General features: G+C 39.8%; 5 protein-coding genes and 2 long non-coding RNA genes across 8 annotated transcripts; 3 read left to right on the top strand and 4 right to left on the bottom strand.

The window, feature by feature from the left end:
- Positions 1-21,811: 21,811 nt before the first annotated feature.
- nt5c1aa (5'-nucleotidase, cytosolic IAa) lies at positions 21,812-43,099 on the bottom strand. The gene is made up of 7 exons (XM_088010095.1): positions 41,792-43,099; positions 36,129-36,173; positions 31,083-31,250; positions 30,866-30,995; positions 25,972-26,094; positions 23,437-23,621; positions 21,812-22,189 (listed from the first exon to the last, which is right to left on the bottom strand). Exons 1-7 carry the CDS (start codon positions 41,945-41,947, stop codon positions 21,833-21,835), a joined length of 1,164 nt encoding a protein of 387 aa, XP_087866221.1. The 5' UTR covers positions 41,948-43,099; the 3' UTR covers positions 21,812-21,832.
- Positions 43,100-49,795: 6,696 nt separating this feature from the next.
- Positions 49,796-52,928, bottom strand: LOC106924629 (visinin-like protein 1). The gene is made up of 3 exons (XM_014998447.2): positions 52,765-52,928; positions 51,719-51,934; positions 49,796-51,623 (listed from the first exon to the last, which is right to left on the bottom strand). Exons 1-3 carry the CDS (start codon positions 52,924-52,926, stop codon positions 51,426-51,428), a joined length of 576 nt encoding a protein of 191 aa, XP_014853933.1. The 5' UTR covers positions 52,927-52,928; the 3' UTR covers positions 49,796-51,425.
- Positions 52,929-56,954: 4,026 nt separating this feature from the next.
- LOC148156376 (uncharacterized) lies at positions 56,955-57,556 on the top strand. Its single transcript, XR_015764608.1, has 3 exons — positions 56,955-57,110; positions 57,188-57,396; positions 57,465-57,556. It is a non-coding gene; the product is annotated as an uncharacterized LOC148156376 (long non-coding RNA).
- Positions 57,557-61,968: 4,412 nt separating this feature from the next.
- LOC148156375 (uncharacterized) lies at positions 61,969-62,594 on the top strand. Its single transcript, XR_015764609.1, has 3 exons — positions 61,969-62,108; positions 62,186-62,394; positions 62,463-62,594. It is a non-coding gene; the product is annotated as an uncharacterized LOC148156375 (long non-coding RNA).
- Positions 62,595-86,927: 24,333 nt separating this feature from the next.
- hsbp1l1 (heat shock factor binding protein 1 like 1) lies at positions 86,928-89,521 on the bottom strand. Its single transcript, XM_088010094.1, has 3 exons — positions 89,326-89,521; positions 89,140-89,206; positions 86,928-87,837 (listed from the first exon to the last, which is right to left on the bottom strand). Exons 1-3 carry the CDS (start codon positions 89,368-89,370, stop codon positions 87,743-87,745), a joined length of 207 nt encoding a protein of 68 aa, XP_087866220.1. The 5' UTR covers positions 89,371-89,521; the 3' UTR covers positions 86,928-87,742.
- Positions 89,522-89,648: 127 nt separating this feature from the next.
- slc66a2 (solute carrier family 66 member 2) lies at positions 89,649-123,333 on the top strand. 2 transcript variants are annotated; one of them, XM_014998482.2, is made up of 5 exons: positions 89,649-91,865; positions 92,385-92,518; positions 94,700-94,750; positions 103,161-103,377; positions 118,199-123,333. In XM_014998482.2, exons 1-5 carry the CDS (start codon positions 91,663-91,665, stop codon positions 118,407-118,409), a joined length of 816 nt encoding a protein of 271 aa, XP_014853968.1. In that variant the 5' UTR covers positions 89,649-91,662; the 3' UTR covers positions 118,410-123,333. The 2 variants fall into 2 exon arrangements, with proteins under 2 accessions (XP_014853968.1, XP_014853977.1); XM_014998491.2 differs by lacking the exon at positions 94,700-94,750.
- A 5,621-nt stretch (positions 123,334-128,954) lies between these two features.
- On the bottom strand, positions 128,955-143,961 carry LOC148156373 (voltage-gated potassium channel regulatory subunit KCNG2-like). The gene is made up of 2 exons (XM_088009937.1): positions 143,949-143,961; positions 128,955-131,341 (listed from the first exon to the last, which is right to left on the bottom strand). Exons 1-2 carry the CDS (start codon positions 143,959-143,961, stop codon positions 130,419-130,421), a joined length of 936 nt encoding a protein of 311 aa, XP_087866063.1. The 3' UTR covers positions 128,955-130,418.
- Positions 143,962-144,179: the final 218 nt, after the last annotated feature.

The raw sequence follows: 144,179 nt of genomic DNA, 5'->3' as shown, positions 1-144,179 counted from the left end.
AGCTTCTGAGCTTCCATCTCACAGAGCAGCTCTCCTGCCTCCTGCTCAGCTCCTTCAGACTAGCCAGCAGCAATTAGCAAACACCTGGTGAGCTCATTATATGAGTTACTTGTCAGTGCAACACTGTTTTTTTGGCAACTCCAAAAAAAGTTGCTAAAGTGAAGGAGGTTCCTAAAAGAGACAGAGGCCCAATTTCAAGGTGTTAAATTACAAAGTAAAAATTCTTTTAAGTTATGTTAGATACAAAAATTCTATTTTTATAACAACTGAAGATAGCATCGTTACTTAATTATGCTACAAAATGGCACTCTGTGCCCTAATAATAAAAAGAATCAAATAAATTGTCAATAAAACACCAAATGTCCTAGAATATCTGATGGGGTTGGAAATCAAAATGTTAAAAAAGAAATCAGAACCGTAGTTATTTTGAGACGTGCTGTCAATAGGGAGAGATGAAGGCCAGAATGCAGACTGTGGTAGGAGAAGAGGGAGCAGTGAGGGAACCGAGACGTCTCAGTGAGTCAAAGCAAACATGACAGGATGGAGTCTGAGGCTACAACCAGAAAGGCTGACTGGCCTTTGACATCTCACACACTTTAATTAAAACAGATTGATGATGGAGAAAGAAGGGCTAAAGGGGGGCCAAAGGAGGGGACAAGATGCAGCCAAACTAAGAGAAAAGAATTCCAAACTAGATTTTTTTTTTTATGACCTTAAGCTACTTTACAGACTCTCAGGAAGGAGACAGTAGTACTGAAACACCCCATTCTTGTACGAGTGTGTTTGTTTACATGTCTGAGATTGTTACTATCTCAGCTCCACTCTTCTGTCAGGGAGAAATGTGTGTGTTGGTGTAATTTGGCAGCTGATGCAGACGAAGCGCGGTGTCTAGCTGAGGCTGCTCGCCCCCCGTGGAGCCTTGAAGTGAGGTTGAGACTAGTTCATCACTCTCACAGGATGGGGGTGATTACTCTGAGACTGTATTCTGGGTACTGGATCTAAATATAGCGGCGCGGTTCGGGAGGCGGGGCCCGGCTGCCGGGGCAGGATGGTAATGAAGGCATGCGGTCATTGATTTAGCGGGATTAACATTTATACAGAGGATGGATCGCAGTCAGAGTTAAAAAGAGGAATGCGCCACGGATGAGTAAATTACAGTTTTCCGTCAACGACTGAGATGTACGACTAAAACTTTACTAGTAAGAAGGCCTGTTTACGAACACCACAGTAATCATACCGAATTAATTGCTGTGTGCACATCCAGGCAACTCAAGGCCTGCAGGGCCGGACTCCTGCAACTTTTAGATGTGTCTCTACTTCAACACACCTGAGTCAAATAATGAGGTCGTTAGCAGGACTCTGGAGAACCTCACTGCACTGAGGAGGTGATTCAACTATTGGATTCAAGGGTGTTGGACCAAGGAGACATCCAAGAGATGCAGGACATCAGTCCTTGAGGACCAGGATTGCCCACCCCTGCTATAGTGCAACACTATTCTAGAAAGAATTCGTAGCTTTTAGGGTTTCTAATGAGTTATCCATCTCACAATATGAAACTATAACAGATTTTGGGTTCATGAAACAGAAAAATCTAAAGTAAAGGTTTCATTTGTCACACGGTGTGTTCTGTAAACGTAGAACATGGAAAAAACTACAAACCACAAACTACTTCCTGTTGTCTTCTTTGTGGCTTTTGCCATAGTAACAACCTGGTGTTGATCACGACTCGTGCGATGTGAAGACGGTGTCTCCATTACAGTTCTGCGAAATACATCGATTTGGATAGAGTTGAAAAACCACCTCATACCAGTGGGAGAACTTTTTATTGAAAAACATGGTTGGTTTTGTTTTGTTTTTTTCCTAATCCGCCATGTTTCCATTAAGCAAATTTATTTTTGTCATTTCAATTTCAGTAAAGAGGTATTAGTAAACAGGACAGAGCGGCTGCTTTTCCTTACAGCTTAATTTGCTGAATTTCTCTTCCGAGGGACACTTTCGTTTTGTACTTTAAATCATCTTTCCAAAAAGTGGCTCACCCATCAGTGTGTACTTCCTGTTCTGAGCCTGACAGTTTGTTCCGAGTGCTGATTCCTCGGTGCTGCTGTTTGAAAAACCGGCTCTGCTATGGGAAAAGCAAAAAGCCCTGAGCTGTTGAAATGTTGATGATTTGGCCTGTGCTGTGGTTCAGATCTGCATAATAAGATCGACAAAATAACTTGACAACACCTGCAGGGATACGCTGGCCGGTTTGCCAAGCTGTCCTGCCAAAACATTCTCCCACATGGCTACAAATTGTAGGTCCACTGTTTCTGTGTTCTGGCATTTCATTGTAAATTGTGAGAAGAAGAAAAAAGTAATTCCCTTCATATAATTTGGATGTTAAGATGTCAAGCCAGACGTTGTTTGGTGCTACAAAAATCACGTTTTTCTGCAGGTTTACAGAAAAACGTGATTTCAGGGATTCTTCTTTCCCTTTTCTGTTCCTGTCTTTGTCTTTCCCTTTAAAGCTTTCTCCACCTTTTTCCACTTTCTTTTCTTCTTTTGTTTTTGTCTCTGGTTCTGTTACATTTGAAATAAACCCAAAGAAATTTATAACAAAGTTTCTTATATGCATATATTTAATGGAGGATGATGGCAAAAGCTGTAAGGCTCTACTTGTGAATTCATCCGCCATATTTTTGAGGTAAAACATGTTTATAGTTGACAGGAAACTTGAAAATATCACTTGATATTTTTGCGTTATTGGAAGACTGGAAGGTCAATACCTAAACACCAACTATAAAGTCTTTTTAAAAAAGCAATCATTAAAAAAAAAACTAAAATAAATGAACAGTGCTAAGCCTGATGGGGCCACAGGTAAAACCTGGTGGCCCGCCAGGCTTATAATACACCGAGGGAAACCTTGTGATGGCAGGTTTTGACGCATCCCTGGGCCAGTAGCTCGATGTGGTTGCCAAAAAAATACTATAACTTCATAATTTTCAAATATTTGAGTAGTTTATATTTATAAACATCGCAAAGTGTTACTACAACTCACCTACATATGAGTCAATGACTCTTATGTGCAGTGTAATGTCTGCAAAACAAAACAAAATGATAAAAAAATATATATCAAAATGGAAACATTTGTGGAGCTCCTTGAGAAATTGAAGTGTTTAGTAACCAGTATCCCTGGGTGCTGGCCCTGTCAGCCCTTTTAAAGTCTGGCCCAGGTGATGAGGTTATATAAGTACGAGTAGTTTTGCAAGGCAATGTGTTTGGTTCATTTTAAAATCTTCTTTCAGTTTGTTGGGTAGTGGATTAAAAATACCACATGATTTATGTCACCTTTACTCCAGGAGAATCTTTCAGCTGTGGCTAAAACAAAAACAACTAAATAAACAGTCAACAGCAACGCTGAAGCGTGTGGAACAGACACAGTTCTACGCAGCGATAAGTGAGATGACATTTCACTGGCTGGAGATGCAGCTGACAGGCGTTTGTTTTCAATTACCGACAGCACGGCTCTTTTAAAACAGCTCTGACGGCCAATCAGCGATTATCAGCAGGCAGCTGAGAGAAGTGCTCTGCTTTTTGAAGAGCAGTTGGGGGCGAGGTAAAAAAATAAAAAAAAATCTCAGCTGAGTGAGTTTTTCCCACCGAGGTTTATGTGGTCCGTTGCTACTGTGCTGCCGCAGCTGAGGGCGGGGGAAGCTGGACGGTCCGGGTTTGTTGCCGGGTGGCCATCGAGCAACATGTCTGGTATGTTCTCCTCTGGGGCCGTCGGCGTGTCTTGTTGGAGTGAAGCTCTGCAGACTGCCTCTGCAACAGCTCCGCACGACGCTCTGACTGTCGAAGGAGGTTTTTGTCGTCGCCACATGTTTGCTTTTTGTTTCACTACATAGATTTTCAACTTTAATCACTTGTAGGGATCAAAGTTGGCCTATAGGAAGTATTTTTGACTTCCTATTGTCAAAAATACATAAAGGAAGTGTTTTTTGTTCTATTATTGTTAACATCGGGGAAATTTTACCCATGCGTACAATGCCAGAGAGCAAAAAGATGATTCTTTTACCACGTTTCTATGAATCAAACGTGGATAATTTAGTGCAGTGTGACACAGCTGAGGTAAAAATAACAGAAACCCTGTTGAACAACTCAAAACCACTCTTCTCCTTTTTTGACGCTCTCTGTGTCGGCTATGCTACACGCTGACCCGTTGCCATAGCAACTGACAACACCTCCACGAGTGTATCAGGATTAAACACCAAAAAGCATGCAAAGAACAAAACATTCAGTCAGTTACTGTATTAGGTTTTCAGCCGTGGTGTTCATTTTGTAATTATTGATAATGGTCTGAACACAGCGGTGGTGGATTAGCTAATTTAAACACCTGCTCTATTGATAATCTGTCAGAGAGTTGGTGTGTGGGTCGCCATTTTGTTTTTAAACTGAGCCGAAACGCACCGAATTCTGCAGATCATCTATATGTTAAGGTTGTCAAAGTCAAGCTAGCACAGCTACTTCCCTCTCCCACGCTAGTTTTGTTTTTAAATTAAAACTGTTTCCTGACCTTATCTAGTTGTAGTAGTGTTGACAATTAGTTGCAAAGCTCAGAGTTCCTCTTTCTTTTACATAGCACCTGTACGTTTATGATTTAGCATGTTACGTTGACAACAATGGTGACTGGCAGGTTTTTTGGGGGTCAGGATCTTTCGCGTTTGACGTCACATTACATCGTGACTATAAACAGTCATTGGAATGTAATGTTGTTTTGCTCACACTAAGGCAAAAAACTGACAGTAAAGAGAAAATTTCTGCAATACAAATGTAAAACACTGCTTTGATATGAAGCTCTTTGTTGTGTGTGCCCAGATAATATCTTTCCAGTCAGTCTGCCAAGATTTTTGATTTCCTCTCCTTCGAATATACATGGAGCAAAACAAGGAGAGATGTCAATAAAGAAAAGTCTTCAACCCGAAGACATTAAGCAAAACGGGCAGGAAAGACAAAAAAAAAAGCTTTTGTTCTTGTTTTTAAGTGGGGTTTATTTTTGATCTATTCTAGTTCTTTTTCTCGTCTAATTCTGACTTGCTCCCATTTTATGTTCCCACACTGAACAAATATATAATTGTGGCGACCACCACTGTTAGATTAATTTCTGTATTTACAGAACTGAATTACTGAACAGTGTGTCGACTCAGCCGTGTGTTTAGTTTTCCACCGTTGAACTGAAATTGTCGTGGTCTTTGGCTGCCGACGGCAGCCTCTCGTTACTGTTTGCCTTCATTCTGTCAGCACAGTTTTGCTTTCAAAGCCTGACTGACTCCATTCCTGTTGCCTTTCAGCTGCTCTCTGTTAGTCATTGTCTCCATGTGTACGACAACCGGCTGCTTGTCTGGCCACCTTGCCAGATTATTGTCTCACTCCGGCTCGCCGTGCTGCCAGCCTATTGGATTCATGTGGTGTATTTCTTACACTGCCTGCCAGTTCCTGGCTGGAGCATGTTGGGATTGTTTTGCAATTATGTTTTTCGGTTAGTCATTTTACTTTTCTTACCTGCCTGTCAGGTAAGGGCTGCCTGCATTTGGGTGCTCTCCCACAGGCGATACAAGAATAATAATATAGACCAGGCACATTTTATTTAATATGCTGGTGAAATAAATCTCCCCCTTTTAGACTTTTCCACATTTTGCCATGTTTCAAGCACAGACTGAATATATATTTGATTTGGGTTTCATATGAAAGACTAACTCAGAGGTTTGTTACAGAACAGTGAACATCATGAAGACCAAGGAGAACATCAGAATCGTCACACATGAAGATGTTTGCGGTAGGTTGGCACTATAATCTTTCACAGCAGCAGAGAGAACAGACGTTCATCACTTTTACCGTCAGTCTTTGCTTGAAGGAGCAGTATAATGTAAAATCGACTATTTTTGAGCCTTACACCATGCTGTAATGGTATCCCCTCCTCAAAAACAAACCTGGAGTGTTGCGTTGATTCTTTCGTGGAAGTTTGAGAAATCCTTTAATTTCCCATGGCAACCATTCAGCTGTCCAAAATGCCTGGGTAGACGTAGCTCTGCCTTCAAGGACCAATCTCCTCCTCTGAGCTGCAGTTTCCAAGCTTCCAAACTTTTGCCTCACAGAGCACTCAGCTCCTTCAGACTAGCCAGCAGCAATTAGCAAACACCTGGAGGAACTGCACATCTGGTGAGCTCTTTATGCTAGCTACTTCTCAGTTCAATGTTGGTGAAAACGTTGTTAGAGGGTGAATGTGTGATGACTTCCTGAATGCTTAGATTCAGAAGCATCAGGAGCTTCTTAAAGAGACAGACGCCCAATTTCAAGGCGTTAAATCAGGAAGTAAACTTTTCTTTTCAGTCATATTTGATATATGGAGCATTTTTATAGCAACTGAAGTTAACATCGTTACTTGATTGTGCTATAAAATGGCTCTGTGTGTCGGGAAAACACAAAATACTAAACATTTAAACACGTAGCAGATGAAATCTACCTTCTGACATTCATGTGGAAACGTCAAAGTTTCAAAGAAAACATGGCCGCTCACTTAAAGCCCCGGTTATTAGACGTGAACTGTCACACCACACGAGACCTCTCCTATATTGTGTTTCGGCGTTCACTTTCCAGAGTAGGCTTAACTGGAGAAAACCCCTGCAGATCAATGTGTTTACTGTATTGGTCCCTGAGTGTGTAGCAGTGATTACCAAAGTGTTCAGCCACCCGGATAGAGAGATCAAACATCAACATGGATTCCTTTTCTTGCCAGAAGAGGAGTTCGATACCAAAGGCTCAGGGCACGTGACACTTTAATAACGACGCTTAGTCAACTCTTGTTTGAGGTCTCTAACGGAAAAGTTAGAGAAGATGATCAGAAAGGTTTGTTCACCTTAAAAAAATGAAGTTTATCCCCCTCTAATGTTAACTTGTCCACTTGTTTCCTTCCGCATTCAGTCGGTGTAGGTTGGAGCTACCTCTAGAGTAGCTTGTTGTTTCTGCCTTTTTTGACCAGACTCACTAAAACGGCACAACAACAATCTCCTGGCAGTAATTAACAACCAACTAGCTGCTGAATGCTCCACTCTGCTTCCACTTTCTGCACCAGCTGATCTCTGTGGCCGCCTGCCTGCGTGCGGTCAGATGGCAGGCAGGTGGAGAGCAGAAAACAGCCGCCTTCTGGAGGGGCAACACAATGCAATGATAGCTGTGAAAGTTTCAAAGGCTGCAGAAAACTTAACAATCGGCTTCCTACAGAGGAGTAAACTTATGACGTAAAATCAATGTAGTTTTGTTGAGCGCATGCAATTCAACTCGGCCACTAGAATGTTCTCTTTTTTTTAGTACTAAATGACATGGGATCTTCACTGTCATTTGTTGATGAAATAAAAAACCCAGACTGGACCAGAAGACATGAAGAAAATGTTAGCACTTATTAGCTTGTGTGGCTCTACTTGCTATTTGTGTTAGCCGTAGCTTTCAATAAACTGTGCAAACGCACTATTTGTTGGTGATTTTTAACAATCACAATTTTTTTTTTATGTGCGTAAGCTGCAAAGCTCTTCTTCTTTTTTTTTTATCACTTTACAATAACTTTAATAATAAAAGACTTTTAGTAGCCTGTGGGGCTACCATCATACCCTGTTTGGTTTACAGTGTGACTCTCTCCCTGGAGAGGTTAGCTGGAATGCTAGTTACTTTTTTTTAGTATATATTTATTTTTATTTTATTATTTATTTATTTATTACTATTTTATTGTAATTTTAGGTGTTATTTGTTCCTCAAAACATTCACATTAAAATTAATGTTGCGTAAATATTTTTATTCTCAACATAATTCCATCCTGGTACATGTAAAGACTTTGAATGCAAAAATATCAATAAAAATATCAGAGACGTGACGCAGCACACAAAAGAAAATCCAGAAGACATTGTGGTAAAACCTGAGCCCCAGTTCAGTCATGCAGACCATTTCCACCTCAGCCCTCACACACACACACACACACACACACACACACACACCCACACACACACACACACACACACACACACACACACACACACACAGACTCAGCTCTTGGCTTATTGAGGTCAAACTGTGTGTGTGTGCGTGTGTGTGTGTGTGGACCCATGGCTCTGCTCGTTTGCGGCGCGTGTCGGCATGCGACCGCCGGACCATCAGTCATGATTGGATCCCTGCTCCGCTGCGGACCAGAGCCTTCATTTCCAGGTGACCCTCTGGGAAGAATCATGGCAGTGATGGAGTGAGGGATGCTCAACGATATGCGTGTGTGTGTGTGTGTGTGTGTGTGTGACAAAATGAAAGACTGCTCACTGAAGTGGTCTTTGTTGCGGGTGGCAACATCTGCTCATCTGGAATAAACACAGTCAACCCCATCAGATGGCACTGGTTTGATTCCAAAATGAGCTTTTTCAAAAAAAATTTTTTACATTATTTTAATTTTATAGTGGCTCTCAAAAATCTATATGCCGCTGTTTTTCTCTACAGATTTTTGTGATGTAAAATATTTTTGATTATAATATTTCAAAGATATATCCCTGTGGATTCAACTAAAAAAATAATAAAAAAGCTGTTAACAGGTTCTAAGCCCCACCCACCAAGTCTCTCCATTGCCCCCCTCCCCCGCTGCGTTTCCATCATGAATGTTCACAAAACTCTGTAGATATTCCGCTAACATTTCAGTAACACATTTTTACAATTGCAGTGTTTCGGTTAAATAAGAGACACAATTAAAATGACACTTGAACAAGTTTGTTTACAGGACAGGTCATTGGAAAATATGCCCCGCCCTCATCCTGCTTCCTGTTGTCATCTTTGTCATTTCCGTCGGTAGCGACGTCCGGTTGTTGATCATATGAATTGTGTGACGGGAAATTATAGTTTTGTGAAATGCATCAGTTTCTGTTCAGTCCAAGCATTTTTGTTTTGTTAGAATTGGTGTGTTTCCATTAGGTGATTCTCGTAATTGTGTAGTTTTACAGTTAATTGAAAGCAGCTACTTTGTCTCTTGGCATGTGGACTGAGTTGGAATTTTCCAGGACAGTTCTTATTCCTTACAGGTTGTTGCCTTTAAAGCAGAAACCCTGCTTAGCGTTTTTAGCTGAAAACAGCCTTCAATTCAATTTAAACATTCAGTTCTTTGGCAATTTCTTTCAGTAGGAGTCAATCAACACTCCACATCTTGACTTGGTAACATCGCAAAAGATCTCCAAGTTGATCAGATTGCTAGAACATTTCTTCACATAGAAAAAACATTATTCAAATCTGCTGAACTGACTACTCTTGAGTTGCCTCAGCAAAACATGTTAGGTTTTTTGTTTTCTCAATATTTTCTCTATTGACTTATTTTTGAATTTCACTTTAATTGCACTATGTAAAAAAAAAACTTATCAAAGTGTTTTATATTACAATTGAAGGCATATAATAAAATTGTGAAACCTGTTTTTTTATTGCAATATTACTGGAAATGCTTCTATTTACATAGTTTTGTATAGTATAGCATCTCTGCAATCACCAGCTGCTCAGTGACTCATTCTACCGTGTGTGTGTGTGTGTGTGTGTGTGTGTGTGTGTGTGTGTGTGTGTGTCATCTTACAGTTTTAGAGAAACAAATGACATTCGCTGTAATTGTAAGATGAGAAGAGCATCCACTAATGGGCCTGGTTAGAGGTTACATTTTGTTGTATGACAGAGAGTTTTATTGTGTTTACATCCAGAGTTAAAGGCTCAGACTCCCTGCCACATTCTCACAATCCACTCATTCCAATCTCTACGTTTCTTTGCGTTCCATATGGGAATTTCTTTTTTTCTCTCTCTCTTTTTGGTGTTACCTCAGGATCAGCACATAACACACACACAAAAATGCAGCTTCTTCCTCTCGTTTGAATTCTTGCACCCTTGACAACACGAACATCACTGAAACATGAAGTGTGAATCAGACACAACTGCGTTCATGTCTGAATGGAACATCAAATCTGGAACCAAAGGAAAACCCGTTCCTCCATCGTGCCAGGAATCCTTCATCCTGATGACTCTTTAATTGGCTTTGTAGCGATAACGAACCAAAAATTCAGACAAGTTCAACAACTGAACTTTTTGTTAATAAGTAAAGCAGGAGAAGTTGCCAAAAGCTTTCAGATAACAAGCAGCCATGTTTTGACTGGTGTCTCTTGTCTTGCAGTGGGGAGATTTGTTTCAGCACACTCAGGCTGTAGTTCTTCCAAAAATAAACACAGTTTCAAACATCCAAAGAGATCTCCTGCATAAAAGGTAAAAGGCTATAGCAAAGCTAATTTTCATGGAAAATTGAGATTTTGAAGTCTTACATTGTTATGTATATAAATTAACAAATCGGGAGATAAATGTGACCCCAGTTTAAACCTGAGAAGAAGACCCTACCAAAGGGGTGGAACAACAGTGGGAGGGTGTGTGTGTGTGTGTGTGTGTGTGACTGTGTGCATGTGACCGACTGTGCCTTGTTGGTCAAACAGGAAATCCATTATATCAGCCTGCACAGATCAAGTCGCACACAGACACAGATTAATGTGGCTAATGTGTGCACATTAGGGCCATTACTGGAAATGTTATCGTTTTCATCCGCGGCAGCTCCAGCTGCCTTGCACCCGGGCTGCTGCGACGCCTAGTTTTGAAAAATCCAGAGTGCTTTAAATCATCCGAGGGCGGCCGAGCCTTTCCAGCAGAACCGGAGCAAAAAAACAAAAACAAAACAAAAACATAAACAAAAAAACCCAATTTCAGCGACGGCGGTAAGGAAGGAGAGAGAGAGAGACGGCGCTGCCCAAAACTCACTCTGATGGTGAAAAGCGAACGCGTCTAATTGGCTTGAGTTGCACACCGATGTGAGAGTAGACAACACCAGATGGTATGTTTCTCTTTTCTTTTTTTTTCTCAGTTAAAAGGTGTTAATTGACTCCATGCTGATTGGAGTTGTCTGTCACATTTTTTTTATTTAGAACCTCAAACATGCCATCAAAGTTACAACACAAAATACTAGATTGTTTTTTTATTTTTCTATTTCATTATCATCTCAGGTTTTCAAGCCAACAGTCTTCACTTCACATGAAGCAGAAGCATCTGTTCCTTCTGCTGAGACGACCGTCACAAACAGGAGCTATGATCAGAAGATTAAAAATGCTTTCAGAATCAAATCTCTGGTCATTGATTAACACATATAAAACACAACGAATACCATATTTTATGTCAGCTTTGTAAAATATTTTTAAAAAGTTGCACAGTTATTGTCATGGTTGATTCCTGAGGGGGAAAAAAAGAATTAGGAACTGTGAAGGAAACGGCAGAACCTGTCTCTGCTTCCTAGCTTGTTTCTGTTGGGCAGACTGCTCTCTCAAGTGATTGTAAAGAGCCTGTCTGTGGTCTGATGTCACAGACTTTACCACAGAAACTAACGTTCAAATAATAACTAGTATAAAAACTGAGGTGCGTTCAGAAGCCAGTCCTCACCGGCTCAGTAGAAGAACCAGAACTGAGAAGAAAAATGCTTTGACTTCAATCTGTAGCTCTCTGCTGAGACTGAAAAGCTCGTCACATGTTCTATTCCTTTTGATTTTCTTTTTATTATTGCTCGGACGGGCTGCACAGACTGAGATGGAAAACAACAGACTGAGAGTCAGTTGGTTCCTACAGTCCAAATCTAAAGTATCAACCTACTGCACTGATTCTGTTTCCAGCTGCTGATTTTTGTGTTAAATGGCGAAGGGAAAGAAGCCAGGCAAGCGATCTGGTGTAGATTAACGTTTGGATATTCAAATGAATTCCTCTGATTGCAGAACTTGTCATATGTGACTGCAGTCTGTGTTTATCAAATGAATGAAATGTCACAGTCATTTCCTGTTGTTGTGCTGCATCTTACAACCTACACTCTAAAGAGTGTTGAGTTAAAACTGATGCAATTTGTGTTGGTTTGCTAATAATATTTTGCTATTTTGACTCACTGAATCGTGTATGGTGTCCATCAGGGGTCAGCCCTCGGTCCCACTCGGTTTACCCTGTACGTTCTCCCTATTGAGATCATAATAAATCTTGCCATTGACTCATCATCCTCACTCTTCAATCTCACCACTTGTCTTTAGGAGGTAAAAACCTGGATGAACGCCAATCTTCTTGAATTAAACCCCTCAAAAACAGAACCTTCCACATCAGACCCACTCATCATTTTCCACCATGACGTTCTCTGACCACAGCATTCCCCCTTTTCCTCCACAGTCATAAGTCTTGGTGTAAGATTGTGTTCTCCTCTCAGATTTGAAACTTATATTAAATACATCTGCCAGGCCTCCCTCTTCCATCTCAAGAACATCTCTAAATTCTGTCCATCACGTTCCTTTTCAGATGTTGGTCAGTTTGGCCAGAATAACTTTTTTTTTTCAATTTAATAAATAAAATCAGCATGTGAGAACAATTCTTTGTATTTTTTCAGGTTAACTTTGTTGGAAAATTTAAATCTGTTTGACTGTCTGAAACATTTAAGTCCAATCAAATAAGCAAAATAAAAATAAAAGATCTGGAAAAGAAAAAATGCTTGTTCATGGTACTGTTAGTATTAGTTTACACTTATTTAGCAGGTAACAAACCACTTCCATCTTAAGTGAGGACACTTGATTTCTACTTTAATCTGAATTCGTTAACAACCCGTTGACTTTGTTACACATAATTTTAGCATTTTCTCCTTTCATCCGGTGAATGAGGCTCAGAACAGTTTTATCAAACCACTGGATAAAAACATCCGTCTGTTCCATCTAGTCTCACCCATCACTCTTGGTCATAGTCTTTTTTACCCATTGTTTGGTTGAAATGACCTAATATCAGTTCAAACCACATAAACCCAATAATAACCCATCACCTTCCCTGGTTTTGACAGATACTTTCTGTACCTCTGTGATTCTATTGTGTTCAACATGTAACAATTTGACAAATGAATTTAATTAAAGAGTTGACAATACACAGTTGATGTGCTGCTGAAATCCAAGCAGTGCTTGTTGAAACTGGTTATAATTCAGTTTCCTTTGTTCACGTCGGACGAAACAAAAGCTTTGCATCAAAATGCCAAATCTTAAGTGCCATTATGATGCTTTTTCTTTCCTTCTGTTAAATGTGGTGCTCTGCCCTTTGTTGTGTGGACAGTTTTGAATTTTGAAAAATAGTTTGACATTTTCAGTAGATATATTTTTCTGCCTTTCTTTTTTCACGCAGTTATTTGGTTTGAACCCGGACCAGCGAGTCCATTTGCTTAGAGGGAGAATCAGAAAAACAGGGAATTAAGTGAACAATTGTGTTGACTGTTTAAATCAGAGGAGGGAAACTTCAGGTTTCCACCAAGATGCACACAAAAATCCTTTGTTAGTTTGACTTTATTTGCCATTTTTTTAACAATAAAAAGTGCTTATCGGTAGTGATTGTTCCTTTGGGTATGTGAATGTGCATTTGATTGATGGATGGTGTGCAGAAAATGTCTTGAAATGAAAACTATTTTTATTTCAAAATGTCTAGTCCAAAAGTCCTCCTCATTGCAGTTTCACTGACCAAAGATTTTTAGTTGAAAAACCTTGGATTTTAACCGTTTTTTCCAAAACAATGTTAAGAGTACAGCAAAACATTTAGAGCAGGTTGTTGGAACCGACGACGGTGTAACATAGAACAGAGATGTATTCATATAAAGTTACTTAAAACATTAACATTTACATACATTTATTTAGCTTGATATAAGATTTCATTGACTTCTTGGAATACCAGCCAGAATAAAGACAGAATGAGTCTTTATAGGAGGATATGAGATACAGAACCTGGTGGCAGCCTTTTGCAGTACTGCTGCCAACACTACATGCCAACATTCAGCACATCTACCTCAACCATGACAGTGATTTTTTTAGTCACATGCTGGTTATTTTGTCGAATATAAGGCCAAAGGCATGACAGTGGCAGTCATATCAAACACGGCTCCATCCTGACTCTGCTGGTTCTGAAAAGGTCAGCTCACAATTCCTGCCACGTCCGTTCTATTTTTGGAGCTTGGTGTCATTTGCCACCAAGTGGTTGGTGTTCTAGAAAGTTTTAGGGCGAGGGTGCTGAGCTTATATTAAAAATAAAAAAATAAATAAAAAAAACTTTTCCAAGATTTCATACTCTTTAAATAAAAGCTCCTGAGAAGCCAGTGGTGGCGCTGACCTGTAGCTGTTCTGTTTTCAGGTTACCTTCACTAGAACAACTCTGGTCTAATGGAGTCTGGAGAGAAAGTAAAACATGATTCCAGTCGTCAGCAGCCCATTGCCTTAATGCAGTGGTTCTTAACCTTTTATAAGGTACCGAACCCACCAGTTTCATACCCGCATTCACCGAACCCTTCTTATTCCTCTAACCCCCACTCCCCTCCCGACACACAAAATACTTTGCGGTATTCTGATTTAGTAATGTAATTATATTAGCTGTGTTACCACCCCCACGCCACTAGAGGCAGTACCAACCCCGAGAAGATGCGACTAAGGAGCAGATTTAGACTATAGAATTTGGTAAAAACTGTGAGCGTTGCTGAAGTAATTAAAGATAAAAGTTCAAATCCATGCTGAGAGTGGAGCTCCTTCATTCAGTGCTCCTCCGCAGCACCTTTTTTAAGGTGCTGTGGAGCACGCCAGTGCCCTCATGCCTCACTGGCAAAACGGGGCGTCATCAGGACTTTACACAAGTGTGTCTTTATCTCCATGGCAGAGGCTCCACCAAACCCCTGAGACCGACTCATCGTACCCCTGGGGTTCAATCGAACCCAGGTTAAGAACCACTGCCTTAATGGGAATGGAGTTTCCCCACAGTGGTAGTCGAGATAACCTAATCTGAGACTGAGTCCAAACCAGTGACAGGCCATTTTTAAAACCAGCGGTGCAATCACAATAATGTAGAGAAGCAAAGTTTTTAAAGTTAAAAGTGTGATTGCATTGAATGCAGACAGGGATTTCACATTGTAGATGCTTTATATTCTTCCGTAGTGTGGAGAGTTCACACTGGTTAAAGCAGATTTCTATTCACACACTTAACAACTGCATCCACTGCAAAAACACAAAATCTTACCAAGTATTTTTTTTTTTGTTTAGTTTCTAATGCAAAATTCTTATTACACTTGAAATAAGACAAAGTTGACAAATAACTTGTCAGCAAGACCTCGGAGCTGGTTTTCAGTCAATAAGTCCTTAATATTGATAAAGTTTTTTGTAGAGTGAACTGAGGAATCACTGACTACATCATGTTTATCCAACTCGAGGCCCAGATTTGGCCCGCCGTGTCCAAACTGCGGCTCTGTAGACTCTGTAGAGGCTCAAAGACAGAACTGTAATATAACAGTTGTGAGTTTAAACTTTTTTTTATTAGTCAAATCAAAATAGCTTTTATTTATATAGTGCCAGATTACTTCAATGTGAAAATATTTTAAAAATTACTTAACTTTAAGAGGTACTCATTGAGTGCAGAAAAGGCTGTCATTTTTTTTTTAGCAGTTTGTTAATGTGTATTTTTACCAGTGAATTCTGCCACAGCTGGCCCTTTAAATGAAGGATTTCCCAACCAGTTATTAGGTTTAAGAGGAAATCACTTTTTCTCACTGGTTACTTTTAGGTTTGAATTTTTTTTTTCTACATTATCAACACCATTTCAAAAAGACAACATTTTGTGTTTACAAGTGTTGACTTTGACTAATATTTAAATTGGTTTGATATCTTGATATTCTGAGACACTGAAGAGTGACAAACATCCAAAGAATAGGAAATCAGAAGCCTGCAAACCCTTTTACAACCCACTATAGTCAGTAGGAACGGTCAGTTAAGCTTAGACCTTTATATCACTGGTGTTAAATAAACTGATCACTGTTATTGCTGCTGTTGGCTGGTGGGCCTCACAGGAAGTGGGACCCGATTTAAATTCTGTTCAGGGCCACCATACCTGTGCAATCTTGCTCCGACTCTGTTATTTATGAAACTGACTGAAATCCAAAACAGTGCTGATGGTCACACTTTAGAGCTATGAATATTTGAGTGGTGGAAGAAAAATAAACTTCAGACCTGATGTGAACCCCAGTTCCTTTAGACTGCAGTTCTACCTATTGGGAACTGAAAGGGCAGAAAAGTGAACTGGAACATGTCAGACATGCTGTCGGTCAAAAACTGGCCTCCTACCGCTTCGTCCTTGGGAGACTGACCCGTCCTCCGCCAGGCCACTGTGAGTCACTCATCTTTTCCCTCCATGGGTGTTCGCTCTGCTTTGTTAGCTAGCAGAAGGAAAACAACAGTCTTTGCATCTGCTTTCCTCTCCATCTGTCCCAACTGTTCTCTCTCGCTCTCTTAAAGTTGTTAATTATTGTTATTCATCCCTGATAGAGACTGAATGAACTCATGCTCCCCACTCTAGGTCACATCTGGCTGCAAGACAGCTTACATTTGGGCTTATGGTCCATTATGTTCCACATCTGGCCACCCAGTGGAACAACATAAAAAAATAAAACAGCCTGATCATTTCTCCCGCTAACATATTGTTCCAAATGCATTAAAGGGCCAGTGGTATGTGTTTTCCAGGCACATATAGTGCTATTTTGTAGCACAATGAGGAGACGGTGTTAACTTAAGTTTTGAAAAAATGCTATACATGTCAAATGTCACTTAAAATTAATTTAACACCTAGAAATTTGGCACGTCTCTTTAAAAACTCCTGCTCTTTCTGAAACTCCGCCTTCAGAAAGCCATCACAACATGGTTCCTCGATTTACCTTTTAACATTTTTATAAGAGAAGTAGCTCCTATAATGTACTCAGCAGATGTCCAGTTCCATCAGGTGTTTGCTAATTGCTGCTGGCTAGTCTGAAGGAGCTGTGGGAGTTCTGCTCTGTGAGGCAGAAGCTCAGAAACTTGGAAAATGCAGCTCCAAGGCTGAGCTTCATCCTTGAAGGCGGAGCTAGGTCCATCCAGGCGTTTTGCATAGCTGGATAGTTGCTATGGGAGATTAAATGATTTCTCAAGCACGCAGGAAAAAATCAAAGCAACACTCCAGGTATGTTTTTGATGAGGGAATAGCATTTCAACATGATGTAAAGCAAAAAAAAAAAGTCAATTTTACACTATACTGCCTCTTCAACATTCTTCCCATCATGACTTAAAGCTGTCCGTTTTCAGCACCGCTGAGCTGCTCCGATTGAAATCCACTCCCCAGCAGTTTCTCCTCCGTCTTCACACAGGCACCGTTCAGCAGTTCTCAACTAACTGAAGTATGGACGGATGTCAGGCTGTGATTTCTGTCCCCAGGCGTACTCAATCTGGCACGGCAGAGCACTTAAGCTATCCATTTTCCCACTTTTTCCCAGTTCACGCCGGTAGCTATTGCCTGTTTGTAGACGCTCCTGGCAGGCTGATCATGTGTGGCTCTGTGAACTCTGCATAGGCGCTGCAGAGCTGGCCGTATCTCATCTGTCTGCTGCTGCAGCAGGTTAGTGGCGACGTCATGAAGCTGCTATTTTCAGTCCATAAAAACATCCACATCAGTGTCAGTACATTAACCCTCAGTGACCGGGACCCGGGGCACCACTGGCAGAATGGAGCCAGGAGTATTTATTATGTTTGCCATCATATTTATCATAGAAATGTGTGTTTAAGAGATGATAATTCTAAGGAAGGGCATATTTAATAGAAATGAGTCAATCGAGGATAGAGTAAATACACAGTAAACAGATAAAAGTGTCAAAATATGTCTCAACGCATGACGTTCTAATCTGTTTACTCGATGAAGCGTGGATTTTCTTCCGCTCATTTTTCTTGTCCAGTGAGTTGTAGATGGTGCAGCATTCAATTCTTTGTCGTTCCAATGCTGCCACTGCATGGCGAACTGAAGAACTGCAGGCACTTTTCTAACTACTTCCTTGCACATCTTTCCCAATGGAAATCATTAAGTCTATTCAGGAAGACGGCTTGAAAAAATTAGACCAACACATACATTCTTGAGGTTTTTACAGTGCTTTGCATTCATAACACTTTTAACTTTTTCAGATTTTTATAAGTTGAAACCATAAAATTTAAGGGAGTTTTTATGTGATGGATCAAAATATATTTTTAAATGTCTGCAAGTAAAAATATGAAGGGTGTGATATGTGAATACTGTTAAAAACATGTATAAATTCACTGAATTTTTTTCTTACTAGGACATTATTAATAGTTTTAATTGCTACTTATCAGAATAATTATGAGATTTATAATCTAGAGCATTTAGCCCCATTGCTTTTAGCCTTAAACACAACTCTGTTCATCAACTCTTGGATCAACACAGTTGAAATGAACGACTCATTGCCAAGCCTCTGCTGTGCTGAATCAGTAAATGCTGATGAGGGAATCCGGTCATTTGATTCAGGTGTGTTCACAGGTCAGTTCCACATGTGGTCATGTAAACGGTGATGTTGAAGGACAGAACATTGCTTCTGCCAATGGCAATGAAATGCATTTTCAAAATTTATTGAAATGCAACAAAATACAAGTAAGATCTTTGCACATTTGGAAAAACAAACATTTAAGTGCTTTGATGCCCATTTAATACTTCAGGAAGTTTTATCGCTTTTATACCGAGCTACGTTCAGAGGGAAAGATTAGCGTGACGCTTCCCATTTACCATGGAAGTCAGAGGTCAGATCTCAGAATGCCGCTACGCTCAGGTTAGCTGTGTTCTAGTTGGACGGTGGAAAACCAGCAGGTCATGCTAGTTGTTTTGCTCTTACTTGGACAGCAACTAAGAAAGCTACAAATATGTAGCTAAACTTTAACTACAAACAGATTTTTAAGGTGAAAACCTTTGAATGTCCCAATTTCAAAGTTAGGGGTGAATCAAAAATAATTTTCTTGATTATGAAACTCAAACTCTGACTTCCAGCAGCAAATGAAACCATTATCCTGTCTGTGTAGCGTGAGTATCAGAGCTGATTACACATTGACAAACAGCTTTGCTCAAGTAATTCAGCCTAATCATGATAACAGTGCTATTTATCTTCAGTTGTGTCTTAGCCCTAGCTTGGCTTTAGACATGAAAAGAGGATGCTAGCTTGGTAAGTGATACCATGCTAATGATTGGATTGTGTTTACGTTTGCTTAGAAATGATACAACAGGATTTAAAGTCTGGGTGGGAAACGTTTGTGCATTGATTAAAACTAAAGGCACTCAGAAAAAAAAACTTTTTGGAAAATCTTGACATTCTTAAGGATGTTAGCGGTCTGTAGCGGAGGCTAAAGCTATACCAACAAATTACCTTTTTTCTGAGTAAGCTAGCTCAAAAATTCGGGAGCATTGTACGGCCCTTTTGCACTAGCACCTAGCAACGCAGCTCAGCTTGGCTAAACTCTACACAGTTCACCTGTAGAGGGTGGTCGTTATTCAGTCTCAGAGACTGAATGTGATCTGTGCCGAAGAAAAAGTCAACAGTGGAAACTGTTGAACATTTCTGCTATGTCTGCCATTGTACTTAAAACTCCAAATACACTCAGTTGATGTTTTGAGTTTTCACAAAACAGCAATGTTGGCAGGAATATTGTATGGGAGTCACAATCAGTGACTCTACCCCCTAGTCATTAGAACAAGTGACATTGTTCTAACGTTGCGACTCCGCAGTCTTCCAATCCCACGTAAACATTAGTTTTCCATGACTAAATCTGGTTTAGTCGTGGAACCGTGCTAAGTGCATACTAGTGGAAAAGGGCCAATAATGTACATTTTCAGAGAAATACATTCCATCATATCAGTGCTTTCCATGAAGATTCACAGCGTTCAAACATCTTCACATTTTGTGACATCACAACCATAAACAAAGGGGGGGGGGGGGGCGCAAAAAAATCAGAGGTTTTAGCAAATAAAAACCTTAAAATTGAGCAAGAGATGTATATCCAGCCCACATGCATCAATACCTATAGAACCTTCGTTCATTGAAAGCGGTATGTGTTCATCAGTTCACACACTCAAGTTTTTGCTTACCTATCAAATAACAATGAGGTTGGATGGAGGGATTACTAACAACAGTTTTTAAGTATTTCCCAAAGATTCTCAATCATATTTAGCCTCACCACCGTCCATCTTCTCTTCAACACTGACCCGCTTCCCCATTCCTTCTAAAACAGCGGTTATCTCTACGGCATGATGCTGCCACCACCAAGTTTCACACATTCCGTCTGAATATCACATTTGGTTCATCTGACCAGAGCGCACTTTTCAAACTTTCTGTCTGTTGACATGGCTTGTTGGAAACTTTAAGCAACCTTAATCGTAGCTTTCTTTAATCATTTCACCTTCCTTTCATTCTGCTGTAAATGCCAAATGGGTGGAGAAAATAATGGAGCAGCGAATCTCTGCAGCTCCTCCATATTTGTCATGGGCCTCTTGGCTGGTTCTCTGATTAATGCGTTCCTTGAAATTATTGGTTGTAATGTGACAAAATGTGAAAGGGTTCAAGGATTAGGAGTACTGTATGTAACATTCAATAATACTTAATACATGTACATTACATATGAAACAGGGTTGGTTAATAATAACTGCCATTCTTAAGGCACCGTCTGAGACATATGGCTTTCTATAGTTGTTTTGGACTCACACAAGAGAAGTTGCATTCAGTTTACTGTGACGGCATGTTAGAGGCATTGTAGACAGAAAAAAAAAAAAACGGAAAAGTTAATTTTCACCAAAAAAAATCTCAAATTTTTAGAAAAACTAGAAAATTTGAGTTTGAAAACTCAAAAATTGGCTAAACATTTCTGAGATTCATCCGAGAAATTTTCTTGGGGGAAAAAAAAGGGAATTCACTAGAAAAAAATTATGAAATTTGAGGAAAAACTTGGAAATTTCACCGACTTGCTAGAAAAAACTTTTTTTCTACTTTTTCACAAATTTTCTAGAAAAATCTTGGAAGATTTTTGAGTTCCAAAAACTGAAAATTTTCGATTTTTAAAACACAGAAATTTCGATGTCTTTTTTTTCTCAAAAATATCTGAGAAAATGTTGCCAGCAAAGTTTTTACTTTTCCCAGAAAACTTCTGTGCTTAACCTCAAACTTTCTGAGCATTTCCTGGTGATTTTTTGACTTTCAAGAAGATAAAATGTTGAGATTGATTTTAATATTCCTGTTTTGTGGTGAAAATTTACTACTTGGTTTTTTCTTTTCTATCTACAATGGCCCCAATATGTCATTGTAGTTCACAAATTTTATATATATATATATATATATATATATATATATATATATATATATATATATATATATATATATATATTTTTTTTTTTTTTTTTTTTTTACATTTCTCTGAAATCAAAATTACAAAATGATTTCCAGCATTCTATATTACTATTGATTTGCGACAGTATGTCTCTGTTATATATTTACCCTGTATGTAATCTAACAGTCTCTGCTTTGTGCTTATAGCTCAATAACATTCAGTGTAAGGGGTTTACTTACAGTGATGCGTTGCATCTTTGTACAGGCGGGTTGTTTTTCTTAGGAAGTCAAGAAGGAGAGTGAAAAATAGTGCATTTATAGTGGCAATGAAACACTTGCTGTCTTATGCAGGGCAACATTTCCTAAATCTCCAGCAGACGGCTCACTAAGGCGTTGGGTTTTACAGGGGACAGTCATGTTGGCCTCCAGGTCACCTTGGGTTCCAGACCTCTCCTTGACCTTAGTGCATTTTGCAAACATTTAACAGTATAAGTTAAGCTTCTCTTCCACTCCAAGATATTGCCCCCGTCTTTTGTTGCTGTCAAGTTTTTTTTTTTTTTTTTTTTTTTACTTCCCTGAGCTCATCTTCTGCTGGCTGTTATATTTCTGTGCAATCCCATAAGGAACATGCGCGGCGACGGTGCCCATCTCCGCCGCTCCCTCCACGTGAAACATCTGGTCGTCGAAGTAGATGTGTGGCCGGATCTTCTCCAGCATGGGGCCCTTGGGGGCACCGGCGAGGAACAGCGCCTCGTCGATCTCCAGGCCCCAGGCCCTGAGCGTCTTCAGCGCCCGGATCCCTGAGCTGGCCGCGCTGCGAGCCGTGACCAGGTACGTGCGGATGGGACAGTCCAGGCGTTGGCCTTTGGCGTAGAATTTCTTCTGCAGCTTCCCCAGAGCCTCCAGGAAACCCTTCAGGGGACCCTGCAGAGCGGGAGAGAAGATAACTTGTTGCATCTTATGTATTCTTTTAGGATGCATTCACATCAGCCCTGTTTGTTCCACTTTAATCAAACTCTAGTTCATTTTGGCTAGAATGTCCGGTTCACTTGGGGAGGTGGGATCACGCAAGCTAACAGTAGATATTCTGCTAGTGTTGAAAAAACTCAATTTCACAATTACGGCATTACTCATGAATAAGCTTATTTTCACATTAAAGACATTAAAATTAAGGATGTAAACACTTGTGTGACAGTTCAGCCACAGTTGAACCGTGGCTACATCTGTTAACCATCAGAGGAGACGTTGGCGTCTCATCCAGATGCCAACGTCTGGAAAAGACGCTCTGACAAAAGGATTTGTCAGAGCGTCAAACTCTTTCTACTTTGGAGCCGCTACGTATGCGGCGTTTTGGGGAAATTGGAGTCGGCCATTTTACAAAAGAGCTATGGACTCAACACATTCGAATCACAAACTCGACTTCTGATTAACTGATGCAGTGCCTACAAATAACCATGTTGCTGCTGTTTACAAAGTGGCATGATGCAAAAAAGAAAAAAAAAAGATGTTTCTATTGCAGTTTTGCAAAATACACACATTTTGATATGGCTGAAAAACCACCTTTTCCTTCAAAACCACTCCAAAAGCAGGAAGCTATCAACACCAAAGGCATTCTGGGGAATTACAACTAAACCAAACATGCGAGTCTAGCGCTAGCACCGGAAATGGCTCATGGTCTTTTGCCTAGACAAAAGAAGAAATCCTACATCCACTGAAATCTGACGCTACTAAATTTTTGTTTACAAGGAAGCTGTGCTCAGTGTCTTCTTCAGAAGTTTTTGTGTCATTTCCTACTGTAGTTCTTGGTTCAGCGCCACCACAGGCCAGGAGAGGAACAAGTTTTTCAAACCATTTGGATAATTTGACACAGTGTGAAAGTGAACCCCAGCAGCTGAAAATGTAACGAATGTTGCAGCTTTGGTCCTCAATCGAACCGAGTCTACCGGACTATCACAGAATGCAGCTCAAGCACACTATTTACACACAAGATAACCTGAATCTCAATGTTTTTTTTATATTATTCTATAAAAATAATATATTATAGATTAAAGTTTGTCTACAGTTTGTTGGAAATACTTTTAAAAAAGCAATCTTTTTATTTTTTTATTTTAACATCAGGTTCCCTCTGTAGCAATGTCAGAGACAGAAACTGTAAGGAAAGTTTTACAAACGTGATCCAGGAGTCTGTCCTCGTTTTCTTTCTCGTGCTCGAAGAACTTGTCCAGGCCGTGGGTCTTGAAGATGCGCTCAGACTCGTCAGAGAACAGGACGGCGTCGCCATCGAACGCCACCCTCAGCTGAGACTCCGACACCTCGGTCAGCTTCTCCGTCATGAACATGGTTGCTGCTGCGATGCCTGAGCGCAGACACAGAGAGAAACGGGATGGACTGGGCGCTCAGCTGAAGGAAGTTCAGTTCATTTGCAGTGCGTTAGAGAAATAGAACAGTATTCTTTAAGAATTGACAAAAAAAAAAGAGCATAACTATAGTAAACAAAAAGGTCATTTGCAAATGTTACTGAGAACCAAACTGAATACTACGGAAGCCCTGAAAGGCAATGGGCAAACTTTTTATTGATCAGCCTTGTTCTAAATCAGGCCAAGTTTTTCTTTTTGTCAGGACTTTAAAAGTAATTTAAAAGTAAGAAAATAAAAAACAATAACATTGTCAGAATCACTTGGCATTTTTTCACTTGCCCTTCAGAATTTAAATGAGAAGAAAAACGACATAAAAACAAAAAGAATATATTTTCCACTTTGTTGGTTGTTGAAATGGAAGAAATATATTACAGTCAGAAATACTTAATAGAAAAACGCACCTTTTTAAAATTTTGCACAACATAATTCTCTTTTTAATTTGTATCCTGTCTTTTAGGAAAAAAGAAAGTTCCACAAGGAGAGAAAAACTACTTTAAAAATATTTTAATCTTGATTTTTTTTTTTCCGTTTTTCTTGCACATAAATTTTAAAGTCAAGACAAAAATAAAATTTGGTCAGACTATATTCTGAGCAAATATTCTTTTTGTGTGTGTATATATATGGGTCATTCTATAATTGCAGATACATTTGATGTCCAGAGTCATTATTTTTGGTCTGGTATATTAAAATATTTCAATTTTTAAATGTTTTCATAATTTATTACTCATTTTAATGGATCATAATATTTAACAAGTAAAAACATTTAAGTAAATACATTTAAAATTGTTTTATATAGCTGAAAAACCAAGATTTCTTGTCGTCCGAGTTGGGTAATGTCTTTTTTATTAACCTGAAAAATGATGCAAAAACCTATGTTTTATTATTTTTCTTTGGTGAATTTGTTTTTTCTGTCTTTTTTTAAACTGCCTAAAAGGTCAATTTAATAACAACATCACATTAAATTAACTCAAAATACCCTTATTTTTGAAAAAATATGTGTCAGAGAATTTTTTGTCAACTCTGTTACCATATGGTTTTGTCCCTGTAAATCTAGGAAATTGCCTTCTACGGCTATATAAACTGCATAAAATTAAGTCATTTACTTTTACTGATAAGACCTGAAACACACAGAGGTCTATGTGCCATTCTCTGGGAAATATTTTAGTTTAAAAATCACAATCACCAGGTGTTATCGTTTTCAACGTCAATCTTGTTACCAAAGAATCATGAGAAAAATACCACAGATTTTTGATCAGAGACAAGTTTATTTAATGGTTTTTAAACCATTATCTCAGTGGTGTCATGTTTTTTCACAATTTCTACTCACAAGTGGAGTTTTTAATAAAAATGTTTGAAATTGTCAATTCTGTTATTGTCAACTCTGTTACCAAATAGGGTAACAGAGTTGACAATAACAGAGTTTTCAGTTCTAAATTATTATGGTCCTGTCAATTCTGTTACTAACACCAACTCTGTTAGGTAACAGAGTTGACATGTTTATGACATACTTTCACAAAAATAAAAGGAAAACTGTTGTCTAGAGCGCCATATACATTGTTGGTTGACTTCTGCTGTGATTTAGTATTACTGACCAGTTTTATTTCTAAAAGAATGATGGTTTTCAATGAGTTTTAATGAAAAACGTTTGACCCTATGCGAACAACTCTGTAAAAAGTTGAGTATCTTTTGATTTTTTAAAATGTATTTTTAAGTAAAACATCTCCATTTAAAGTATTTGGGTAGTAGGACACTTGGTGTAATGGAATAAAAATATTTTAGTCTGCTAGAATTTATTGTTTTTTTCACTCACTGTCTATATTGTCCGTAACAGAGTTGACATAACATACCGCAAAATATACGTTTTTTCTGAGAAAAAATTATAAAATATGTAGCTAATGTTTGGCAATTACAGATTTTTTTAAAGTTTAATGCCTTTTCAATAGACTACCTAAGAAAATTTTTAAGAAATGAAAAGTTTTTTTTTGTCAATTCTTGAAGTGCCAAATGTATCTCCAATTATAGAATCACCCATATATATATATATATATATATATATATATATATATATGTAATTTCTTCTTCTGATTTCAGAGCTCCCATAGAATACAGATATACAGCAGATAAGTAAATTAAAACACAGCTTTCCTGTAATCGATTACATAAAATGGAGAACAACTTGAATTGTTACCTGGAAATCAAAATTTCTCATGCCTCTTCTAAACATCATATCATCAACCTAATAGACTAAATGGCCTTCTCGTCGTTGTGTGTGCAGCGGTTTGTTCTTACCTTCAGCCAGCGCCTCCCTGACTTTCTCAGCGTCAGCAGACAGGTAGAGGTTGGTGTGCCAGGCCTTCAGGTAGCCAATCGGACTGCTTCCTCCAGTCATACAGAACCTCTCGATAAATAAGTCTGGGAACGAGACCAACAAATGGCAGCAAGGTTTTTTATTTCATTGCATACCGTGGAGTTGAATGTCAGCATTCCTTAAAGGGGCAGTATTATGTTTAAGTGTCATTTTATAGCATGGTTAAGTAACTATGTTACCTTATGTTTTAAAAAATCTATAAATATCAAATATGATCTAAGAGAAATTTTATTTCCTGATTTAATGTCTTGAAATTGGGCCTCTGTCTCTTTAAAAGCTCCTGCTCTTTCTGAAACTCTGCCTTGAGGAAGTCACCACAACATCTCTCCTATTAACCCTTTGAGAACCTTTTTTTTTTTTATACCAGCGTTTCACTGAGATGTAGGTCATATAAGGAGCACAGCGATACTCAGTTCCACCAATTGAGTGTTTGCTAATTGCTACTGACTAGTCTGAAGGAGCTGAGTTGGGGGTTGAAAGCTCAGAAGTTTGGAAACTGCAGCTCTGACAGCCAGGCGTTTTGCTCAGCTGAATGGTTGCCATGGGAGATTAAATGATTTCCAAAACATTCATGAAAGAATCAGAGCAACATTCAGCTTACATTTTAGATGAGGGAATAACATTTACATAATACCGCCCCTTTAAATAAGCATCACATAAACTTAATTACATTTTAATAATAATATTTTTAGGATTATTGGTTATTAACATGAAATGCTGCTGAGCAACAGGGCTGTGAGGACTGAGTCTGTGTTTAGTGCAGAAGCTGAAGTGGAAATAAATAATCTCAGGAGACATGGATAAACTTACAAGCGCTTAAAAGATGGACAGTGTCCAAAGTGTCTGTTTGCATTTTTTATTTTTATTTTTTGTCGTGCGGGGATCTTAACCCGCTGCTCGATGGAAAGAGCAGAGCAGACACGGCATGTGGAGAACGACGGGAGAACACTGACAGAGAGTAACTAGATTCATGATTCTAGATCATATCTGCTCTCCCGGGTGCAATGAGAGGATATTCACAAGAGCAGAGCGGGAGAGACGGACAGGAAGGTCAGGAGGAATGTTTTAGAAGAAGTTAGGAGGAGCAGAAGGTTCAGAAAGGAGCACAGTGAACCCGAAAGCAGAGAAATATTACGTAATGTAAGAGAAGGTTAATGAGGGTGAGAGATGTGACAGGATAGCATTGATAAAGAATATCATATCCAGTAACATTAAACTCTGTCAAAGTGGATAGCATTAGCCACAGATTCTCAATAGGATTTAGGTCTGAACTTTGACTGGGCCATGTGAACACAGTTCTGATATTACCCCTCAGGTTGGAAAAGTGTATTTGTCCTTTTTTATGATCAAAATCATGAACTGGCTTAGAAAAAATATGCAAAAGCACCATTAAAAATACAAAACATGATATGTTAAATATGCGATCCAAACTTCAGAAATAATAAATATACATGTATAAAGGTTGCTGAAGTGTAAAAACATAAAGGAAAAAAAAAAAACTCCAAAAGCAAATCTTACTTTCTCGTGGAGTATTTTCTTTGTCTATTGCTTTTACATTTCTATTTAATTTAGATCTAAAAAAAAAATAGTGTCACCAGAAACCCCTTTATTTTTGTTTATTTTATCACCACAGAATTTCTCATGTTTTTAAATCTCTAACACATGAGTCAAAAGTTTTTCTGTCAGGCTGTAGAAACAGAACCTTCAAGATCACAGGCCTGCGTGTTCTTAAACATGATTTTACCAATCAAATCAGCTGTTTTATCTGTATTAAGCCAAATTACATCAATGTAAAGAGATATTTAAAAATATGTAACTTCAAGATGTTTGAATGCAGCCATTGCTATTTATTCATATTTTAACAGTTTAATAGGTAAATTTATCATTACTTTTTGCCAACACTGAAAAGTGTGCAACCTCTTTCACCTTGGCCCTGCATATAGGATAACTCTGGTTTTGTAGTTGTATAATAATATCAATGCTTAGAAATCTAAAACATACATTCATAAAAAGAAGCATTACAAAAAAAAAATCTAAATCATTAAAGCCGGTGGCTGACGAGTAACGGAGCGGTGGACTCAAAGGAATTAAGTCCTATTCATAATTTTTTTTTTTGTTTCCTGGCTGCATGAATGTTTTCAGATCATTCATCTTGGATTCATTTGCTGGCTCAGAGGATCTAAAACATTATCATATCAGAGCAGGAAATCAGCAGGACAACAAAGACAGACTGTTGCCTCAATAAAGACCGACTTTTAGATGTTTATGTTCATCTCTCACAGGATCTGTTCCGTGCTTCCACATGTAGGTTTTCTTGGGAAACACTTACATAAGTCCCACTTGTATGTTCTTTCAAACAACATAAAATCTTTACTGCAAGCAGATTATGCTTCACGTTCTCCTGGATGCTTGGATTCTTTTCAGGATTAAGAGAAGAAACTGTTTCTAAGGGAAGGTCAGAGGTCATTGCACTGATGCATGCGCTTCATCACAAAGGGAGCCACCAAAACGACATCAAACATAAAAGCATCTGCGAAGCCGTGCGTTGCTGTACTTGGTGTCTTTGCTCGTTGCTGTTTGTCTTTTGGGCCTCTTGGATTATTCTTCCGTCCCGCGGGACTTAATCCTGAAGTTAACCCGGCCTGAAGGTCTGCGGATCTGAAAACATTAGAGGAACTGAACAGGAAGCGGTCTGTGCGGAGAGTGTCACCAGAAGGTCTGAGATTTTCCCTGGGAAGGATCCAGTCACTCAGCTGTCCATACACGCCGCTGTTTATCTCTGAGCACAACTTGCGTCAGCTTCAGTACACAACCTTTGGATCATCTGAAATGTACCCAACATAGTGTTCATACCCCTTGGAATTTGTCACATTATATACTTAAATTATATGTTTCAAGAATGGTAAGTAACAGAGCTCCTCCACATCTAGAATGGTGAAGATACGTGGTTTAAGACGTTTTTGACAAGTGGAAACAGAAACATGTGGTGGTCCATGTTCTCTTTAACAGGGACAGAGAACCGGTCGAAGTTGACGGGAAGACGGACGGCTCTAAATTCAGGTTGCCGCGGTGACTGCAGTGGTAAACATGGTTTCCTCAGGTCAAGAAAAGCTCGGCTGTAGCGTGTGGACTTTTCATGTTCTCCCTGTGGATTTGTTTCAAGTTCCTCTAGTTTTCTCCCACAGTCCAGATAAAAAAGTACGTTCGATTGATCGTCGTGTGTGCAATGTTCAGATCTGGTATTCGGATCCATCCCAGCAGAGTAGCACAGCTGGTTGCCCTGTTGCCTTGCAGCAAGAAGTTCCTGGGATAAAAACCTGACCTAGCATCTGTTTCGCACAGTTTGTTCTCTGTCTGCATGCATGGGTTCTCACCAGGTATCAAGCTTTTTCACACGATCCAAACATATGCATGTGAGGTTTAATGAACCTCTAAGTGATTCTTAACACTTGATTGATTGGCCTGTCTGTCTATGAGTTGACCTGTGATGGATTGGGTCTATCCAAGGAATACCCCCCTCTGTGCCCAAAGAGTCCTCAATCAGCTTCCCACGATCCTGTAAGGACTAGTGGGTAAAAACGATGGACAGACTGATGGACAGACACAGTGGAAACATCCAGTCCATGTTCATAGGCCTTCATCACTCGCAGACCTTGATTTGATTTCCTTCCATGCTCCTCCACATCTAGAGGATTCAGTTGAGATGACCCGGGCGTCTGGTTCGGCATCTTCGTCCAGGAAGAGACCCAAAGGAAAACCCGGGACTGGCTGGAGGGAATATGTTGCTTTGCTGGTCGGGATATTCCTTGGAATTCCCTCTGTGGAAGTGAGCTGAGTGGCTGGGGAGAGAGAAGTCTGGGTCTGTCTGCCATGACCCGACCCCGGATTAAACGGAAGATAATGAATGGATAATGACCCCGAGACCCAAACCTAATCTTAGCCCCTGACCCTGGGCTTAATCACAAACTACACTGAGAAAGTTGCACAGCAGAAGGGATTCACCAGAGACAGAAGTCATGCGAGTCACTTTCACCTCCGTTCCTCCTTAGTGTTTTTGTTTTTCAGGTAATGTGTCAGTACTTCCTTTACTAGTGATAACATTTCAAATTATCTATGGCAGCAGGAAATGACAAACTGCATATTACCGGGAAAAACATCTGTTTGAAAAATATATATCACAGCATACCATGAGAAAACTCTTTGTGCCCGAGCATACCGTCAGTGGCATCCTCCTACTCCTGATGAAGTTATTGCTCTGAAAGTTGCTTTTCCTACTCTCAGCTATGTATTCTTTGGTTTCTTGCCTCTGCTGCTTTTTTTTAGTTAGTTTTTTGGCAAGGAGAAAGTGTTTGTTGTTCCTCATCCATGGCTTCCTTTGTGCTAACCTGCTTTTGGGCCCTTTCCATATTCCCAATGTAACAACATTTCCTGTTATCTACTATGTTTGAAATAGTAGGAAAGACAACCCCTTGTTCACAAGAAAGACAGTTCCTCCATTTTCAGCTGCAAGATTTCCAAACTCCACCTACTTTGAAAGTAAATTACTCTTTTGACAAAAGCAGAAACAGATTGTATGTAGCCTCTTATTCTCAATAAGATAAATGTACATGGAAGATTTCATAGTTAACTGCTACTGTAGTGACCAAAAGCTCAGAAAATGTGATTATTTTTTTCCTATATTTAAAAGAATGATGCAACATGAGCAGTGACATGATTAGCTAACTGTTAGCACTAAACAGTGAAAGCTACTATGTTGATTACGGTTTGTCAGATGAAAAAAATGCTCAAATTAATGTTCGTCTTTGTGGGACTTACTGTGGTGATTGATGGTGTTGATGAGCCGGATCCCAACATGAGCGTGGTTGTACGTCACCAAGACGATGTCGAACAGTTCTTCACTCTGGGGGTACAGCTCCCTCAGGCGAGTGTTGACCGCCTCCAGAGCCTGTCAGAGGGGCGTTAGAAACAGTCACCCTGGAAGAAGTTCAACTCAAACGCCATCACACCCCAGAAATCTGTGCAGATCTTTAACCTTGACGAAAGGAAAAGCGGGTCCCGGCGCGAAGGGCTCGTTCTCGTGCTCGATTTGGTATCTCAGGTATTCCTCCACTCCTTTCTGCTCGAACACCTTCTGCTCCCGCTCGGTCCGAAACAAGACCCGGGAAGAGACGGCCACCGTCACGGCGTTCTCTGGCTTCGGCTGAAGGAAAACAGAGATCTGGGTTGAGAGTGGAGTGAATGTAAGAATCAACCTAAAAGGAGAAGAACAAAATCATTCTATCAATTTTATAATACATGGCAGAAGATATTGGGGGGTAAGCCCTGTTTTTTTTTATCCTTAACCCTTTGTAGACCAAATTATCTGAGGACGGAAACTCATTTAGGTTGATTGTATCTGCAGTCCTGTTCATTCAGTTGTTAGCCAAACCTTGTGACCATGATGATATGAATGTAGATCAACCAGGGAATCAAAAGTTTTGCCTTTCGATTCAGTCAACAGTCTCCTTCCATCTATCTCCTGCTCCATTTTTCCCTCATGTGTGAACAAGACCCCCAGATACTAAAACTTCACCTGGGAAAAGGACTGATCCCCAAACTAGAGAGGATACTCTACCCTTTTCCAGGTCAGGATAACTTAAACCATTTTACTGTGATTACATCTTAAACAAGTAACATGAATGGAGATATACTAGCACAATGGCTTCAATCATCCTGAGATTTAAATTTTCTTTTTAAGTTTGCCTTTGCACGTCTCTCCATCCCGACCGTTTCTTCATCCTTTCCCTGGGGGGTTGCTTGTTCATTTGGGTGGTTGACCCTGGTACTCCTTCAATGTAAATCCCTCAACTCTCCATCTATCCTATCTGTCTGACATTTGGCACATACATATTTAGTCCTGTCCACTGATCTTCAGTTGTGTTCAGGTCAAGTGATCTCTTAAAATCCTGTTTGTCGAGTGTGTGCAGCTGGCTGTTTGAGTGTGTTTCGGGTTGATTATATCCTTTTGACCATTTCTCTTCTATGTTTATTTAGAAGTGACTATAAGACAAATTCTTCTGGTTGCATATAAAACTCTGACTAATGAAACTCCATCATGTAAGACATCTGATAATTGCCAAAAGAGCGAACAGCTCTGCTGGGAACAGGTTCATGGTGGATGATGAGGCCATACAGTCTGTCTCGCTACGCTATGCTGAGTAAAACAAACTTACAGACAAGCCGCGACAGTCAAACTACAAACTTTCGACTACATCCGAAATGTTGAGGTATTTCCACACAAAATGTCCTGCAAGATTATTTTACTCATGAAAACACAATAAAGTACCATAAACTTGTGTTTCCCAACCCCGGTTCTCAAGGCACATTGCCCTGCATGTTTTACATGTTTTCCTGCTTTAACACACTTGATTCCAATGATTGCAGTTCAGCACAAGCCTGTTAATCAGCCATCAATTGAAATCAGGTGTAATGAAGGAAACGTATAGGAAGCATCTCAGGCAGTGTGTGTTGAGGACCAGGGTTGGCAAACGTTGCTATAAGCGGTAAAATGTGACTGTTATTATATCAACAATGTTTTTTTATATCATTCCAAGAATGACACTCACGACCATTTAAGGTTAATGTATAAAATTAACTATTTATAATTGGAGGAACAAAATAAAAGTAGAACTCATGCAAATGTCTAGATTTTACAAAAACAAATGAAGAAGTGAAGTTTTTCTTTGTTAAAACTGGGAAGAACAATTTGGGTGGCATGTAGAGAAAATTAGAATTTTAAAAATGTCACATGTAGAAGTAGCACACAGATCTGAAAATCCCTCTGCAGACATCGCAGACATCTTGATCTTTTTAAATGTGTTGTGTCAAAATCTGACTGTCTTTGTATGTTTTTGTAAATGTACAATCGCCACCAAATAAGCATTTAATTCACGTTTATGTTCAACTTTTCCTAAATCCCAATCCTTCCATGGACTCATGGAGGAAAGATCAGGATGCCATTCTGTCCTCATGTTACCTGATGTGTGCGTTTACACTGCTGTTTGGAGGCTGAGGGCAACATTCCTGCCAGGGCAGCAGGCATTAATGCCCACAGCTGCACCCACTGGGTGAACACTGGTGGCTGTGCTTGCTTGACTTTGCCTCACAGTGCGTGTGTGTGTGTGTGTGTGTGTGTGCATGTGTGCTGTCCACGGCTCACACGTACGATCTGTTACATCAGAGCAAAGGTGTAACATCTTTTCTTTTGCTTGGAAAAAGGTGCTAGACTTCAAGTGGACAGCCACTGGAGCTACCAATAAGTGTAAACATCCTTTGTTTTTGTTTTTTTATTAAGGAGGAGGTAATTTTATAAAGTGCAGTGAAAAAGATAACTGCAGTAAATACAAGTTGCAGTTTTCAAATATAATAATTTACCGGAGATTAGACAAATTTCACTGGACACTGAGCTAAAGGCTTTTGAGTGGAGTGGCCTAGTTCAAGGCAGAACGAAAATTCAATTGAAATGTCTTAAGATTATTTTAATCAGGTTGTTCATGCTGGAAAACCTCCAAAGTGGCTGAATTAAACCAAATCTGCAATTAACACAAATACTTGATGTCAGCTTGGTCTTATTACGGTTCAAAGGTTTTTACTTTTGCATATAGAGCCAGCTTGGTGTGGATACATGTTTTTCCCGTTAATAAATCATCATAAACTCTACTGTTTTTATCATTTTTGCTGTTGATTTAAGATCAATGAAAAAGCAAAACCAAATTACAATAGGCCTTCGCAGCGCTTAGCTGCTCGGGCCTAAAGAAATCTATCAGAAGTTAACAAAAAACTTGAGGTAGTCGTTCTCATTTTAATATAGTTGTTGCCAACAACTATGTTGTAAAGCTGAATTTCAGCCCTTTTTCTGTGTCTACTACCTGGGTTTCATCCAAACAGGAAGCACAAAACAGCCCTGCTCTGATATAATTGTCTGTAAACAGCAGAGTGTTCCTGTAGTGAGGACAGGGACTCTGTGTTGAGGCGTCTGCTTGCTTGTGTTTCAGCACGATTGTGAAAGACGGGCCGCAGCTGAGCGCTGAGCTGCTGCTGATGCATTTAGCTGTGATCCGTCACCATGCGGCCGCCACTGACATGTTACCCACTTACCTGGTAACACACAGACAAGGCCTTGACAGGACTCATCTGAGCAAAAGCTAAACATAAACCTTAAGGTGAAAAACGACCAATTTTAAGGAATAACAGGTGAATATGAAAAACAATTTATTTACCTGTTATAAGAGTCATTAGTCTTTGTAAAATGTCACTAATTTCCCTTAATGCCGGCATAGCCTGATGTCTGGTGTAGTGAATGAGTATAGAGAGCTTATGATTGATTATGAGTCTCATCTGTCCGACAGATTACAGTTTGTTCACGTGAACGCTAAATGTTCACTCTCCAGAATTACTTGTGGAGTTCCACAGGGTTGTGTGTTTGGCCCAGTTGTTTTTGCATCTGGTTCCAGGTTCTGCTGGAAGCTTGGAGTGATTTCCTGGTGTCGCTTTGTGCTGGTCCATAGGGAGTGACTGCTGCTAGTCAATGACTCGATGCATTGGAATGTATGTATGAAAAAATTTTAATGATTTAATTTAGTGATTTAATGATTTTTTTTTTTCTTCGAGACATTTGTCGTGAATTGGAGCTACATAAATAAAATGGAATTGAACTGAACTGAATTGCTGCAAGAAATCTTTCAAAAAGATTTGGTGTTGGATTCATCAACACCAAATTAATGTAGCATCACTACTCTGATGGATGTGTTTTCTTCCACATAAAGCATTTTGTACCTCTGGTCTCAGATGGAGAAATCAGACAAAACTGCTGCTTAACAAACATCACTCCATTTAAATAACTCAGCTACTCATCTACACTGTTTGGTACAAGAACATTTGTCTGGCAAGTGACCGACGTAAAAGTTCACTCCTGATTACACTAAGGAAACAAGCAAGAGAGGGCTCAATCGAGACAGAGAAAACTGTTGTCATCCAGTCTTTGGTAGAAAGAAAGAGAGAGAAGGAAAACAAACAAGCATGTAAATGGAGATTATGTACCCTACTGCTCTTCGTCATGCGATAAACTGATTTATTACAGTGGTGTCCAAACTTTCTGTCAGGTGGGCCAAAAAAAAAAGTTCAAACATACATGGGTATGGGGGGGGCAAAACATTATAAATGTTTAAATATATAGCAACTCAACAATAAAACAAGTACAAACTATTATATTCAGATTTTTTTTTTTTTTTGTAGGAACTTAAAATGATTTTGGCACATTTTCCTTGTCAAATGAAAGGCTTAAAGTTTAATCTTATTTTGGGCTCAATTATAGAAAACTGAAAAAAATATTTTGTCTATTTTCAGCAATAAAAACAGGATCCAAGTGAGTCTTAATTTGAAAACACTTGGTGTATTTAGCCAATTTTTATTTACTACAGCAAATTAAAAACAGCTTTGGGTAAAACAAAGAGTTCCTTAGAGCACAAATCACTGAGTCGATGTGATTCTGTTTACCATGTAAATAGAAAAAAACCCAGTTTGTGTTGAACCTAACATTTTGTAAGTAGATTTTATTGATTATTATGACAGAATTATTTAGGATGAACCTCTGAGGCCATGACAGAATGGCTGTAATTTTACAAATAATCTTTTATTCTCAGAGACAGGTCATATTTACTGAGTCATTTTGAAGGCAGGTTTTTATTAACAGGTGTCAGATGAATTCATGCCACATTGTTGTTTATCTATACATTTACCTAAATCATTTAGGTTTTTCTTTCAAAGGCATAAAGTGTTTTTCTGTGCATGTGCTCCATTGGTGCCATTTTGACAGATTGCCCAGCCATAGTGACACATAGGTACATACACATTACAGGCTTCATTAACTCAGAGTGTGAAATCAGCACAACACACGTGACGATGAATCGGGTCAAGCGGTTGGTTAGTAGCACGGGTCTGTGTGTGATCATGCAGCCGTTACACAAAAGGTTAACACGCAGGGGTGAAAGGTCAGCACGGATGCTCGCTCAGACACAACGTGATGACGGGACATACTTACGAAGAACACGGCTCCCTCCACCTTCCGGGCCCGTCTGCCTGTCACCTTAGCAGAATAACAGTTTGTTTTTATTCAGCAGAAGGAAGATTGCACATTTATTATTATTATTATTGGAAGACGTTAACTTTTTTTTTTGTCATTTTCTGCAGATAACTCCAGTTTTTAGAGTGAGAGGAGGTGAAATCACCCTCAGAGTTTCATGTTTGCAGACGACGCTGTGGTTTGTGACAGATTAGCGGGACGTACGAATCCTTTGGTGCAGTTTATCCGTTAGACTCAGTTGACTCTATGAATAACATGTCATACAGTCTGGGAGTGACGGCCGAGCCGGAGTCCTGTTCTTTGCTGTGATTTGATACTGGAAGTGTTAACTGCCTGCCCGCTCCCCCAGCGGGGCTCCCTTACCCCAGAGGGAATTCGTCAGGCGCGGGACTCTTCTTCACAGAAACCCACTGTGCTTTGAACGCTAGCTTATGATCCCTGTTAGAGGGCGACTATATGTGCAAATTAGGAACATTTTTTTGTTTGTTAGTGTTTTTCCAATAGTTAAACCCAACCCTGTTCTCATTATATGAAACCTCTCAGAACATTTGTGACATCTGTGTTTAATCCTGGTCATTGACTCATCTTTTCTTTTTTCTTTTTTCTTTTTACATACCAAAGACACACATTTCCAGAGAAATTCTGGAGTATAGAAGGGGAGTGAAGAGGTGAGAGTGTGAGCAGAAAGTAGTTGGGTGAGTGCAGACCGTGGTTATTTATAGATAAGGTAAAGGCCAGTGATGATGCAGCCTGTCCAAGTCTTGGCAGACATGGGAACACTGGCGTGTGACTGTACACACGGCCACTAAACAGCAGTTTGAAATCTGACCCGAATTGTGTTCTTTGAAAAAAAACAAAACAAAAACATCTTGTTAGCCAATGAATGACAGAAATCCTACATTAAACAGTGTTAGACCACTGATAAATATCGGATCTAAACTGGGACACCTGGCACTGTGGTCCTTTTGCTTATTATAGCGTACCTTGCTTTGGAAGTGTTTTATTCATAGTCCACCGTAACGTGACTCTGTTCCCAGAATTAAAGCAGTTTATCATAAAGGAAAACGTCAGAGATAACAGCAGCATAACTTCCACTGATATAGCTCATATGGAGACAATAATTTCCTAATTACAGGGAACATTTAAAATCAAAGCCAAAATGACTCAGAGGTAACAATAATCAACTGCTTACAGCAAAGCTAACACTGTGCTAGCAAGCCTCACGTCAGGTATCTGAATAAAGTAAAGTAACTGGATTTTTACTTTGAAGGATTGTTTACAACAATGGATCCAAATTTAGTCCTTTCTGTAAACAAAAAGACATCTGTGTCTTTAAAAGCATAAGGCTTTTGCATATTGGTTTGACACACATATGAGGCATAACATTATGAGCTGCTGTTTCATAATAGAGTCTTTGGTTCCCTTTTTGCTGCCAAGGTGGTTTTGGCTCTACTAGACCTCTTAGTTTTCATACCTGACAGTCCAGTAGACTCGGTTTGACTGGGGACCAAAACTGAAACAATTGTTACATTTTCAGTTGCTGTGGTTCGCTTTCACACAACAGTTTGAAAAACCTGTTCACTCCATCGCCAGTGGGGGGCGTTGCACCAAGAACAGCTAACGGACATGAAATGAAGATCCCAGAAGAAGACATGAGCGCAACTTCCTTCTTCACTAAATGGAGTAATGTCGGATTTAAGCGGTTGCACGATTTTTCTTTGTTGCTCGAGACCACAAGCCATCTCTCCACTAGAGTCACGCTTTTGCTTTGGTGCTATTGAGCTAGATGCCTTGTGCTATAGTTCATTACCTGGTTTGGAAGTGGTTTCTGGTCAGTATATCATTCACATCTGTGCATTCGAACTGCGCCAGAGTTCACTTTACTTGAACAGAGACCTGGATTTTTAGGTGAACAAGAGTTTGATTTTTTCTGGGGGTTTTCGATTCACATTTACATCTCCCCAACGAACCAGGCTTCCTAGACAAATGAACCACAGTTGGATTAAAGTGTACTAAACAGACCTGGTGTGAATGCACCCTTAATGTGTGCTGTGACATCTGGAACCAAATTCTTAGCTCCAGATGTCTTAAAGTCCTGTAAACTACAAGATTGGACCTCCATGGACTTGTTTGTCCACCACATCCCACAAATATTCAGTTTGGTTAATATGTGGGGAATTTATAGACAAAGTCTTCCTGAACCGTTTTTGCTTGATGGCACGGAGGTGAAAGAGACCAAAGCAGAACATTTCTCTTGACAGCTCGTGTTCTTCCCATCTGCGTTCGGCAGAAAAACCCTGACTGGGCTGAGGCTACACAACAAAAACAAAACCCATACACAACAAAACATGGTGCAGTTCTGACACCTTCCCATCAGAATCAAAACTGAACCTTTCAGCAGTTATGCGATTCTGGTCAAACTTGCTCAAATCCTTGAACTTGCCCATTTTTTCCTCATACCGCCTCATATTTCTTATTGACAAATAGTTTCCATGATGAAGAGATATTTAATATCATTTAGTTCAGCTGTATGTGGTCATTATGTTGTGAATAGTTGATGTATAATGCTCATATGGTTTTGAATAAAGGATATTCTTCACCCTGATCTGCCACTGGAAACAGGAGTCTTTCAAGTATTAGCCAAACCAAAAGTTAGCTTTCATTGTTTCGCGTCCTAAACTGACAACAAAGTGCCGAGGTTGTAGAGCTGTGCTTAGTCTACTGGTGGTTCTTTATATTTTTAGCTTTTATAGTTACATAAATGATATTTCTCAGCAGTATTGCTCCCCCTTTCATCACTTAAAAAGTGCTAGCCTTGCTTGCTAACTCAGTAAGTTAGCAAGTAGCTTTTTGAAGTCACAGAGAAAAACAAAATGGTTATTTGTCAACTTTTATTTAATTTATTAATGTTATTGGTAAGAAGTAAAGAAATGTTTGTATTTTTAATTTCACATTTAAAAATGTAATCTAATGAACTTCAAAATGTTATATAACAAAGCAGTCTAAGCTTTTAAAGGCTAACTAACCACTATTTATCTCTGTCCATGTCTCAAACTGTCTTCAAGATGGCAGCACTTTGAGTTTATTCATCTATAAGACTGTTACATAAGAGAAAAGTTATAAACTTAGCTAAACTGAATCTCAGTCGTTGTTTCTGTTGTTTCTGATACCTGCTTGTTTACAAGCTAGCACTGGTGCTACAGTACATCTAGCTGTTGAACAAAATTAGAAAATTACATTTTAAGAATTAAGATTAGGTGTTGAATTTAAAGCTTTGGGTGTTCTGGGAAGTCAGTTTAGTGAAAATACTAAACTTTGTAGGCATAAGAGCTTGTTGGTTTTTAAATGTACAGTCTCACCCATAAAACTTATTTTACTGCTGTGCCTCTAAAGGAGCTCTTAAAAATATAATGAAGCAAACTATTACCCTCTAAGCAGTGTATATTCAAACTGTTGAACTATTACTTTAATTATGTTGTCTTCTTGTTGTTGTTTTGATGTGCAAGTAGCAGATTATTTAGATGCAAGATAGGTTAAATGTGAGTAGCTATATAACACTTTTGGAAATTTAAGATATTTCATTCTGTTTATGTAACACAATCTGAAAATGAGCTTTTTGTTAGACGTCTAATGATGTTACGTATACACTGTATGACAGAGGGGCATTAATATCTCTGTGCTGCTGCTGATGTGAATTTGAAAGTGATGTTATACAATAATATGTGGTTTTATATTTTAGCACAATCATCAGTGGGCCTACATGTTCATCTGAAAATACACTAATCCTCACCCAGCAGATTACTCAGCTTTTAGCTACTTTTAGCTTCATACCACTTTGCATTTTATAGTCTACACTTATTTGTTGTTCTTCTGCTTCATGCTTATGAAACTAACAATAGGACTACAGTGAATCCCTGTCAGAGTCGCCCAGAGACGACTTAGAGGCTTATTCAATTGGACTTGAAAAGTGCTACAGACAACAGTACATCCTGTTCAGTATGTTGATATCTTTCAAAGCCAAAAACGGCACTAAGCCCTTGGTTACGACACTTCAGCTCCCCGTGCTAACCTGTGGGTCGCAGCTTCTCTTCCCTGAAGGTTCTCAGAACTGTGACTGAAACTTCAGCTTCACAGCTTCCACCAAAGAAAGTTTTAAAAAAAATCATCTTTATATTTTCTCACTAAATGGCACTAAAAGTAAAATTACTGCTAAAAAATTAGGTGATAACCATTTTTGAAAGTTAGCAAAGGCAGTAGCATAGTGACAGGCATGTGAGAGAGACCTGACCGCAGTCCACCTGCTTTACCTGGTCATAATAATTACACCATATTGACAATAATGTGCTGAATTTATAGAATATGTATTTCTGTTAGTTTTGTCTACAAACTAGAATTTACAAAGGAAACATTTTACAGGTCAAAAAGTCATGTGGTCAAAACAGAGAAACAAGCTAGTGTTAGCCTAGCATCTTAGCAAACATCTTTCTGTTTAAAGACCTTTAGCAGAGCAAGAAACATGCTTATTGAATATGTTTTGTAGATTTGTGTACCAAGTCAGAAATTAAGGAAAGAACCTTTCTTCTTCTACTTATGAATATTATTACAGCTTTGCAAAAACCCTGATTTGAAGCTAACTGTTGTTAGCTTGACAACGGTTTGTGGAAACAAGCCTGCTCTAAAGTCCCTGGTATTCTGTGGAATCTGTAAAATGATTGTTGGTGAGTGAGTTAGGTAGAATTCAATCACAACACTACTGCAGACCACTTAATACTATTGAAATAAAGTTTGATTATTAAGTTTATATCTGAGAAGGTTTTCTTTTAAAACTAGAAATAATTACTTTTTCACATTCACAAAAAAGAAAACAGACAACTGTCAGGTAGATGTTTAGGAGATTCACAATATTACATTTTTTTTTCTTTTTGAACAGTTGAAATTACATTGCATAAATTAACCATTATGTTTAAAAACTAATTAGGGTTAGCATTGTGTTTACCCTTATTTTGTAAAACATAAAAGCCTACAAATGGGCAAAATATTTCAGAAAAAAATAAAACAATTATCGAACTCTAGCTTGAATCAGTTCATTGAAGGGAGACGGTGTAATTTATCTATCTACGGTTAATATTTACATATATTCATTCTATTCTTAAGAGAAGGAGACACATATTTGCTGAGGTATGAAAAGTAATGAAGTCATCAAATTTACATTCAACTTTCTTAGTGGTCTTTACCGAAAATAAAAATGTTATATAGTGGAAAGAAAATACAACAAATTTGCTTATTGCAGACCTGAACCTGTAAACATGACGTTTGAGAAGCCCAACGACCGATCACGCGTTAAAGTAAGTCTCTGGGTGTGCCCGTCTGAAATTCCACTGGCGGTGGGTTTGTAACGGAGTAAGAGGCCGTCACTGACACCTGCAGACTCACTGATACACAATGTCCCAAGTCCCGGCCTTAACATCCAACCGCCGCGATTTAAGACAAACCAACACGTTGGCAGGTGTACATCTTCTTTTAAACCATTACCTGCAGAAAGTGGCGCTTCAGAGCATAGAGGGATGATTGTATTGGAACAGAATCCAATCCAAACTGTTACCACGGTTTGTGACACTCACCGGCTTTGGTTTGGCGGTCAGCTCCAGCTGGCTGGGGTCGAACTCCTCTTTCCCCTCCCAGGAGCCTCTGGCATCTCCGTTGGACGAAGGGGAAACTTTGAGCTCCTTGACCTGTCCGCTCATCACCTGTACGGCGTCCAGACTCATCTTCACCATAGACAGTCCCTCTGTCTGAGCCTCCACAGCTGTCAACCACCACACTCTTACTTTGGAAAAAAGAACCGGGACACTGTGTTCCTCTCAAACAAGAAGAAGATGAAGGAAAAAAAGGAAGAAGGTGAAACTAAATAAACAAAAATGTCCTCCTTCTGTCGCTCACATACGTCAGGACCAAAAGTTCATGTGCACACGAGAGATCTGCTTGCACCTGCCCTTAAATCCCACTGAAGAGTTCCCTCTTCTTCCTCGTGCTCTCTGCCCCGTACCCAGCCTCTTTTTTACTCTCTTTTCCCCCTCCCAAGAGGATTACTGCTCTCAGTATCCAATCCAGAGGACATGAAAGACGCTTCACAGTTATTATCCCACACTCAGTCCCTCCTGGGTGACAGTTTGACCGCACGCAGACGCAGGCAGACATGCATTCTGCCTGTCCCTGGTCAAAGTGTTTCAGGCTGTGCGGTGCTCCATCTGCTGCCACCTCTCTCTCTTTCACTGCCCCCCTCCACCCTCCTCTACCCTTCACCCCCTCAACCCCCAACAACCCATTCACTCCAACCCCTTCCCATCTTGTAACTCTCTGTCCCATTCAATCACTCTCTCTCTCCCTCTTTCTCTGCTCCCTGGTTTGATTTGTTCCCCTCCGCTGCTGACCAATCAGAGGCCCGCTTCCTTATTCAGCGTGACCCCGCCTCCGCTGACCTCATGTTGACGGTGCAGTTTAGCCTAAGAGGCTCATGGGAAGTTCAGGCGCAATAAAAATAGCCGTGACATCGCTCAAGAGGCAAGTGGATTATTTGTTTTGTTTTAATGATTTTAAGACTTTATGTAATTTTTTATTTTTTTTTCCAGTTTGTTTGTTTACTTGGATTCCCCCAATAGCCGTTGCTGCTCCCCTTGCTGTCCACATCATAAAAAAATACCAATTTATTACAATAACATAGCATATTCAGTCATAAATATGCAAGTATAACACTTCATACGCTAAAATTATTAAGCAAGGCTCTTTTAAAAGTTCCAGTATTTGTTACATTTATAACAGATGAAGTTAGTTCCATGTTTTTATTCCTCTAAAAATAACACTCTTTAGCACCTCATTCCTTTTGCAGAGTAAAACGACCTTTAAAAGCATGATTTGTATTATTATTTTTGTGCAACGTTTGGCTAAATAAAAGTTGATTATATTAAACATTTGGTAGATACTACAGTAAGTGTACATCCTGTTCTCTTCTATTGTACTAGTTTCAATTTGGTAGAGCTTAATGCAAGTCTTACCTACAGTTTTGTTTGTGCTTGTCAAAAGTTGATATATTTCATCATGTATGATTATTTAATAGAGGTATACAATACTGTGAATTTTGCCCTGTATTTACTTGGTGATCTTATACCAAGTAAATATAGGGCAGGTATCGCTGATACTGATACCTATATCAATATTGATACCGATACTTTTTATTAAGTTTGATGAATCCCTGAACTTCTGATCTTTTCTGTGTTTTTGTGGTTTTTCCTTTTAATTTGTTTTGCTAAAACCTGGGATAGAATTTGGACAAAGTTTGTAGGTTTCTCCAAAATACTTTAAATAGAATAAACAGGATAAGATAGAAAAAAAACAGAGTTATGTGCATATTTTCCCTAAATAAATAGTGTAAAAAAATTATCACTTGAGAACAAATCTAAACAAAATCTTTTTTGAGGTAGACTTGAAAAACTACAAAGCAAAACTTACATTTCAAGAGGGATTTTGAAACTAGAGTATGGATCTTACCATACTAGTATCCATCCGATACTGGTATCAACTTGGTTTTGATATTATTGATATTTTGTAACTCTAACAATTAAGCTCCATTGGAAGCTGCCTCAATAGACAAGTGAGATGTTTTCTGGAGAAAAGCTCCTGGTATGTCCACATCTCTCAAGAATATTTGTGAATTATTCAATTCAATTAAAAAAATACTTTATTATTATGCTTAAAAGTCAAACCCCAAGTAACACAAAGCAAAACTTGGTTATGGAAAAAGATGCTCTTCTGGTGAGTATGAAAGCCAGTAAGGGAGGGGCAGATCAGGGATTGGGAATAAATTAGCCTAAAGGTGGCAGATAATGGATGTACCCTTCATCAAAAAAAAGGTTGTACTTAGAGCCATTAGCCATGCATGCTGAATTCTGCTACAGCTTTGTGCCTCAGTGGTTTGCACTCATGTTTATTTAACTTGACTAAGCATTTTCCCAGTGATTTAGTGAGGTCTTTCCACTCAGATCTCATATCTGCTTTACATACAGTGGAAGATCAGTAGTAACACAATCAGGTCCAAGTTTATGCTGAAATGATGCTGGATTTTCATTTTTTTTAACTGTTGTCATTTTGTCTTATATACTGAGAAGAATGAACAAAAAATGACTTGTAGAAAAGTTCTGTTGCCCGTGTGTTGTATCCTTGAATGCGATTCATCAAATCAAGTCAATAAAAGGAAGATTTTGCATGTTAGCTTCTGTGCTAGCATCACAACAGCTTCGTATATTATAACAGGCAGTCTGTCTTTGTTTTATTTACAGATTTCAGCTCTTTATGCGTGACGTAAAATTACATTTTCACATAAATGATCATCCAACCTGATTGAGACTGAGCTGTTTTGCAAAGAATACTGGACAAAAATAGTCTTTATTCATATGCAATGCTGTTAGACTTATCCCCCCCAAAAATGGTTTGCAGGTGTCATCATGACAGAGTCCTGGCTGAATATGAATGCATTTCACACTTTTCAGATGGTTTTGTAAAACAGATTTATGAAACACATCCACTTTACAGTTATACTCTGCTTTGTATTGTACCATCACACAAAACCCCAAGAAAATACACTGAAGTTTGTGAATTAGTTGTTCCAGCATGTCTGAAGTTTTTGCATTTGTGTAAACAGCAGTGGCTGCTACACAAACTCTAGCCGCTTCAGGTATACTATATATATATATATATATATATATATATATATATATATATATATATATATATATATATATATATATATTTTTTTTTTTTTTTTTTTTTTTTTTTAACTGTAACATTCACTTCCTGTGTGTTCAGCATCCTCATATCTTTCTCTCTCTGTTCTCTTAGCTTGTTATGTGAATATGAATCTGACATGAGGGAATTGAACACCTGACCTTTACATGGTCTCCTTTTTTCAGCTTTTGTGTTAAAAATGTCACAGACAAGTTGTTGTGCAGGTGGTGGACAAGGAGGCAGGTAGAGAGATGAGGGGGCGCATTTAGCATGCAGCGCCCCCCTGTGGCCACTGCACGCATTGCACCCTTTTGCTGCTCTGGCGCTTCATGGATTCCGTCTGCTTGTGGCCACAGTGTGTGCTTTTGTGGTGTTTGGTTTTCCACTGAGCTGAAAAGCCTGATGCGGCGAGGCTCAAAATAGATTTTTATTGATCCGTGATGGAGGGCTTAGGGAATGTGCAATGGAAAAAGAGAGGGGAAAAATGGCGGGTTGGGAAGTTGTATAAAGGAGAAGCTGCAATAATTGAGCCCTGTGCTGGATTTCTTGAGGTATACTCATTTTTACACCTTCATAAATAAAACTAAAGTAATTTATTAAGGCACTTCTGGTGAGTCATCTCTCTGTTTCGTTACTCCTCCGCTTCTGTCTAGTTAATGAGAGTCAACCATCACCGGAGGGATGATTACCTTCCACATTACATCTCACCGCTCCTTCTGCTTCCACGTATATATGTGCAGCAAACACGGTTTGTGTGGCTCGTCTCCTTGCCTCGTGGCTCCATCACGGTTACCATGGGAACAGCGTTTAGGGGTGACATCACTGCAGCACTGTGGCATCATCACTGAGATGACTCATGCTTGTTTTTAAGCCGGCTAATAGCTTTTTAGAAAGAGGGTAGAGGGACGGGAGAAGACATACGGTAAAGGTACCAAGGTCGGGAGTCGAACCCGTCCGGGCCAGCCGCGACGGAGAATAAAGCCTCCCCACACGGGGCGCTGCGCCACGCGACCCGATGCCGCGGTGACTCATGCTAGCTCTGAGTCGGTTCTTGTGCGCGTGCCTCGGAGCGGTTTCCGACGCATCGACACTCAACGAGAGGAAAACATACGTCACTCTTGACATTTATGTTTTATTCTATGTAACAAAAATAATTACAATGTTTTTGTTGTTGTTGTTCTAGGACTCTAATAAGATTTCCAAATAAAAGTAAAAAGGACACAGACAGATTTACATAAACATCATAGAGAGAAGTTGAAGAGTATAGTTATATTGAACAACAGAGCGGACATGATTCCCTGTTAAGAAGAAAAGTAAAAAAAAACAACAACCTATGTTTGTATCACAGAGGTTAAGGTGCCTGTTTAGAACCGCATCACATGTAACAAGTACATCAGCAATTCACAATGAGCTCCACACAGTCGGTCAATGCCATTCCCATCGTTGGCACATAAGAGATGGACTTTTCTCACCAACATTCTGAACCGGGTCATGCGTCAAATAAAAACCTCCATATGATCTGCAGCTGTGTGGGGGTGTGTGTACAGGAATCTTAATTAGAGTGGATGAAGTCTAATCAACACAACAGAGTGAAGACAGAAACATTGTGGATCTACTGTGTGAGCCGATCTGTTCCAATCAGAGCTTTTTACAGCAAACCGGCACATGTGAAATTGGATGACTAACCGTGTCTGTGCCAATGATGTAGAGACTCAAAATGGCACAAAGGGAGGCAGCAAGGCAGAGGGACGGGCAAATAATAACACAACCTATGTCATTGAGTTCATCTTAGTTTGTCTGCCAGATCAATTTCTTATAATATTTAATGCAAATGTAAATTATATAAACAAATAATACAGGCAGGTGTTTATTTACTGGTATAAACAGCAAACAAAAGCTAAAGCAGCAATTATTTCATGCTTCAAGTGACACTCTGATTCTACTGTCATGTTCATGTGTTTAATATTAACAGAGCCTTTAAACTATCTTCATGTTTGACACTTAATTGCAGTAGCAATGATTATTTAATGGAAAATGGAGGTGAAAGAAAATGCGCCATCAGTTATCTTGCCATGTTTAATTCTTGCTAGCATTTTCAGACAGAATAACTCTGATATAAAAGTAAAGTAACAAAATGCTAAATATTACAACGGTAGTTGATGCTATTTTATTTATTTTTTATACTGACTGGAAATGAATAATATCTTCTGTTCTCAGTATATGTTTCACCCTGGAAGATTATTGGTGGTGCACTGCCTCCAACCTCCACTTTCTATACAAATGATCATAATTTTTTTTTTGTGAATACCGGTTAAAGCAAACCTGTTGATAGTTTAAAGGTTTGTAAAAAGCATTCACATAAACATCCTTGATGTTTTTGAGAGTGGAGTTTTATCTAGAAGGTAAAAGTCAGCTTTGGTCTTGGCCCCTCTCAGATTAGCCCATTAACTTTAGCCTCAGGGTCAGCTAATCTGGATTTGAACAGAAGCACAACACAAATAGAGTAATCTACTGCAGGCAAGATACTGACTGCTTCTAATAAATCCCTTATAACTGTACTGTACATTTGAAGTTCTGGTTATCTTTGTATACGTGTCTGTCACACAGCTACAGTACTCAAAACTGTCTTGAAAATTTGATTATGTGACTCTATTTTGGTTTGATCATCTCTGCTGTAATTGGACTCAACTGATCTAAACAGGGATTTGGAATTTTAGTGAGAGAAAACTAAGTAGGATAATAAATCAAGCTGCAGGATTTTTAAAGAAATATTTATCTAAATACTTAATAACCATAAAAACTGCTTTTCTTTTCTAGAATGATTTTTGCTTATGTTGTTCTTAAGAAGTTCCTCGCAAACACAGCATAATTTTTAGACGTGTCTTTTTTCCCCGTGTGTGAAATAATAATTCTAAATGTTGTAGTTCTATATCCAGGCCTATATGTGGTGCTGCCACAAAAAATACACAAAGCAGAGAAGAATAAGACTTGATAGGAATGTGAGGTTATTTAAAAAAACAAAACAAAAACAAAAAAACTGCATACTGATCTATAAATGATTGTAAAGTGGGAAAACTTTTGTGTAAACAACTAACAGCATCCTGGTGTAAATCACACCTAGCTAAATATCAGGAAATAAAATGTGTCTTAAGTAAACTTTTAGCTTACCAAGAAGGCAAATTTAAAACCCATCTGAAGATGCTTCAGTCCAACCTCCTTAAACATTTTTAAAAGCATGAAGCCAACAATTTTATTCTGTTTGGATAGTAAGAAGCATTGCCTGCTGTTGACAGATGCTTCCTGTTACAGCTAAAACCACAATAAAACCTTAAAACAGTCCTAGCATTAAAAGGGGTTGTAGTTTAGTTGACAGATTTGAGTCGCTTTTTCTTAATTTGATTAGAAGGTAATGCTGAAAAATTGGCCAATAAGTCCGACTCTTTTTTTCAGCCTTTTTCATACAAAAATAAAAAATGTTAAGTCAATTAAATTTTTTTTTTCCAAATACGTAGCTTTACATTTTTTCCACATTGGGCTTTATTTGATCAACATTAACCATGCTATTTGTTCATACCGTAATGTTGAGGGGAATAAATATGGCTGTTAGTTATATAAAACAATCTCTTGTAATGGAGGATGCTTTTCACTTTGATCTCCAAGGCGGTTTATCATGTACTGAAACAGGGAATATGCAGCATCTGAACTGCTTCCAGACGTGACCATTTTCTTCCGACCACTAGGTGGCACTGTGACACAGTATTGCTTCTTTATCACCTCCATCTCCTCAAAACTAGATAACAAACTGTCAGCTCTGCTGTTTGGGGCAAGCTAACCATCATATAGGCTTAGCACTAGTAGAATTGCGACAGTAGGCTGTTTCATGGGGCAGATTGTACATCATGTATACCAGCAGATCACAAAAGCAAACATGTTAGGGTAATAATACTCAGTGCTTCAGAGTGGAGGTCACATTCACATTGTTACAAAGTGAAACTAGACTGAGGCATCTCTTGTTACGCGAATGATACAAATACAAAACACTGAACACTCAAACAGTAACCCCCTAAATACACACACACACACACACACACATACACACACACACACACACACACACGCAGAGCTCTGATGTCAGTTCAGTATTACTCAGACACACACAGATGCACTCTTTCTCTCTCAATAGCAGTGTTGTAAAATGAAATCAGGTCTACACTATCCGTACATTTACAGCTTATATTTGTTTATATTAATAAATACGATTACACTCGTATTATAATAATGTACATGTAGAGGCTCTTTCTGAACAACCAGGGAGGGAGCGTCTGCAGTGGAGGAGAAGATCATCGTCTTTACTTTGAACACAAACGCAATGTTTACTACAATATCTCTGGGACATTCTCGCTAACATAATTCCCAGTCTTCAAGACAAACTAATGAGGACGAGTCAACTTGCTTTACTCTTTGTGGCATTTTAAAATAACTGGTATGGGAGTATGATGAAACTCAACTTCACCATGTCTTTTATGTATGTGATTGCGCCTCCAACTGTGTGGACAAGCTAAGTTTATGCTTTTGTTTTATTATGATGTTGGTAGAGCAAGAACTTTAAAGAATGCTATGCCTTCTCGCCTGGTTGTGTTATTTAGGGGAGACTGGCACTGCTCCTTATTGGAACGCTTCCAATTAGAACAAGAGAACTGAAGCTGTATGAGACGAGTCAGATATATCTTTAGGAGCAAAAGTGTGTCTTTCTGGGACAACCTATCAGTCGCAGTCCAGATGCTGCAGCATCCAGAATGTCATTGGTGAGTGACATTTAGACACTTAGAGGGGTTTGGACCCTCGGCTATTGACAAACGATTCCTTTCTGCAGGTGTGGATTCAGTTGATGTTTTAAAATCAGATGTTGGATCTGATTTTACCCAGTCGTTAATGTTTGGACATGACATACGTAATGCACCAGTTCGATGAGGCAAACTGGAAGTTGCATGCTCTGTAAACAACCCCATGAGGAGTAGGACCAAGACATTGTTGCCAGAAATAAAATATCTTAAACATCCCTCTTGCTGTGACTTTAATTGTTCAATATGTGGAAGCGTGGCAAACACTGACTGAACGACTTTGTTTACTTCCTCCGATGCCATTGCTAAAACTATAATCCTGCAGAGGAAGGCTAACTTTAAAGTAGTCTCAGACTGGTATAACCATATAACTCTGAGATTGCCTATTCTAGGTTGATGTGGATTTTGGCTAAACGGTCACTAGTTGTTTCTGTGTATTTCTGGGTGTTTAATGCAAATATGTAGATACACCATCCAGTTTTTTTCTTTCATCTAGCTTACCACAGGTGACACACAACGCCTGAGCTACCTCTTCAACCCTTTGCTCCGTTTCTCATCGATTGTAGATCTGAGCAAAGTTCCTCTCCCTTTACCTATTATCAAAGCGCTTCCTCTCTGACATTTAGGGAGGAAGAAAGAAAAAAAAACAGGGCAGCAGCAGGACGCAGGCAGAAGAGGAGAGACGGCTATTTAATGTGAAACAACGGTGAATCATCGTAGCAGGTTTGGCCTTTCTCAGAAATACCATTCTGTCATAAGATCTATAATTACTGCTGTGATTATCCCCGCGCCGAGATGGTCAAGTGCCTCCTCTTGTTGCTCAAACAAGTGGTTTTACTGACGAAAGACTGCGGGGTTTGCAGGATTCGACATACATCAGAGAGATTGAAGAACAAAAGCACGGGTTGCGTCACAAGCAGAACAAGTCTAAGCATTAACCAGATTACAAAGTCCTTTGACAAAATATTGATTTTTGTTATCAAAGCTGTGGGGGGCAGCTAAGAAGTGACTGCGGAGCACATCAGTATGCCTGGCCACGCTGCTGGAGGCAGCCGGGCGACACGTTTCATCAGCTGCCAGCCTAGTGTTTAGCTGGTGGACACTCAGCCATAATCTGGCACAAAAACGCTCCCTGGAAGCAGCTGGGAACTTTTTCTAGGGAAGAATCTAAACCAGTGCAGCCATGGTCTGACCAAAACAGTGTATCTACTGTACCTCCAGTCTCCAGTACTGAAGGCAATAATAATATGAAATGTCTGGTATTCCATGAATATAAAATAGCACTCTCCGTCAGATAGCTGATCTCAACACTGCTGTTACCCCACAGCCTTGTGATCTCACGTCCAATACAGTGTGAAAGCACGAGTAACACCATGCTGCTCTGCTATGCACCAAATGCAGCAGGAGGGAATTCCACTTTTCACAGACCATCTGACTGAATTTGTCAAGCCTCCCGTCTAGAGTAAAGCAGAGTGGGGAATAAATGGAATGGCGTCAATCAATCGTCAATGCCTCTTCCTCCTCCTCCTGTAGGACCGCATCCCTCCCTGTCTTTTCTCAACCTCCTAACTTCCCTAGCTTCAGTTCACCCTCTCATCCCTTCCCTCCCTTCTTTTCTTGCCCTTCCCCTCCCCTTCTACTTCTGCATGTCACACTGCAGCAGTAAGACGATGGAAGGGTCGGACTTGGCCGCCTCTTTGAACTCCTCCAGGGTGATCTCGTCGTTGTGGTCCTTGTCCATCTTGGAGAAGATCTTGTCGACGCGCTGCTGAGGCGTCAGCCCGTCTTCGTTCATGCGCATCATGATCACCGTGCCGACCATCTTGTAGATGGCCTGCAGCACAGGGTAAAAGGGAAGAAGCTTTTTTTTTAGAAGCAATCCTAAGCTTTCTTTTTAGGTCTTTAGGTCGCCCACATACAATCACACACCTCGATGATCTCCAGCATCTCCATGCGTGTGATCTTTCCGTCTCCATCCAGATCGTACATGTTGAAGGCCCAGTTGAGTTTCTGCTCAAAGCTCCCCCTGGAGGTGATGGACAGAGCGCAGATGAACTCCCTGAAGTCGATGGTCCCATCGCCGTTCTTGTCAAATGTGCGGAAGGCGTGCTGGGCGAATTTTGATGCGTCGCCGTACGGGAAAAACTGGAGAGCGGAAGCACGGGGAAAAGCAGAACGACAAACTATGACAATTGCACTGCAAAGAACCTTGATGCCGTCTTTGGCCCGGACATGTCTTGGTCATAGATGTCTGTAAATCTTTACTAGATGGCAAATTCTATCACACAGAAAACAACCCTTTATATGCAGGAATATATTGATTCAACATCAGAAAAATAAGTTCAAGTGTGTGACACATAGAAAGAGAACATGAAGTTATTGGCAGAAATATCTCCAGCAAAAACTGCTTAAGCCACATTGTCATTGTTTTTGCTATGATTAACTATAACACACTAGAATCCCTCAACCATCCCCAGTGTGTGTATATATATATATATCTATATCTATATATATATATATACATATATATGTATATATATATATGTATATATAGATATAGATATATATAAAAGCTAAGATCACAGTGCCACATAGTGACCTGTCATATCAACTACAGCACATAATGGTGTCTTGGAACTTTTCCCCAAATTACATCCCAAATACAGGCAGTTTCCAGTTTCTAGTGTAGAGTAATAATAGTCCTGGTGGCTAGCTAGCATAGTGGCTAGCTGATTCACTTAAGTTATATGAAAAACAGATCTGCAAATTGTTTAATTCCAGCAACAGAAGAGGTATACAATGAATACAATAAGCTAGTAGTCATAAATCTATTATAATCAACTAAAAGAACAAAAGTGATTAGCACTAAGAGTGCTATCGGTTAGAGTTCCAGTGAAACCCAGCCGTCCTTATTAAGATAGAATCAATTAACACATCTTCTTCTCCTTCGCCTCATGTTTTCTCCCGGCTCTCACCTTAACGTAGAGCTGCTGGAACTCCTCCAGGTTGAGAATGCCCGAGGGGCAGTCTTTGAGGAACCCTTTGTACCACTGCTTGAGCTCTGCCTCGTTGAACTCCGTGCTCTTGGTCAGGTCGTCCAGGACCTCCGGGGCCAGCTTGCTGTTGTGTTTCCCCATGATGCCTCACCTCTCTAGGTGGGAAAGCAGAAACAGAGCGAGACCGGTTGAGCATGCAGGTGAGGGGCCACCAGACAAAACAGCAGCAGCAGCACCAGCAGTGGCCCTGTGTTGTTGAACTGCACAGGCCTCATGAGGATGACGAACATAATGAGAACATAATTACTTGTGAACAGATGCAGTCTGAGCAGGTCTGCAACATTTTCATCAGGCTGTGGGTGTCTGAATATTTGCCGACTTTCATCTTCCAAGTGGATTTTAGTCTAATTATGACTTTAAAATAAGATATTTCTTCTCTTTATTTGTGACTAAAATGACTGAACATCTAAAAAAAAAGTGCAGTTTGACAACATAGAAATACTGACAACATAACTCTGAGTAACATCAGATACATGCAAAAGTAAAGCAGAAGAAAGTTAGAGTTAAAGCTGGAAGATGGAGGGCTTCGAAATATGCAGCAACTGTCCGTTCCTCAGAATGACGACTCTGACCTCTCGCTGTGTTTGCGAGGCCTGTGATGTCATCGCTTCAGCTTAGCCCATAAAACGACCCATTAGCCACCGACACCACACACATAACCCCACATGCTGATGGCCACTGCAGCACCTTCGTGACGCCATCCGTGACTCATGGAGCCGTTTTCGCACTCTGACACAGGACACAGCCGACGGCGCAGAGCCGGGCAGCCACAAGTCCTGATGGTGTCAGGGCAGTTTTCTGGCGGAAGCATCATCCTGTCGCACTAAACGCGGAATGAGTAATGGAGAGGGAGGCAGCTGAGCCCTAAATCCCTATGAACTGTGCTATTATTTTTGAAGAGTTGCATTCCCGAAACAAGTCAAAGACACTTGGGGGACGCATTAGCTTAGAAGCAGAGTCATAAAAGATATTGATAGGAGGAATATTAGCAGTAAAAGGGTAAGAGCTGTTGGAGAAAAGAAAAATGTGGCAAAGGTCAGTTCTGATTTCTTCAAGGTGTGTGTGTCTGGATTTCAAGTCAGAAGCTTAGTAAGGTATTACATACACACATTATTTCAAGAAACAAGCAATAAAATAAATAAACTCAGGTCATAAACGTCCACTGCTAAACTCCTAAATGAGTCTCTGAATTCAAAGTTTAACTAGCACTCTCATAGATTTGCACATGTAAATGCATGTGCAGGGCAGAAGTCCACCATAAATGCACTGACTGGTTCCTTAGGTTAGTGTTGACTGAGGAACTCACTCACACACACATCATATCTGAGTGGCATCAGATTTTAGCGGTTGTAGGATTTCTCTTTTGTCTTTTATGAAAGACCACACGAACCGTTCTCCCGCTAGCACTAGACTCTTGTGTTTGTTTTGATTGTATTTACCCAGAATGCCCTGCGCCAGCTGACTCGGCCAGAGACAGAGTTTGTGTCAACTGAACCCAGTCTTGGCATGTCAGAGATCGCTTTTATGGTCCACACCAGAGACGTTCTAGGCCAGGGGTGCCCAAACTTTTTGAGAACAAGATCTACTTTTTCTCTCACCAGCCGCCTGAGATCTACCTCATGACATGAAGACATAAGAATCTAGGCAAATGAATTACAGTTTGGTTAAATGGAGTGGCATCAGATTTCAGCGGTTGTTGGATTTTTGTTTTGTCTTTTGCAAAAGACCAAGACCAGGTAAATGAATTACAGTTGGGTTAAAGTTGGTGTGAATGCACTAAAGTTGGTGATGTATAATCACTTCCACAGTGGATTTAAGCCTCTATCCTTTTGTTAAAATTGCTTGTCTATTTGTGGGGAAAATAAAGGAAATATAACTTTTTGAGGAAGTAAAGCCCATTATATCAGATCCATTATATTAGACACCGGAAAGTCATTCTGAAGGATTGTTCTCATTAGCAGAACCAGCAACCTTTTAATCCACTAAACCCCTGCCCCAGTAGAGTTGTTGACTCTCTGACAGCTCGTCTTAGTGAAGCCTGACTCTCTGGTGTCAGAGTTTATGCAGCGATAACCATCATGGCCCGATCTCATTGGGCCAGCTGAGGTGAAGCTTTGACAACCCAGATGAACAGCCTTCTTCAGCATATCGCTCCGGCTGCCCTGGAGGAGCTAGAGCTTATCAGAGTGCAAACAAAAAGGTGAAGGTGTGCGCATGGGGAGCATGCCAAGCAGTGGGAGGGAAGAAAAGGCACAGAAAAACTGAACAACACATGGATGTAGACTCTGACCTTAACTATTCAGATTCTTTCTTTCAATTAAACATCAGCTGGATTTCCTTCTGATGGATTCTGCTTTCTGGATCTTCAACACACACAACAGTCTAATTGCACCCTTTTATTCACTGATTTTAACATAATAAGCACTTACAACATGAAAATGATGAAGCCTCATGATTCTTTATCCTTTATATCTTATGTGAAATGTGGAGCTGAGAGCAAAACCATCGATTGAGTTGACGGCATGTTGCTGCTGCTGTGCGCAATGACGTCTTTGACATGCCGTTCATGTCAAAAACACTTACACACACACACACACACACACACACACACACACACACACACACACACACACACACACACTAGTTATGATGCTTGCTGTAACTACTTCAGGAAACAATAAAGGGTAAGGTGCAGGTTTTGTGTTATGGAAACAGAAGATGTGAGCAGGATGCTAGCTCAGTCCGGTTTGGCAGTGCCGAAGGAGAAGACAGACGAGTTTCTTATTGGGTGTGAAGGGAGCTTAATGCATGTTCATTCCAGCCGTCACGTTGATAGTAAAACCCTGGGTGGAAAGCTGGGCTGTAAATGCGTGGGGGAGACTTCATGTGTGTCACCGCGCATGTGTTTGTCAGGCCAGCTTGACGGAAACGAAGCTGACGGGGTGAGAGGCTGAAACATGTTGGAATGCCTGCACTGTGGATGACTTAAGGATGCGTTTAGCAGGAGACAAGTGGAAATCAAAATGTTGAATACCATGACAGCTGCTCTGCAATTGTCCAATACTTTTATGTCTGCATTGTACAACTGCAACGGATAAGACCAGAAACTTGGCACTTGAAATGAGAATAAATAGTAAATAGAAAAGTTGCTTTCTTAATCCTACATTTCTTAAGTTTGTAGAGACTAAAATGTTCACACCTCGTAAGTAGGCAAAGTGTCAGATTTCTAGCCTACTGGTGTTCCTTTTACAAATGTCTACAGTAGTTAATTGTAGACAGTATGTTGGTATTGACAATACAAAATGATATGAAGTTGGTACGTCTAGGCATCCGGAAGACTAAGTTCGTTTGGGGACCAAAATTGGAACATTTGTTACATTTTCAGCTGGTGAGGTTTTCTTTCGTACTGCATTGAGAAACTTCCTTACACTCTCTGGTGGGGTGTGGTCTGTGGTGGGGTTCCTCCAAGAACCACTGAAGGAAAACACAAAAACCTCTGAAGAAGACACTGACCATAACTTTCTGTTTTACAAAATGTAAACAAAAATGGAGTAGCATCAGGTTTTAGGATTTCTCTTTTGTCTTTGGTAAAAGTCCACCAGTCATTTCTCCCGCTAGTGCTAGACTCACGCATTCGTTTAACTTGTATCTACCCAGAATGCCTTACGCTGTTGTCCGCTTCCTACTTTCGGAGCATTATATGAGTGCCTGGCATACATACGTTGACAATAAATCCCGGTTTGGTCCACTTTTCTTTCTCCACTGTAGCTGCATGAGAAATTGATATTCCCAAACGGAGTTTAGTGATAGCTGGGAGTCCTTTCTGCTTTGTTTCTTTGTCACTTTTTAAAGTTGAGGAATGTTTCATTGCACAGTCCGTTACAGGAGGTCTTCTGCAAGTGTTAAAAGTATAAAACAGCGCTACATATGTTTGGTGCATGTACATCCCAAAGCAATAGATTTCTACCGAATATTTTCAAATACGTCCACCGTTATGGTACATATATTTAGAAACACATGTTCTCTGAAAATGTTTGTGGTTTTTGTCAATTATTTTATTTATTGTACACGTCATTAAATAAAGTACTGATCTAGGACTTGGTTTTGTTGGGATCTGGAGCTGTTCATCCACCAGAGGGCGCTGGAGGCTTGGTTCCGTCTGAGGGCGTCTCCTGACCTACGCACCTGAAACCGTTCTGCCATCAGGAGCTGTATAACTGGAGGAGGCTGCTGACACTTCCCTGCCAGATTGTTAGCCAGTTATGGTACAGGCTCACTTCTGCTCAACTCTTCCTGTTTACTTCCAAGTTTCTGATCCACTTGTCTCTTTGACCTCTTACAGCTGATTGTCCTGTGACGTGCTGAAAATAGATCCTGCCCAGGACCCTTCCGGACCTACAGATCGGCAGCCTTGCTTCTGGCAGAACTGTTCAGGCTTCCAGACTTACCTGTCCGTCCTCCAACGCCGCCGCAGCCCGCAGTCCTCCGCGCCTCAAACAGACTCCGGATTACCCAGGTTTTCCCCCCAGTCCTTTCTCCTCCCGATCGGAGGTAAGCTCTCAGCCAGCGCCATCTCCAAATTTCCACGACCCCAAACTTACCGTCTGTTTCTTCCATAGCTGACCTGAGATCCAGTCCCATACGCTCCCGGATTGTTTAACTGTTTTTCTTCCCCCCCGCCCCCCGGTTGAAATAAATCTCTTTAATCATTCTCGGCCTCTGGTGTTGTTCTGCATGTGGGTTAGGAAGTTAGACCTCAACATGACAGAACAATCTGGCCAACAACCTAGCCCTGCAGAAACACTCCGGAGAACCTTGGAACAACAGCACACTCTCATTCAGAACCATGACGCCGCGTTGCGAGAGTTAAACAATCGTCAAGCGGAAACAAACCGCCGATTAGAGGAGATTGCAAGTTATTTGCAAGGATCTAGCTCCCAGGCTTCTGCGGCCGCCCCAGCACCCGCTCCAGTTCCGGCTCCACAATCCACTTCCAGGTCTGAAGATTCAGTTCACTCTGCAGTTTCAGATTTCCGTCCGTCCCTGCCAGAAAGATTTTCAGGAGAAGTAAGCAAGTGTAGAGGATTTTTGTTTCAATGTACCATAATCTTCAATCATTCCCCTCAGAGTTTCCTCCATGATGGAAGAAAGATTTCTTTCATTTTGTCACATCTATCAGGAAAAGCGCTAGAATGGGCCGAGGCTAGATTTCCCAACTCCGCAGATTTTGGTTGCTCGTTTGATGACTTTTTGAAGGAGTTTAAGCAGGCATTTAACCAGGATACAGATAAAACATCGGATTCCCGAAGTCTGCTAGAACTGAGACAGGGCAGAAGATCGGTGGCTGAGTTTGCTATTGACTTCAGGATTAAGGCAGCAGCTTCAGGTTGGGGACAGACAGCTCTCAAGAGCGCATATTTCCATGCATTAAACGACTCGATAAAAGATGAGTTAGCGACTTTAGATGATCCTAAGACCCTGGAGGAACTGATGAGCCTCACCATCCGGTTGGATAATAGGCTACGCTCCAGAAATAGGGAAAGAACCAAGAGCTGCCACCCGTTTGTGAGATCATGTTCTGACAAAACCAGTAATTCTGCTTTCCCATCTTCAGAACCATCCGAAACGGAGCCGATGCAGATCGGGAGTACTCGGCTTTCCCCGGAAGAAAGATTAAGAAGGTTCAAAGAGAACCTCTGTCTGTACTGCGGTGAATCTGGACATTTCATCTCCACCTGCCCCTCCAAGGCAAAAGCCGTGGTCCGCCAGAGGAAATGAGGAGACTGGCGGACCATCTACAATCTGGAAATTCTCCTCGTCTTCTGCTACCAGCTACACTGTTCACTGATAACCAATCATTGACATTTTCTGCCATGATAGATTCTGGTTGTGAGAGAAATTTAATCGATTCAAACTTAGTCCAGCAACTAGACATAGAAACCTATCCGTTAGCCACACTCCTCAGAGTTTCAGCGTTAGACGGCAAGGAACTACCTGACATTACACACCAAACGAAGCCGTTGGATTTCCTGGTTTCAGGTAACCATCGTGAAATGTTATCATTTTTTGTCTTCCCGGCTGCTAACTCACCTGTTGTCCTGGGCTTCGATTGGCTTCTTCTTCATAACCCCAGAGTCAATTGGTATAAGAGGCGTATTGAATCCTGGTCTATTTCCTGTCACTCCACCTGTCTCCGTTCTGCCGTGCCGACGGGTCAGTCACCGGCAAACCGGCAGGAGGCGGACCCACCCGATCTCTCCACTATCCCTCCAGACTACCATGATTTAGCCCCCGTGTTCAGTAAAGCTAGCGCTCTCTCTCTACCTCCGCATCGCCCATATGACTGCGCCATTGACCTCCTACCTGGGGCGCCTCTGCCCAACAGTCGGCTGTATAATATTTCCAAACCAGAAAGAGAAAGTATGGAGAAATACATAAATGAGTCACTGGCCGCAGGAATAATTCGCCACTCGTCTTCTCCGCTCGGGGCGGGGTTTTTCTTCGTGGGCAAAAAAGATGGTTCCCTTCGACCCTGTATTGATTACCGGGGGTTAAATCAGATCACCATCAAGAATAAGTACCCGTTACCTCTCCTAGCTTCAGCGTTTGAACCGGTTCAGGGAGCAACTGTCTTCACTAAATTAGATCTAAGAAACGCTTATCACCTTCTCAGGATCCGAGAGGGTGATGAGTGGAAAACCGCCTTTAAGACACCTCTGGGCCATTTCGAATATTTAGTGATGCCTTTCGGCCTGTCAAACGCACCTGCTTGTTTCCAAGCCTTAGTGAATGACGTTTTGAGAGATTTTTTGAACATCTTCGTTTTCGTCTATCTAGACGACATATTGATCTATTCCAGGACTCTGTCAGAACATAAGAGACATGTAAGACTTGTTCTCCAGCGGCTGCTGGAGAATAAATTGTTTGTAAAGGCTGAGAAGTGCGAATTTCACCGTCCATCAGTCACCTTCCTGGGATTTGTGCTCGAGGGCGGACAGGTAAGACCATCGGAGGAGAAGATCAAAGCTGTTCTAGACTGGCCTACTCCAGAGAATAGAAAACAACTTCAACGATTTCTGGGGTTTGCTAATTTCTATCGGAGGTTTATCAGGAACTATAGTCAGACGGCCCAACCCTTGACTGCTTTAACCTCAGTTAAGAGATCCTTCCACTGGTCCCCCGAAGCGGAAACGGCTTTTAAAAAGCTGAAGACTCTGTTTGCTAACGCTCCTATCCTCATTCAGCCGGACATCACGAAACAGTTCATTCTAGAGGTTGACGCTTCAGACTCTGGAGTCGGAGCTGTGCTTTCTCAGCGTTCCGAATCTGACCAAAAGACTCACCCCTGTGCTTTTTTCTCTCGTAGACTCTCCCCTGCTGAAAGGAACTACGATGTTGGAGACAGAGAACTTCTCGCCATCAAATTAGCCTTGGAGGAATGGAGACATTGGCTGGAGGGCGCAGAGCATCCCATTTTGGTCTGGACAGACCATAAGAATCTTTCATACCTTCAATCTGCCAAAAGACATAATCCCCGTCAGTCCCGCTGGTCTCTTTTCTTTTCCCGTTTCAACCTGTCCATCACGTACCGACCTGGGTCCAAAAACATTAAACCAGACGCTCTGTCCCGACTCTACTCTACTGAGGAGTCTGATGAGACACCAGCCAATGTTCTGCCCCCCAGTTGTACAGTTGCGTCAGTTTCCTGGGAGGTTTCCGACATCATAGAACAAGCACTGTTGTCTGAGCCGGATCCTGGTACAGGGCCGCCCAACCGTACATATGTACCATCTTCAGTCAGAGCTAGGTTAATTAATTGGATGCATACAACAAGATTCTCAGCCCATCCTGGCACCAGTAGAACCATAGCCTTAATTTCCCGTCGTTTTTGGTGGCCATCACTACACAAAGATGTTAAAGAGTTTGTCTTGGCCTGCTCAGTTTGTGCCCGAAACAAATCATCTCATCAGCCCCCCTCAGGTCTGCTTCAACCTCTGCCCATCCCCAAACGACCCTGGTCGCACATAGCAATTGATTTTGTTACTGGGTTACCTGTATCCAGAGGAATGACCACCATTTTCACTGTGGTTGATCGTTTTTCCAAGGCCTGCCACCTCATTCCGCTAAGAAAACTGCCCACATCTCTGCAGACCGCTCAGCTCTTGGTTAAACACATTTTCAAACTGCATGGCATCCCGCAGGAGATCCTATCAGACAGAGGACCACAATTCACCGCTCAGGTATGGAAACACTTTTGTGCTGCCTTGGAAGCTAAAGTCTGTCTATCTTCTGGTTATCACCCTCAGTCGAACGGACAAACCGAGCGCATGAATCAAGAGCTTGAGTCTACACTCAGATGTCTCACCTCCACCAACCCCACTGACTGGAGCCAGTTTCTGCATTGGGTTGAGTATGCACACAACTCTCACGTCTCATCAGCCACCGGTCTTTCTCCTTTTGAGGTCTCCTTAGGGTACCAGCCTCCATTGTTTCCTGCGGATGAGAAGGAGATTGCCGTTACATCTGTCCAGCATCACATTCGCCGCTGTCGTTCCATTTGGCGGAACACTGTCACAGCACTAAATCGTTCTTCCGAACAGAATCGCCGTTTCGCTGATCGGAGGAGACGTCCTGCTCCTGACTATACACCTGGTCAACGGGTTTGGTTATCCACCAGGAACATCCCACTAAAATCCATGACCAAAAAGTTATCTCCTCGTTTCATTGGCCCATACAAGATCGAGTCCATCATCAGTCCTACTGCTGTCCGGTTACGTCTGCCTTCTTCCCTCCGTATCCACCCCACGTTCCACGTCTCGCAGATCAAGCCTGTCCTGACCAGCTCGCTATGCCCTCCGTCCGAGCCCCCTCCACCCCCCCGGGAGATTGATGGGCATCCTGCTTACACCGTCCGCCGGATCGTGGACTCCCGTCGACAGGGCCGAGGTTGGAGGTACCTGGTCGACTGGGAGGGCCACGGTCCGGAGGATCGGATGTGGGTTCCTGGTTCTTTTATTTTAGATCCGTCTTTGATTTCTGATTATCGTTCCTCCCTGCCTTCCTCGGATGGACCGCCAGGTGGCGGTCGTTGAGGGGGGGGTACTGTTGGGATCTGGAGCTGTTCATCCACCAGAGGGCGCTGGAGGCTTGGTTCCGTCTGAGGGCGTCTCCTGACCTACGCACCTGAAACCGTTCTGCCATCAGGAGCTGTATAACTGGAGGAGGCTGCTGACACTTCCCTGCCAGATTGTTAGCCAGTTATGGTACAGGCTCACTTCTGCTCAACTCTTCCTGTTTACTTCCAAGTTTCTGATCCACTTGTCTCTTTGACCTCTTACAGCTGATTGTCCTGTGACGTGCTGAAAATAGATCCTGCCCAGGACCCTTCCGGACCTACAGATCGGCAGCCTTGCTTCTGGCAGAACTGTTCAGGCTTCCAGACTTACCTGTCCGTCCTCCAACGCCGCCGCAGCCCGCAGTCCTCCGCGCCTCAAACAGACTCCGGATTACCCAGGTTTTCCCCCCAGTCCTTTCTCCTCCCGATCGGAGGTAAGCTCTCAGCCAGCGCCATCTCCAAATTTCCACGACCCCAAACTTACCGTCTGTTTCTTCCATAGCTGACCTGAGATCCAGTCCCATACGCTCCCGGATTGTTTAACTGTTCCCCCCCCCCCCCCCTGGTTGAAATAAATCTCTTTAATCATTCTCGGCCTCTGGTGTTGTTCTGCATGTGGGTTAGGAAGTTAGACCTCAACATGACAGGTTTCTGCAATTTCCCAATCTTGAATTACTCAGACTGGTATCAAACACATTTCTTGGCACACCTGGGTATGTCCAATCACTGTGCACTGTACGAAACAAATTATTATTCCAAACCCTCCGTCTTAGTCAATATCACCTCCATCACATTCTCAAATACATTTACACCTCGATAATAGATCTTTGTCTGGATGCCTGTTTACATTTCTCTTTCCAACTCCATTTTAATGCTGCTTAGACAGAAGGCAGCGTCATCTTTCCTGTCTTTTCAATAAACTTTTACTCAGACGGATGGTCTGGACAGAAGGCTGAGTTTGTTCTGTGACAGTTCTGGAAGTGAAACCTTTAAGCAGTGTCATAGTGCTCTGATCTAATGTGTGCTGATGTGTCTGTTCACACCGGAGTGTCTCCCTTGACGGAGAGACAGTGATCAGAAATGTTCAGTGCTTGACGAAGCAGATCGTACCTTCTGTTGATTTCCAGACTGGATGCTCGCATTTTGATGCACGGATGTTTCATCTAGAGGAATCACATGCTGTACATATCAATGTTGCTTCGAGATAAAGTATACACAGACTCATGGAAATGTAAAGACAGGAAATCCAGTTTTGCTCTCCGCTTAGGTTATGTAAGGAGAATATGTAAGGTCTTTTTTTCTAACTGTCTAGAAAAATCTATTGATAATCTCCTTTGACAACTTTGACTTGATCAAGTAGCCTGTTAAATCCACAGTTTTTATGAAATGAAAAGTTCAGTCTGTAAAGCGTTGACAGAAGATCCTGAATTTGTTGAGAATTATCCATATTTCCCTTTTTCAAGTTTTGAAACTGTAGTTGTCATCAGCACTGCAAAAGAAAAACTGCTCTTCATCTGAAATATCTTGTTTAATTTGCTAGCACTGTGTAGACTTCTCTGCAGTTTGGCAAAAATAGCCCGACACAAGACGACCCAACTGATTAAAATGTTCATTGATTATGTCATGGTTCACCTATTTTCTCACAGCTAACCATTGTAAAGCAGTAGTGACTGTGGAGTATTGTTCTTGACATTCAATTTTGTGGTTGGCTAAGCTGTTACTGGTTTGGTCCACTTTTCTTTCTCCACTGTAGCTGCATGAGAAATCTTGATATTCCCAAACGGAGTTTAGTGATAGCTGGGAGTCCTTTCTGCTTTGTTTCTTTGTCACTTTTTAAAGTTGAGGAATGTTTCATTGCATAAACCCTTATTGAGGTTTACCTGGAATTTCCTCAAAAAAATCATGTATATTGTTTTATTTTTCTGTAGTACGGTGGGTATGTGTAAAGCAGCAGTCCAAGAGTGAGGAAGAAACAGGTTTGAGCACCAACGCTTAAAAATCTCCCTGTGTCACTTTTTACATGACACAATGAGCCTATAAATTTAAAAAAAGGCAGCACTGATGCTTCTGTGTGGGCTGAAATTATGACAGCTGATAATGACATCCATTTGTCTGTTTCTTTCTATAGATTTTACACTTCATGCTCCAAACATTGATATGGTCTACTGGGTCTACAGTCCGAGATAGAAGGGATATTAGTGTTCCTTAACTTTCTAACAAACTAAGTGTCCTTTCACATTATACCACCGGATTAAAGTCACTCAATTGTCTACTTGGCTTTTAAGACTGCTCAATCCTTTGATGACAAACATTTTGGAGAACCTACTATGTTACTACTTATCAAAAGGCTTTTCCAATGTTTCTTTTTTATCCATCTAAATGCAAGTTTGGAAGTTTTCCCATAACTAATGAAACTTTTCTTTCTGCACCTCCTTCAGTTTCAGTATTGTTGTGGAGATTCAAACACCATCAGGAGCTTTTCTGATGATGATGTTATGATGGGATGCAGGCAGAGGACTCTGTCGATGTCACACCAGTTAACCACGCAAGTTTCAAGTTATACTCTTCTACTGATTCAAAGCAAGATGAACAAATTCTAGGTTTGAAAATGTACTAATACAGCAGAAAAAGACGACATGGAAAAGAATCCATGACTTGAAAGGAATTGTTGAATAATAAAACATGGCATTAATAATTCAAATGCATGTACTTTAATTATTCAGTGTTAAAAATCATTCTCCTTTTTATACAAGTACAAAATTATTCATTACCATAAAGTCTTATTTTACTTTCCAGTATGTTTTGTCTGAATCAAAGTAATATTACAGTTTGGAAGGAGACCAGCCAGTCCCAACTTGAGATTGATAGAAAATCTGTGAAGTGAGCTTAACAGTAGGGTATTAGTAAGGAAGCTTCCCAATCCCAAAAAGTTAGAGCTCACCACTAGAGATAAATTATTATCAGTGGAAACTTAAGGGGGGAAAAAAAGCTGGGCAGCAATTATAAGAAACCAACAAGGTTTTATTTCCACTGGTTTTTAAGAAAGTTTGGCTCCTTTCTATATAATTTTGTCATGATCTTTTTTTTCAGACATAAAAATTCTAAATGAGTGAATAAATCAATTAATATGAAACATTTCAGATTAAAACCCTGTAATGTTTTACAAAGGGCCTCTCAAGGCGTCGTCTCCCAGCTTCCAGTCGTTCTAATTCCTCTACATCGCTTCAGTCAGAGTTAGCCAACATTTTAAAAAATCCTTTTTTAGAATCACAAAATGGTTGAAATGCTTTAAATGAATGTTCAACTGTAATCTCACACAGACCACAGTGTGGACTTGCTCATTTCCACTATATGGAGGAACGAAATGTTGAGCACACTCACTACGATGGGAGCTCACGCTCCGCGGCTTTGGCTGAACGTGTCCCAGAGGGAGAAACGTGTTGCTGTCTCTGTGAGGGAAAATGATTAGCTGGCAAAAGCTGTAATTGAGTTGGAAAGAGCGCAAAAATGGGAAGCGGGGCGTCCCGTAGAACTGGTGACTGAGCAAGGCGGAGTTTGTGTCGTCTCTTCAGAGTGGAAAAAGGACAACAGACGTGATATGGGGACAATCAATAACACACTAGTCCAATACCAGCTCTGGTATCTACCACCCTGTGAAGTACAGTGTGTGTGTGTGTGTGTGTGTGTGTGTGTGTGTGTGTGTGTGTGTGTGTGTGTGTGTGTGTGTGTGTGTGTGGACGTTTGTGAAACAGAGGGTAAAAGAAGGAATGAAAACCTAAAACAGGGCCTGCTTATTGTTATGTGGATAAGCAGTAAGCTAAAACATTATTGGGGCAGCTCAGTGAACTGACAGAAACAAACCATTGGTTGCCTTGATGAAGCAAACTGCCATCCGGCAGAGACCGAGGCTCACGGCCAACAACGAGCCGCCTGATTTCTGGATGTGATACGAGTTCAAACCAAAATACTGATGACTAAAGGGAAAGTAAGTTTAAACGGCTCCGCCGCTTCACGCCAAGAGCTCTGTACTTGTGATTTAAAAGGCATAAACCTCGAATCAAACTTGATAAAACTGTTTACAACATGAAGCATATCTGAAAATGTTTAGAAAACTGGACGTATTACAAAAATATTTACTAAAGGTTCTGGTTTTCCCAGATATTGTGCTGCTTTTTATCTCTACAGAGATAAGTTTTGGTAGGTATTTTATTAAAATAAACTTTAATTAAGTCTTATATAAATAAGGTCGTATGAATGGCTTGCATCTACTGTACACGTTTGAGAAATGATGTAGAGAGTAAGAAACTACAGTGGAAAGCAGGGGGGGATTAGTACATGACCTTAAGAAGATCAGACAGCCCAGCATGAGAACCTGTCATGTCCTGTGATTAATACGGGCTCATGGGCTCAGAAGGAGCTTGGAGAACAATACAGAGGAATTTACAAACCCAAAAGTTTACATACATTGTACGTCTCGTTGTCTGACATTGATTCCTGGGTTTCCTTGAATGGATTTTGCTTGACAAACCTTCTTGCTGGCTCATCTCTTCAACTCAACTTTCTATGATTATGCTTGAACACAGCACTTTGTGAACAATTAATCAATGACTACATTCACACAGCAGGAATTGATGCTCAATATCAATGTTTTTTGCTGAAATTAGATTTTTTTTTGTGGTCGTTCCAGTTACCAGTTAAACCGGACTGCAGTGAGACTTCTGTGTGAACAGTGACCGATGATGTCACACAGCAGCGCACTGTTCGCAGAGGTAATAATGGACGCCACGTATTACAAATGTGCGCAAAACTTTGTTGATATTCCGCTAATGTCGAAAAAACACAATTTCACTTTTGCGGTGTTCAAATAGAAAAATCAAATAAGTTTAGTCATGCAAATAGTTAAGTCATGTTGCGCCATCATCCTCCTACCACTTCCTGTTGTCGTCTTATTTGAAGTTAGCGCCAGCGGCAACATCTGGTTGATGTTTTGAAATATCTTATTTCACTCATTTAACTGAATAAGTCTTTTTTTCCCTAAGATGTTACAAGACGATTTATAATTTAAATGATAATATTGATGGACAGTTTTGATTCAGATGTAAAGGGTGAGCAAGTACTAAACCAATGTCCTTAATTTTAATAATCAGAATGAAGGAAGGATTTTCTAAAATGGGTCTTAGTGTGTGACTAGCTCTGGAGTGTGACAATAACACAGCATCAGGCGTTAATGAAAACCAGCACTCCTGTGTTGGGCTGACAGTGAGAGAGCAGCAGACTGCTGGTCTGAAGTCAAGCTGTGCCAAGTTGTGTAACAACTTGAGTGGATGGCACTGCAGGCATCGGCCTCGACTCAAATGAATATCTAAATAGATCGAAAGGTTTTGTGTCGATTATTATGTGACTGTTGATTCTTTATGACAAACCCAGTTGCCAGGGGAGTGACGATGCATGCAGCTCACAAGAAAGAACGATACTTAATGTCAGGGTTCATGAGAATGAGGTGAGACCGTAAGAGAATTTCATAGTACATATTGTTTTAGTATTTAATTTATTTTATACAGAGTAAGGATCAGCGCAGAACAATCTAGACCACATTTAGTGTGGTCTAGATTTATGGTGGTCTTAATGCCATAAAAGCAACACAATGTTTCCTTTGTGTAATTCCACAACTAGAACAGATACTTGAGAATTCAAAAATGGGAAAGTGTGTTTTAACAAATCTCTGTTCAGTAAAGAATTACAGTTTGTGAATTTCAATGCAGTCCACATTCCTTTGAAACAACCTGTGAAACAACCATTTAGTTTAGCGCAGAGAGGTAACGATGAGCAGGATGTAAACATTAAACTTCTCCATAGAGAAACTCACACTTATGACCCTAACAACTGCCTGCTCAAAAATTGCTTTCAAAAACTGTTCTCTTTCAGAGCGTTTTGCATTTTGATGTAGCTTTTGTCACAATAGTAGCCCTTATTTATCTGTAAAGATAGCTAATATCATTTATTAAGAGTAAAGTTGCCTGTTTTGGGGACTCTGCTGCCAACTGGTGGTTAAACATGTAATTTCATAAAAGAAAAAAATCAACGCAGAGGCTTCGTGTTGCCTGAAAACCAGTAATACACTGGGATCCTGTATTTACAGCTGTAAATGTGTGATCGTAAGTACGGAGGCAGTTTTTAATTTTGATTTGGAAAATATTATCTCATTAGCATTAACACAGGCAAAATTTTTGACTATAAAGCTTAAAAAGTGGTTAAAATGACTCAACAAGCTAGTTACATGCTACCAAGACTACCCTATCATTAGCCACTTATAATAGGTTTGTATCTTAACTGTTCCTCTGTCACAGTTTGTTTTTTCTTCTGAAAAGCCAAAATGGTGTCACACTGGAATACTGAACCACACATAGGTGACAGGTTCACTGCAGTATTCGTTAGTGTGTATCTTTTTTTTCTTCTTATCCAACTTTTTTCTGTTGTGCAATGAGAAAAAACTAAAACTCCCTTTATGATTTGAAGCCATTCTGAATGTAATTCTGTGATGAACAAAATCTTTTTGAAATCAACATAGAAGAGATGAGACGAAGTTTTGAGTCAAAATGTAAAAAAGATCATTTGAAGAATAACAACACAAATGGACGGTGAGGTATCATCATTTTCCTGAATCACATGTTTCATTGGCTTTTCTGTAAAAGCTGTGATGTCAACCAGTTAAAGTCACAGCCTAATTTTAGTACACGAAGTAATCCTGCCAACTAGACAAATAAAATCTTTTTGTGTTTATGCCAACCACAATTTAGTGTAGAGAAACAGCAGAGAAGCTGCACTGGAATGAGTGGAAATCAGTAGAAAATAAAGGATGAGTTGTTAGCATGGTTCTTGTTAGTTTTTATATCACCTTAATCTGCATACACCTCCCAGCAGACTCATTCAGGACGGATGCATCGCTATAGAAACACTGCTCCCCCCGGTGCAGTTCGAATGCTCACTTAAGATGAAGCGGCATGTTGAGCCAGGGGAGAAACAAGGGGCACAAAACGGCAATGTGTCTTCATGAGTCAGTCTCCTGGAGACTCTACGTCTAAAATATCACTGATTCACCTCAGGGTTTTATTCGCTGCTATTACTGTAGCAGATTCCCTTTCTGCCTGAGCCCTAACACACCTGCAGAGCCTGTTAAAATCTGCAAATATCTGTTCCTAAAACACACTGAAGTTCACTGGAGCAAAAATTGTCTCCTAGATTACCTACACTCAAGAAAATGTATTAACTCTAAGTACCGCTTTGGGAGAACAGGGTATCTGCAAGTCGAATTTAAGACTTTTTAAGACGATTTTAATGCCATCTTGAATTAAATCGAAGAGCAAAAACATCTATACCTGTCCGCACATGTAGTCTGTGTGGACAGGTCTCAGTCTGGCTGCACACATCGAATTTTATTCCATTCTTCTCTAAAAAGATTGAGGTCTGGGCTTCGACTGGTCCATTCTAGCACATCCATCTTTTTGTCTACAAACCATTTCTGTGTAGCTTTGTGGTTGTTAACATTTAGGCTTTCAAAATATAATTGGTTTTAAAGTTAAAATAGACTGGAAGACTTTTATACTGTGTAACCAGGCAGAAAGTTTGCAAACTAAATTCAGTCATTTGTCTGGAGGTCCTGACAAAGCAACATGTGGGATTTCTTCTGGCATTCTGCCAGAACATTAGTCACTTTAACCACTTTAAGGGCTGAAAACTTAATCCCTCAGCCCAAATTACCCAAATTAGGTTATTTTGGTATTAACTCAGCGGATTTTAGAGTGTACATACAGCTGTTATGAACTTGCTTTCACCTTGGACCTGGATAATTGATGGTATGTTTTGAACAAAAAGGTTATGTGCTGTAGACAGATATTTTGTTAATGTTCGTTTTCACACCTAATCGAGTCACACCCAGTAGACTCGATTCAATTGGGACCAAAACTGCAACATTTGTTGCATTTTCAGCAGCTTTAACACTGCGCTGCACTTTGAAATACCTGCTCACCTCCTCACCTGTGGTGGCGCTGCACCAAGAACTACTGAAGGAAACAACACGAAAACTTCAGAAGACCACATGAGTGCACATTCCTTCTACACAAAATGCAACAAACCACGAGCCATTCCTCTCTCTCGCAGGAAACTCTGATTTATTTTTGGTTGTATGTTCCCAGAATGCCCTGCATTTAGTTTGCTTTCTGCTTTTGGAGCGCTCTTTGCTTGGCGTTCACATATGCATTTGAATTGCACCAGCGTTCACTTCAATCTAACCGAGACTCAGTTTTTTAGGCGGACCAGAGGTTGCATTTTTGATCTGCATTAGAGTTTGATTGCACATTTACGTTTCCACAATCGAACCAAACTTTCTAGGCAAAAAAAGCTAAAGTTCAGTTAAAGAGAACTAAACGGGGCTGGTGTATGTGCACCCTGACGAGTGTTAAAAGTAGAGGTGCAACAACTGAAGTTCTCTGGCTTGTCACCAATCTCTAAGAAGCCTGACCTTGCAATTCCAGATTTGGTCAATACCAATTTTATTGGTCTGAAAAGTTGTTAAATATTACGACAAAGTAACTAACTTGACAATAGTGACTATTGTTGACCGCACAGACGTTACCTGGTTTGCAGGTCAATCAATCAACCCCCTCTAGCAGCAGAACAAAAGGAGACAGTGATAGGTTTTCAGACCTTGATGGTGGTAGATAATATTGGTTGATAAGATCGACCAACATAAGTATCGGCCAATCACTGACCTCCTAAAATTAAATAATTTCTTTTACTTTTGGAATATCACCAGTCTATTGGTGCACCTCTAGGGAGAGGAAACTAATAATTTAGAAAGACATGCCACATCATTCAGTCACAGATATTTCCACATACACTGTATGTTTGAGGAAAAACATACATTGAAGTTTCTGATTCCCACCAATCAGAAACTTCTATCACAGTTTCTGATTGGTGGGAATCTTCAGCTGAATGAAGGACCTTGAGTTTTAACATCTGTAAGCGTTCATTAGTTACCCACCACTGATCCAACAAAACTCCCTCACTCTGGATTCTTTTATTGGTGCTCAACCACAATCAGCCAGTTTGCAAACACACACAACACACACCCAACAACCACACATCTCTATATTCAATCATCTCTCTTCCTGGGTAATAAAGCATGTGACAAGAATGGATGAATCAATCAGTCAAGAGGTGTGTGTGCCTCATGAAAGCCGCCCTGCTTCAAACACAAAGACGTACAGCGGACAATGTGCACACACACCAAGCCAGTGATGCATGAGACAGATGAGCAGTACACCTGGCCACATGGCTTGTTACCAAAATGGAAATGATGCATGGGGAGAGGAAAAAAGAAACAAAACACTGCATACGAGTGTGTTATAGTAGCACAGCATCCTTCCTGTGAGGCTGTGAAACACTTGAAAAACAGAAAAACACACGCACGTACACGCACACGCACACACACACAGGAATTACAGTAGCAGTTAACATGTTGCTTTACACTGGTATTATCACACTGTGCATGGATCAATAAGTCTTTCCAGCTTTCCAGAGCACAGGATGTGGATACAGTAACATTCACTGACCTGCTGCTCGGTCAGCTGCAGCTTCTTTCCACATGCTGTTGGACATAGCAATGGAGCTATGAGAACATCTCTGAACACTGGAGTGATAAGGTGATTAAAGTCTTTCTTGTTTGATCATTTAGTCAGCGAAGACCTCAGGTGTTTTCACACCTGATAGTCTGGTAGACTTGGTTTTATTGGGGACCAAAATTGCAACATCTGGTCGCCATACTGCACTGTGTCAAATGATCCAAACTAATATAAACCCTGTTCAACCCCTCGGCCGTGGCCGCGCTGCACCAAGAGCTACTGCAGGAAACGACACAAAAACCTCCAAAGAAGACATGAATGCAACTTCTTTCTTCGCAAAATGTAATGAAAATTGAAGTAGCGTTGGATATTAGCAGTTGTAGGATTTCTCTTTTGTCTTTGGTAAAAGACCACAAGCCGTTTCTCAAGCCTAGACTCTTGTGTTTGTTTTGGTTCTATTTACCCAAAATACTCTACACAATAGTTCATTTCCCGCATTTGGAGCGGTCTCCAGTCTGCTTGCATCCACATATGAAATTCAAACCACACCAGAGTTCACTTTATTCAAACTCAAGTTTTTAAGCGGACTAGAGTTCACTTTATTGGTCTGTATCAGAATTTGACTGTGCTTTCACATCTCCCCAAACGAACCGGGCTTTCTAGGCAAACAAACTAGAGTTTAATTAAAGCGGACTAAACAGTGCTGGTATGAATGTGCCAATAGATAATATGCTATAGACAACAAATAAAGGGTGGTCTTTGACTATCCCAATCAGTTTAACTGGTCAAGAGTGCTGGGTCTTATCTTCTTCTTCTCAACACACTTCATGTAGTTTTAAAATAGGATTTAATGTAAATCTGTGGACTGTGATGGTCTAAGAAGGTTAATTTAGCCTCATATAATTTTTGTGTTGATATTTCTTCATCATTATCCTGCTGAAATACCCAGTTAGAACATACGTTCAGTTTTATGACAAAGCCCATCAAGTTGTCTTGTAAAATGTCTTGCTATTTTTTAATCATGTACTCTGACACGGTTCGCCAGACCTTCGAATGTGGCCGCCCACACCATCGGAGAAGTTTACATTGAATGAACTCGCACCGCTGAGTGTTGCTTTAAACATGCCAAACCCATAGGAGGCAGTAAAGCGCAAAGCTATGCCAGCCAATCAGATTGCTTCAAAACAACCACAACTTCCTGTTAGGAATTAACCTTGGCGCCAGAAGGTTCATTTGTAGCCTGCACTACTTTTAAATATCTTACTAGTATGTGAAATTAGTAAAGCACAAGACAATGCCGATTGGGAATCATGTCAAAGGAAATATATGAACATATTGGTGAATTGTCACCAACTGTAATGTGTTAAATCTTTGTTTTCCCATGTACACATGCAAACACAAAAACTGAGTTTTCTCAAATTTCCACTTTGGTCTGAGGTTTTATAAATATTAGTTCTAAGTGATATTAGTTTTTGGTGTGGATGAAAGCCAGGCTAAAATGCATAAAAGTATATTTGTTTTCCTGTATCTATGATTGTTACGTGCAGGTATGTGTGGACTAGGCCTTTCACTCATCTGACAAAAGCAAAGGGTTCTAGTAAACGTTTACATTTGTGATGGTAGACCAAAGACCAAGTCTGGACGTTTTTTGCCATTGAAACAACCAGATGCCATATAGATGGCATCAAGTGGTTGTCGTAGAGACTTGGGAGTCTGTTGATGGACCCTAATTTCTTTTAGCTTTTGGCTAATTAGCTGGACAACAATGTCAAAAAGTGTATTTATTACATTTGTTGTTTTATTTTCAAAAAAATTATTTTAATATTTCACTAGCAAAATATATTCCCCCGTTGAACAAATGTACTGAAATTAAAGTTTGTTTGTTTTTGTTTTTTATTCTGTTTATGTCAAAGCTCACTGCAATATGGAATAAATTTATTTATGCAGGTCACAAAAGAGACTGTGCAGACTTTTGCAGATGAAAAGCATGTGGTAAAAAAAATAAAATAAAAAAATTGGTCATGATTACAGTGCTAGCACTCTTAGCACAAAGCTGTGACCCCAAAATGAATCAGCGGTAGCCGGGCGTCCGTCGGTTCCAAAATGCAGGGCTGTAATTGCTCAGCAGCACTTGAGAAAAGGCTTGAGTAGAAAGCAGAGAATAACAACCATAAAGCAGCTGCAGTGCTGTCCTACATACCGTATCAGACAAAAGTTAGAACAGACCTACTTCCACAAACTCAGCACTGGCAATTGTTACGCATGCTAAGAGAATGTGTGATTTAAAGCAAGTAAAACACACAAGAAAAACAGAGGAAGCCACTGAGGTCCCACATTAATATGTAATACATCACTATCATTTCCTGCTCTGCTTTGTTACATAAAATCCCAATAAAAACACAGTCAAGCTTTTAGTTGTAGCGTGACATGACTGCAAAAAAAAAAAAAAAAAAAAAGGAATTTAAAGCCACAATCGTCAGGATTTACAACCGCAGACTGCAGGACGTGCACCCTGATTCCTGCTACAGCTATTATGTTAAGATAACCAGCTACTCATGCATCAATTTACATCCTCATATCATATTTATCTCCTGCACAAGCAGATTAGATTCAGACGTGTTTCTGTTTTTCTCCCACAGCATGAAGGACATCTTCCATGCAAAACAAACGCTTCTTCTTAAAAAGAATAAATAAATAAATAAATAAAAAAAATGAGTCACCAGGTCTCCAGAATACCATTTTTTTAAAAAATGAAAGCAGATGTGCTCACCAAAATGTCAGTTCAAAGTGCCCTCCAGGAAAACACTGAGCTCACCTGCTCAACAAGTACAGCTGAGACACCAACTGACTCATATGCAGAGCTACATAATGTAACTGAAGACTATTCTATTTTTTTAGGAAAACTATTCCTCTTTTATCACTTACTCTGTCAGCTAAAAAATAAAAGCTAATTTGGCAGTGGCTTCACAAAAACGGTGCAATGAAAGCAGACCATGAGAACAGAGGATGGAGGGGAGGGAAATGACCTCCACTTACCCTGTTATATTTGAAGGAAAATTCAGCTCCTTCTGACGAGGAAAGTGCTTCCCGGCTTGATGTCACGGCAGTATTTTCCTCCCAAACGGCTCGTCCCTCATGTAAAGCAGACTCCCGAGTTCACTCACCTCTCTCTTTTTCTCTCTCTCTCTGTGGTGGAAGAAGATGAATGAACCGCTGGGTCTCCCTTGCCAACACATTTGCATAAGCCCCGCCTCCCGCGCGCGCCGGTTAGCCGGCGCGTCGCTGAAAGGAGGCTCCTTTTCACTTGATTGGACGAAGCGGCTTGTCAATCAGGAAGCAAGCTGTGCGCGCGGCTGTATCGTTGACCGTGAGCTAGTGCGACCGAAAAGAGAGGGAGAAGAAGCAAGCTTCAACTGCGGAAACAAGCAGGCGGACTATGTAGTGATAAGACAATATTGCGACTTTTATTTTGCTTCTTATTTGAGTCTGTCACACGTGAATGTTCAAATAATTAAGGAAGTTGTAAAATCAGACAAATATAACCTGAGAAAAATTTTTTTTTTAAACTTGTTTTCAAATAATTGTATTTATTAAATTGGGAAGGAAAACTGTTTACACCAACCTGATTCCATGTGAAAGAGTAAATACACCTCAAAACATATAATTGTTTGTGCAAAGAATGACTGCAACCAAGCACCAATAACTGCTTATCAGGGTCTAACATCACTGTGGAGACATTTATGTCCACTATTCTTGTAGAATTGATCAAATTAGCAACCTTGGCTGGTTTTTTTTAACACTAACACAAGTTCACTAGAGAATGAAGGTCACCTTCAACAAAATGACTGGCGGCTCAATGAGATTTAAGTTCTGACATGGAAGAAGACCACAAGAAAGAGGTGGACTTGTATGGGGTTCCATTTGTGCCAAAAATATGCTCATTTGTCTATGCAAAGGGTGTATGCAGCATTCTTATGTAATGTAACGTGTTTTTGTGCAGATGTAAGCTACGTATGTAGTGGGCTTATCTCCATGTGTACACTGAAAAAAAAAAGAATGGAGCTCCAACTTAAAAAAAGTTAATTTGCTATATGTAATCAACTTAAGTTTGTTAATTTAATTTATTTACCTTTGTTTAACATTACAACTTAACAAGCTTGATGTATTTACTTGGATAAATTTAATTTGATTACTTGAAGCAAATTAACTAACCTTTTGCTTGATAAATGAAACCATCGTACTTTTTCAGGCTATTTTGTCTTTTATTAAAATTGATTTGATGACCTGAGACATTTAAATGCAACTACAACACAAAATCAGAAGAAATCCAGGAAGGAAAAATATTTCACTCATCTCTGACCGTCATTAGTGATGCGCAGTCTACTGCATCCACACTGTTTTCACCAACTTTTCCTGCTGCTTTTTTTTATATATTTCAAAAAATCAATTTACGAAGCGTTACAGGTAATTTTTTTCACAGCATGTGAAAAAAATTACCTGTAACACTTCGTAAATAAATATTCTCTAGTAAAATAATATTACTGTATAAGAATAAAGAATAAGGATTCTTTATTCTTATACAGTAATATTATTTTACTAGAGAATATTTCTGATCTTAAAGTGACATGCACATAGTTTTTGTATGAGAAGGGAACTTTTTTCCCATGCCATCTTTCATATACAATCTCATTCGAAGGGCAGAAAGAAGGATATTGAAGACGAGATGTTTAAAAGTGATTATCATCTGTACATGCATATATACAAAGAGACAAAGTAACAAAATGCATATATAAAACACATTAACAGCTAATACTATCTAATAGGAGTCTGATTACCTGAGGGTCACCCAATGTGGTTCGTATCTGACAAGACTTTCCAGGAAGGAGTTTCAGTTTCTCAGATGTCGAATGGTTGTTTGTTGTAGTTCGAACTATCGTTAGCTTTTCTGACTTTAAAAAGCGTTCTTCTTGTATTTGCAACTGGACATTCTGACAATAGCAAGAGCATTTTGGATTTCCTGAAGTCTCGTTGACCCAACCAAGCCTAAAGAGCAAAAACAAAAACACAAAGGTGTTTCGTTTTCATGAAGGGTTATAAAATATCTGACGTCTTTTGCTACACAGTTGCCTGTATTTTCCATTTTTGAATTCAAACATTCATATCAGATTTGATTCGAAACGTATTTTGGCGCTAAGGTAAACAGGAAATACACAAGAGGAAATCTACAAGTCTTGATGCTTGACATAATAAGAAATGTATGGAGGAAAAACTGGGCCACAGGCTGGCTGGCACCAGGCCAAGATTAGTAAAAGCTTCTCGTTGGGAATGGTGCAACCTTCAGCACAAGGTTAATGTCCATCACGCTTCAGCAGCACTCCGTTAGTGTGTGTGTCCTTCGATCCAAGGTAAGCAACAAATCCCTCTGCAACAGAGTCTGATGATCAACCACAGCAAACAGTCCCACCCAGCTCTCATTAATATGAAATATCAGATGGTAGAAATTAAAAGGACGGTGAACAATATGGACATATGTGACTTTCTTTGTTTGCATGTGTGTGCAGTTATATGAATAAGAGGGGCAATGTCATTTTTCAGCGTATCTTTGCAATAAAAACATTGTCCTTAAGAGGAATATAATACATTTATGTATGCAGGGATGAGTTACAACCGAGTGTGTAAATGTTAAATACTGTAAAGCAAAGAAAGCCCACCTCAGCTATACTTTAGATTTATCCTAGTCTGAATGCAGATCAGATTTAAGTATTGATTTCTTACGGTGTTCTCTTCATTTATTAGTTTTTTTCAGAACAGGATACAAGTTTCTTTAAAGTGTAACTAACACAGTAACCCCCCTGTGAAAGTCTAACCCTCACCCCCGACAAATGTTGAAAAATTCCAGCAAAGTGGGTGGAGCAAAGAGACGCAACGAGGCATGGCTGTATGTGGGGCTGAACGGAGGAGGTGAGCTTTAAAACTTTGTAGCTATGTTTAGCGACTTTTTATCAGAAAACCAACAAGTGACAAATCTAGCATCCCATCACCTAGCCACCCAAGCAAAGCTCCAGCATGTTTGCTCAGCTGGTGTTGCTACCTTATGCACTATACAATGGCTGCTGGGAAAAAAAAAAAATTGTTGTTGACTTGCCATCCAGGAACCACTTTCTGCACTCTTGTTGGTTGAGCAGGAGGCTCCACTTCTGCTTTTCAAAGAAAAATAATTGCGCCTCCATTTGCAACCAATTTCACGTGCAACTGTGAATTTTGAATTATCTAAAAATGTAACAAACGTGTTTGGCATCAGAGATCACCTTTAAACAAATATGAGAATTCAATCGCTTTGGCACAATTTGAGCTGCACTGAGATGGTTTTAGGCAAAATAATGTGTAATTAAGCAAATTTGCACAAAAATGTCAAAATTCACACAGAAATGTAAAGAAGGATCCCAAAATGACCCATTAATTCAGTTTATCAGGAAAAAAAAAGTTTATTTTGGGGGTTGGTTGCACTTTTAACAACAATGTGTGCTCCTTTATCCGTTGCTGTACCTTTGTATTTAGTACATCAACACTGAAACAAATAGCAACATTTTATTCACTAACAGGAACCAAAGTAGAATAATTCTGGGGATTTAGAAGTAAAATCCACCAAATCCATCTGCATATCCACCGGTCAGCTCTAGCCTTACAAACTCTGGCAAGAAACTTTTTTTTTTCTTTTTTTTTTTGCAAATATTCCAGAAACCAATCCTTTCTGTTCAATTAGTCTCCGTCTGTCTGCCTTTCCCTCCCTTTAATTCAGATATCTATTATTGAAACCCCAGTAATTGATAAAAAACGATCCCCCCTCTCTCTCTCTTCGTCTAATTAAAATATGCTTCATTGGAAATGGCATGAATATGGCATAGGCCGCTCCCTCTTTTCCTCGTATGAATATTTATGATATTCAGCAACAGACGGTTGCCATGGGAGACAACCCCACTGAGCATGTGCTCGTCCTCTCATCCCTCTGTTCTCTCTTTCATCTCCGCTGTCCTCGGTCACCATCCCGCCATTGATCTCTTCGCTTTGGCAGAACCCAGCGTTGGTTGGAGTCCTGTTTTTTTTTTTTCCTCCTTCTCTCCTGTTGTCACATGAAAAGTAAAATACTCTTGTTTTTCAGTTGTTGCTTTTTTTGTGTGAACAAAATGAGGCTGATATCATCTCATTCACACAAACCGACAGGCAGGTTGGCAGCCGAATAATGAAATCCAAGCCTCCGTTCGCATACCAGACTGTGTGTGTGTGTGTGTGTGTGTGTGTGTGTGTGTGTGTGTGTGTGTGTGTGTGTGTGTGTGGAGTGTGTGTGCGCATGTGTGCGTTTGTGTGTGTGTGTGTGGAGTGTGTGTGCGTGTGTGGGTGTGCATGTGTGTGGAGTGTGTGATTGTGTTCGGCGGCAGAAGCGGCCTGTAAACTGTCTAATTGACCTTTCTACACTCCACAAAGGACGGCTAAGCCGCCCGTCTCCGTCCCTCCGCCCGCCATTCCCTCCCATTTCTCCTTTCCTCCGTCATTCTCCCGCCGTTCCACCCTGACACTTCTAATCTTGTCCTCCGGTTCTTCTCACCAGTTGTTGCCATTCCTCGCTAGTCATTTATTTGCACTTCTGAAGGTTGGGTGTGTGGCGTTGCATTTTAAACCAGATGTTAAGCCTTCACAGTGCTTCTCCTTTACCACATTTTGCTGTGGAAACATTTTTTATTTTGTCTTATTACAACACTTTTAATTCATCAATTAAAAGTCAAAAGTCTAAACACGACACCTTGTAATATCAGAGGGAATATTTTTCTGCATCCCCAGAACCAAAAGTTGAAAAGCAAAATTCTGTTTTTATGCTCTACAAATCTGGAGTAAACTTCCATAAAAATGCAAAACAGCTGAAACACTGACTTCCTTTAAGTCAAGGTTAAAACCCCGACTGCCTTTGATTAATAACTTGATCAATGCATCTCCTTGTTGATTTTTAATGACAGCATTTGACAAAGTTTGATTTTATATTGCTTGTTTCATAATTGTTGACTGTATTATGACTGCAAAAACACAAAATCCTACCAAGTATTTTTGGTGTAGTTTGTAGTATAAATACCTTAATGCACCTGAAATGAGACAAAACTGACTCATAAGTAACTTTTCAGCCAGATGTAGGAGCTTATTTTAAGTCAGCAATTATGTTTTTAATAAAAAGCACTAGTTCCAGTGGCAGATTATTTAACTTATAACAAAACATTTTCCCATATTACAAGTGAAATAATCTGCCTGTGGAATTAGTACTTTTCAAAATCAATATTAAGGAACTAATTACTTAAAACAAGCATAAATATCTTGCTGAAAAGTCACTTGTAACTTAGTTTTGTCTAGTCCAAAATTACTTGGTAAGATTTTGTGTTTTTGCAGTGATATTTTTATGGTGTGTAGCACATTTTAAATCTTCTGAGACATTTAATTTAATCAAAGTACAAGAAATTAAGGCTTTAAAAACATTTCACTCTATGGGTAATGAATCAATACAAGTTTCACTTTATGAAACACGAGACAGAAATGTTTACTTTTTCACAAAATTCATACTTTATGAGCCCTATTTGTAGGTGTAATGACATGAAAGTGGGTTTTTCCAACAGAACCTCTCCAGAGCAGGTCAACATCTGGCATCTGGTCTGAAACTGTGAACGTAGATGGGCCATTAGTCTGTCTTCAGAGCGTGAGACCAGCTGATAAACCTAAACGCATTATGTGTAAAAGGAACGCTTAATGGATAGAGAATGTTAGAGCTGAGTGGGAAAACTGTTGTTCATGCCGGAGGATCCCATTATTCTGATTGAGTTCAGCCACCTTCTTCTGAACGGGAAGGAGAGGAAGGAACCATTTTTAATTAGCTGACTGGATGAAAAGTTAATCATCCTTCTGATGGGACAAACTGAGTCTGTGTGAAATTTGAAAGCGTTTTGGTGTCTAGCTCGTCTTTATGTTCCCCCCGTGACATCCAGAGTGGTCTTGGAGAAACCATGGAAATGCTGAATCGGCGCTACAAAGAAGCCAGTCGCCAGTGATGCATCTGATGACAAAATTACATACCAGGAAGAGTTTTTATGGGGCAGCTTTTATGTTGACATTTAAAGGGGCAGTTTTATGTGAAATTGACTTTACATCATGTTATAATAATGTTATTCCCGCAACAAAAACATACCTGGAATGTTGATTTGGGCTGTTCTGTGAACCTTGGAAGCTTGGAAACTGCAGCTCCAAGAGGATTTGTCCTCGAAGGCGGAGCTAGATCCAACCAGGTGTTTTGGACAGCTGAATGGTTGCCATGGGAGATTAAAGGATTTCTCAAACATGCATAAAAAAAATGAAAGCAACACCCCAGGTATGTTTTTGATGAGGGAATAACATTATAGCGTGATGTAGAGCTCAAACAAGCTGATTTTACATAATACTCCTCCTTTAAGACATCTCACGCCTATAGAGGAAGTGGCTAAAGCAGCAACCACTGCTATTACTTCTTACTTTTCTCCAACATGGAAAGTACTCCTGGGTCAGTGCTTCTGTTTGTTTTTTGTGTGTACACTCTGTATTCTCACACCCCAGCCAGTCATGACAGATGGACACTCACACTGAGCCAGGTTGCGGTTCTGCTGGTTTCCTGTTGAAGGGAACTTTTCCTGCTTACAAAAAAAGGCTTTTGAAATGTTATTGAATTTGATTTTGTTGCTTGTGGACGTGAACGTAAACACTGTGGACCCCCGTGACCCCCGTGGTTCCCCTACCAACCTGAACACACATGTTTCTGAGCATAGCACCCATTTCGGATGTGAACACACACACACGCGCACACACCTGTCGCAGGTGAACGCTAGTGTTTCACTGTCATGGCTAGCGTTAAGCCGGCCCAGTTTCCATAGCGACAGAGACCAGGCCTGTTGCCGTCTGCCAATCCCCAGGGCGCGCTAGAGTCTCCCCTGACGAGCAGAGAGGAGAGGACGCATGCAGCGTGTAGGAGGAGGTGAGGAGAGCAGAAGGAATGAGGGAAAACACTACAAAACACCGACAGGCATTGAAGAGGCAGAAAGAACGAAGAGAATGGAAATAATTCACTGATATTACAGGGTTCTTACTTTTTCATCCAAAAGTTTGAAATGACTTCTCTTCACCACAGAACTAATTTCTCTGGTATATCTGTTCCCACTATTTCCAATCTTTGCCTCATGTTGCCTGCCTCCAGTGTGTGTCCTCCCTCCTTTCCTGTAATCTGCTTTGACCTAGATGTTGGTTCACCTGTGTCTCCCAGTCCCCGTCTGCAGAAAAAAAAAAAAAAAAATTTCAGACTCCATTTCCTTCACTAATTTCACCCACAGACCTGGCACCTTGTTGTGTTCCGCATCTATGTAATGATATCTACATCTTGCTAAATAGCAACACTCCAAACTGATGAGGGCACATAAACACACTTTGACCCAAACCGACCGTCCCGTCATAGTTCTGGCTGTGGGTCAAGGTAGCAGTTGTGCAGGTAGGTGAGTGTTCTGGAGAATCTTATATCTTTTACAGCATCTACCTTTCAAGTTTTAAATTTGGGAAATGTTGCCATCCAGTGCGAGGGAGGGGGGGAGTGGGGTTGGAAGCGAGGGGGGTGAGACTGCCGAAACTGCCGAGACCGCAGTTAGGCATTTCGAAAATAAATTCACTTAATACAAGCATATCAATTTAAAAATACTCGTTTTCCAATAAAATCATATTGAAAAAAGAGGTTTTAGCGCCAGAACGAGGTGTGTTTTTTTTTTTTTCGCATCACACACGTCACGTGATCAACAACTGGATGTTGCTACCAGCTCAAACCATGAAGAAGACGACAGGAAGTAGTTGGAGGATGACGGCACAGGATGTTACTTAATTATTGCGTTTGTTCACTTATTACGTGAACGCACTTATTCCCGTGTGATTTTGATTGTGAAGTTGTGGTTTTTGACATTAGCAGAACATAGGCCAAGTTTTGTGCACATTTATAATGGAAACGCAGTCTTAATTGAATTAAAGTCACAAGTCTAACGTAAGTGGTAGAAATTCCTTGTGGTCTTTTGCCAAAGACAAAAGATAAATTCTACATTTGCTAAACTCTGATGCCACTACATTTTAATGTATATTTCCTGGAAGTTGTGCTCAGTGTCTTCATCTGAGAAGTTTGTCTTGTTTTCTTCAGACGAGAAGGTGAACAGCTTCATCAAAGGTTTTGGTTTGTTCGACACAGAGCAGTGTGAAAGCAAACCCCACCAGCTGAAAACGCAACAAATATTGTAACTCTGGTATCCAATCAAACCAAGACCACCACCATCAGTTCCTCTGGCACCTTCTGCAGTCATCCTAAAAGAGTCCAAACAGTAGCGTCTTCAGTCTTCGCAGATCCGAAACCGCTCTTGCAGCCTCCCAAAGTTGGACGACTGTTTCTATTTCTGTAGATATAAATGTTTCAGAGCAGACAGAGGGTGATATATGTTACAACAGCTCCAGTTGGGCTCCTGGGATAAATTTAGGCCCCGGCTTGCCTCTGGCGCTATAAAGTAGAACGGAGTTTATGGATGAGTTTGGCTCTGAGGAGAGCTGGAATTACTACTGTAAAGCTAACAGGTGGTCAGTGTTGTTTTGTGGTTTGTGTTGATGTGTGTATGCGTGTGCGTGCGTGCGTGTTTGCAGGGTGAGTTATTGAGGTGGAGAGGCGAAGGTGACACGGATTTTCACTTCAAAGGTGGGCTGGAGCAGAGCTCAGATTAAAGCCCACCAGGAATCAAAGAGCTGCAGGCCGTAGGCAGCACACAGGTGTCTCCTGTATGCGCGTGTTTGCGTAAATGTGTGTGCCCACTCTCATTTCTTCTTGTTTTGTTGTGTAACAGAGGCTATTTTTACCCACCAGCTCTCATGGGACCTCTCTAGTCCAGGGTTTTTCTTTATTTTGTATTTTTGCCGTCTTCGGTTCGTCTGTGGAGCTCAGGTCGTGCGGTAGGATAAGGACTCTCCACGTCGAGATGTGGGGAGTCTGCTGTGATGTTTGACAGAATCCTACTTTTTGCTCAAAGCCTCCCCTCGCCCCCTCACGGTCTCATTCAGACGATAAGAGGTGTTGTCTAACGCTGACGTCAGCTCACCCACCTCCTCCTCGATGAAATCCGGAGGACAGGCCAGGAAACGAAAGCTGTAAACAAAATCTCTGACAGAACCGACACGAACGTCACGGCCAATCAAACAGACTCACGTCCATTGTTTCGTCTGGACTTGGAGAGCGGGGCCATAAAGATGCGGCATGGCAGCGTACAATCACCGGATCACACTCATAGTCGGAGGTATAATTGGGAGTCTGTGTTCAGAGCTCTGAGAAAGTTTAGCCTTTGCTCGTCGAATACCTGTCAGACTTAAATGTTTCAGATAATTGGCCAAATTTTAATGTCAGACAAATGTAACCTATCCAAACCAAATCCCACTTCAGTACAATTCAGCCTGAAAAATACTTCTTTTTTTTTCCCCAAAGGGAAATTAAAAGTTGTAACTAATGCCAAGTGTCTTTAAAGAGTCGTTGTTGTTGCCCTAAAAGTGTCTATCAAATCAACCACCGGAGGAAATTTTGCGCTCCACATTTCTTCCCGATTCCCCCACTTAGCTCCTTCAGACTAGCCAGAAACAATTAGCAAACACCTGGCGGAACTGCACATCTGCTGAGCTCATTATAGGAGCTGCTTCTCTGTGCTACGCTGGTAAAAATTGTGTTAAAGGGTTAAAAGAGGAGCCATGTTGTGATAACTAAAGTCCTTCCACTGGCTCCCTGTAGCTCAGAGCATAGAGCTTAAGATACTATTGTTAGTTTATAAATCACAACTTAGCACCACAATTCATTAAAGATCTGCTGTTGTTGTACCAACCTTTCAGACCTCTCAGGTCTTCTGGTTCTGCTCTGCATCCCCAGAACCAGAACCAAACAAGGAGAAGCAGCATTCAGTTTCTATGCACCACAAATCTGGAACAAACTGCAAAAGAGCTGAAACACTGACTTCCTTTATATCTAGACTGTTTAGAGTTGCTTTTGAACCACAATAAATTAAACACTAATCAACGTTTTGATGTGTAATGACAGCACTTGGAAAAATGTAATGTTTTGATTATTGATTTTTTTGTGTGTTTTAATGATGTAAAGCATGCTGAACTGCCTTGTTGCTGAAATGTGCTATACAAATAAATTTGATCGACTGATTGACTGATTCAAGGTACCTTTTCAGAAAGAGCGTGAGTTTCTTAAAGAGACAGAGGCCCAATCTCAAGGTGTTAAATTACAAAGTAAAATTTATTTTAAGACATATTTGATATATACAGCATTTAATTAAAAAGTGAAGTGACTTGACTGCCATAAAATGGCACCATGTGCCTGGAAAACACATAACACTGCTCCTTCAAAAGCAAATCCGACACATGTATAGGCGTCTACCACTGAGTTGGAGAAGCCACTTTAGAGTGTTGACATTTTGCTTCTGTTTCACCTTTAAAGTGAAGTGTGTCAAAGCATCAGGATGGAGAAGGGGGGCGAGTAGAGGACACACTGCTTAAAGTATTCCTCCTCACCGCCACCCCCAATCCAGTGCAGAGTCCCTATGGATGCAGACAAGCCACTAAAGCACCCAGCTTCCATCCCAACGTGGGCCGCAGAGCTGTACCTCTCTGGCTCACCTCGCCACCGGCCACGGCTCTCCACATGCCCACTCACCACTTCACGGTGAGGGGAAGGAGAGAGAGAGAGAGAGAGAGAGAGAGAACTCTCATTTACCGCCCTGACTCCTAACGAAGCATCACGTAACGCTGGAACGGCGCCTCGCGCGCCGCTTTAGCATCATCATCATCCCCTCTCTCACCCCACGCGCGCGTCTGCTTTCTGCCAACCCGGCGAAGACACACGTGGCGGTCGGTGCACATACATGCAAAAACACGGTACGCCGGTACTCTGTTGCTGGTTGCCATAACAACACGGTCAGCGGTGTTCATGCTCTTTTGGCTTGGCCCGAGCATCACAGTGGGGCCAGGTGGTATTTGAAGTGCGCCGAAGCACACAGAGCTCAGCTCACGCGGTGCGGCCACAGACTGAAGCAAACACGGAGCCAACGCTGCTGCTGTGTGTGTGTGTGTGTGTGTGTGTGTGTGTGTGTTTCACTGTGTTACTATGCCACGTTAAAATATTCCTTACAGGTGATAGAAAGCCAGTCAGAGAGCAGAGGTGACGAGAATAAAAGTTTGATCAATAGTGCCATCTAAAGGACAAATGACGCAAGTGCACCAACGAAGAAACTTTTTTTATTACTACTTTTTTCCCCACATCACATGGAAAATAGAAAAGCATTGAAAACACTCATTTTCTAACACAACATAAGTTATAGCTATATTCATTTTTTCCAACATAAAACTTTAATTGGGGCCTGCCATAGCAATGCACAGGAGAGCATTGAAATGCCTTGCAGAGCAACTTCTGGTAACCAAGTGACTCGCCACATGCTGTTGAGTACATTGTAGCTTACTTTAGCATTGATGCTAAGTTTTAGCATCGGAACGCTGGGTTCCAACCGACGGGCACACTTTGGCAGGCCCCATTTAAAATTCTTCCAAAATGTTCTGGTTATAATTTAAAGACTTCAGCACCATGGTCAGAGTCAAACCTGTAGTGACAGGATGCGACCACTAGAGGGAGGTGTTCTCTAAGAAGCAGTCCATTAACTTGGGCACTTAATTGTTTTGACTTTAATGTCTTTCCATTGCTCTCGGACCAGACTTCATGTGCTGAATATTTGATTTAATTCTACCAGGAATCGGTTCTTCACCGGTCAACCTGTAACTTGCTTCATAGTTTGTTGCTTTTATTGTTTGGGTTTTTTTGTTTTGCTTTATCCCTTTACATAAAACTAGCATCACTTTTTCATGAAGATAAACATGCCGTGGCAGATGACACATTCATTTTTAATAAATATTACTGAAATTAGCCCCATAAAAAATGCATTGTTTCACAAAGCACAGTTGCCTAAGCAATGAGGAGGTAATCTAAAGAAGAAAGGAAGTAGGTAGGTTGGGGTATCAAATGATGTTTGGATACAAATGGATTCGTTTTTGTGGGGGTTTTGTGACAATACTTTCACAAACGGAGGAAAACATTTCAATAACTCAGGCTGCATGAATGGAAACACTGGCAGCAGAAAAAATACCTCAACAGACGAAGCAGAACAGAATAGATTAAATGATGGATCCACATTTTGTTAGGTTCTCTGCACATTCAATCAACATTTTAGACTCCAAAAGAGTGTCATATAAACTTTATTTAATTTAGTAAAGAAAATATAATATACAAGAAAATGCATTCAACATATCTTGAAATATATCCAAATAAAGTGGAAGCAGTGAAAACAAAAGCCCTTTTAGTGAAAGTTCATTCAAAGCAAGATTGATAAAAAGCACCGACGTTACCGAAGCTTGGATTAAAATGACTGAAGCTGATGAACCTCCTAACTTCATCTAGACAGAGGAAGTTGGAACAGTAACGATACACTGCTGGTACATAAACAGATACCAAACAATATATACTGCTGGTTTATCTAACACATGTAGATTTGATGCCATATCAGCTAGCTAAGGTTCAGTATGAAAGTGATTCTGATAAATCTCCACAATGTTCTTTGGTTTCTCATTTAGCTGCAATCTGATTGGACTGGCTTTGAAAACAGGAGATCACAGTGTGGAAGCACCTCAAAAAACGATGGTATATCTGGTTCAACTTCAAAGGAGGCTTGAAACAGGTCAAGTCACATGAAGTGGTCTAAGAGCCTGGTCCAGGATCTTGAACATCAGCAGTAAAATGTTGTTAGAAGATTGTAAAATGCTATGTAGGGAAACACAGCAAACATGAGGAACAAGGTGCTCTGGTCAGATGAGAACAATCTACAACCAAAACACTGTAGGGTGAAAAACAAACGTCATCCTCACTGTGACACATTGAGGAATATAGGGATGCTTTTCTTCTTCTGGGATATGGAAGTTGGCAGAGTTGAACTGGAATCATTGGAAGAGGTTCACCTTCCAGCACAGCAATGACTTTAAATATCCAGCCTGTCTAGAGTCACTTTGGACTGGCCTTGTCCTCCATGCCAGCTTGTGTCATCAGCTCAGTTACATTCTTCTCCAGGTCGTCGATGCGAGTTCCCATCTGATCCAGTGTAAGAGTTAAAGACATCTGCAAACCTTTGTCAGCTGAATGTTACAGCAAATCAGTTCTCAAGAGAATTCAATCAGAAAGACTTGAATGACATGATCTGATAAATAATTGCCCATAATAAAGGTTTGTACCTACATTAGTTACAAACATAGTAGTTTGTAATTAGTAGCAGAAGTTATTTTGGGAGTTCTGAAACCTAAAATGACACCCAATTTCCTCCGAGCAGTGCTGTCAGTCCTTTGTCTCTTGTGGTTGGTCATAGCCCACACAAAACATTGTCTCAGTTCATCTTCAATTCGTAGAAAACAGATGGAAGCTGATCCGCAACTGCAGGAAAAACCCCTGTTTTGCTTTTGGTTTATGTTCCACACACCCTTGTTAAAGAGCAGAGTTCTGTCTGGTTTATGCTTGACTAGTCCGCGAGGTCTCTGTGGCACCACAAGGTCAAGTTTTGGCATTTCAGCAACCACATCCCTCTGTGCGACAAAATTTTCCAAGCTGCGCACCTCTAAAATGTCATAATGGAGAGCTCAGTGAAGAAAAACATGGCGGACGAGCCAGAGCTTTTCTTGGTGCATTTTTGCAAAGAGAGACATTTCCCCCCTAGAGTGTTGCAGAATATGCGCTTCAGGGTGGATAGACTGCATAGACTATAAATGTTGCAAAAGTTCTGTCAGCCTGGTTCCTCACATCTTTATTTTCCACTTCAATTGTTTTTGCCACAAAGTGCATCTATATTTATGAATCCTTTGTAAAATGGATATAAAATTTAAAGGGGAAAAAAAAGCTAATGCACCATCCTTATTAGATTGTATAAATCATCTTAGCTCAAAAAGCTAAACTATCTTTCACTGAAACCACACTTCTTGGCATTACAACTTACACCACTGAAAATTCAGTTTATTTCCTCTATGCTGGTCAAACACTGCTGTGGGATGGCATCCCATTCAAATCAGACAATGAGGTTGTGTTGGCACAAACAACAAGCCCCACATCAACTCACTGCCACATTTAGCAAGCTTATGACCTCCAACACAAAACTGCGTCTTCCTTACTGATGCAGGTTTAGGTGCTAATTATTTAAAACAATGAATGCTTTTAAATAATATTTTCTGGTCACAATGGCATAAAGAATGCCATTTTTAAAGTGTGACTGCCCTCTGGTGGTCATCGAACTTCCTTGACTTAAACACGTCATTAATTAGTAAATGATTTCAAGTGTTTCAGCTGAGTGAAAACAACAAGCTGTGTCACCAAAACCTTAAAGAATGAAAACAAAAGGGGGAGAGAAAAAAGGATATTTCTTGACTCCAACTGTTCAGATATAGCCAGAAACCTCTCCTGAAGTCGCTGCATCGTAGTTTCCATCTGAAGACACAGAAGAAGAAAAAAACCTGCCCTTGAAATGTAAAGTTAAACATGTTTAACTGAAACTGAAGTTAAGTAAGGTTTTCATAAGATCTGCGAGTTCCGATGAGCAAACTTACCGCCTCTGTCATCTCTTGTGCGGCTTTACAGTCTGTTTTGGACATTTTATTTTCTCCAAGCCGCACAGTCGCGTTTTTATTCAAATGAAGTATATCCCAAACTAGTCAATGTATAAGTATTTAGCTAAACGGTGAGGTTAGCACGACGTTAGAAATGGGTTTCTCTCTGTAAGGTTGGCAGTGACTCCCCTTAACTTTGCGGCACATCAGCTGGAGCGACGAAAACTCCGACTTCCGTTTTTTGCTATAACTACTTCAAAGTAAAAGTTGCTCCCTTATTTAAAGCATTTGTTTAACCGAAAGCGGGTTCCATTTTATGGTTCGAGCTCAACGGACGGATATTATATAAGACGACAAGAAGGAAAGCTAACTATACTAAAGAGCTAGTACTAAAGACTACTTTCTCCACTCTTTCGTGTTAATTTTATTACGTCGTTTTAGGGCCATTTCAAAAATAAAAAAACACCCATTTGTGAGGACGAACATCCCTCGTTGAAATCGGAAGGTCAATGAGATGATAAAGAAAACAGAATAAGACAAATCTCTGTGTTTCTACTTTTGTAATATCTGCAAAGTTGTATGGGGTTCTAAAAAGTTTTAGACGACAGTGTTTTTAAAATAATTTCCAAACGACCCAAAAATACATATTTTTTATTTTTTATTTTATGTTTACACTCTGCAAAGTTTAAAATAGTAATTTGAACAAATAATCATTTTTCGCCTTTATTTTGAAGTTAGATGTTCTCTCATTTCCTGTTTCATATAGTTTGAGTTTTCCTAGTTTGACTTTGACATCCGCAGTGATTTGTGTACATGGGGGACAAAAAAAGGGCATTTTATTAACTGTTTGTGAACCGATCCAGTGAGATAGGTCAGGTCATGGTGGCTTTTTAAAAAATGTATTTATTTATGTCTTGATTCGTCAGAGCTGTAAAAACTGCTCCTGTCCTTCACTTTGGTTTTTATATAAGACTTTGCCCTTCTTACTCTCACAGATCAAATGTAGTGAACAGACTGCAAACAGGGTTATGTAATTTTTGCTAAACCCTATGAAGCTTCATAATCCAGACTTTGCGTGTCTTTCATTTCCGTTGCTCAATGGAATGAAATTATAATGAGAACCCAAAATAGAAAGAGCAGTGGAAGTGTACTGGAGCACAGAATATAAATCAAGACGACGTGATATGACGTAGAACTACCAGGATACTAAAATAAACCCTGAAAGATGAATTATTGACGTTACCTCTCCATGCTCTTCAATAAAATATTTCTGGTTCTGCTGCAGGGCTGCATAAAACGTTTCAGGAGACCCAGGGTGAAATCAGGGGACCTACCTAAATATTTGGTTTCCTAGAGATGTCTTAATTTATTCCTCACCAGAAACTGTATTCTTTTTACTACATTTGACTCTGTGGTGTCATCAGACATCTTTTATGGTGTTGTCTGTTGGAGCATTTGAGGTGCACAAAGGAGCGTTACCATAGATTCTTGATTTTTCCTTCCAGCAGCTGTTGTTTCTTTCTTTGTTGTGATAAATTTGCCCTTGCTGTACACTTGAATTTCCTCAATGTTTGACATTATTATAAGATATTTTTTTAAGACTCACCATTACTTTAAGGACTTTTAGCATAGAAACACTCTGAAGAAAAACACAAAACATAGGCGACATTTTCTTCGGTGGTAATGCTTACCTAACGTTTTTTTTTCTTTTTTTTTCTTTTTTTTTTTTTTTGCCAACCGCCAATAAGAATAAAAAAGAACACCTTTTCCAGCATTTTTATGATGAGATAGAAGTTATTTTCTTATCGCAGCGAGAAAAGCGCAACATCAACTTGGCGAGTGAAGCATCTTGACTGATTTCACCATCTTCGTTCGAGTTTGTGACGTTTCAGGAAGTGCAGAAAGAAGGAATAAACTGACTAACCGGTTGAGGTGCACAGCGAAGGAATGCTCGTTATGTCAATGCTGTACTTTTCTTTTTTTGCAGTCAATTTTTAATATTATTTCACTGAGTTTTAAAAACTTAGGTTTATCATCATGATTATTTAAATGCCGTAGCTCTGACTGACCTCTTGCTAGCATCAACACGACAACAAATCACCCCGCTAATCAGATCCTCGCTGATTTCCAATGTTGTAACACAACCTTCCGGTTTATCGTATCGATGTCGTGGCAGTAGAGGTTCCATTGTTTGTACATCCTGTGCGAAAGAGCAACCACAACACGGATGTTACTCCTCGCGCACACTCCGAGGCATCATCATCATCATCATCATCATCTGTCAATCCCTAGGAGCTCTGCCAGCCGGCTGGCTTCACTTCAGAACCGCAGCTGAAAATGGAGGATGAAGTGTTCCAGCATGCTGTGTCCGTGTTCAGCTCGCTGGTGTCGTGGGTCGCCGCGGGTGCCATCATGTTCGGCGGTGTGGTGCCGTACATCCCGCAGTACAGAGACATCCACCGGACCCAGAACGCGGAGGGCTTCTCCACCTACGTGTGCCTGGTGCTACTGGTGGCCAACATCCTGAGAATCCTGTTCAGGTACGGCTGGGTCCTCCTCAGATCTGTGAGCATGTTTTGTGCCTGTTGAACCTTTTCTACTCTCAGAACTTCAGTATCAAATAGAAGGGATTTTTTTTTTCTTTTTCTTTTTTTTAGAAATTAGTTTCCATTTGGGTTTTCTATTTTCTAAAAACAAAGTTTTAATGTTTTTTATTTTCAATTATTTAATTCCATGCATTTAAGTTTAGCCCAAAATCTAAAAAGTGTGGCCTGCATTTATGCTTAATTCAAAATCTGAAAAGTGTGGAATGCTTTTATGTTTAGTCCAAAATCTGAAAACAGCAGACAGAACACCAGGTGTCCCCTACAAGGGGAACGGTTTAGATCAAAGCATACACATGTACTAGAATGGCCCAGTCAAAGCTAGACCTAAATCTAGTTGATCATACAATACCCTAAAACGATACATAGAAATCTGGGGGTGTAATGTGGCGAAATGTAAGAGACAAATTCAGGTCACTGTATGCTTCATCTTCTCTTCTCCATTTTCCTTCTCAGATTCGGCCGATATTACGAGATGCCGCTGCTGTGGCAGAGCATCATCATGATCTGCACCATGCTGGTCATGCTCAACCTGTGCACCAACGTCCGCATGGCTGCCGAACTCAGCACCAAGAGGCGCTCCTTCTTAGGTCAGAGGCATTTAGATAACTCAAATACTGTGTGTGTGTGTGAGAGAGAGAGAAACTGGAACCCAAAGAGAGGAAGAAGACAAATACAAAACAGAACTTCATATTTGACTCCTTTTCAACCACAAACTTGTGTTGAATTTTTTTCTAATAACAATAATCTCTAAATTCCCTTAGTCAGTGATCAACTTCACTATTTCTGGTCAAGAAAAGCATCACCACACTACACTGTGATGCTGTCACCACCATGTTTCGCCTTGGGTGAAGTTTTCAGGCCGATGTTCGGTGTTGGGTTTCCACCCACGTACCATCATTTTTACCATTTTAGGGATTAAAAAAACGTCTTTCTTTGTTGTGTTTGCTATCCCTCGCTGGCTAACTGCTAGCAACACCTCACATGGCTTTCTTCTTCACACTCTACCAGTAAGGCCGTAGAAACGTTCCCTTAAAAATGTGTGGTTTTAAGGCAACAAAATGTGGAAAAGTTCAAAGAGAATTAAAACCTTTTGCTAGACATCCTGAAGTAAAACAAATGACTTGGTGACAAAATAACTATAGTTGCTCTGTCTTTGTCCTTGTAATTAAAGTTAAAAGGCCATAAATCTCCCAGTTGTAACAGGAGATCCTAGGAGCCGCCTTGAGTTTGATAAGGACTGCCGCTTATTTACATTCAAACTCTCATGTGATTACGTGTCTTATAGTAACTCTACCTTACTTTTAACTTTCCTTATGGTCCAGACCATCAAACTTCCAAAACACTTGCCTCCATGCAGATGGTCACACTTGCTCAATAAATCAAGCGTTGTAATTAGTACCACCTAGTTGGTAACTGAAGTCACCCTGGAGGAATGGCAATTTTTTGTTTTACCTGTAATCCTTTAGTTTTTAGTTTTCTACAGACACAGATCTTTGTTCTTCACTTGAGTGTGTGATCCAGTTGATTTCTCCAACATCGGGCCCTTTCCTATGAGCACCTAGCAGTGTAGCTGGACTCGGCTCAGTTCTACTCTACATAGTTTGGGCGGTTTTCCATTACAGTTGAGTAACGGCTCCAGTGGGTGTCGTTGTCCTTTAGTCGGTGGCAAAAAGTAGCTCAACGTGGACCATATGCAACAAAAACACGATAAAACAACGGCAGAAGCTACGTCGAACCTTCTGCTCAGTCTGAGAGTTTTTGTCAGACAAGGTCGCTTTTGGAAGTTGTCGGATTATTGAATCTTTTACAACATTTCTAAAATATGTTTAGTGTTTAGGTTCATTTCTGAACCTGAAGGCCCCAGACTTGCATATCTGTGACCCCAACTACTGATCTAGACTGATTCAATGATTACTTTGTATGATTGGAGATAAATTAGGAACATTAATCTTCACCCTGTGTGGACACAGAGTTCACATAGTTACATACTTGGAGAACCAGTTCAGAACAAATGTTGCAGGCATTGGCTTCTGTCTTTCTTAAATCCTCTAAGAGCAACAAAGGTGTCGTTTGCTTTTGCTCTGCTTTTCTCTTGGTCCCTCATCTTTGCTTTAAAAATAGTGAAAATGTGTCAAGTTTGACAGCTTTATAGTTGTAAAGTTGTGTTTAAATAGTTTTAGAATGTGGAAAAGTCATGATGATTTTATAATGTTCTGAAACACAAAATACAAAAATTGAAGTAAGGTGTTCTTTTTCTCTTTTTTTTAAACTTTGTGAGTTTCTGATTTAAAGGAATTTCTTTTTGCCTTTTTCTCTTAGCACATCATCACTACAATTAATGCTTCTTGCTTTCTTTATTTTGAGGAAGTTACAGTTAACAAAAAACACAGATAAAATCTCAAGTCAAATTTGCGTAGCAGACCGACTGCATTGAGTTCACAGCATTGACATAATGTCTTTTAAAAAAGTCATATAAGCAGGAAAGGCTGGTCCGATTGGTTAGGCTGCAAATAATAACGGGCTGTTGCGTTTTCATTTTAATGAAACAAAACGAAACCAAATACTTTTTAACTTTTTTTTTGTGAAATTTAGTGCCAAGGGCCAAAACTGCTACAACATCGTATCCGGATCGGACTCCACTCGCTAATGGCTAAAACGTAGTCGAGCAGCCGGGAGCTCCGCTGGTCATCTGTTAGTGTTGATGAGAAGACACGCAGAAAACCAAGCTGTTTCTTCTTCTTGTCCCTCTCTTTCCGTTTTGCCCGTAGCGACAGACAGTAAGGACGAGGAGGTCAGAATCCCTAAGAGGCTCTTTCTGGGTACGTACCTTGAAACGTCCGTTGTAGTTCATCCATCGCCGCTCTGTCTCCAACCCCCCACACCTCCACGTTTCCATGTTTCTCGTGCATGACGCCAACCCAGCTAACACCCACCGCCCCGCTTCCCCTCAACTAACAGCAACTCTCTCACCTGCTTGGAGTTGCATCTGTTTCCTACGACGGAGTATTATGGCCATTGTAGATAAGAAAAATAAACATTTATTTCCGCCAAAAATCTCACAAATTTTGAGATTAACCTCTGAAGTTTTCCAGAAAAGACGTGAAAATCTCAGAGTTTGAAAAGTCGAACATTTGCTAGAAAAAAACTCAGAGATTTTCAGATTAATCTCACAAATGTTCTCGGAAATACAACTTTGAACATGTTTTACTTTTTGGGAACTTTCAGAGTTTCAAAAGTTGAAAATTTGTGCGACTGTTCAAACTTAGAAATTTCCAAGTTTTTTTTGTTGAAAATTTGGGAGATTTCTTGCTGGAAATTTACACCTTATTTTTGTTTTTCTTCCTATCTACATCGGCCCTAATATGCTGTCGTAGTTTTGAACGGTGGAAGTTGCTCGCACATGTCCGCCACAGCTGCTGCGTCACTGCATGTTAGTGTGTACGCTTTCGTTGCAGTGAAGTCATTCTTGAACAAGCTGTGTGGGATTTGCATGTTCTGTTCATGTCAGTATTTTACATGGATTCACAATAGAATTTGATGCAGAAACACAGAAGTAGACGGTAGACTTTACTGCATGTTTATTTTGTCATGATCCACTCGGTGAATGTGACGCATGTTCTTTCTAAAAACTGTTTTTTGTTTGTAAGCTTAACTTCTGACATGCTTTGAACTACACAAAGTTTCACCATAAGCAGTCTGTGGGACGGGATTCGAAACATTTACCCTGCCCTGAAAGAAATGCATCTATAGATCTATGAGATTACAGGTTGAGTTTGTGAATAAAGTACAGATACGTCTCTACAGTGGCTTAGGACATATTTGTACCTCTACCTTTTTCCACATTAAGTTTTTTGCAATTAGCAGAAATTGACAATTTGTTTCATTCTAATGCATAATTGTGAGTTTGTTGCAAATTTTCCACAGAAATGGTCAAAAACATTGGGGTTAGTGACCGCTACCTCCCAGCATGTACATTTATTAATCGGTCAACCCCCCCCCCCCCCCAAAAAAAAAAAAAAAAAAAAAAACAGATCGGCTCTACGGTGTATTGATTTTAGCTCAAGCAGAAAGAGCTGAGCTTTTACAAACAACAAAGCGTACACTAATGGAATGCTGTTATTGAATATTTTCTGATTATACTTAGTTTATTTGTGTCTTCTATTATACTTCTGATATTGTATAAAAGTTAGGTGGAGAAATACAAAGATTGCAGGATGTGCCCATTTCAAAAATCAGATTAATAATCAATAGAATAATTGACCATCAATAATAGTTGCAGCTCTAATCACCATCACTACTGGGAAGCAAAGTCTGATCATGCAGAACACACATCCCCAAAAACACATAAAAGTCATAAAACTGATCTCCAAGGAAGGAAAAGTTTAAGATTTCATGTGTTTGGCTGTGACTTTCAAATTTTTGTTCTGCAGTGTAGCAATTTCTTTTTTTTTTGTGATTATTATTATTATTATTATTATTATTATTATTATTATTTGTTGTTGTTTTTTTTAGGAAGATTAAGCATTTTAAAAGATGAGACTGTTGTGCAGCTTCTGAGCTGTGCTCCCAGATATGAACACTAGATGGCGGTAGGAAACAGCAGATCCCATACCCAGGGCTCGGTGAACCTGCTGATTTGGTGTCCCAGCTTTTTTTATACCCCTTCCATTGGAGATGTATGTATATATATATATATATATATATATATATACATATATATATATATATATATATATGTATATATGTATATATATATATATATATATATATGTATATATGTATATATATATATATATATATATATATGTATATATGTATATATATATATATATATATATATATGTATATATATATATATATATATATATATGTATATATATATATATATATATATATATATATATATATATATATGTATATATATATATATATATATATATATATATATATATATATATATGTATATATGTATATATATATATATATATATGTATATATATATATATATATATATATATATATATATATATATATATGTATGTATATATGTATATATATATATATATATATATATATATATATATATGTATATATATATATATATATATATATATATATATATATATATATATATATATATATATATATATATATATATATATAATTTTACTTTTTGTTTAATGTAAATCAGAAATGACAGGTCAGTTTTTTCATCTCTGCTGTAATTCACTGCCTTCAGGGCCCTGGCGGGGTCCTGCTTGCTTAGTCTGCCTTCACATCAGGCGTAGGGTTGCCTGGCCGGTGGTTTCAGCCATCGATTAGCTCTCTCTGCCGAGCATCGGTAGACCTGCTGGACATCGTGTACTTGGAGTACAGCGTTGCGCCTGTCCATTGATGTACTCTCATGCAGAGAAATCAAGCTTTAGAGACCACGAATTGATGGCATAAAGTTCAAAAGAAAGGTCTGCTGCGCTCGTATGCCTTCTAAACGATCCAGCTCTGCTTTCCCGCAGTCTTGTTGATGATGTAGCCATCTTTGATCTCCAAACCTCACTTGTTTGTTCTCATAACAGTGTCATTGTCACACCGGGCCGCTCCATCTAACAGCTGGACATTTGTACTTTGAGAGAAAAACACAATCACTAACAATTTGACTTCTTTAGACGGCCCCCAAAAAACAAACAAAAAGCCTTAGTAAGAGATACGACTGACTGAACGACTTCCTCAGGAGAGCCAGCGGTATTTCGGTTTTTAATCAAACGAATCGTAATTCTGCTGCGGCGTCGGACTAGAAGAAATGGTCCAACAACGGCTCGGTTCGGTTGGATTTATGTGGAAAACCCCTTGCCGCAATCCTTTATAAGGAGATTAAAAGATCTGATCGTTCAGCGGTGTCGGAAATGGCAGCGTTGGTGATCAGTCACGTGCAGGTAAAGGGATTTGGGGGGGGAATAGATGAGATGAAATATCTCTTTGGGGAAAAAAAAGTTATAAAATTGTCACAGGCAAACTCTCCAATTGTTTGAGTGGTGAAAAGTTAGGACCTTAAGGCAAAAAGTGATTGGATTTTTTTTTCAGGATCTCCAGCTGTATAAAAAATGAATTAGTGTCAGCAAGCAAACCATAAGGCAAGGCTGCACTGTGGAAACTATAGTGGCTCTGCATTGTTTGCCCATACTGTCCCACTGAGCTGCCACTCAAATATTTCTAAACCTCTTTTTTATTGGGGTTTTTTTTTAGATTGGGGTGATTGATATTACGTTGTTTTCGTGGGTTGGATCACTACAAATCCGTCTGAAGAGAAACTATATTTCATTAAGTCACCTCAAATGGTGAAACTCGTATTTAGATTCATTATATGCTACACAGACTCATACTTTGGATGTTTATTTCCATTATCGTTAATAAAAATCCAAACTTCAAATTAAACTTAAGTTAAAAAATTCTGTATTTATCTCAAGAGGAAATTAAATTAAATATTCTACTCCTCCAAAATCGGGTCGTGGGTCTGACTCTGGCCGCCCTACACGAACAAATCTTATTTTGGGTCTGCTTGTCTCTGGGATCTCATTTTTTCAGCCATGAAATGAAATCACATTTAAATGGCGCTTTTCAACCTTCAAAGTGTGGTTTGCTGCTGGATTGTAGCCACAGTCGATTTTCAGTTAAATATTTTTTGTTGCGATGCAGCCGCGCCTTAAGCTGGTTTTATAGTTGACGCGTTGAACCGGGCGCAAGAGGGCACATGCCAAACGCGACGTCATCGCGACCGGCATGTTGACCTCAGACGGTGCTCTTGGAGAGCAGGTTCACCTGCACTGCCATTTATATTTCTGTTTGGTCTGCCATTGATCCTTTCTTGATTGTGTCCTCACAAGTATGACATAAACCTTCACCAAATCCTATCGAATAAAGATGTAAAGACGCAGCTCTTAGATTTTTACATAGATTCACCACGAAAAGCGTCAACCTAATGACATCACAACAGTGCAGGACATGGGGAGACTTTCATTACCTTTAGTCTGGGAAAAACATGTCTCGGCTCATTTTTCCCCCACATGGTTCTGCTACAGTCACACCAGCCTTAGCCTTAGCGGCTGAGAATAGGTCACCTCACCCTATAGGTGCAGTTATTCTCTCATTAAAGGGCTGGTGCTGATCTAACTCTGCCACAGAGCTGGGGATTATAATACATCGGAGTTGCACTTATTTGAGCTGTTCCAACAGTCTCTCATAATAACCTTCTGGCTCTTACGTTTCCTCTTGAGTGACAGGAAGCCATTATTTAAACCCACCAGAGGCTTTCTGAGAACCACTCAGATACAAGTAACTGAAATCCCGAACTTGGACCTAGCTGACACAACTCTCACAGCCGCGTGGGACTTTAAACCCCTGAAGCTGACCAACCGCAGGGAGGCGGTTCACTGTTCTGCTCCGTTGTCTTCGGTACGGTAACGGCAGCCATAGATACCGTTACCGTGCAGCGCAAGGATGAAAGAAGAGGAGTGTCAATCTGGACACCCTGGTGCACAGCAAGAGAGGGTTTTACAACGAGATGAACCACTGTGATAAACATCACTTAGGACTCAGTGTGAAATATTGACACACTGTTTTAGTCAAAAAGCTTTTTAGTTTAGCTTGTGCCCAGTTCCCAAAACTGATATGTTGCCATGTAGCCCAAGGATTTCCAATCAAATGTCGTCCTCTTTTTTTTTTCCACTAGTGTTTTTCAGAATTGTCACATAAAGTTGCAGCATGAAGGAAAAACATGCTATACAGCAGCTATGTTCTTTTTATTTCTTATATGTGGGGGAGTACAAAGGAAAGCCCTTAAACTTGTGTGGTCTGCAATTAGTTCTCACATAAAGAGGAGCTAGAAATATAATTAAAAAGTTGAGCGAAAGATTTCCCAAAAAAACTCTGGTGAATGTAATTGGAAAACTTCTCCGATGTGTTCTGCTTAGGTGATGATACACAATACTGAGTTCATTTTAACAAGATGGGACAAGGTTTTACGAATTACAAACCGTGTTTTACAGAAATCTGTATTCAGTATAAAATATTCTAGTCCATTGGCGCCTTTGGTGTCTAGTTCTTAGATTCTCCTAGTGCCAAAACAGTATTAAAATTCTCCTCTTTTGTGCTTTCACAAATGTAATTAAAGTTTCATAAATCTCATGCTGTTTTTAAAGATGTGTTCTGGGTTTGTAGAAGAATCCAGTTCAGGTTTTAGCTGCTAATTTAGCTATCTTAGCACTGTTAGCAGTTAGCAGCTTCTCTAAATTGTTCGTATATTGTCTTGTGTGTCTGGTTGCGAAAAACACAATCTGTCTTTTTGGGAAAAAAAATCTGTTTTGACGCACCTCCTGTTGTACCTAGCTGACTTGCTAACATTGCCAATTTGTTAAGTTAGTTAAAAGTTAGCAAAGCCAATTGAAATCAGTGTTTTGTCACTTTCTGGCTAAGTAAATATAATACTACACATTTCAATTTTGTGGCTGAATATCGCATGGAATACCTCTGCTACTTTTTAGCAGAGTTCCTAGCTTTAACTCACCATTTTGTTTTTAATACATCATGCTAGTTTTATGGCTAGTTTGTTGGTGATGTATAAGCTGTTTTTTTTACAGTATTACTCAATTCTTCCACAAGTGTTGCTAGCTTACTTGCCAAGAGGCTAGCAAAGCAAAATACAAACATCTCAATGGGGTTTTTTCACCACTGCAGCTATAAAGTACACATGTCAATTAGCTGCCACAGTATGATCTGACTTGAAGGTCCTAGATGATGTAGTATCTTTTGTCAGTAGGATTTTTCAGAATGCCTTAGCGCCCAGATTGGCTCTAAACACAACTCGATGATGGCCCCCCACTGTGCTGGACTGTTATCAGGCTGCACCAGCACAGTGATAAGCTGGTTTACCCGTTCTCTGGCTCTGCCGCAGACATGGCTCCACGACCACGTCAAGCATCTGTACCTGCAGGATAAACAGCGGTTAGCATACATTACACAGCCCACAGAGGATTTTTGACAGCGTTTCGAACAGTTACTGTCCCCAGTTGCCCCTCGTTCAACTGCCTGTTGTTCTCCATGTTTGCCTTATGTTGCATATTTCATTTGCTTGTAAGATTTTGCTTTGTGAATAGCATGTGGCAGCTTGACAGAAGGATGTGACCTGGTTTGGCTGGCTCCTTGAGATTCATTCGATTAAATTTGTGGGATTTGTTTAGCCCGTCTTTCATAGAGGGACAATAGGATTGGCTCAGTTTTTTGGAAGGCCACTTTAGCTTCTGCACATGCACGGCTGCCATGCGTATTTATTTAGAAATGCCACCTAAATGTCAAAATCACTGAGCAATAATTCTTGAAAGAAAAAAAGATTTCACTCCTCATGTCCTCACGTGTTATAAATATTTGTTGGGTGGGGTTTATTTGATTTTATTAGGTTTTGATTGATAGGTTTATTCCATCAAATCGTTTTATTTTAGTAGATATGCTAAGACAAACAGCAGCTGCTGTTCTGCTGTTTTCATTGTGTTTTTATTGGATGGATGTCCCTGGAGATGTGTACAGCGAGCCTGTATGGCACACTTTCTGCAGAGGTTCCTTTTACTGGATGAGATAAACTTCATTTAAACTTTTACTAGGCGCTTTTTCTCTATTATGTTTGTGGCCTAAACAAATTCTTTAAAATACATTCGGTGCAGCAGTGCTCTTTTGCTTACAGCCATCACTTCATTTTTAGCGTTAACCTTATTGTCTCTCGGTAATGTAAAGCCAGCCTTTACAGCTTTCCGGCGTAAGCCAAATCCACTTTCATGTGAAGACAACACACACATGAAACGATGAGTCAGATAAGAGACAATGCGCTCCCACAAATGTTTTTACAACATTTAATCTTCCTTAAAACCATTGTAAAACAAACATTGCAGTCCTAACAGAACATTAAAGGGAACAACAAAGATTTACGGCGGTGACATATTGTTTGTGGGGTGAGGGTGGTCTGAGTATAAAAAGAGGTTTGTGGGAGTCGCATGAAAATTCTCATCTTGGTTGTGAATATTGGGTAACAACCTAACAGGGAAATTGGAGCATTCATCTGATTAAATGACTTGCTTTTACAACTATTCCTACCTACCGCCCTGACAGGCAACGCCATACTTCTGAGTGAGGCTGACTACTAGTTCAACTGCAATTCTTTACTGCTGTATTTCCTTAAAACCAAGGTACACTTGTCAAAATATTTGGAGCACAGATATCTACAATCAATTAATCTCAAATTTTTGCAACATTGACGGAATAATGTCTTCTCTAGTATGACATCTAGTGGCTACATTCGAGATAGCAGTTGTCTTAATTAAAAAAGAAAAAGTCGCCATGTTGTGACAGTAAAGTATGCAATAGATAGATTAGGACCTTCCACAATGGCTCTTAATAACTTTGGCTGGTTCTAAGATGTTAAAAAAAACAACAACTAGTACTTTTAATTATAGGCATGAAAAAAAAAATGCAGGATTTAGCAGTTTTACAGTTTTTGCTTTGAATAATTTAATTAAATTTCCACAACAGAATGACACTACAAGTACCAATAACATTTTGAAAGAACTGTCCTTTTCTTTTGCCAATATCAACATCCCATGTAAGAATTATATCCATCTGGTTTTGCTAACATCTTTTGTTTGTCCTGTATATTAAAACCTTAAAATAGAAATAAAATGGTGATTCTTTAAAAATAACACATTTCCTATAGTAGACATATATAAAACATAAAAAAATGTGTCTTTTGTCTAGATGAGTTTTATTTATCTGGACTGGGGGCAAATATGGTTCTTTGAATTGTAAAGATTGCAGATGCCTGGTCAAAAACAACCAATCAGAGCCCAGATGAGCATCTTAGCGCTGTTCATCAACCTTATGTCTGCTGCTCAATGTGCTAATGGTATTTCTGCAGTTAGCACGGGGAGAAGGCAAAGGAGTTTGATTTTTATTTATATGTTTTTTTTTTTCACAGATTATACTCTCAAGACAAAATAATTTTAACAGATATGTAAAAAAAAAATTTTTTTTAAATAAAAGTTAAATACTGGAGCTTTAATAAGGCAATAAAACCATGATAGCTAATTGGTCAAAGAGTTTTAACCTTGCTTAACACGCCATCAATACCAAGTTCATCTTTTTTTTTTTCTTTTGATCTCCCTCTTGACTTTCTGACTGTCTGTGTGTGCGTAGACTTTGACTGGACCTACTTCTGGTCCTGGAGTCGCTTCGTGGACTACCTTCAGTGCGTGCTGGCCTTCACGCTGGTGGCGGCCTACGTCACCTACCTCCTCCTGGACTCGGTGCTGTTCGTGGAGACCCTCGGCTTCCTGGCGGTGTTCACCGAGGCAATGCTGGGAACGCCACAGCTCTACTGCAACTACCAGAACAAATCCACAGAAGGCATGAGGTAGGACTCAAAAAAAAAAAAAAAGTCAATACACAGCTCAGTTTTGAAACGTAGGATAGGAAATAAAAGCTTTGCGTCATGGAGAAAAATGGAAAGCATTTCCATGTCACATGGCTTGTTACATTTCTACAATGCTTTCTTAGACTAAACTAAATGTAAATGCTGTTTCCCTTTTTTCTGTTATAATTTGTTTTATAATGAGCTGAAACTGTGGGTTTCAGTATAAAAAGAAAATATCCTGGAAGAAGAAAAATAGCGTGTCGTGAGGGATGGCCATCTTCCTGTGGCGATACAAAGAGCTCATACACAGTTGAGGGAAACGCAAACATTTCCTGGTGAATAAATCTGGATTAGCGTTTGAGGCGTCTCAGATTGTCGGACGCTGAGTTCTTGTTCCCGTTTGAAAGATTTACTTCATCAAAATCCCAAAACCCCACATGGGGAAGTCAGAGCACCAAAAGTGAACAGTGAGATTCAAACCTTTGATTTTTCTTCCCAGGATTTGGCAGATATTTGTTGTGTGGACTAAATCCTCCTCAGCATTGCTTCTAACCAGTTTTTTGTTAATCCTTGGAGAGATGGAAGTATGGATGGATGAAGAGATGCTTTTTTTCTGCTGGAGGTGTTCTGCTGATCCACAGTTCTTTTTAAAGCATCCCTAAGGTGGTTATTAGATTTCAGTCAGGCAATATGCGGGCAGCTTTTACTCCTCTTCTTTCAGAAAAAAAATCTATTTTTTCAAACTTGTAGGATAGGATTTTTTATGATCAGACAAACTTGTTTAAATAAACGCTTTCACGTCTTTCTCAATTCTCTAAATCAAAGTAGTTCAAACTTTTTTGACAAAATGATCAAAACAGGCAAAAAATAAACTTAAATTATTTTTAAAAACTGCATTTTGTTACCTGTTCAACAATAAGCCAAATATGTAGTGCTTTAATTTAACAAATACAAATATTATTTGAACCTGTTTTTTGAGGTGTTTTTGACACCTCAAAAAACAAACACACCGCTGACTTCACCACTGCTTCTGTACTTTGGTTAAAAACCCCATAATTCATCACAATCAGAGGTAAGGCCAACCTCTTACACATCAAGCCACATCATGCATACAAATATGCTTGGATATGCATGATGTGGCTTCAAAATGAGCTGAGGATCAAAAATAACACCAAGACCTGTGATTACTAGACAGAGGAATGCAGACATGTTTGCTGCTTCCATGCCTTTATCTCCTGTAAACTGTAAGAGAAGAGAATGCTGAGGTCTCAGATACATTGCTACTCCAACAGCCGAGTATCATCAATCTATCAATGAAGTTAGGTCCCATCTGCTTACAAAGGTGCCACATATAAATGAAAAAGAAGGAGTACCAGAACTGATCCTTGGGGTACTCCATTGGAGACAAAATGGGTCAGTGATCTGGCATGTCCAATGGAGGCAATTTCACATCTGTTCATCAGGTATGACTGGAACCAAATAGGGAAGTGACACTTTTGAATTATATATCTATTTTGGAGAAGGTTCAATTTTCTCCTACTTACTTGTTTTGCCCTATTAAATTGTGTCAAATTGCAACTAATCATTTTTTACTTTGACTGCAAATAACCCCATTGCCTTCAAAAAACACATGGTATTAAGTATTTTTCTTCGTATCAAGTTTGAATTTTTAGCATTGTGACAACCCTGGTAGAAAATAATTTGCGATGATCACAGGTCTTGATTTCTTGACAGGCACGGGGTGGAAGACTGTTTGACTGTCATTGGGTCTTTCTTCCAATGTTCAGAGTTGCAGGCCAATCTGAGGCAAAACTAAACAACATCAGCTCCGTCTGTGATTACTGATGAAGTCATCCTGCTGATGAGAAAATGTTTTATTTATGAGTAAAACTACCAGCCCTGGCAGCTCTTAGGGGTTTTGTGCTGTCACTCCCACTGAGCAGTGCCTTGCTAATGAGTATATTGTCTTTCAATTGATCATTAATACTGACGTGTGTTTTTGAGCTTAGTGGAGCCTGGTGATGTAGAAGTAAGACAGGGAACCCTTACGGTTTGGCAGGCTTGTGTTAATTGGACCTGTTAATGGTATTCCCTAAGACTAATGCCTCATTTAGGCTCCTTAATGCATCAAGTTTCAGGCTGTAATTAGCTGCTTTGATGTACCGTTGATTTTATTTACTATTTTTAAAAGCATGTGGGTATATTTGTACAATCTACAGTAATAACCCCTGGAGACATTTGAAACTTTGAATGTGGCACACTTTCAAATCATCGGTGAAAACTCATCATCATTATCGGATTCAAAGACTGTTGTTAAACCCAATCTAATTTAAATGTTGAATTTGTTCAAATTAAATTGACTTGATCAAAGAGATGATGTTTGAACTTGACTATGAGCTCACGGCCCTAATGAAAAGCCTTTTTTAAATTATTTTTTTGCGCTACATGAATGCCTCGCGCCCTTTTCCCGCCTCTCTGCTGGTTGGCTTTCAGGATCAGACGGATTACTGGGCTCCTGCCGGGCTGCCTGTCCACTTAACGGGCCACGTCGGCTCCCACGCTGGGCCTGTCCATGCTCTATCTGTCCTCAGCCTGATTTTTCGTCTTCGTCTTGCATCTACGACGCCCAGCAAAGCCCTCTGAAATCTGCTCATCCTTGGTTTCTCGAACTCTGAAAACTGTAGCTGTTGTATATAATCTGAAATGAAACTATTCGTCTCTTAGCTCATTTATAGCTCACAGTTCAGCCGCAGACCTAGATCTGGGTGCCGATGGCATCGTAATAGTGTTCTAAAAACAAAGGCTCTGTGACTCACCCTGAGAAACTGAAAACTATTCCTGCAGACATGAATTAATCCGATCATGTAAGTAATCCTGGCATTGTGTTCTTTCCATCGGTATCTTCAGCTTTTCTTTTGAGTGAATATGGGGGACCAATATGTAGTTTTTACCTTTTTTGCCTTTCTTTTTGTTTGCTGTTTTGCTTGTATTTCTTTCTAATTCAGGTAAACTGCCTTGTTGTTGAAAATGTGTCGCATAAATAAAATTGGCTTACCTACCTTACCTTTGAATGATTTGCAAACGGAGACTATTTTAAAATTTTAAGTGAGAGATTTTCACTACATGCGTCTCCGTTACAAATGTGTGCAAAGCTTTGTCGATGTTCCGCCAATTAAAAAAAAACTATACTCACACACACACGCACACACACAATTTTACAATTATGGTAAATAAGAAATACAGTTAAAATCATGTCGATAAGTCATTAAGAAACAGTCCACACCATGATCCACCTACCACTTCCTGTCGTCTTCGTCTTTGTTGCCGGTAGTAACATCCGGTTGTTGATCACTTGAGTCATGTGACTGCTCTGAAAATTTAAGTGCATGCAACATTTTTCTTCTCATACTTTCTTAGTTACAAAATTTACTTTGTAATTTTTTTTTTTTAAATAAACGCATCACAATTTACTATTTCAAAAAATTAAGCCTTCCAGCCATGAAAAGCCCATCTAAAAAAAACATCAATAAGATGATCCAAATCTCACACAAAAACCTCAAACATTACTTAGGTTAATTAAAAGACCTTTTTTATATCGAACAAATGGTTGAAATGAAAGCAATCAAACAAAACAAATAATCTCTCTGGTACATTGTATTACTTTAAAACCATTGTTGTGTTGTAAGGATAAACATAAAATCATTTGTACAATTCATCATTTCAACTGTTTATGTGAAAGTGATATTGATTTGAGAAGACTTTTAATTTTTATTCTTTTTTAAAAGTAGGATTTAGTAATGGGAAAATAAATATGTAGAAAGTTTCTGAATTATGTTGTCACACACTGAACACTGAATCCAGACAACTTTGTGAGCCAAAAGAAACCAATGTTAGCCGTTCAGTCTGATTTTATGAGGTGAATAGTTTTAATGATTTGTTAAAGAAGGAGGAGGAAGTCGGGAGAAACGTAAATGGAGACTTAAAGGACTGACATCATCAAAGTGTGTAAAAACAATGTGTTGTCGTCCTTCAATTAGCAGGATTGGAGACTGACTATTTGGGACAAAAACTGGCATTCAAAAATCAAGACTGTTCAGAAAGAGCAGGAGTTTCTTAAAGAGACGGCGGGCCAATTTCAAGGCGCTAAATTATGAAGTGAAATTTTTTTTTGGTCATATTTGATATATATACAGCATTTTTAAAAATACGTAATGCGTATGTCAGCATCCAAATATGAAAGTAGCTGTAAAAGAAGTTTTAAAGAGACTTCAAGGTTTCCCCCAGAAAACCTGCTAAGCCCAATGGTTGGGTGCTAGGACAGTCATTCATTCATCGTGTTTTCGATTCAAAAAATGTTTAAGATTGACAGGAAATTTTAAAATATCACTTGATAATGAGGCATTATTGAAAGATTGGAAGATTAATTCCTGTACACCAACTATAAAGTCTTAAAAAATGCAAACATTTTGAATGACTTAAATAATTAAGCAACGCTTAGCCTGGTGGGGACACCAGTAAAGCCTGGTGGCCCGCCAGGCTTATAATACACTGGGGGAATCGCTGGACTTTAACTTTTTCAATCAGAAAACTTCCTTTGGAAATTACTTGAAAGGCAGGTTGTGATTTATCGGTTTCAAATCTCCAATATGTTTAGCGTTTCTAGTTTTAAAAATAGGATAACATTTACTCTTTAAGCATTATTATATTTGCATGGGCTTTTATTACTATGTCGTCATTATGTTCTGCATGGCCCAATTCAAGACGACTTAAAATAATCCTGTGAAAGCCGCCCAGTTAGAGGCCTGAAGTTGAGTGCTTGTTATGCTGTGTTTCCCGCTGTTCTCTCCTTCCAGTCATCAGCTGCTGCAGCCGCACAAGGCGTACTGTAGGACACTGTCATTTCCACTTCTGTTTATTGTTTGTGTCCTCTCCTCCCCGTGCGCGCAACCTGTTGAGTCTGACAGGCTGTTGCTAGGTTACTTTACCTCGCCGCTATGTTCCAGGCGTCTGAGAAAGAATGTGAAAAACCTACAAAGCGAGGATGTTTTTACCTTCATATTACATATTCTTTTTATTATTTAAAGGTTAGAGCATTAGTTGGGCATTAAGACTAGGCTTGTTTTGCGTTCCAGCTACAATGAAAGTAGATTAGTTCAAAGCAGGAGGTGAGATTCAAAGAAATAATAAGGTTGAGTTTTTGAGCAGAAGTGCAGATGGATTTGTGCAAAAGCAAAACAGAAATGTGGGGAAAGCAAAAAAAAAGAGATGAGATTAAATAATTTTTCTCTTCATTGAGAAAAATGTGCATATGTTGGAAAGGAATCATATAACTAATTTTCAATATGTCACTTACAAATTAATGCTAATGCTTAAAACAGATGGACAGTTGTAAAAATAAGATTGGTTTCACATGCAAGTATCAGACAATCACCCAAAATTAAGAACATTGGGGCCAGTTTACTCCTGAAATAAATTATTCCTAAGTCATAAGATCAGACTGTTGTCATGGTTTCATTTGTGAAATAAGAGATTCTTTTGGGTCAAACTGTTGTAATGATGAAGGCTTTTTTAAAGGATCTTTTTAGAACAGTGACACATGAGTGTTTGCAAGCAAAAGTCAGATTTGGAAGGTTTGATGTCGCTACCATGAAGAGACATTTCACGTGTTCATCATCGTTCCAATGTTTGTATCTTTTTGGAAGCTTCCCTTCCCTTCCCAGTGGCAGGGAATGAAGTCCAGGGAGGACAGGAGTAAGAATGACTTATGCTGGATGTTGGCAGTGTGTACACACTTCGGTGCTTTGCCATAACACATTGTCAGACAGTCGACAAGCAGAGCCGTTTTTAATCATGAAATATGAGTTGGTTTCAGGTGGGAGGGTGACGGGTCCTGCTCTGTCCCTGGAGCTCGGCGCCGGAGGTGTTTGCTATTTATCTGAAATTAATTCACAAGCCACAGGTTCTCTGTTCATCTCAATGATGCCGTTTGACAACGGTGACTTCTCTGTTACCGTAATGGGTCATTAGAGGTCTGCAGTAATGCCACTCATGCATTGTATGTGGGGATAGCATCAATACTCTGGTAACCCCCAGGGTCGTTACCCCGGTCTCCTTTCATTGTTTGGATGGTGCAGTTTGTCTCAGTTCAGCTGACTAAGACTGAGGTAGACTTCTACAGTCTGGATCTTTCTACCTGTGCAGTGTGTGCTTAGTGCTATGCATTTCTAATTTGGTCAAAGCTAACCTTTCTTAGCTAAAGCTAACTTTCAACTGATCACAGTTTGACATACATATAGAATTGAAACATATGTCTTATTTGCTGAGTTCACCGAATAACCTCAACCCTTCACTATGACAATGGTGCAGAACACATCTAAGCAGAATGGTGTTTAGCTAGTTAGCTAATCTCTAGATATTTGTTAAAACTGTCACTGCATCATGACAGCATGTCATGAGACTGATAATCTATGAAAACATTGTTCTCCTCCAGCTCCTCCCTGAGCTGCTATTGCCGTCTGGAGAAATGCATCAACCAGAATCAACCAATCAGAGCCAGGAGGAGGGTCTTAGCGCTGTCAGTCAATCTCATGTACCTGCTGCTAAATGTACTAATGGTGGAGAAACAACTCGCTGTTTATTTGTCGTCATCAGTGGCTATGCTAACTACTCAACAGGATCTGCTATCTGCAGGTGAGGTGGAGTGGGGATGAGCAGCATCACATGAGATTGTGACTGACAGCACTAAGACCCGCCTGGCTCTGATTGGTTGTTTCTATTTAGCAGAAACAGAAATGAAAAAGGTCAGCCACACCCATAATTAGTGTGTAACCCTCGTGACACACCCCAAACTTTTTGCAGTTAAAGCTGCATTATGTAACTTTTCTGGCTTTTTTTTTTTTACATATTGGTTAATATTATCATTATGTAGTATAACAAAGACTGATAATCAGCACATACATGAGGTTGATTGACAGTGATAAGCCCCGCCTCCTGGCTCTGATTGGTTGTTTTTGACTGGGACCGGTGTGTTTCTTCATGGTAATAGAAGGAGATCAAATTTTTTTTTCATAGACCATCTGTCTCCTAAAATCACGACATGGTGGTAGATTTAATAAATAAGGAATAAATAAAAAACGTATTTGTGTAAAAGTCACATCCTGCAGCTTTAATCAGTTTTCAGAGTATTTAATGCATGAACTCCTCTCCCTATGCCTGGCTCTTTATCCCTTGTTACTCAATTAAAAGAAATCCTTTCTGACAGAGTTGGAGAACTTAATGATCATACATTATTCAACAAAGTAAAATATAATATAAGAGCTCAGTGGTGCCACTGGGTTTCTTTGCAACAAGCTCCTTTGCTTACAACAATTAGCAAAATCTTAATTGGCAATTCATTTTGAGCTCCCTAATAAGTTCCCTTAATGCCGCGCCCGAACACCGGCTTTTTTTGTCATGACGGATGAGCAGCATTCAGGAGTTGTCATCAGTCTCTTGACGCTCAGGAGTGCACATAAAACCAAAGCGAGACTATCTGAGCCAGCGCTCCAGTAAATACTTGTGAAGGTTGATGTTTTATGTGCGACATTAGGTCAGGTGGAGGGTTGTTAGTACGGCTTTGCTGGGATGTGGTCATGTTTTCAAGCTGCTGCTATAATTACCTGGTCCCGACACACTGAGAAGGGCCATAAATGAAACACGACCCACACTCGCACACGAACGCAACACAGAGAGCCGACCGGGACGTCCGGCGAGCCAGCCGCAGCCTTATAAGGACAGTGGTGTTGAGCTGCATCCCGGTTTACCAGATAACGGAGCCAGAGCCTTATTTAGGCCCACAGGCTGCTCTCCTCCACACCCAGCAATGTGCTGCAATAGATGTGAACTGACTGGCGTTGCTGTCGGCCAGCAGCTCGCACTCCCTGCTTTCCAACCAAATGACCTGGTCCGCGGCGAAGCCCTCCGGTTCTCTGCTGAGAAACTCTTCAGATCATCTGTCCAACCCATCATCTCTCCATCTGCTCTGAACACTCACAGCTCTGACAGATGAAAGGGAAAGTTGCTTCTGTTCCTTCGGGGGTGAAAGTCCAGCTGGGCGAAGCAGCAACAAAGTCCAAAGTCATTTGCGAGGGAAGCTCTCGGGCTGTTATGTGGCGCGCAGTTCTTCCTCTAAATGGAGAAAACACATCCATGTGATAAGTCGCAGCTGTGATTGTTTCATATTTCAGAACAAAAATTAATCTCATAACTCACCTAAATTATTAAAGATTGGCGGCGAATATTGCTGTCTTTTTTTTTCTAGCGGCATGTTTCCTGTTTAATATGCACAAGAAAAAAAGCTTCAATGTGTTGGAACTGTTGCTGCTGTTAAAGCTGCAGAGGACTAGCATGAAAGGATGTTACTTAGAGGAATTAAATATCATCATAACTCATGCAAGGTTCTTCAAAGAGTAGTTATGGATCGTGATGCTGTGGGCAGGAAAGATCTCCAGTACTGGTCAGTATACCAGCGAACTGAAGAAGCCTCTGACTGAAGACTGTTTCTGTGTCCGTCTCATAACTGTCGTCTCATGCTACCAGCCCAATATCCAGGCAGTAGAGCCGATATTCTACAGACATTAGCAGCTCTGCTAATCCATCTACTTTGCTTTTGCTGTTTCTTTTTAAATCTGGGTGTATGTTTAGAAAGATGAGCAGAGAGATGTTGGAGTTGGGGAGACGATCCTTGCCCGTTGTGATCCATGAAAAAAATATTTTGAACTTTCTCTCCTTTCTCTGCATCCATTCAGTTTCTGCTTCAGCTCCTCTAGGAGTTTGGGGTCAGAGTTCATGGATTACTTGAGCTTTCGGGATGCAATTCAGCTGCTCCTAAATGTCATCCCCATGAGAACCTGTGTAAAAAACAAATAAATAAAAATAACACCTTGCTGCTATGTTTATGGTGTGTGGTATTTGGTATTTAGGGCCTGAATCAGCCCCCAGTTCTTACTACCTAAAACAGAAGCAAAAACATCTCCAAAAAATAGTTTGAGCCAAAATTATTCCTCATCTACTGATGAAGCAAGTTTACATGAAAAACAACTTTGTGACCTGGTAGAGTAAATCTGTAGAAGAAAACTAATTTGTTAAAAATAACAAATAATTCACTAGTTAAATTAAATACTGATGAATGACACTATTGCAGCCCGCTATAAATGCGTAATTAATACTTTTAAGTCTTATAATAATCACGTCATGAGGGAACACGTGACGCAGCTCGGACCCTGTGACGTGTTTAACCCATTTCATTCTGTTCTATGTGACAACACCGCCCTCTGCTGGTCTTGTTTTGTTCCTTCTACTCATGGACTTTCACTGGCAACATTCTGTAAAGTCCTCTCCGCTGTTCTGATTCGCTTCATGACTTTCTATTGCCCCTTTTCCACCGGCTCTACTTCAACAACCCGGTTCGGCTCGGCTCGGCTCTATTTCGGAGTGACCACGTTTCCACCGGCCCTTCTGTAGCAGGGTATCGCCTCCTGGTGGTGGGGGGTGTAGCGCCATGTGCTTTGCTTCGTTACATGCGACCCAGAGGTCGTGTTAGCGGAATATTTTCCGTATTTGACCAGTTATTTTTTAAAACGACAGGAAAATTTTAAGCTCGTCGGTCATTGGACAGGTTATAATTAACACCCTCATGCGAGGACGTGATAGACTTTACGCAAAGAGTTCATCGCTGAGGCAACTAAAATCAATCAGTAGAAGAATCCTTTGTGAATATCATCTCATGGACACTGAACTAAATGCGTCTTTCTGACCGGGAGCTGGCGGCGTGTTGAAGAGTTATGGACCGGACGCTTTGGAGCATCTGGTTAGGAAGCCCATTCAAAAGCTTTGGTAGAAATGGCGCGTTTAATTTCAGCCTCCATTACATACAGAACAGAGAAAACTAAAGAGAATCCGATGTTGAATCCATTTATAGTCTAAACAGAGGAGCCGGCAGTTTATCTTGGACACGGCTCTGCCGCTGCAAAGAATTAAACTTTACTCACCCAGTGTCTTTAACTAATGGAGCTGAAGTGAGTGGCGCTCAGAAGCGTGGCAGACATAACATCTGTCTGTTAAGGGGAAGTGAAACCACGCAAAAAATAAATAAAAATAATAAGGGAATAAGAAGGGTTCGGTGAATGCGCATATGCAACTGGGGGGTTCGGTTCCTCAAAAAAGGTTAAGAACCACTGCATTACACTGAGAAATAGCTAGTATAGTGATCTTTGCAGATGTACACTTTTACCAATTTTTGCTAATTGTTCCTGGCTAGTCTGAAGGAGCTGAGTGGATAAATCGTGGATGAGGGCTGCTCTGAGAAACTGCATCTCTGAGGAGGAGCTACGCCTGTTGGTTGGTCTTCTGTATTTTGGATTCCCATCCCTATTTCTGTCTCCTCGCTTTCCGACTGGCTACACGTAACATTCATTAGGCTGCCTTCTTGTCTGTCTTTCGGAAAGACCACACACACTGCAATATTGGGCCAAGACAACTCGCCAAATATTAGATCAGACTAGTCCAATGTGCTTCGGAGAAGACTATATCACTCTTAGCACACCACACACAGAAGATCTCATAAGATTATCTTTAGAGCCACCACAATAATCAGAGGGAGAAGGAAAAATTGTTTCAAAAATCGACATCAATATCTTGATGTGTGAATTAGACATAAGTCATCCTCTGCTGGAAGGTCTTATCCAGAGCACAATATGACAAATAAGTAGCCAGACATGAATTGATCAAATGCCAAACCAAACAGCAGGTACACGACGAAATAACTGAGAGAGCAAGCGCTAGGGAGCAGTGGGTGAGGGGATGTAGGTGCTGTTTCCACGGAGCTAACAAGCTCCATACCGAGAGATGGGAGCATGAGGGAGGTAGGTTAGGTAGGCAGAGGGAAAGAAAGAAGACAAAGCAAGCAGGAATGAAGAGGCGGGGTGAATGGATGGAAGGGAAGGGAGACATGCTGTGGAGAGTAGGCTCATGATGAAAGGCCAGGCAAAAAAAAAACTCCAGGATAGATTGCCAGTGGGAAAAGAGTTGGAGAGAAATGAGTGAGTCTGAAGAAAGTGGCAAGATTGGCAGAGGCAGACGGTTGGGGTTACAGTCAGTCCAGCTGTGAGGAGAGACGCTAGATTACTTCTTACCCCTCCTCGGGATATGCTAAGAAGCTTATAGGAAGGTAGGGAATTTCCTGACACAAAGCTTACCTTTTTTATTATTATTATTATTATTATCAGCAGCTGTTAATAATAATAGAAGAAGAACTTCTCCCCTGAATTATTTATTTCAGGGCTTTCTATTAGACAATTAAAAGGAAATCAGGGCAACACAGAAATTTAGTGACTGTGTACAATTTGATCAAAGGTTTTAGTGTTCATCTCATTCAGAAAACAGCTGAAGCAAAACCACTGCTGCTGACCACATGAGTTTTCACAGGACTTAGGCAAACGTACAAAATTTTGAATAAAATGGATGAAACAGCAGTGATATGAATGCATCCCAAAATTGATCATTTAGGATGGATTCACGCCAGCCCTGTTTACTTTGCTTTAATCAAACTAGTTTGATTAATGGCTCGTGGTGAGTCCATTATTGAAGAGTGTTTGGCAGAAGATAAATTTTACAACCACTAAATTCCGATGCTACTCCATTTTTGTTTGGATTTTGTGAAGAAGGAAGTTGTTGTTCAGAGGTTTTTGTTCGTTTCCTTCAGTGTTTCTTGGTGCAGCGCCACCATAGGCTTTGGGGTGAACAGGTTTTTCAAAAGGTTCAAGTCATTTGACACAGTGCCGTGTAAAAGCAAACCGCACCAGCTGAAAATGTAGTGAATGTTGCAATCTTGGTCTCCAGTCTAACTAAGTCTACCTGACTCAGGTGTGAAAACAGACATAAAAAATTGACCCTCCCTGGATTTTAACCTGACCCAGAAATCCACCAGACTTGACTGGCTTTCTGGAAATGTGAATCATAAGGGTCTACCAATACATGAAGTTTGCAGGACAAGAGAATACACAACGTTGGTTTCAAAATAAAAGTTATGGCATTTTAAAAATATTTTTGCAAAACTTTGCCAAGTAATCAGAAAATAATCCAGTCGAGGTTCTTCTAAAAAAAAAAAAAAAAACAGTGATGGCTCTTTATTGCAGCTCAAAATGAAACTGTTAAACAAATATGAACAACATGCCTCTAACAACAGTCTATGACTCAAAACGGGGCACCTCAGGAACTTCTTCGTTTTTGTACAGCCTTATCTGAGCTCAACCCCATCAGGATCTATTGACGTTTTCTTTGGATTTGGTCAACATGATCTCCATTTATCTGCCTGATGGTTCTTTAAGTAAGTTTGCGTAGGTTGGAAAGCGACAGGGGCTTAGGAATTGTGGAGTCAGGTAATTGTTTATACCTTTAGTCGGTGCTGGTACTAAAAGGGGATCCGTCAGGCTCTGTCTGATTCAAATCAGTAGGGGACATTGATTAAACGACCACGCTGTGCGCTCGCTCCGCAGTAATCACCCGCCGCAATTTGTAACCTCAAGAAAGTGAGAGATGCTACAAGCAGGTAAGAGAGGAGACAAACGACACAATCAGCCGTGGGGAGGTGCTGAGCTTGAGGGCCGATAGCGAGGCTAAATTAGGTTTCTAATCACCGGACACAAGTTTTAGCCAAGAGCATACGTCAAGTTGTGGTTTAATCACAGCTCTCTCTACCGGGCTACCCAGGCTCTCCGGAGACTCAGAGCTCTGAGGCAGATACCTTTATGTCTGAGCAAATAAAGCTGGATCACGGGGGATAAACCAAGCCATTAAATTCTGACTCTGTGACACAAAGAAGTGTCCCTGCAAAGCTCATTCAAATAGCGCTGACCAAGCAGGGCGAAGAGCTTTGAAATGCCTCAGCATGCGTTCATATTGTCGCAGGCAGGTTGCTGTAGGAAACACATCTGAGGACCGCAGACGATGATTTAGTCCTGCCTTTGTCAGCATGCAGCCGTGACTCAAACTGAAGTGTCTGTTCAAAGTACTTTAGCCAAACGGTGGAACACAAGTGAGTTCAGCAGAACTTTCAAATTGGTTCTGCAATATCTAGAGCTCACTTCTACAGAAGGTCCATTAAATGTATCCTTCTGTCTGCACAATGCGGTGAAGTTTAGATTAAATGTCCAATATACTTTGTTCAAATATAATAGCATTGCAGTACCAGAGCTCTTATGTACTCTGTCTTCAAAGCTGTTTTTAAGGAGAATTACAAGTGACTGTATTCACCCAATCCTCAGTGTCCAGTTTATCTCTCAAGTCCTACAGTCACGTTCAAACATGTTTTGTTTAACAAAACTAGATATTGCACTGCTTTTGTAGTTTCTGCAGTATGTAGGAGAGCCACTAAACCAGGGCATGCTGAAGAATAAAAATGGAATGTCACAGTGGAGTCTGGTTGCTGTTTATGCTGTTATTGATGTAGACGCCAGCATTTCTACTCTTCTTCACTGGTTCCATTTCTCTTTCCGCATCAATAGACCCCACTGCATTTCTGATAGGGAATGGAAGATGCTTGGATGAACTCTGTCCCACCAAATTACACGACTGTTCTGTTCTTCTGTAACAGTAGAAGTTTGTATTTTACCTACAGACGTGTCCTCCAGTTGCTTACATGGCTGTCAGTGTGTACTGAAAGCTCCTTTATGAGATTTATAGTCATAAATGTGCCACAGGATGTGGAGCTAATGGCCAACCAGAGCTCTGAGTATTACAATCATTATTTCAATTTCCTATTGCTTTTACTCTGCTCCAGTTGTTGTTTCCTTCACGGCTGAACTAATAACATTCCTCTGACCCTCCGTTCCCACTGTGATGAGGATTCATTCTCTGTTACTAAACTGAACTTGGACAAAACCAATCGAACATCATAGAAAACCAGAACAGGAAAATAAACTGAGCTAGGGTTTCATTAAAAAGAAAAATGGAAAACATATATTTTGTGGGTGAAATTAAAACTGTTTCAACAAACATTTTTGTTCTCAAGTCAAAGACAAATATTTGCGAGTGAACAGCTTTGTGTAATTTAAAATTATTCACCATGCATGGCTAAAAAATGTTCACAGTTTATAGTTGTAAACTGTGCATGATTATGAAGTGGAAAGAGGAAAATTGAACATTTTAGCTAATGAGACTTTCTGCTTTAATAATTCATTTTTTCACCCCAGCATTCAAGTTTAACATTTTAAACCAGAAGTTAAGAGGGAAACAACTTTTAGCACATCCTGCAGGCTAATCATAGTCAGTAGATTAAAAACTTGCTTTTAAAGGGGCAGTATTGTGTAAAAACTACTTTTTTGAGCTTTGCATCATGTTATATTGTTATTCCCTCTTGAAAAACATACCTGGAGAGTTGCTTTGATTCTTTTATGAATGTTTGAGAAATCCTTTAATCTCCATGACAAACATGGAGATTAAAGGATTAATCCTTTAATCCGTATAATAATGCTGATTATACGCTGCTTCTCAGTGTAACGCTGGTAAAAACATTGTTAAACGTTGCTAAATGTAGAGGAGCGATATTGTGATGATTTCCTGAAGGCGGCGTTTCACAAAGAGCAGGAGCTTCTTAAAGAGGCAGAGGCCCAATTTCAAGGCATTAGATTAAAAAGTCAAACTTTTTTTCAAGTAATATCTGGTATATACAGCAACTGAAGGTACAAAACACATAACACTGTCCCTTTAAGCTCTTTTAGATGAGGGATTTCTACTACAATACTTGCCACATTGGACCACACCTTCTCTTTGTCTTCCCTTTAAGCATCAAGATGGTTCTGATGTGGACCAGTGGCGACACCTTCAAAACGGGCTACTTCCTGCTCACAGAGGCCCCCGTGCAGTTCTGGACGTGCGGCCTACTGCAGGTGTTTGTGGACGTCGCCATCCTGTTCCAGGTCTACTACTACAGCCGCTACCCGCAGAAACCCGTGTCCCACACTGTCTCCCACACCACCAGTGCCAAAGCTCTCTGAGGTGCCGCTACGTGTCCCGAGGAAATTCCGAAAGACGAGCAGCGAGGAACGGGGGGAGGGGGGTAATGCCCAAACACACACACCGAAGGAGTTACTGCTTCTGCACCTCGGCGGTTGCAGCAATACCTTGAGGAACGCTCAACGATCATGAAGACTTCTTTCTTTCCCGGTGCTGAAAATGCACGCATCATGCAATCTCACCGCACCCCACTCAACAAATCAGCATGTGCATGTGGAGGATTTTTATTAATTTTATATCCTTTTTTTGTTTGTTTGCAAATGCAAAAACGCAACATATGAAAACTATAGATATATTCGGAGCTCAGAGGAATGTGGATGAGTTTTTGGTGTCCACACATGCTGATGAATGTTGCACGGAACCTCTGCCTTAAGACTCAACCACGGCTCAACGCATTACCAGCAATCCAAGTGTTGTGTTCAAAACCTGTAGGAATCCACATTACTGAATGTACAAACGGGCATGTCTGGTCTAGTTGGACAGAAGTTCAAAATCATTGTTTTGTTTTCTTTTGGGTTTTTTATTTTTTTAAACATAAAACCAAATCAAGAAGGAATTCTCTGAGAATTTTTTTTCTCGGACTCTCGATGACGTTACACTGGGCTGAAAATGCATCACTTAGAAAATAAAAAAAAACATTAGTGGCCTTGAGACAGAGATAAGAAACTGAAGCTCCTTATGGCAGCAATATATGTTTTCTATCAGCCATTGATTGCATTTTGTATATTGTTGTTGTTATTATTATTACTCTGATGCCACAGATTTCAGCCTCAGTTTTGCTTTTCCCAGAAAGTTTTTGTTTCCTCTCGACTGCTGGGTTGTGACATCAGAAGCTGGGCTGATTCATGGAAGCACACGGGTTTTATAATTTGGGTTACTGACGTTGTGTTCATTGTTGAAGCTAAAAAGTGTCTCGTATATGTAAAATAAAAAATACAGTGCAGTTTTCCGACGCCCTCCTAATGGAGCCAGTTAGATTTTCTGTACATTCAGACTTTGCTCCTGATTCGTTGCTGTGGACAGATTACAACAATGTAACCAAATTAATGTATTATTTAATAATCCACATATGATCTCGTCCATATTTTCTGAGTGAGACATGATGTATCGCTGTTTCTTCTGTTCTATTTCTTCCCCTCAAATTTAAATCTTTCAAATTGTCAAACAAATTTTAATACAAAACTGAAATATTTCATTTATGAAAAGGAGGAAAAGTGACCAGACCAGGTTGGTTCTATGTGAAAATGACATGGACACCAGCCTGACCCATGTCCGATTGGTCCTTATGTAGAACCTACTTGATAACATGAAGTAGGCTAAAAGATCTCAAGAAGCTACACATCATATTTGAAATCAAATTGGAATAAATGTGATTATATTCATCAGTTTGGAAACAAACCTCTTTAGAAGTTTGTTTTTAGATTCTATACTAGAGTACAGAGAAACGGAAAACACACCAACAAGTCCACCTCTGAAAGCTTGTAGGGTGGTCTAGTCAAAGCCTTGATTTTAAGATGCCATTATATGATCCTAGTTAGTCATTTCATGCTCATAAACCCTCCTAAGTGACTGTATTGACTGTACAGAGTGGGTTAAAAATTCTCTGCAGTAAAATACTTATTTCCAGTTACTGATTGTTTAGATTTTCACATGGAGTCAGTTTGGTTTGGATATCATTTTCTTTCTTGTGTTGCCTTTTGCATTCATTTTTATTTGGTTGTGTTTTGTTGCGTGTTTGATAAACTGAAACAAAAGCCAAAAACAGAAGAAATCTGAAAATGGACAAATTCTTAATGCCAGACTTTTTTTTTTTTTTTTAAAGTATTTCAAAATTTCAATTGCACTGAATACTTTGATCCAGTCCAGGACTTTCTCAGCCTTCAGTCACGCTGGGAATTTAGATCAACAAATCTTAAATGGACAAAACCACTTTTGTCTACTTAAGAACTCTGTTTTCTTTTCTTTCGTGGATTCATTTATAATTTCACTTTTACAAACTTTGCATTTTGTATGACTCTGTCCTAAAAGCCATGTAACAGACTGAAAGCACTTTGTTTTGTTGGTGATTGAAAACGGTGTTATGCAAGTCTAAACGTGAGAAAACCAATCACCCGTTTGATGCTGCCGTGTTGTGTACGGAGCGGGTCCGGTCCAATGAAAGGTATAAAATTTAAACTGTGCTATTGTGTCAGAATGGGGTATGTTTCTCCGGCCATTGTGTCACTCTTATTTTTTTTACTTTTTTCCACAATATTATTATATTATCAACTAAGTATTTTGTCTTGAAAGTTTAATGCTGACATCCCTACGAGTTCAAACTGTGTTTTCTGCCATATTAATTAGAAAAGTAGGTTGGGCTGCTGTCAGTTGAGTCGCTCCATGTATTTTGTATTAAAACATGAGGGAATCTTCATCGGCGCAGACAGAGAATTTGCATAAAGTCTCATGAGATTAGAGGTAAAAAAAAAAAAAAAAAAAGCATTTTGTTATCAAACCTGTAGCTATGTTTTGTTTATGCTGCAGTGATATTGCATTTTGAATTTGGGGCCTGTTAGAAAACTTTGACTCTACACTCATAGCTTGAAGAGACATTCCAATCCATATTCTTCAACTTGGATCTTGGAAATTCAAAATCTATCGACTTATTGGACGGGTTTGACATACTGAAGCTAATAGATCTAAGATTAAAAGTGACACTATCTCAGCAATAACACAAATCTAAAGCAACCATGGACACTGCTGTTAAGAAAGAAGTCTGCCAACAAGCTCAGAGTTTGCCAACTGTAGTTTTAAAATGCCAAAGTATGTTTTTCTTTGCAACTTGAAATACTTCCCAACATGTATGTTTTTTTGTTTGGTTTGTAATTTTTTTTCTTTAATTATGTAAAACACCTTGAAATGCCCTGCTGCTGAAATGTGCTATACAAATAAAATTTGATTGATTGATTGATAAATGAACAAAGTTCAGCGTAGAAAACCATTTTCTCAGTTGGCTGGCCAACAATGCTTAGCAACAGATCAGTACTACATCACTACTGTATGTTCCACATTTCTGTGGCATTTCATGGACAATAAAGAGCAGAAATGACAAGAATAAGAAAAATGTGGTTGATTTTAACATCATTTTTCACTGAACCAAATCTGTTTACACAGCATTCTTCTACTAAAGAGATTATGTAGCTGTTTCTCTAACTAGCTAGCAACACCTTGGCTACTTTCTGTCTTACAGTTCTCTCTTTGTGCTCTGAAGTTGGATTGTCTTTTTGAGGTACAAGGCAAAAATACAATTAGTATTTCTGCTAGTCAAGCTGAAATATAGCTTGACTAGCAGCTTCGAATTTGCTTTCCAACATAGCTGTGTATATAAAATGCAGTGAAGATGCTGATGCTAAGCTATTTATTAGCTCTTCTGTTCTATGTGTTTTAACGCTCAAATAAAGAGACAAACATCAGCGTATAGCTAGTAGTAGTTTTCAGTACAACAATCCCTTGTTTTCATTCTAGCTAGAAGCTAGTTAGTAAACTATCTTTCCTAATCAGAAAAAACTAGTTTTCTAATAGAGGCTAGCTTCTAACTTTCATAGTAGCTAGGAGCTAGTAAGAAAACAACAGAATACTCCTAACTTGGGAGACATATCCAACACAGCATCAAGCTAATGTCTTAGCTAGAAAATTAGCATTAGCTCTGTTAGCATAATTATGCTTTAGTGAGCTTGATGACTTTGTCCTTTTTTGATGTTGATACACATTACAACATAACATATGTTGTAGAAGATGACTTTATTCATAGCATACATTTTACAGGAATAAAAAAGAAATTATTGAAAAGTGAAGTGACTAAATGGGATTATGGGGAAAAAAAACCCTCTTTTGGATTAAAAAGCATATTAATAAAAATTAAAACGGCCTGTTGGTAGATTAGACTCTCTATAGTGACATATTGATGATTATAAGAGCACAATGATTACTGTAATACTGCTTGGCAATGATAATATCACATTGGTAATGTTATGCTACAGAGATTCAGCTTCCATGTTTTTAAAATACAATTATTTATGATAAATGATTACCAAAGCTTGAGTTGTTATAAAATGTAACTATTTTTGTATTATGTCAGCCTTCAATGTGTTCAGCAAAAACTACATGTTTTCCTCTGTCAGTGAACATCACTGTTGTTTACTTCAAAACTATGAGCATCATTTCATATCCTCCTCCATGGCTCCATGTTACAGCATATTGATCTGGGCAGGCTGTGCTCATTGTTGGCCAAATGAAAATAATTTCCTTTTTAGGGACCGACTGGGGAGCACTGGCTTTAAGTTTCTTCTCTGTGTGTATTTTAGAGGAGGAGCTCTGACTGTCAGCCCTTCAGTGAGGCCTGATTCTGTCCTCTTTTGCAGCAGAAACTTCTCTGTTTCCACACGGTCTGGCAAAACGCTGCTCTGAATACTTTTAGGAGGTAGAAACAGAAAAAGGAAATAAAAAAAATGGTCCTCCTTGAGTGACTCTGTGGCAGGAGCTGAAGTGTACATTTTATTTACAACTATTTTATTACATGCTTTTTGTACTATCTTCTAATGCCAATGTAAAGCGGTGAACAGCTGTTATTTAAAGTCTGTCGTTTGTCTGGATCAGATCAAGTTGAACTCAGAGTGGGACGGTTTTTGACTGTTTTCTGTTTTCTCTCTAAACCTGGAACCCATTGGCTTTTTTCTTCTTTTTTTTGTATGTACCAAAAATATCAGTACCAACTGTTTGTTTTTTATTGATCCTCCTACTGTTGCTTCTTTTTTCTATGAAACTCTCGGTCCAGTTCGACGGCTCACGGACTCTCTGGCCTGTTTACACAGTGTTATCAAATGTACTGTGGCATTACCACCCAATAAAGACACTGCTGAACCTTGACGTTATTTTTTCCCCTCAACATGACGGATATGCTTTTTTTTGTTTTGTTTGTTTTTTTCCTACCAGACATGCACAGTTACTCTGGGAACCATCAGCTGTCAAAGGTGGAAGGAGCCCAAAGCTGGGGTCCTTCTCTGGGCATCTGAACGGTGAGCAGCACAGAAATGAGAATGAACAGCGCAGAGACGATAACAGGAAAATAACACAGTGGAGTCCCCAGACATAAAAGGAGTTTGAACGGACATTTTTCATATAAAGAGACAATTTTTTTTGAATATAATGAATTCATTTCAAAACTTTCAGGGCTCCATTTACCAAGATGCATTGGCTCTTTATGCGAGCACACATTAACTTCTCAGTCTGACTGCATTATTCTGTCAGTTATTTAATGTAAAAAAAAAAAAGTGTCAGTCAAAAACTGTCTATGACTGACATAAAAGTGAAGGAGAAACTAAATTACAGGCTGAGAAGGGAAAATTCATAAAAAATCAAATTCATAAACTAGTTCTGATCAATCTGCCCTTCAGTGCCATGTTTGTGATGAAACCAGGTCAGCGTGCCTCTTCTGTCTCGTTACTAATTTGTAGAGCTGAAACGATTAATCCAATTCATTTGATTAATTGTGATAGTTCGATTAATTAATTGTCAACTAATATAATCGATTAATTGTTTGAAGCGAAGTGTTTTTTGCCTTATTTGAAACAGAAATTTTTCTTTCATTTTTTTGCCCCCTGTTTCTTAAAAGGATGTTTTGTTTTTTTGGAATCTGTGGTTGTTTTTTTGTTTTGTTTTGTTTTTTTGGATCAGTTTTCTCTCAGCTCGTCTCCTGCTGGCAGCTTTTATTTACTGAAGTCATAAAATCACTATTCCTTACAGTGGAGGGCGAGTTGGAAAAGGAAATTACTTTAAATCTCCGTCTGTCAGAGCAGCAGGTATAAACTGGAGCTGCACACAGTCGGCAGAAACGATCTCCTGACGTTTGGCTCTTTCTTTCTCAATCAGTTACAAAATGACCTGAACCCCTTTGTGAGGGGACAGATGGTTCTGATGTTATCTTTGACTTGGCTTGCTTCAAATATTTAAGGCTCAGTCTGGGTCCATGCGGTTGAATTATTTAGAAGCTGCATGTGAGGGTTTGCTCCGATGTTCACATGCCACCAACATCATGTCAGGAGAAAACGAACATCGCCCAAGACGGAACCCAATCCTGAGCAATCCTGGAGGAACACGAGATTTTATTATTTGCTATTTTAATGAGCACAATTCATTATTCTCCTTCCACTTCAACCACTTTGTGTTGGTCTGTCACATAAAATCCTGATCAAATTTATTTACTGTTGTATGAAGTAAGAGTGCACTGAGCGCACTTTTCTGGAAAACAGCTGATTACCAACCTTTAAAAAAACCTGACCTGATGGTAGCGTGTTTTGTCTGAAATGTTGCTAAATATCAAAGAAAGTTGCTGAGTTGGCAGCAGTGGAGTGACTGTTGTTAACTGCTAATGTCCAGACATGACCTGGTGGGCTGGTCTGTCATCAATCCTCTTACTGGAGAGTAGAAGAAGACAGTGGTTGATCTTTAGACCTTTGCTGAAGTAGAAAAGATCAGCTTCACATGTATCGGTCGATCACCGATACCCCAAAGTGAAGACATAGACAAAGAGTTTATTGTCATTCAATTGTGTTTAAAAATGTACAAATTAAAAGACATGTCATTGCAAGGCTCCAGTAATAATAAATAAATAAGTGATAATAAAAGTATTAAGGAAATCGGCCCGATAAATCGTCTGGCTGATAAATTTGTGCAGCCCTCGTATGAAGACCTTCATGGGACAGAATGAGCAAGAAAATGTATTTAATAACCTGGATGCTCTGAAATCGTCTTCAAACGACTCGGCTCACGCTGCCGAGTGTTTATGTAGCTTCATAAAATAAAACCTTTTTATCTGCTACATCTGTGATGCTGGATGATCAAATTTACTCCCAGCAACTTTTCACATGAAACGCTTGTGAAAAGCAGAGATGCTGGTAGCAAATGGGAGGTCATTGAAGCCCGTTCTGTGGCCTGGCGAACTCCTCATCCTCCTCTTCCTCTGAACTGTTGAGACGTTTCTGACAGAAACGCACACGGCCCGACAGCACGGAGGTCTCACTCTGGTCGGAAAGTCATGCAATAATCCCGTCACTGTTATGTTTATGACATAAAAATCCAGGAGACAGAATTTATTCATTATTGATGACGTTCGCTTTAAAAGAAGCATGAAGCTTGTGCCGATTTCAGAAGCTCATAATGGAGAAGTACGGCGCGTAATCTCCTGACAGTTTGAGTGCAACCTTGTGTATAATACATTGTTAAATCAGAGCCCCATTCACACAGCAATGTGTTTATTATAGTCTTTATTACATTTTCCAATAGAAAAAAAACGCACACAACTGTTCCTCAGGCTGTGGATTTATGATGCAAACTGCAAATTCATTTCACTTTAATGTTCGTTCCAACACCTCCTCATCCAGGCTTAAAACGATTCATATTGTACAGAACAGTTTCTGGAGGATAATAATGTGTTCAAGCTATTTTCTTTTTGGTCCTGCGTTTAATCCGGAGATTCAGTCTGCAAGTGAAACATGTTTGTTTTTTTCCGGTGCTTTGGACAGTTTCACCATCAACAGTTTTTGGAGAGGTTTCGTTTCTGTTATGCATTCGCTCAAAGTTGAAGACTCTTTACACTGGAGATTTATGTGAAGAAATGATGATTCTGGGAATTACTTTGAATCTTTGAGTCGGTTTTAGACAGCAGAACACTTTGACTCACAGGCTGCAATATAAACTGCTTGCAAAGCAAAACATTTACAAGTCAGTTTGTCGGACTGATATGAACCTAAATAGATAAAACCTCACATATAAACAGGTTAAAAACATAAATAAAGAAAATTTACCATAATAGAAAAGCTATATAATAATAATTATTATTATTGTTATTATTATCTGGGGAGGGAAAAAAATCAAAGATTTGGACAAATGAGTTTTCTAGTCTCAACCAGGAAAGAGCTCCCCTGATGGGCAGGACAGTTACTGCAAGATAAGAGGCCAAGCTTGTATTTTTTAAGTGGGGTTCTGTCAGGAGATCATCAGTAGTCAGTATGTTACTTGTTTACCATAATCACTTTGATGGTTTTTCTATGTGAATGTCAAGGTTTTTCACTGATGTCACTGTTGGATTAAATTATTATTTTGTTGTGATCTGTTGTCTCACAGCAAATAAGTCTGAATTATGTCTGGTGTCCCAAGTTGAGTTTGCATGGTCCACCTGTTCAGGTGTGAGTTCAAAAATCAATTGTCAATAAAAATCCAAACTATCCCTTAAAGAAAAGAGAATCAATAAAAAAAAATATTTCTTATAAACACGTCTGTAAGTAAGTCGTTGCTGTTCAAATTCAAGTAAACATTTAAGATAATTATTTATACTTATTTTGGTGAACTATAAAGTTTTCTATGTTGCCCATCTGATGCAGAATTGGACAAAGGATCAAAGAAAGTCATAGCTGATAATATCATGTTTAATTAGTCTAAAAACAAGTCACCAGGAAGAATCTGTTCCTGTTGTTTTCTGCCATTATAAAAATGTTTCCATTATAACAGGTTGTATAGTCCACCACTGTTTTTATTTACAAATAGCAAAATGAATAAAAATTGTATAACACAAAAACCTATTGGTGAGCATTCCCAAAATGCTGCAAAATTAGCTGTCCATATTATATGTTAGCATGTTTAAAGGGTATTGCATTCTTATAATATTTATGCTGCTGCTTTCTTCTTCTTCTTCTTTTTCTTTTAAAAAGGGAAGATGCCTCTATTTTTTATTTTTATTTTTATTTACTATTCTGTAATTTCTGGTGCTCTTCTTGCTAACTGCTGGACCGCTAAACCCATGTGACATAAAAATTGTAATTAGTAACGTCTAAACTATCTGTGGTCATCCAAGTGCAGCCCAAACTTTTGGTCACAAAATGGTGTCTGTGTGCCAGCAGGGACAATGTCACTCCACGTCAACAGGTGGCGCCAAACAAACAGCAGATACAACAACAAAAAAAGGGTCAGATCAAAACATCAATCAACTTTGTTACATTTTCGCCCTGAAGAAGCCATGTTGAAAACATGTATGAGCAGAACCGAGTCACTCAGCAGTAAAAACAGCAGCCATGCCAGTCGAATATGAAGCCCTGTAAACTCTGGTTCATGTTTGAGATCTGATGATGCTAAATTAAAAAGTAGCAGGTGGGTTTAAATGAATGTCTTTAAAGAATGTCAGTGTTGAATGTCAGAGCAAACAGAATATCTAAACTTTTATTATATTATATTTGATCTTCCTTCAGCCATACTCAAATTTGTTTACGTCATACTTTACTCCCATTCCTGAAGGCGCTAACAGCTCCTCTGATATTTAGCTAGTTGCTAACATGCTATGAAATATTTTGTTGTGAATTTTGTATTAGAAGAGGAAACTAGTTAGTCGTTAGGTCAGAGCTCAGTGAAGTTTTCTCCACATGAAAACAATATCGTACCAAGAAGGTTTGACATGCCATAGAGAAGTGGTAACGTGGCTAATCAATGTTAGCATAAATACTCTCAGTGGCATAACAGAATTTGGTGAAACATGAAATAGGCACAAGTTGATTTAGAGGAAATGTGCTGGATATATTATGCATCATGCAGCTGGAGAGGTAAGTGGGGGAATAATTAGCTTAGCTTTGAGTTTTTCAAGGGCTACCACCGCTCAACTGAAAGGCCAGCGTTATATTAACTCTAAAACTGAACAATGTTTGATTAAAATTAGGGACACAGAAAAATAACTTCAGGCTGACTTTTACAGTCTGACAGTAAGTTTATCGTAAATGTAAGAATTCTTTTGCGATTTCAGCAAATCCAAACAGTTTTCAAAAAAAAAAGTTTTTCTTTTATAAAAAAAAGAAAAAAGTTGACTACCTGTAATATACAGATGTTTAAAGCAAACAGAAAATAGCTCTAGTTTATGAAGTAGATGATTTCTAGAAGCATCTGAAAGCTGTATTTTATTCAGGAGCGTCAAAATAAAGAGGGATGAATAAAAACGCGATAGGATTTCCACTTATTCATGTAGAATTTTCCTTCCGCTTATTAATAATGCTCTACGTTTTGTGTGTCAGTCAAATAAAATCCCCAAAAAATGCATCCCAGTTTGCATTTTGTAACACGGTTACAGGTTCAAGGGGTGTAAATATTTTTGGAAACTCTAATTTTTAAAAATGATTATTTTAATAAACACCCTCAGGCACTTATAAACCGTGCTGATTAATGTAATAAAATATAATTTGGTGTATCTGTCGAGATTACATTTTGAAAATGTCACGTTGCAGATTTGTCTGCTTGGTGGCTGGGATGTAATTAACTCAGTCAGAACTTTATGAGAACGCTGCAGTGGACGTGACCTGATTCCTGCACCTACTAAACAACGCCTGTCTTCGCTGCGATATGTTTAAGGGAACAGGAAAAGTGGCATCTTAAAAAAGGGTCAGCATGAGATTCAGTTCTATATAATAAATTTAATTTTTTTAACACCACTTTTTAGATGTAAATTGTATGTCTTTGTTTTACGTGTGCATGATTTATTCCAACCTCGCCTCTAACAAGTAGTTTAGTCGAAGACCAAAATGAAAATGAAGATGTGAAGTGGAAACCAGATATTTACATACACTCTGTATGACATCAAATCAAACCAAATAAAAATGTTTCTGTTTTCTCTGTGCCAGAATTATGAGAGGATTGTTTTAGACAATCATTTTCTTTAAAGCTGTCTCTCCATTCATATTTGGTATAATTTTGTTCTTGAAAGCTTCCCTCTTTTTCCTCCAAATGTCATCAATATGGCCAAACATACAGAAAATTTAAGAAGACCATCGAACGTGTCTCCAAATACGAAGGCCTATGTGGATTTCTGAGTCCATCTGTAGACTCCAATCTGTCTGTTTTACTTTTCTTTTTTTATTTCAGAATCTTTCCGTTTGCATTTGGTGTTGATACACACATTTTGCAGCAAAACACAATCTCTGGTACACATCCATCCATAAGTGTGTATCCAGGTAATTCAAATGGGTTACAATCAGATGACATTATCTAAGGTTTTCTAATACTGTTCAAAGGATATTTCAGCAATTTTAACAGACTTTTCTTGTCAGGGCGCCCCAAACAGCATTAGCTTCTAGATGGTGAACCACTAGAAGCTAATGCTAAAGGAAATGTTGCAAAATAATTAGAGAAGCATCAACTTTTAGAATGTTTATTTCTCACATTTATTCACTATTCTTCATAACAGGGCGTTTCTTCTGTCGGTTTTATCAGAATCTTGTCCATTTCGTGTTTGTTAGCTATGCTAGCTTTGCTAGCTTAAGGAGCAAAGCAGCTTGACAAATTGGACTGGCAGCCAAACAGAAAGATACGCATGGAAACAACATTTCACTAAAATATTTTAACTTATATTTTATGATAACAAAAAACTATTACATTTTATGATTAAAACAAATTATGATTAAAAAAATTATTCAATTCATTTTTATTCCTGTTTCAGTTTTCTGAAGAGCTGCAGGCGCCACCTGGTGGCCCCCACTTTAAAAAACACTCCTCCAAATGACTTAAAACTGGAAAAGTTTGTCTAAAAACTGATGTATGTACATATCTGGTTTCTGCTGTATGTATCTTCAAATAATGCACAGCTGACAAATGAGCAACACCTTCATTTCAGAATAAAAACACCATGTGCGTTTCAGTCCAGGCTCTGAAGAACAGAATGTGATGCTGTGGTGTTAGATTTCCTCTTCACAAGCTTCCCGGCCATCAGTCTTATGTTGCTAAAGGTGTTTCATCTAGGATATTGTGCTGTTTCTGAAAAGTCACAGTAAGATTTGTGCAAAGAAAAGAAAGATTTCTGCTGCTCCTTTGTAAACCTGGCGACCCGCAGATATAATCTGATGCACAGGGACGCCTGCAGTCAAAGCAGTGAAATCTCCCCCTTCTCTTCAGCTTCTCCAGAAAAGTCATTCGACTGTCAGCGTCTAAGTGTTCATTGACGCTCTAATCTCAGCCGCTCTCTGAGCAGCCATGGACTTCCTCCTCTGCGCCGCCGCAGCAGTGGCCTCCGCCATGCCACGGTAGCTGTCCGTCTCCTGCGAGTCCTCGCTGTTCTGCGACTTGGTGCTGTCCTGCGAGTCGGGCTTCTGCCTCAGCGCCCGGTTCTGCTCCTCCTTCAGCTCCACGTAGGAGCGGGAGAAGGTGTGAAAGATGGAGGTGACGGGGAAGGCCATGAGCAGGATGCCGCTCAGGATGCTGCTGAGTGCCACCACCTGGCCCGGGATGCTCCTGGGGACCATGTCGCCGTAGCCGACCGTAGTCATGGAGATGACGGCCCACCAGTAGCTGCCGGGGATGCTGGTGAACTCCTGCTTGGCACCCATCTCGCTCTCGGCGAGGAACACTAGTGGCGAGAAGAGGGCCATGGCCACGCAGAGGAAGAGCAGCAGCAGGCCGAACTCGCGCGTGCACCTCTTCACCGTCAGGCCCAGCGTCTGCAGGCCCAGCGAGTGGCGGGCCAGCCTCATCACGTAGAAGATCCGCAGGGCCCGCAGGACCCGGAGGACCAAGCCCACCTTCTCCAAGTAGTTGTTCCCCGAGCCCGCGGGCTTGTCCCCCACAGACAGAGAGTCCACAATCAGGGTGATGTAGTAGGGGAGGATGGCCACCACGTCGATGACGTTGAGCGGCGTGCGCAGGAACGTGCACTTGCTCTGAGTCTGAATAAAGCGCAACAGGAACTCCAGGGAGAACCAGGCGACGCAGACCGTTTCCAGAACGAAGATGTTGTAGCACCTCTGGGAGCACTCACCCTGCAGGCGGAGAGAGCAAAGGAAGACACACGTTAGGGTTCGACGTAAGGACACAAACCGCTTTGCTAAAGTAGGTGCTAAGCAGAAAAAACGGGCTGGTCCAAGAACAGGTTAATGGTAAATGGGTTGTACTTAAATGGGCACTTTATCAAATCCAGAGGACTCTAAAGCATGTCACTCATTCACGCACACATTCACATGCAGATGGTTGTTAGCTACCATAAATAACATTTCCTAAAGCAGACATTAATCAAAAATGAGAAGTTGTCTTTTTCAAAAGATTACCTCTAAAATAGTTTTTTTTTTTAGCTGAAATAAAGAGAAAATGTCTCTTTGGACTGTAACAGGTCCAGAGCCTTGACATAACATGACTTAATGTTTTAAGTCATGTTATGACTTATTTGCTTCTAAACTCACCAACAAGTGGTACAACAATAAATTCTTTCCATTGCCATCTGTAAAGGTCAAATTTAGAGAATGTGACATATTTCATGTCAGAAGCCAGATTTAAACGCCTCCACAGTTTTCTGCTGATGTTCATGATGCTGTTTGTTCACTAATGTCCTCTAACAACCTATGACGCCTTCACAGTACAGATGGATTTGTACAGACAGCTGTTCTTTACTTATTAAGAAAGTGACTTCTAAAAACAAGTTTATTTAAGGGTAGTGTAGTAAAGAACATGACACATTTTTTTTACTTTCCTTTAGAAAAACCTGACCATGTATATTCCTTTGTGGTCTATCACATAATCCACATCAGATACACTTTACAGTAGCAACATGACAAATGGTGGGGAAAGAACCACAAGGCGTTTCCAAGCTTTTGATCCGATTCTTGAATTCATTCGTAGACAAAGAAGATTAAATGTCGCAACAAAGACGGGGAGCCGGTTCTCTCGCACAACAAAACGTGACGCAGAAGGTGCTGAAAGATTCATGAAATGTAAAGCAAAAGGCTTTGATTGCCAAGTCTTGAAACCCGGCCTGACTCACACATCAAACCCAGGTGATCAAGAGGTGAGAGCTGGGAAAGGTGTAAGATCTGCAGATGTTGGAATTAACTGTCAAAGCAGCGCTTCCCTTTCCCCCCAGCTTAACGCTCTCTCCTCTTTGCGGTTACCGACTCGGCGTTCATGAATATTTGAGTTTATGATCATAAGGGATTTATTGTGCGTTACGTAAAAGTCACATTGCAGATTGAAAGTGAGCATATTTCTTTTGTCTCAATCATTAATCATATTAAAGGCTAAACTCATTGTTTTTCCCTGTCAATATTGATGGACTGGACTAAGATATGTGGAATCCGGTGAGCCGATGAAACTTCCTGTGATTCTGAAACGTACTTAATCTTACAAACAGAGGCAGTTGTGACTCATACAGCTGCTTCTACAACAATTTTAAGCAAATTTGATTAATCCAAGAAGAATTCAAACACAAAACATTTGTGCAAATTCATTGGGGCACCAGCGTGAAATTTGGGCCAATGTTGTTTCCCAATGACGTCTATTGTTTTGATACCTTAGGGGAGAAAACGACCGGAAACAGACGGCAACAAGACGGAAATAAAGCTCAGTTGTTGATTTCTGTCCAGTTTTATTTCTCGGGCTGATACCGATACATATCGGCCGATAGCGATGTTAGTGCCAATATGTCGCGCATCCATAGAGCCTATGATGTGGTGTTAGGGCTTTTTTTTTTAAATATTATGACTTTATTCACATATTAGTTTGACTTTATTCTTGTATGACTTTATGACTTGTATTACTTTATTTTATTTTCGCAATTTCATGACTTCATTCCCATAATTTTTTTTTCTTATATTTTTTAGTAGAATTGTGGCACCTATGAAGGAGTAGGTGCCATAGTTCTTGTTTAAACGACTCAGTTTTTAGGAAACAAGTGTTTTTGTTTCTTTTTTTTAAACTTGAATTGACCTCCTGTTTTGTCTGAGGTCAGTTCCTCTTAGCCACACCAGCAACAACCACAGGCGACTTTAGTGCAAACATTTATTCTCCATAACAGCAATGGTGGCCATTTAAAAAAAATGTCCACCAAAAAAGGGAAGTACAAGATCAAGAAAATCAATGTGATTTCTACGGCTCATGATACGTAGCAAACAAAACCAGTTCATCTAAGTGGCCATTTTAGCTAAAAGAGAAAAAAAAAAGTCCATGACCACCACAGTCGCCATCTTAAACAATCAAAAACTTATTAGTAAATATGATTTCTATGGTTGCAATTATGTATGATGTGACACTAGAAGTAGTCAGCTGTGATAAATATTTGCAACTTTAGTGCAAAAATACATTTTCCTGGACGACCATCTTAAATTTGTCAGTGTTGAATGTTTTTTGTTTCCTTTTTTTCCCCGAAAACAGTAAGTCCCTGAAAGCGTCTGTTCCCATTTCTTTGACTGAAATATTTAATTATCTGCTACACTATATTGGTTTAAACCAACACATCAACACAACTGGTTTGCACAAAACAGCGCATCAACATAAATTCTTGCACATAAACCATTTTCTCATGAACTTGCTCAGTCAGCCTCCTGCACTTTTCAAAAGCACACACTCAGCTCAGCGCATGGCATGTGTTCCTTTTTCTTTTTTTTTGCCCCCGGAGACCTGAAACTTGCAAAACCCATTAAGGAGCATGTAAATGACTGATCGGCAGAACCAGAGCTGCAGTTTTCTCCCGCAGTCACAGCGGTGGCAATAAACTACTTAAGTGACAGTTCACACCAAAAGTAAGACGAGGCAGTAATTGAGTTGAATTTAGAGAAATGAGGGAGTAGCAGCTCTAATAAGACGTGGCACAGGCTAATTTATCAAACGGCGGATATTCCACCTCAACCGAACACGACCAGGTTTCAATATTTGGATGATATTAGCTGGAATCGCTCCGTCTGACTGGAGGAGGTAATTTCACGCCCTCACTTCAGGGAGCGCCGGTAGTCTTAGGAAGACTGCCTAATGTTGCTTCTGACACAAGATGGAGGAAAACACAATAAAATGTGGCACTTTTCATTCGGCCCGGATACATTAGCATCACAGTCCCACTTTTCTTTGAAAACTTAATGGCCTTTCAATCCAAAACTGTCGACTGCAGGCGCAGAAATAACATATTTAATTGAGATCTGCATCGCATTAAGTTTTGGAAATTGAATCGCAGCTGTCACGCGTCGAGCTGAGTGCAGAACAGTGGCACTGAACGCCGGCGACTTTGTGAACGTTTCCTTCTGCTTTTCCTGTCGACATTGTTCAGGTGTCAAACGAAGCAGCCCTGATTACAAGGAGCATCCGTCTTTGTGTTTTCTACACCCGTTAACGGCCTGAAGCCTGTCCCAGCAGGGACAGACCGTCAGTCCATCACAGAGCTAACAGAAAACACAAACCCTTCACTGGAAGGGCAATCGGGAGGAAGCAACCAGGCCAACAGGCAACAAGAGTCCCTGGAAGAAAGTCACTAATGTAGAGATCAGGCAGAGAGGCCCTGGCAGAGATCTGAACCCTCGGCCCACAGCAGACTTTACAGAGAAAGATACAATGCCAAGATGTCAGTAGCTGGTAAAACGAAGAAATGTTAGAAACCTCAAAGGCCGTCCACCGTGTCAGGCATGTGGTTCTGTGGGCGGCAGAAAAATCTCAAAAGAGGGTGAGTCCTTCAAATGTACAATTATATAAAAATACTTATTTTCTCTCACTGGCTGACAAATTTGATCTTCTAAGTGCCAGGAAGAAGAAAGAGAGAAAGATAAGATGATTTAAAAAAAAACTTTTCCTTCAGACTTTGTTTTCAGATCCTCTCCATTAAAAAAAATAACAAAAAATAAATATTTCTAAACACCATTAATCCAAGATGGCTGGCAGCTTCTCCTCTTTCAACTGTCACCAATTTCAATCAATTGTTCAACCTGCTGTCTCCACAGATCCAGTCACATCACATGCAGCTCCAGCCTGTAGCATCAGACTTAGCACCAGCTATTTAAATCTGATGCTAATTCTGGCACTACAGGAGTGTAGTCAATGAAATTCCTCTCCTAACAATATTGACTTTTGTTTCATCGCTTTGGAAATCGGATTAAATGTCACATGATAGGACATGTGCTATGGAAGTGGCACAGATCCGATATTTTTTTTAGGTGAAAATATCAGAATCTGGTCAATCAGACGGCCGTGAAAAAGTTGGATTTGGCTCGCATCTCTGAAAACACATGGAAATTTCAGAGTTTCTAAAGTCAAAAACATGTTGATTTTTGAAACACAGAAATGTTGTAGTTCTTTTCTCGAAAAGTTTTGAGTTTAATTTCAAAATTTCAGATTTTTTTCTTGTAAATCTTTGACTTTTCATACTCAAAAATGTCCCTTTTCTCTGTTTTTTGGTGGAAATTCACATTTTTCTTTTTCTAATTACAATGACCCTGATAGGCCATTGCATGTCAGAGCTGATGTATGGAAGAATAAAAATAAATAAAGTGCAATTCAACACATACAGACAATGAATCAAGGGATATTCATATGCAGAATTCATTTTATGATGTTTTGAAAGCTACATATCCCTTTTTCACCCACTTCATAATTTTTCATGCGTTGCGTTTGTCTCCAATCCCAATAAAACATAGCAACTGTTTTTGTTTTTTCTTTTTGTAATGTGGTAAAAAGAGGAAAAGTCAGGCTTTCTACCTTGCGAAAGTGTGAATACTTTCACAAGTCACTGTATGCTGTCCATCGTTTGCTTCCCTTCACTGCACAGACCAGAAAAAAGAATCGGCGACTACTGCTGCACATGGATGTCCCTGAATAAATGTACACTGTTGAGTCATAAACACGGGTTGCACAGAGGAGTCAAGGTGCAGGCTTTTAAACTTCTGAGCTGGTGATGAAACATCCCCACTGTGGCTGTAAAGGTTGCATGAAAGCTGAAAAACAACTTTAGCAAAACATGGAAATAGTTCTCTCCAGATGTAGACCTTACATTAGAGCTAAAACGTGCAAACCCTGAACCTGGGAAACAGATTTGACGGGAATTCAAGCGACAAACTCTCACGGAGAAAAGTCCACAGATGACATTCCCTCCGAGGCCACAGAGACTGTATTTGGATGCTTGACTGTAAATCAGAAAGGTCCTGCTGTGATCCGTCTCCCGGACACCGTGACACCACGTCACAAACAGTAGAGCTTTTGATCACCCATTAGTCAGCTTTACCACAGACCATCTACTGGCCTAAATCCACACTTAAGTTAAAATTACCAGTCCTGTGCAGCTGCTGGCAGGCTGCAGGCTCGGCTCTCTGGTGTACCAATCTGGGGAAGCTCTGTTACTACGAGGTTAAAAGCAAACGATCTGCTTTATTCGGAGGGAATGTTCTGCCAAATTGGATCAGAAATTTCAAAACAAAGGCAATCTTTGTTCACGTTCCCGCTACTGAGCAACATTTGGACACGTTACAAACTCCAAAAACTCAAGCAATATAAATACACTCTCAAACAAACAAACAAAAAAAAAAGTTAAACACCCAGAAGGAAGAGTATAATTTGGATGTTATTTGGTGAAAACATGCAGTAATTCATGCAAGAGGAGACACAACCAAGCAATCTCAATCAGAACCTCACACAGAAGCACAACGACTTTGGTTTCAGTGCAGCCCATCCTCAGAGAACGGAAACAATCAACATCAGACGTGTCGACAGCTGTCTCTCTTCATCTCACAGGTTTAGTATTGAATTTCGGTCTGGTGGTTGAATGTTTGTTTGCTGAATCATTTCCATGTTTCATGAAATATACAATCAGGCTTTTCAAAAGCAACACTTTTGAATGTTGCTTTTAAATTTTGGGCTTTGTGAGCCCCCAGCAGCACAGATCCACCACCATCCTCAACAGAGTCCTTTGTTATTGGTTCATCCTTTGTGTCACACCAAATCAGAGAAATCTCAGCATCAGTCCCACATAAAACACACAGGGTCTGATCTGCTGTTCACTGATTGAAATTAAACTGAAGGGTGATGAGGGTCGAGCAAAATTATGCAAAGAAAGATTTTGCAGTGCCCTAGTTAAAGTCCGAACCCAAATCGAGTTGAGATGTTGTTGTGTGACCTTAATCAAACGATTCTTGCTTGAAAACTGCAGGGTGGCTGAGTAAATATCACAAAGAAGTGCTCAGATTTTTTATCATTTATTGTGATACGTTTCTTATGTAAGAGTTTTGATTTATTGTTGTCACACAAAAAAAATCCAACAAATGATGTTTAAAACTCCTGTAAAACTTTGTATATTGTCAGGATTTCACTATTTCCTACACTGTTTGTTCAATGAAAGCATGAATGGTTACCAATAAGATTGAAAATATGGTTATCATGGGCAGGTTAGTGACACCAGTCGCACTGGTGTCCTAAAAAATCACATTACAAATAGGAATATTTTTCAAAGGCATTATTTGTGTCTGTGGGGCTGTAATTGCAGTGGCACAGAGTCACAGCCATAAAGTTACCTAAAAATATATGTTATTGTCACATTTATCGTTATCACAACAGTATTGCCAAATATCGTGATACAACTTGAAGTCCATATCGCTCACCTCTACTGTTTTCCTATTCATTTCAAGTCATGTTGTCAATAAGAAACATTCATCAACAACATCACACGCTGGCATATTCTCCAAGTATAGGCAAACATTTGCACCTTTTCTGTACACCGCCTGCAAATGTCGACTAATAAGTCATTTAAATAACATTTCAGTAGCTTCATGTGGCGTTTAAAGCTAAATAATTCAAATTTGAGATCCACCCTCTAACCACATGCTGCCATTTCAGATCCAAAATAATACGAGACTGGCGCCGAAACAAGTCCAAGTTCAGAACGAATTCCCCGGTCTTCACACGCCGAGCAGTATGCTTCACACTTCCTCTGTTACCGGCCGTCCTCCAGGGAATCTGTCTGTTTGTAACACAAACGCAACTCGTAGCCTCCCCGCTTTTCATCCACTCTGACCACAGTATTTGTTTTTTGTTTGTTTTCTGGCTGAGTGCGTTTTTTTTTTTTCCCCACTCCCTCCTGCTGCCTCTATAGTACACACATGTACCACAGAGGATCAAATTAAAAATGCGCAATTATCCATCTGAGCGATGGAGGGACTCTGACCCCGTCACGACGGAAGACAAGCGTGCAAAACAAACAGTCCAGGAAGGGAAACGCCCCTTTCTCCGATTCAACGAGCGGCGAGATGTTTGTGGCTTTGGCACACCCATGCTTTTAATGGATCTTTATGTCTATTCACCCCATTGAGCTTCTCTGATTTTGTGTGTGTGTGCGCGTGTGTGTGTGTTTGCTCAGGCCCTCAGATTGAGTTTTCACTTTCTGCTGCTCTTCCAGGAACTGTCTTAATAAGCTTTTTCATGAATCAAATCTCAGGCCAGAGGGATTTTATGACTGCGCCCAAAAAAAAAAAAAAAACCCCAAAAAAACAACCAAAACATTTTTGGCTGCTTGTTTTGTCTCCTATTATGACAAACAACCAAAGCTCAGAACAACACTGGAGGATTTTGAATGCATGTTCAACACAACATGTACTTTGAGGATGCTTCTTCGTTAATGTTCACTGTTTCTAGCATAAGTTACAACACAAAGAAATGTCTGGTTAAAGTAAAGTAGGGCTACGACTAACAATTATTTCAGTAATCGATTAATCGTGATTGATCACAGTTAATCGTTCAAACCTGCTTTCTGTCCTGTCCTGAGGCATCCCGTTTCTTTATGACTTTGTCTGATGAAGTAACTTAACCCTTGAAAATGGCCAACTGGACCACTGTGCAGAACCGTTCTGAACCAGCTGGATGTTTATTGGGCATCAAAGCCAAACATTCAGCATTCAACTTCTATGCACCACAAATCTGGAACAAACTCCCAGAAAACTGCAAAGCAGCTCAAACTCTGAGTGTCTTTAAATCTTAAAAAAAAACCTGTTTAGAGTGTCTTTTGAAACATAATCATCAGTCTGATGTCTTTGTATTTTTGTGTTTTTATGATGAAAAACATCTTGAAATGAGAATTTCAAGATGAAAGTAGATGAAAGTTGCTATACAAATAAACTTTGATTTTGAACCATAGAACTCATACATCACAAATATAATATATGAAGTTTCTTCCACAAAAACCTTCTCCAGAAACCATCCGGTCTTTTTTGCCTCCTCTGTCCGTTTTAGCTAAGCAGAAGTCCATCCAGCCATGTGGTGTCAGGAGGTTGAGCCTCAGCAGTCTGTAAAATAGTGTCAAAATTTTTTTTAATTTCTTTTTTGTTTATTCTTTTTGCCCCCTTGATTCAAATGTGTCACTAAATTAAGAAAATACTATAATCTAACTGGTACTATTGTGGTTTACAGCAAAAACCAAGAGAAGAACCTTCTAGTTCCTGTTTTCTCTTTCCAACATCTAACTCTGAAACCAGTTTAAATTCAAATTTCCCAGTTTAAAGTCTGATCACAAACTCATTACTGCTGCCGGCGCGTCAGGGAACAAACACTGCATATTTATTCCCTTCATAAGCTGAGCTGTGGATGCTCACGGACCATTTCCAGTCCGGGTGGGATGTGAACAACATGACACGAAGAATGGAATATTTTCATTTGTCTATTTTTAGTTTTGACTGACAACCTGACCAACTGCACTTTCAGTGTGTTCTGGCGAAAGGCCCTGCCACGCTGCACTTGGAAAATGTGTCACCGTGTAACAAGCATCAGCGCTCATTTAATCTGCTACATCTCCCCGACACAGAAGCCATCTGTACACTGTGACAGTCGGTTGTGAGGATACGTTTTTTTTTTAACCTCATCTCTATTCCTCCACAACCTATAAACAACCTTCATGTCGCTGAGTGCACAGTTTGAGATTATTGCTGGTAACCAGGTTGGCTGAAGAGCTGCAGGCAGAAATTGAGAAGCTGGATGATACGAAAGCACCTGCTCACACTGCAGAAACACTACGTCTTACCAAGAGGTTTTGGTTTCTAGTTTCTAGTGCAAATATCTCGAATAGACTTGAAATCAGACAAATCAGACAAACTAACTGACAAGCAACTTTTCAGGACAACATAGGAGCTTGTTTATAGCAATAATTCCTTTAAGTGACAGTAGTATGTGTTTTCCAGGCACATCGTGTCATTTTGTAGCACAATCAAACAACGGTTACCTTCAGTTATTATATAAAAATCTACATGAAATATATATACTGCTCAAAAAAATAAAGGGAACATTTCACTTTAATTTTGTGTGTGGCTCCAAATCCAGGCCTCCATTGGTTAATAAATTTGATTTCCATTGATGATTTTTGTGTGATTTTGTTGTCAGCACATTCAACTTTGTACAGAACAAAGTATTCAATGAGAATATTTCATTCATTCAGATCTAGGATGTTATTTGAGTGTTCCCTTTATTTTTTTGAGCAGTGTATATATCAAATATGACTTAAAAGAAATTTGGCTTTGCAATTTAACACTTTGAAATTGGGTCACTGTCTCTTTAAGAAGCTTCTGCTCGTTCTGAAACTCTGCCTTCAGGAAGTCGTCACAACATGGTTCTTCTATTAACCCTTTAACAACATTTTTAATCAGCGTTGCATTGAGAAGCAGCTCCTATATTGAGCTCAGTTGATTCACAGTTCCACCAGGTGTTTGCTAATTGCAACTGACTAGTCTGGAGGAGCTGGAGGGAGTCAAAGGAGAGAATGAAAGAATTCAAAACAACAGTCCAGGTATGTTATTGACAAACAAATAACATGTTACAAAGATCAAAAAAGTTGATTTTACATGATACTGTCCCTTTAATATTGATGGAAAAGTATTTGTCATAAGTGAATTCATGGAACAGAAGTCCATGGAACAGGATGTTTTAACTTATATGTGGAAAAAGTCTTGTTACTTGGACAGATTATTGTACTTATAAGTACTAAGTAATTATTTGGTTAAAGAAGCTCCTATATTTTGCTGAAAAGTTGTTTGTAAGTTAGTTTTGTCTTATTTCAAGTGTATTCATGATTTCTGCACTAGAAACTAGACCAAAAATACTTGGTAAAATTTTGTGTTTTTGCAATGCTCTCATTGTAATAAGTACATTTACATCTACCAAGCTGTTAACCTACTGTATGTTTAATATTATCTCACACTGACTAAATATTAACGTGTCGTCTGTCATTTCCGCTCTCCCCCCCCCCACAGGGCACCATCTAATATATTTTGGTTAGGCTCAGCTCCTCAATTGTTTTGATTTTCAATTTGTAAAGCAATTACTCAGATTTAACTCGTATCCAATAATAACAGAATTTGAATTACGTTGCCGTAATCTTTTTCAACGTTTTTAAATGTGTCGAACCAAGCCCAGCGACATCACAAGTGAAGTAGTTTTCCATCGCCTGAAACACTGAAAATCATGTCTTAGCTCTGCATCACAAAGCGAAATCTTACTTGATATTTATGAGGGTTGATTCTGTCCTAGAACAACAAATAAAAACTTGATTGAAATTATATTCATTTCCTCTTTACACCCTCAATAATGGCCCACTTTATGTTAGTTTTAAGCTAATTACATCCCCTGTAATATCACCTACTTGGACCTACAGGGTGAATGATATGCACTTTAAGTTTTATCATAATATTTATTAAGATAAGGAGAAAAGTGATGATAGCCACTATGTATTACTTCTTTTTTAGGTAACTGTTTTGTTGTGACAGAATGACAACACAAATCCTGCTCTTGAAAAAAATATTTGTAATATGGTTCTTTAGCTCTACAGTTGCATATAGAAGTGCACACAGTACCTGTATTTAATCATATTTTCAAATTCAATGACATGTATTCATACTTTTATTGAATAAACTGTGAATAAAAACGGTAAAGCCAACAATCCCGACAATGCAGACAGTTTTAAGGGATTTTAAACATCATTAGTTGGAATTTATTGTGACAGTAGTAAATGAAAATTCTTATAATAAATTTATCACGATGTGATAAATGCCCAACTGTGTAGTAAACACTTTATACATTTAAACCAACTTTGTCCCTACTGGGTATTTTGTTCTGTAAAGGAAAAGCTAATTAAGCCCATTAAAGAATAAAATTGGAACATAAAATGTAAATGGTGTATTTACTCTGTGCAGCTAATGCTAGCAGCTAGCAGTACGTCTTTGCACTTGCACACATCAAGCCACTCGTTTTTATTTACATCAGCTTAAGGGTTAGCTAAATGGCTGTCCAACTGCTGCAGTCTGCAGCAATAAGAGGACTGTGTCTGCACACTGCATGCACTTGGACTGTCTGCTGCTGGAACAAACCTAATTTCCTATGAGGGTCATTATGGTTGCATCTAATCTACCCTAACCTGATGGAGGTTGCCAATCAAACGCTCCGCCATCACTGATGGGCTAAAAACACAGAAAATCAAGCAATAAAAAGGTGTCCAGGCTTTACTTTACTGTATTTTGAAAGTTGTGCATCTCTTTTTTTTTTACATACTTTACTTAGATTTTGTAATTAATTACATCTACATAAAATTGAAATATAAGAAAACACCAATTTCAGCAGCTTTAAACACCGATGGTGTTTGGCTGTATTTTCTTACTCTGCCTACACCAATGATCTCAAACTGCATTCCTCAAGATCCAGAGTTCTGCAACTTTTAGATGTGTCAATTGTCCTAAAGGATTGATCAGATAGCAAAACTGCCTCACCAGCAAACAATCAAGCTCTACCAAGCTCTGCTAATAAACTAATAAAAGAGCCAGGTGACGAAGCAGACACGCATCTAAAGCCCCAGAGGGCTGGATTTGGAGACTACTGGTCTACACTGTGCAATGGAAATGAGATTCAACTCCCTTCTGACCAAACTTAAGAATAAATAAAGAGATAAAAATCTTGTTTGGGTTAAAGCTGAATATTTTGCTTTTAACACGTGCCAAACCTTGGAAGCATGAAGTTCCGGGCAAAGAGCCATGTCACATTGTCCACCACATCCAGTTGGTTTACACTGTAATGAAAACACCTTACAGTCAAATTAAGATTTTTAAAAAAGACTTGTTTCATATACACATTGTATTCAAGTTGTATTTCAACTGAGACAATCATGTGAACATCAGGTGAATCAGGGACACAGCTTGGATTATCACACTCTGGAATAATCAGTCAATGGCCAGGCAGCAAAGTGTTTCCTTCATGGGAAACAGCAGATAAGACCACTTTAACAGAAAGTGTTTACAAAAGCAAAAGCTTCTATGGTAACAGCAGAAGCATTTTGACAACACTTAACAAAGTCAATGGCTTTTCTGGCACAAGCGTAGAGAGAGACTGTTCAGCCGGGCATACTTGAAGCTCCGCAGGGAACAGCAATTAAAGAGACGCGCAGCTGGAGCATCCGCATCGCAAAAAGTAACCAAAGGAGAAGATAACTATATTTTTTGCCTTCCTTCTGTTGGGTCCTGTTGCTTCCCAAATTCAAATGACAAATGCTTGGTTGGATGAAGGTATGGACTGTTTTTAGGCTACAAATAATAAAAGATGCTTCCTTACCCAGTTAAGGCAGTCTGCCAAAGCTCCTTGGTGGTGACAGAGTGAGACTCACCAGGCGCAGTGGGTGAAAAGAGGAGCGCCTCCTTGATTAAAATGTTCATTTAAACCAACACGGTCAATAAAACCCATCATGAAAAATACAGGGAGTTTACCTGATCCTAGCATGATTCCTGAACTCAAAGATGCATGCAATGATCTTGCATAACATTATGACCACATGTCTGAGTGTTGGTTCCCCTTTTGCAGCCAAACCAGCAATGACACATCAAGGCATAAATTTCCACTACACCACTGAAAATATGCAGAGGTACCAGATACCAAGACGTTACAGATCCTCTAAGTCAGTGGTGTCCAAATTTTTTGCACCAAGGGCCAAAACCCCA

Source organism: Poecilia mexicana, unplaced genomic scaffold (assembly GCF_051168715.1).
Source record: "Poecilia mexicana isolate PSO_F unplaced genomic scaffold, ASM5116871v1 scaffold_11, whole genome shotgun sequence".
NCBI lineage: Eukaryota > Metazoa > Chordata > Actinopteri > Cyprinodontiformes > Poeciliidae > Poecilia > Poecilia mexicana.
This window is presented reverse-complemented; position numbering and strand designations above follow the sequence as displayed.

Bases quoted from the DNA above. Each gene is read 5' to 3' on its own strand.
- hsbp1l1 (XM_088010094.1), bottom strand. From the start codon at position 89,370: ATGTCCAAAACAGACTGTAAAGCCGCACAAGAGATGACAGAGGCG. The intron at 89,207-89,325 runs GTAAGTTTGCTC...CTGTGTCTTCAG, and splicing joins CACAAGAGATGACAGAGGCG to ATGGAAACTACGATGCAGCG. The intron at 87,838-89,139 runs ATATCCTTTTTT...TAACTCTTACAC, and splicing joins TGAACAGTTGGAGTCAAGAA to TGGATCAGATGGGAACTCGC.
- LOC106924629 (XM_014998447.2), bottom strand. From the start codon at position 52,926: ATGGGGAAACACAACAGCAAGCTGGCCCCGGAGGTCCTGGACGACCTG. The intron at 51,935-52,764 runs GTGAGAGCCGGG...TCCGCTCTCCAG, and splicing joins TCCAGCAGCTCTACGTTAAG to TTTTTCCCGTACGGCGACGC. The intron at 51,624-51,718 runs GTGTGTGATTGT...CCTGTGCTGCAG, and splicing joins AGATGCTGGAGATCATCGAG to GCCATCTACAAGATGGTCGG.
- nt5c1aa (XM_088010095.1), bottom strand. From the start codon at position 41,947: ATGGTGAAGATGAGTCTGGACGCCGTACAGGTGATGAGCGGACAGGTC. The intron at 36,174-41,791 runs GTGAGTGTCACA...TATTCTGCTAAG, and splicing joins TGACCGCCAAACCAAAGCCG to GTGACAGGCAGACGGGCCCG. The intron at 31,251-36,128 runs GTAAGTATGTCC...GTTTTCCTTCAG, and splicing joins TGGAGGGAGCCGTGTTCTTC to CCGAAGCCAGAGAACGCCGT.
- slc66a2 (XM_014998482.2), top strand. From the start codon at position 91,663: ATGGAGGATGAAGTGTTCCAGCATGCTGTGTCCGTGTTCAGCTCGCTG. The intron at 91,866-92,384 runs GTACGGCTGGGT...TTTCCTTCTCAG, and splicing joins ATCCTGAGAATCCTGTTCAG to ATTCGGCCGATATTACGAGA. The intron at 94,751-103,160 runs GTACGTACCTTG...GTGTGTGCGTAG, and splicing joins CCCTAAGAGGCTCTTTCTGG to ACTTTGACTGGACCTACTTC.